This window comes from Pectinophora gossypiella, chromosome 15 (genome assembly GCF_024362695.1).
Source record: "Pectinophora gossypiella chromosome 15, ilPecGoss1.1, whole genome shotgun sequence".
Taxonomy (NCBI): domain Eukaryota; kingdom Metazoa; phylum Arthropoda; class Insecta; order Lepidoptera; family Gelechiidae; genus Pectinophora; species Pectinophora gossypiella.
Window position 1 is genome coordinate 10,179,501 of NC_065418.1, and position 121,334 is coordinate 10,300,834.

The window sequence follows — 121,334 nt, forward strand, 5'->3', positions numbered from 1 at the left end:
ATGTTTGCTTCTGAGCGTAGTAACGGAATGTTGCTATTTATTGTAGCCATGTATTTCAGTCAGTCTCCTTTATCGCGCCGATGGTAAATCATCATAGGTTTTTGAACTCAAGATATTATTCATACGTCAGTGGTTTTTATGCGTACATCAATGTTGACTCAAAACTGCATGAGAATATCCAAAATATACTTATAAAAAAATTGGTTCAAAACAAGTAGATAAAGTTTCTGGAAACGAATCGTTATGGCTTGTGTAAGTACCAAATTGTACTAATTGTTCATCAATATAGAGTTATATACACAAAAGTAAAAACCATTGTATTGAATACTGACGTGTAGTGGCTGTCTCTCGCTTTTTTCTCTTGGTCTCAGATGCGAACAAGATGTCTGTATTTTTTTTTAGTTTATTGGACAATTAAATTGAATTTATAGTTTAGAAGCGCATATTTATTGCGTATCAGAGGCTAATCCAGTGTCTGTGACCGATGCTGTGTGTCACGCGTGGTGTAGGTACGGTTCCATTTTTGGATGTGAGCCAGACCGTAGCTCCGGCGCCAACTAAGATCTTTTTTTCTTTTTATTATCTTAACACGCTTAGGAGCTAGTTTACACTATCGCTTTGTGGTGGAAAAAAGCCGCGTGTATTCTGGCAGTGATCATGAATTGTTGATACCTACTTTTTTGTGGTTGGATTTGCGTTATAACTTATATTTTAACATAGTATTATTGCAGTGACATATATGTTGTCTTTATCGTACTAAGCTTTACATTTTTAGTGCGAAAGTGTGATACCTATCCCTCTTCTTTTCCGCACTAGGCGATCAATCTGATCATGCTGCATTTTAAGAGATATAGTTGGATTGTTTTAAGGAAGTTAGATTTTCTATATCTTCTTGTTATAGGTATAATTTTCTTATAATTTCATTTGATTAGCTGCTTTTTAAAGTGATAAATTGTACATCATAATATCGAAATACACATAACACTTTTATTCTTTTAGTCTGCACACTTGGGAAACATATACATAAAACAAAAGTTAGAGTGTCAAGAGGCGTTACCTTCTAGTCTTTTTTTTAGATTATAACTTTAGATTATAGAACGATCAAAGTAAGTTGCCAATCTGCTGAGCAGTTAAAGGGTTAAATAGTGAAACAAAATCATGAGAATTGGGAAAAATTGTACCATTAAAAGTTTAGCCTGTTGGTGAAGTTTTAAAAGCCTTTCGAGGGTTCACGTGTATCTACCATGTTGGCTCGCGTCCAAGAACATTTATTTCAGAATTGGATAACAAAAGATTAAAAATAATATATATGTAGGTAGGCTATATTCCGCAGAGAACAACAGAAATACTTTTTATGCGGTTTTTATTTAAAATACAACACAAAACATAGACTCTCTCCCGTAATCCCAATCACAATATCCCAGGAAGAAAAATGACTCAAAACCAGCGCTGGATGGTGTCATAGCATGTCTCCATCACAGCACAAGCTGAGATACTTCCTTTTGTTCATAATATTCATAATTACCTAGATCTTAAAAGGAAAATGTAAACTGTTACCGGCAATAAATGTATTTTACTTTTAACTTATTTTTCTTTTTAATCCATTTTGGAGGATTTAGGTTATTCTAAATATTATTCAAGGGGTTTTTGGTTTTGGTACCTATCTAACGATATTTATCAAGATAATTATTTTGATAGGCTCCCAGCCGAACAGTATGAAAATTATAATCTACATGTTTTAGCATTGAGTTTTTTGTTAACCTAAAAAGCAGCTTTTCTTTGTGAAGATTAGTGTTACAAAGCTTTGTGATCTCTAATTTGGTTTGGATATTGCAGGCTTATCACCCTATTAGCAACTGTCACAGCCTCTGTGGTCCTCTGTGGACATATCACAAAAATCACTTTGTGATCCCTAGTTTGGTTAGGAAATTATAGGCTGATCACCTGATCGTCCGAAAGAAAGACGATCGGTGCTTCGAAAGGCACGTTAAGCCGTTGGTCCCGGTTACTACTTACTGATGTAAGTACGTAGTTGTTACATGAGTCAGGCCAGGAGCCTTTGGCGGCTCAATAGTAACCCTGACACCAGGGTTGATTAGGTTGGTAATCCACCTCACAACCCACATGATAGAAGAAGCGACTGTCCTAAAGTAAAATGATCTGCGATTCAGAGGGCACATTATAAATAAGCAATCAATTTCGGCTACTATTTATTTAAATAAGTACCTATGTCGTTACATGAGCTATGACAGGAGGCGGATCAATAGATCAATAGATTAATAACCTTGACACCAAGGTTGATAAACCCACACGAAGAAAAGGTGCTATAATATATGTTAAAAGCAGTTTAGAACCCTAAAATAAACAGACCATGAAGTTTAGCTAGTACTGCAATAATGTGTAAATCTTAGTCATAAACAGGTCTAGTAACTTGCCGTTTTAGCTTAGTGCCCTGTCCTGAGGCGGTTGTATTATTTATATCCTGGGAGGGTTAGATAAACGTTTTGTTTGGCCTTCGTGAATCCAGACTATGCTGTTTATAGACTTTCCTTACATGTACTGGACCAAAACTAGAGCTAAACTCATATAGGTACTTAATCGTTTGTTCGGCGTAATATTTTTTAACTCCCAATGTGTGATCAAAATAATTCAAAATACCTGTATTTTTTGATTCGAAAGCAATTTCTTTTTCATGTTTGCGCTGTTAGTTTTATTTTGATTTTATGTGTGTGTAAGTATAATGTTTGTATTGTACTATTTATGTGGTTGTCCTGAACAGCATCTGTGGTCTAGTGGTTAATGCGCTAGGCTCACGATCTGGAGGTCCGGGTTCAAATACCGACATTGTCGAAATCACTTTGTGAGACTGTCCTTTAGTCGTTAAAACACCTCCACCAACCCGCAGTGGAGCGCGATGCTCCATACCCCCTCCGGTTGATTGAAGGGAGGCCTGTGCCTAGCAGTGGGACGTATATAGGCTGTATATGTTATGTATGTATGTCCTGAAATAAAAAATGTGTTTTTCTTTCTCCTTTTTTTTATTTAATGCCTATGTAGGTATGTGATCCTTACATAAATATCTAAGTAAACCGCGTTTGTTTGTTTCCTACGCATATATATATTATTATGTTACCATATTTTTAATGAAATGTTGCAAGCGTCCAGTATAAAAGCAACCGGTCAATTTTTATCTTCCTCTACAAACTTGTAAAACTGCTGTTCGGGGCAAACACAATTTTCTTCCAACAACCGGCCATACTTTAAATTTGGTTTAGCGAAAAATGTACCACAAGTCGCCTTAAAGTTTCGTTGTTTGTGACCGTTAAAACGTAGTTAGATGTTGTTACGACACTTTCAAAATATAGCCAAGTTTTATAAAGGGTTATTTTTCTTTGTAAAATTTAGAATGGAGTTTCAAAATATTCTTTACAAAGTAAGGCTTAATATATTGTTAAAGAAACTTAACTGGTTAAATTACTTCGTTTTTTTTATAAGTACTTATTGTAAAAAAATATCTTATATCTTATTGTTATTCTAAAAAATATTTGGTCATGGTTACAAATAAAGTAGTGAAGTTAATAATATCAAATAAGAAACTTTGATAAAATATTACAAAACTGTTTTGTTACTAGTAATTAGGTACTTAGTTGTGTAGTCATTTACCTACTATTTTTGGTAAACATTAACTATATTATTTTATCTGTGTGGGTTACTTAAAATAGCTATGCGCTTCAGGCGTTACATTAGGAGAATAATACCTACTTATTCTTGTTTCTATCATTTTCGTGATTTTCAGTTTAAAAGCTTCAAATGTTTGAATTCTTTTATTCTTAAAAGCAGAGGACGAGTCTGAATACCCAATGTTATTCAAATACCAACTGCATTCACATTCAGGAGTCTTCTTCACTTTGCATAGACTTGATAATCATTCCGAGATTGTGAAATGAACTTCTCAAGATATTAAGTAAGTAAGACAGTGAATCTCATTAAGCTGTCTTGGTTTGTTTTAGATATTACCGCAGAACACATACGGACGTTTTTGACATTATATAAACTCACGCATATTTCCCACAGGAGTAAACAGAGACAGTCGATCCTGACACACTGCTCTTGCTTCCTCCACATTAATCAATTGTTTCATACACAAAGTAGATCGTACTAAACCTTCTCCAAGGACATCCCAAGTTACGATCTTCTTCTATCTTGTGGATTGTGAGGTGAATTACCAACCTCATCAACCCTGGTGTCAGGGTTATTATTGAGCCGCCAAAAGCCTCTGGCATGGCTCATGTAACGACTTCTTACTTACATCAGTAAGTAGTGACCGGGACCAACGGATTAACGTGCCTTCCAAGTTACGTTAATTGACATTGAAATGTGTGAGTTGAGGGTCAGCATCACAGAATTCATTCTAACATTGAAGTTTCCCACAGAAACCTGTGCCAAATCACATATTGAGTTTATTTTGTCTTTTTCTTTTGACGTGACTGACAAATGGCATAAACTACTTGGCCGGATTAACTTAGGTATATTTTATCTCCTTCCACGGTTGTATTGCCCTTACAATATTCCTGATTGTACTGTATTTGCTATTTTTAAGAGGTCTGCAATAACAACAGGTATGAAATACGTACAATGTACATAAACTTACGCCTAATTCCAACCTGGTAAGCAGAGACACGTCATTATGACATACTTCTCTTCCTTCCACATTTAAAATCAATTGTTTCATACACGCACGGCGGTACAGAGTAGATCGCACTTCCCCTTACTTCTAAGGACACTCCCAATTTAGTCATTGTATGTCCTTCTACGAATAACGACCTCCGTGGTCCAGTGGTTGAGCGTTGGGCTCACGATCCGGAGGGCCTGGGTTCGATTCCCGGTGGGGACATATCACAGAAATTACTTTGTGGTGCCTAGTTTGGTTAGGACATTACAGGCTGATCACCTGATTGTCCCTGAAAGTACTAGATAGAAAGTAAGATGATTCATGCTTCGGAAGGCACGTTAAGCGTTGGTCCCGTTTACTACTTAGTGATGTAAGTAAGTAGTCGTTACATGAGCCGTGTCAGGGGCCTTTCGCGGCTCAATAGTAACCCTGACACCAGGGTTGATGAGGTTGGTACTCCATCTCACAACCCACACGATAGAAGAAGAAGATTCTACGAATGCAATAAACATAAGTATCAACTTTGTTCAGTATACTTGCAGATCATTAGGTTAAATAATCGGAGCGTGCAGGCGGAATAATTGCAAGCTCAATAAAATTGTCGATTGTACTTGAATTGATCACATCACAGCTGGTATATCTTACAAATAAATCAAAAAATCAAAATCAAAAATCAAAATAGTTTATTTGCATTATATAGTACATCATATATAACTTCGTTATTGGGACTTCCTAGTAAGCCTCATGTAAAGACCTGTGTCAGGAAGCCCCGCTCTTCCTAATCGGTATTACAACTTTGATAGTACATAATATATCTATTTATTTCTTTTAACAATAATAATCAACGTTGAAATAAAAGTTAAAGAGAAATACTTATGAGATAAGATGTGTGTGTGTGTGTGTTAAAACTCTATAATTTTCAATGTAAAAGTGGGTCTTAGTATTTTCGGGTTAATGAAGCATCATCACACAGACCTATATCTAATCTAAGATATTAACGTTTTATTCCTTTCTTTTCTCGACTTTATACGTCTGGGAAAACTCGTTTAAATATTTATGATATACAAAAGCATTGGCCAGAATTGGACAATCCAAAGTCCCACTTACCTACCTACACACTAGTAAATGAAGGTAAGTAGCACTGACAAAAGATTAGAACAAAAGATAAAATTCTCAAGTATTTCGCATAGAATTGAAATGTTGGCTAACCCGTCGATCTGGCGCCTTTTCTGCGTAGGAGGACACACGTGGGTTAAAGTACGCATTATTATTGACGCCATGGCATAGAATAAGGAATAATACTACGTTTAGAACGGCAACTCTCCGCTCCCCACCAGCGGCTGAGCTAGGTTTACCTCACCTCCCCTCGGTTTTACTTTAGTATTCAATAATCGAATGGGCGTCAGACGTCAAACAAAATATTTCGCCCATCGGTAACGTCAAATGCACTAAATCGGCACATCATGGGATTACTGTTGGTCAAAATTGGAAGCACTACCTATACCTAGAACATAATTATTTTGATTTCTACATTACTGTGGCATAATTTGTAAATATGCATGCTCAATCTTTTCACCAACAATTATCCGAATAAGTAGGTAAGCTCTTACCTACCTCTAATGGTTTTTTTCGTTTTCATTCTTATAGGTATTATTTTTATAGACGATTTGTATCTACGCAAACAGGCATGACCTGTAAATCGTTTAATTTAATTTGTCTCAGATAGCATTCACTACTTGGCCGAACAAAAGCACAGGTATTTGCTTTACTTACGTCAATATCTACGGTGAAAGATATTGATTCTGGGAAGTATTTACCCCTTGTGAGTTTAATTAAAATCCTGTCTTATCCTGTATGGGAGGTATTTTCTTTCGGTTTATTTGTATTTTGTGTCCACCAGCGGAGGAAATTGCGATATACGAAAGGAAACTTACAGATATAACAGGCTGTTACCTAATTGGAGTTCCTTTCTGATAATTTGTCTATTACTACCTATCAACCTATACCTATTTCTAAAAATAAAGTCAATTTTATATGTAGGTACGTATGTAGAGTCAATTAGCTTCTAGATTTTTAATATAGGTAGCTAATTATGCCTACTTGGGATGACGCGGAGTCACAAATTGATTTCATTCGTTGAACTTTAAATTTTACAGCAGAATATTGAATTTATTGAACTTTCAGTAAGTAGACTATAGAGTTCCAAGGATTTGATCTCTCGTTTTATTTCAAAAGATAAATATAAGTGTGATTTACAAAAACCCTTCTTTATGTCATTATAATCAAAGTCTACTGCACCTCAAAATCTGAGCTGGAATAGTATTTGTATACTACATAATATTTAGTCACCTCAAATTACACCTCTCCAAACTAAAGTTTCGATTTTGCATCGAATTCTTTACTGTCTATCAATAAAGTCCAAATTAAATGCGATCTAATAGACAAGGTGAGGTCCCTATATGAGTCAGTGGAGCGTCTAAAGGGGACTCACCCCATGTTTGCAACTATCCCCTTTTTAAGGGTTGACTTTGACTCACTGATCGATATTTTGCCCCAAATACGGATGATTATACGAAAAAAACCCGGATAAAATGGGTCATGTCCCAGAATGTTTGGAATTATTCCAGTTTCTTTTACCTTGACCTTAGGATGTTGCAATACGGTTGGAAGATGAATCTTGATAAAAACGTGGATTGCAAGTATGTTTTGAAACTAATGTTTGAAATAAATTGAATATAACCTAACCTTATACATATTATACGTATAATTTGTATATGTAAATTGTGAAGGTTAGATAGAATAGAAATAGAAATGTTTTATTGCGACCATGTGTTCGTACAAAATGTAGTGTTATAAAAATACAGAAGTACTTAGTATTGTAGTATCAAATGGACCCGGTAAGGGCACTGCACCTGGTAGAGATAGGTATATTGTTCCTTTGATATTAAGCAAATATGTAATCCATTTGAAACTATTTGCGTATCCTGTTCATTGGTTTGTAATTACGTGTTCAATCAAATCAATCAAACAGTAAGCAGTTACTGTTATTGTAGACCCATATAAAATATAAATTAAGAGTTTAGTAGGGTATGAGAGTAACAAGATAGTTTGCCAAGTAGGTAGGTACTGTTTGATAGAACCGAATCGATCGGCCTAATGATACTTCACTATGCTAATGAACGTCCCAACACCAGCTTCGGTACTTTAACAGATCTAAATTGTGCTGCGCATTGACATTATTATAAAACATTAATGTAATCACTATCTAGACGCTCTGTGTACTATGTATGTAAACCTGTGTTAATAATGTTCAAATTTAATTACCTACTTTACATTCAGTTTGCCAATTCGAAACAGCAGAACTAAGGTGTTTACTTTCACACTTCACAAAATGCAGAAAATAGTTAGTGCAAAACTCTTGAGTTTCGTTAGTGGGCTATTATGGAAAGCAATACTCTGAAGTTTTTAGAGCTTTTCTTGGCAGATAGTAGTAGTTTTACCCCTTTTAGTACCAACTATTATACTGAAAATTAAATAAAAAATTAAGCTACCTTACACTCACAGCCGTATTTTACTCGTAAGAGTAGAGGTTTTCGTACCTGATTGATAAAAGGGCATTTTTCGAATTGTAGTTTGACCTACATGTAATTATTTGGGTTGTCTCCATCAATCCTCAGTCAAGCAACTGAGGAGAGTATGTTGAACTATTCGGCTAATATTTCTGGCATGTTTCTCCCTAGAAAGAAGCTGTTTATTACATATTGACGACTTGTCCATATCTAAAAAAGCAGGTTATGCACTGCAGTAAACCCCTACTGCATTGAAGCGACTAGAGAATATCCTATTCTGGAAACCTTCCAACTCGAAATTGATACTTTATCGGGTGCTCTAACATTTCTCAACGCGTAAGATCTTAAACATCCCCCTCACGTATCTTTAAGTATTCCGAATACCGTAATGTACGTTCGGAACATTATTTCGAATCTTTTTCACGCTTTCATGCCGATTACGAAAATGTATGTCGATTTATAAGTCGCGAATTTCTGTTTGATCTCTCATTTGATATTCAAGTATTCGCTGCGCTCTAGTTTCTTTGTGGCTTTTTCTTCAGTAACAGTTCTATATTCTGAGATGGAACTTCTTGAACCCGAAAATACCTGAGCATAAAAACTCTACTACCAAAATTATAGATATAGGTATTACTTTTGAATAACAAATGCGATCAAAGGAATTGAATCTATCTCACGGAAAATAATTGAAGTAGCGAGCGCATTCTTCATGTATGTTTTAGCTCTTTGTTATCGAACAAAAGCCTTCACACATCCGCTCGGAAAAAATAGACAATTTCAACGAACCGTATTTGGCATGTGATGCTGTTTTCAAATAAACCATTTTTGGCAGCAACCCCTCTGTTTTCAAGGCGCTACCCTTGGCAGAGAGAAGCTGGGATGTCTCTGGACTTAGTCCAAGATGCGTCATCACAGAATATTTACTTAAACTTGGGAAAATTATAGTTGTTTAGAGAAAGTTACCAGCGGACGGAACTGATAATAAACAGTCAGACAGACGGCCCAATATTCACTATTTTTTCAGGATTTTTAGGATTCGTTTAAAGTTAAACGGGGACTCTATATTTTATCGTTTATATTCGTTACTGTGTGTAACTTTCGAAAAAAATTTGTGAACGTCGAAACTAATGGAGGAACAAAAACCTGTTTTATGCTAGAGCTCAGATAGGCTGGCGTTTCTCTAAGATTCAGAAATTGCTATCGTATTGATATCCATAAGTAGTTCTTTTATTGTACGAATAAAAAAAGCAAGAAACTTGGCACCGGGTATTTTATTTCAGTCTGATCAAACAACTAACAGTAAATTGCATTGCTTATAAATACTTCTAAAGTTGTTATACGAAATACGCGTCGCGACGCAACGCAATAAAATGACCGTTAAGTCGAGGATATTTCAAATTATACGCCTTTAATCTTGCCTAGAATGTCTCTCCATTGTAGACGAACAAAAAGTCTAGATGGGGAGGTTGGAAAGAATCTTTCTATTAGAAATGCTCTTGAAAACTAGATTTCAACTGTGCTTTCGCATTTGAAATTGTTTTGCAGAGCGCTTTCAGCGAGTAAGATAGCAACTGTTTTTGTATTTGGCAACAAGAAGGAGAATATTATCAAACAATATTATTTTCTCTCAGGTAATTCTCTTATGAATTAAAGTTTGTCGTTTGCATTTTGAAATTATCTGATATTGGTATTTATAACCTGCGATTTAATTACCTATGGAAACTTTGGAGTGCTAATACCCACTCAATGTTATTTACTTTACTTTTACTTAGGTACCTACCTATGCACTGTATTTCATTCCGCATTTATTTTCTAGATAAATACAGAAAGTAAGTGTACCTACTTACTGCCTAAAACCTAGACCTAAACACGCAAAATAAATAACCTCATCATCTGAAGAAGCTTTCATGACTATTCAAATTATTTGGTTTTCAAGAATTTATTGTTGCAAGGCCAGAGTGAACAGGTACCTTCTGGGCGAGCTCGCTCCATCTTAGGCCTCGTCAATGCCTTCGGGCAAGTCTGGGACCAAGAGCAAACCCATCAAAATTAAAAAAAAAGTTTACGGGCCTCTTCTTTCTTATCCCTCTATTTCTGCTTCTACGAAATTCTCTTACGGTAGTGTTAAATAGATCTATTTAAAAGAATATCACACGTTCAAGTGTTCCTGGCGAGTACCTGGGTGCACTTACCTGCTAATGTAGAGCCTCATAACCGGAGAAATTGCTGCAAACGTTTTCACACTCCGTACTGCCTCTTAACGACTTCTTTCACATAATTTATGGGTCCATTAATGATCATAACGCTTACTCTTCATAAGTACGATCTTTGAAATAAGCTATCAGATTATCATACATTTTCCCTTATGATTTCATAAGTGGAACGTGGAGTGGAAGACTATACTAGGAACTTGTATAAACAAAATAGGTCATAATAATTATTCTTACGTACATTTTTAATTACTCACGTAGATATAATTTCCCTTTGGGATAGGCAGAGAGTGCTGTGCCTGAAAAGAAAAAGTTCAATGCTGCTTATCTTTGAAAAACATGTCTAATGTCTGTTATAAATAAAGTGGTCTTATTTGTTATTATTATTAGGCATAATTCACACAGTTACTTTGTATAAAAAAGAATGAATGCAATTAAAAATCAGAATTCACGCTGCAGATTATAGTTTCCACACTCGGGAGTTATTGGTATGCGCAGTTCATTCCGGTTCAACTGGGTGTTCCTTGACTGAACGGTGCCTGATTTAGTCGCGGATTTATAAATAGTGGAGGAAGGACACGACGACGCGACACAAGTTTTATCGCGGATACATTCATGGAATCTTGTGAGTGGTGTTGGCTATAGTCCTAAACTTCTGTCCGGATTCTATGTAGCGAACAGAACATTATCACTTTACGAAGTTGTACCTACCGTACTTTACTAAATATTTGTATACTTACCTGGGTAGATACCCACTTTTGTAAATAATGACTCTAAAACTCTCTTGTCAATTTTTTAAGGCCAATAAAAGTGTTTCTTGCTTTTTTGGAATCGCCAGCTTACCCGGATATAGAAACTAACAATTAAATACAAATAGAAACAAGCATAGTGTTGCATATTAAAAGCAGCATGTAAATAATATCGATCCTCATAATGTAAACGCCGCACGTCCTGTAGGATATCCTCGCCTCAGTTAGTTCGCTTCCGCGCCGCCCGCCGCGCGCACGTCGACGGGAATTCGAATTTTAAATAATCGGTTATGAAAATCGAGTAGAAATATTGCAATTGGATTTCGAACAGTGTGAATGTGGCGTAATAGATTTGCAGTTTTAGTGCTTTCAATGTATGCAGTGCAGATCTATATGGAAATTTGATTTCTCGTTTGCATAGTAAAAAAGTTTATCCCGTGGTGTATTGAACTGACAGTACTTTGTAACATAAGGGTTTAGAATTTTTAAACTTTTTCAAACTACATACTTCCTCTTATTTTTCAAATTAGAGAGAGTTACTTATTATATTCTTATGTTTTTTATAATTTGTTGAACAGTATCTTGGTTGGTTGGTATCTTGGTTAGCTAGTTATGTGGGTATCCAACATGTTATGAGAGCAATCTACCAATATCAACTATTTAACCCTTCTTCTATGGCTTCGCTAAGTTTCATTAGTTAACAAAGAGATTATCGACTAATCGAGAGATGAAAGTAGTATAAAATAATATAGTCTCTGGTAAAACACAAGGTTCATCTTTTATTTGCAAAGTTGTCGTCCGCACAGAAGTTCCACAATAAAAACAGAATTATTCTCTTCGAAACATGCAAGACAGTTTCCTACTACAACTCTTCTGCACTACAAACTTTGCACTGTAAACTTTAATGTACAGTAGGTATTGTTTAACTATTCTGCCAAGTAACTGTACGCCTGGCTCTCCTGAGACTCGAACCCACTACCGCTAATTTATCACCGCTACACGTACTGCGGCAGACTTAGGTAAAGTTAATTATAAGTCGAAATGTGTCTTTCTGAGAACGGGTGAGAATACGAAATGAAGACGCGTTGAAGTGACCTTATTAATAGGGCTAATTGTAATTGGTTCGTTGGTACAGATTTGACAGCAAGGCAACTCATGGTCGTAATCAATGGAAGACAGCTCGATAACACACAAGTGAACCGTATAATGATAGGTTACCACATTACCAGTCTACCTACCTTAGATAAATAAAGATATTTTTGAATTTGAATTTGATGTCTTTTAAGAATTGTAAATCAAGTGTTGCTAAAAGGTTCTTCTTTAAGGCCGCTTATTATTGTCCATCATGTTGAAGAGACCTAACTACTCAGGCTAATGGGTGAAACCACAGAGTTCAATGTACCTACCTGTAACATATAGCACGTTATCGCTATAGATTGAAGTAGAGCCACAAATCATAAAAGAACAATTTGCATTTACACTTTGAAACAAAGCTACCTTATTTTTACTAAGACTTCTAAATCCCAAAGTCTAGGTTCTTAGCTCTGAGCATGTAATCACTGCGTTTGTTCTTAGGGTGGAACAATTTCTTACTCATTCCTTAAAAGGGTAGTAGGTACTTAACTACTTTTACCCTATTGACTTGACCTTGTTTCTGACAAAAACTACCCAGGAAATGTAGACAGCATATCCCTTGAGAAGACTTCCATTATCCTTCTTGACCTAAACGGAACTCTTCCAGATGCGTGTAACAAAATTCCTATAATCCAAAAACTCGGAAGAGCCCTTTCGGTAGGTTCGTATCGAAATAACCGCAATTACGTTCACTGTCCTATATCTATAAGATTTACTTTATAAGCCGTAAAATGGCTAACAAAATACGGTGGGTTTCTTACCTGTACGGTGGTGTGTACTTGGTACTTAATTGAAACTTTTTTATTAGTAACCTAAGGGGCTGGTCGAAGTGTCTTAAAAAAGAGGTCTATGTCCGCAAAGGGTAACATTAACAGAATATTACGACCGCTACTTCACACAGACACAGACCCTTTATAGGTACCTACATAAACTATTTTGTATTTTCATGCGGTTTCTAACAACGATATCAATCGCTATCTCCTATCCCTCTCTGTCACTTCGATACTAAAAAGGTACCTACTTTACTAACTATGATCTGACCTAGACTCTACTCTCTGGTAAAGTCTAGACATTCCAACCCACACGATAGAAGTAGAGTCGATGAACATAACAACGATGATAAATAATTGATACCCACGTACCTGTTACCTTAACGAGATATAAACCTACCTGTTTACACTGAAATAAAAGTCAGCAAGGATTGAGCACTCATACCTATCTTCTGTTTTAGCACTCTTCTGCTTATTCCGCAAGGTAACGATTTAACATAAAAGCCGTAGAAACGAAAGGGTAACCGTAATGGCGCAACGTTGACACATCTAGGACGACGACCTCAATAAACAGCGGGAAAATATATCGACAGAGTACTAGGAACTAAGGATGTCTCTCGTCCTATCCAATCACCATCCAAGCCTCAGATGACTTTGATCTATTTTGAGCGCCAAATGGAGCGAGTCGCTTCTGCCTTGTAAACTGAGATTGATTGCACTACTGACAAGCACACAAACAAACACTTATCATTCTTTGTTTTATCGAAAAACGAAATAAACGGTTTCACGCGCCAAAATAGGTAGTAAGGTTATATGATTTTTTTCTGACATTAATCATTATTATTTTTTAATGTAGTGAATTATAATCTTTATCAGTTATTATTATTTTAATTATAGTACTTTTGACATGATGCAACTGTGAATCATTTTGGCAATTTTAATATTTTACAAAAGCAAAACGACAACTGCTCATCCGGGCGGTCAAATCCGGTGGCGCTTACCGACGCGTTCAGTCGCGGGTTATTTTCAAATCGTAAATCACTGTGGTGCGCGAGGTGACTAATTTTATCCTAGTTTTAACCATGAATAATGATGATTAAACTTTATATCCAAGTGGGCTGCAAACAAAAGCTTTCACTGGAAAAAATACACTTCTCATCAAAAAAATCGAAACACTTCCGTTTTCATTGTTTCTGTCCGAATTTAACACAAAAAAGAATTCATACGATGAAAAAAAATACATAAATGTATAGCTGGCAGTTTGGCCATTACAGTAATAAGCGAAAATTCTAAATTCAAAATTAGAATTTCATTTGTTTATCTTATAAACGAAATGAATCACTGTTTTGAGACAAATGTGTGTTTAGGGTTGGAGTACATTTAGCGTTTAAAAACTAAAAATTGGCGCCTATCCTTAAACTTTTTGTTTTTTATTTCAATACTGTGACTTTGAGACGTCTGAAAAAAGGTTTTTTTTCTAAAACGTATGGATACTTCGCCCACAGAAGCCGCCCAAGTTGTGGCATTGCTGGATTCTGGCCTTAGTCAGCGTGTTGTGGCTGCAAGACTGCATCTAAGCCTGTCATCTGTTCATAGAGTCTATAAACGTTATCGGGAGACTGGTTTGTTCACGCGCCGTTCAGGATCTGGCAGGAATCGGGTCACTTCTGAGCGAGATGATCGATTTATTGTAACAACTTCTTTAAGAAATCGACGCCTTAACGCTTTTCAACTGCAGCAGCGGCTTCGTGTTGTACGAAGGGTGGCTGTAAGTGACTCTACAATTAGAAGAAGGTTGAAGGATCGTGGACTGGTACCGCATAAGCCAGCAAATGGGCCGAAATTAACTGCAGACCATCGAAGAGCGCGCCTTAACTTTGCACGTGAGCACCTAAATTGGTCATACCTACAGAACCGCCACCATAGCTGACCTTTTCTTCAATGCAGCATTGTGCATAGCGTTCTCCGTCTCTTCTGTAGACCTTGTTCCTTCCGTCGTTACCATACAGCATAATTTTACACTCATCAGAAAAGAGAACTTTGCTCCACTGTAGGTATGACCAATTTAGGTGCTCACGTGCAAAGTTAAGGCGCGCTCTTCGATGGTCTGCAGTTAATTTCGGCCCATTTGCTGGCTTATGCGGTACCAGTCCACGATCCTTCAACCTTCTTCTAATTGTAGAGTCACTTACAGCCACCCTTCGTACAACACGAAGCCGCTGCTGCAGTTGAAAAGCGTTAAGGCGTCGATTTCTTAAAGAAGTTGTTACAATAAATCGATCATCTCGCTCAGAAGTGACCCGATTCCTGCCAGATCCTGAACGGCGCGTGAACAAACCAGTCTCCCGATAACGTTTATAGACTCTATGAACAGATGACAGGCTTAGATGCAGTCTTGCAGCCACAACACGCTGACTAAGGCCAGAATCCAGCAATGCCACAACTTGGGCGGCTTCTGTGGGCGAAGTATCCATACGTTTTAGAAAAAAAACCTTTTTTCAGACGTCTCAAAGTCACAGTATTGAAATAAAAAACAAAAAGTTTAAGGATAGGCGCCAATTTTTAGTTTTTAAACGCTAAATGTACTCCAACCCTAAACACACATTTGTCTCAAAACAGTGATTCATTTCGTTTATAAGATAAACAAATGAAATTCTAATTTTGAATTTAGAATTTTCGCTTATTACTGTAATGGCCAAACTGCCAGCTATACATTTATGTATTTTTTTTCATCGTATGAATTCTTTTTTGTGTTAAATTCGGACAGAAACAATGAAAACGGAAGTGTTTCGATTTTTTTGATGAGAAGTGTAAATAAACAGAATGTTATTTTATGAGGTGCAATAACATTAACACCTCGTCTTTATTACTTGTTTCCTTAGTCAGTACGCAGACACATTACGAAATTAATTACTTTACTGACTGAACAAACAAGGAAGTTACACTGAACAATTCATTACTGCCTACAGTTTAATTAGACAGAGCTTAGCAATCAAGGGAGTAATTGTCTCTTCTAAGAGTAATTTACACTTGACCGCAAATTGAATTTGTGGGCGGCATATAATTGCTCAAACGCTTTTCTTTTGTATTGAATTTCATAATATTGAAAGTGCTTCATTTAGTAGTATCCTTGACACACTTGTAAACTTTTTTATTTTTACCGACTTCAAAAAAGGAGGAGGTTCTCAATTCGACCGTATATTTTTTTTTTTTTTATGTTTGTTCGGGCATATCTTCGTCGTATATGAACCGATTTTGATAATTCTTTTTTTGTTTGAAAGGAGATATACCCAAGGGGGTCCCATGTCAAGGAAGTCAGGATCTGATGATGGAAGACCAGAGAAATCGAGGGGAATTTTCAAAAATCGTAGGAGCGACTAGTGCGTTTGTAAAGTCATATTGATCGGATCGATCTTTAGGCTTCGGGAAAACTTCCCGACCTTCGAAAACTGGTCAGCATCAGGGAGATACCCTATGGCCTGGCAAAACTATACAACCTGGAGCAATTTTTCTTTCACGAAACGTATTTAAATCTTGATCAAATTCAATCGCCGGTGCAAAAAAACAAAATGGCGGAAAAAAAAGATGGCCGCCATACAAAATTTTGTCGATTTTGGAAGAAGCCCGTTTGGGTAAAAATAATGTATGGGGCGCTTACTCAAAACGTCATGTAGAGTACGGAAATACTTTCTGGTCACCAAAAACTGCTCCGCATCAGAGAGATACTCTACGGCCTGGCAAAACTATCGCACGTGAACCAATATTTCTTTCAGAGCACTTATTTAAATCTTGGTCAAATTCCATAGCGCGTAAAAAAAAACAAAATGGCGGAAAAACAAGATGGCCGCCATACACAATTTTGTTTTTTCAGAAAATGTCTCGGGATATAAAATATATATCGGGGTTGTGATCTGTTGGGAATTGAGAACGCACCCATTATTATTAGCCTAATATGTTGGCTAATCTGCTAGTTACTCTAGTTACTGATTATGTTGGCAATACCTTTTCTTATCTGTCATTATTTTATAACAATAAAATACGTTCGCGCGTTTTTTGTCCGTAAAACTAAAACAAGTCTTTTTCTTATTTTCCTGTTTTAAATATCAACATGGTAGCAGAGCGTGGTTGCGTAAAAGTTGATAAAAAGTGAAGACTCCGAAAGAATTAACAAAACTGGCCGTCGTATTTGTTGTCAACTCTGCCGTATATTTTTGAGGTTACCGAAGCGGCGTCATTATTCACATACCGACAATCACAGTTTAAATTGCTGAAAGATGTCTACTACAAGCCATAATCCTTTTCACATTGATAGACTTGTCGGAAGAGACAATTACGCAAGTTGGAAATTCGCAGTAGAGGCATATTTCAGGCTAGAAGAATTGTGGAGTTGTGTTGAAGGAACTAATAGTGATGAAAAGAAGGAAATAAAGGCGAAATCGAAGCTTATTCTACTGCTAGACCCGATCAACTATGTACATGTACAAAACGCGACTACATGCAAAGAAGTCTGGGACAGTTTGCAACACGCTTTTGATGACAGTGGGCTATATAGAAGAGTAGCTTTGTTGAGAGATCTCATCACAACTACACTAGACAGTTCTCGAAACGTAGATGACTATGTGAATAAGATTATGTTGACCGCTCATAAACTTAGAAATATTCAGTTTGACATTAATGATGAATGGCTCGGAACGCTGATGTTAGCTGGCTTACCGGAAACTTATAAGCCAATGATAATGGGCTTGGAGAGCTCTGGGATCAAGATCAGTGCAGACTCAATCAAAACAAAACTCCTGCAGGAAGTACAATGCTCAGAAAGTACAGCATTCTTCACAAGGAAAACAGCCATTCACGGGAATCAGAGTATAGCAAAGGCTCATACTTCTAAGGGGCCCCGTTGCTATAATTGTAACAAGCATGGACATTTTGCTAAGAACTGCCGTGCTCCGAAGAAGAAGATAACAGAAAAAGCAGAAGAAAATAAGAGCTTTGTAGCAGCATTTTCAGCATCTTCACAGACAATGAATCCGGACCTTTGGTATGTGGACTCAGGTGCCTCCATGCACATGACCAATAGATGTGACTGGATGTATGATGTAACAAGCCCACCGATACCCACCATCACTGTTGCTAGTAAGACGCCACTGCCTGTGGAAAGTATGGGAAAGGTCAATTTATTAATGAATGGTAATGAACAGACTAAAATTCAGGTAAGAGAAGTTCTATACATACCTAAACTGGCTGCCAATCTCTTGTCAGTGAGTGCTATGGTAAAAAATGGCTGTAAGATTAATTTCAGAGATAAATATTGTGATATATATGACCAAAATAACAAATTCCTGTGTTCAGCTACATTGATAAACAATTTGTACCAGTTAAACACTCATAGAGAAGTTTTATCAAACTTATGCACAAATAACTTAAATGATGCTGTCCTATGGCATAGACGCATGGGACACCTGAATTTTTCAGATGTTAGTAAGCTACCGGAGTGTGCAGAGGGAGTCAAGCCATTTCCTGACAAAAGTAAAGAACTCATCACATGCACCACCTGCCTCAAAGGTAAACAGAGCAGACTGCCATTCAATAATACTGGTTCAAGAGCCACACAACCACTGCAGCTCATCCACACAGACTTATGTGGACCTATGGAACAAGCATCACTGGGAGGTATGAAATACTTTATTACCTTTATCGATGACTTTACTAGACGAGTTCATGTTTATTTTTTGAAGGACAAATTGAGTGTTATTGATGTATTCAAAGATTATAAAAGCAAAGTAGAGAATGAGCTTGGCAAAAGGATTAAAGTTATTCGGTCTGACAATGGAAAAGAATACTGCAATAAGGAATTTGATAGTTTCTTAAGTGGGCATGGAATTGAACATCAAACAAGTACTCCGTACACTCCCCAACAGAATGGTCTTGCAGAAAGGATGAACAGGACACTGGTGGAAAGAGCTAAATGTATGTTGTTTGATGCTCATTTGTCTAAGCAATATTGGGGAGAGGCATTGGCAACAGCGGCTTATGTAATTAATAGATCACCCACAAGGTCAATTGATGGCAAAACACCTATGGAAATGTGGTCAGGCAAGAAACCTAATTTATCAAATATAAAGATTTTTGGCTCTGAAGTAATGGCTCAAGTACCAAAAGAAAAACGTCAAAAATGGGATTCTAAATCTAAAAAATATATATTTGTCGGATATTGCGAAACTAGCAAGGGATATCGCCTGCTTGATCCAAATACTAATAAAATTATTAAAAGTAGAGATGTAGTATTTTTAGAAAATGTTCAAAAGGTTGATTGTAATGTGTACTTACCTTACTTACCTGACAGCAATCCTGATGGAACACAGTCCCCCACAGAAATCTGTAAAGAAAAATTAGAAAGCAACTCGGTTCATTCTTCAAGCGACGACTATCTGTCTGGCGACAATGATGATCCTCCCTACATACCTGAAGTATCAGTTGAATTATCGACACCAGCACGCAATATAAATTTACGTCCACGTAAAGCAGTCCAGTATGCAGAGACAGATGATTGTGATGTAAGTTATTTTTGCCCAATTATTGATCTGAATGACCCACAAACTCTTGATGAAGCTCTTACATCGTCTCATGCAAATCAGTGGAGGAAGGCCATGCAGGAAGAATATGATTCTTTAATGAAGAACAAAACATGGTCATTAGTAGAATTACCACCAGGTAAAAGAGCTTTACCTTGTAAATGGGTTTTTAAAAGTAAGACTAATGAGAAAGGCGAAATTGTTCGTTTTAAAGCTAGATTAGTCATCAAGGGTTGCGCTCAAAGAAAAGGAAATGATTATGATGAAGTTTACGCCCCTGTCGTAAGATATACCTCAGTTCGATATTTACTTGCTCTAGCCGCTAAATATGATTTAGATATGATTCAGATGGACGCCATAAGCGCATTTCTTCAGGGCGATATTGACACCGAAATCTACATGTCACAGCCAGAATGCTATGAAGAGAATGGTAGAGTATGTTATTTACATAAATCAATCTATGGGCTGAAGCAAGCCAGTCGTCAATGGAACCTAAAATTGAATGATATTCTTCTCAAAATTGGATTGGAAAGATCAAAAGTTGATCCATGCATTTATTATTCAGTAAGTGAATCTAAAATGATATTTATTGCAGTGTGGGTGGATGACTTCTTGATATTTACAAATGATAAGGAAACAGCAACAGACATCAAAGAAAAATTAAAGGAAAAATTCTGTATGAAAGATCTGGGCGAGATGCGGCAGTGCATTGGCATAAATGTTAATAGAGATCGTGAGGCAGGTGCTGTTATGATAAATCAAAAGAAATATATTAACTTTATACTGGAACGATTTGGTATGTCTCAATGCAAACCAGTACGCACACCAATAGAGGCAAATACAAAATTTAATAAGAAACCTGAAAATGAAGATAGTAATTTTCCATATAGAGAGGCAGTGGGCTGTCTTATTTATCTGGCACAAGTCACACGACCTGATATCACCTATGTAGTTAATAAGTTGAGTCAGTATTGTAATGCTCCAGGACATCAACACTGGCTTGGAATAAAAAGGGTCATGAGATACCTTCAAGGAACCAAGGATCTACAGTTATGTTATGTTAAAGAAGACTCAAGAGAAATAACTGGGTATTGTGATGCAGACTGGGCCAATGACCCATTGGATCGAAGGTCGTGCACTGGCTACACTTTTATTTTTCAAAATGGGAGCGTATCTTGGAATTCCTGTAAACAGCAGACTGTAGCTCTCTCTACAGCAGAGGCCGAATATATGGCGATGGCGTCAGCGACACAGGAAGCATTATGGCTTCGGCAGTTGCAAGATGAACTCGGCCAAGGCATGGACAGTGTGTTGAACATTTACAGTGATAACCAAAGTGCAATAAGACTGGCGTTAACGGATAGTTATAAACCTAAGACAAAACATATTGACATTCGATTACATTTTCTTAGAGAAAATATTGTAAAATCTAAAGTTAAGTTCTTATATGTAAATGGTTGTAACATGGTAGCTGACAATTTAACTAAGGGTGTGACTTTTGTAAAACATTTGTATTGTATTAGTAAAATGGGTTTGCGTTCTGGAGGGAGTGTTGGGAATTGAGAACGCACCCATTATTATTAGCCTAATATGTTGGCTAATCTGCTAGTTACTCTAGTTACTGATTATGTTGGCAATACCTTTTCTTATCTGTCATTATTTTATAACAATAAAATACGTTCGCGCGTTTTTTGTCCGTAAAACTAAAACAAGTCTTTTTCTTATTTTCCTGTTTTAAATATCAACATGATCGGATCGTCATGTTAAGTATGGAAATACTTCCCGATTTTCGAAAACTGCTCCGCATCAGGGTGACACCCTACGGCCTGGCGAAACTATCACACCTGAACCAATTTTTCTTTCACGAAACCTATTTAAATCTTGGTCGAATTTAATGGCCGGTGAAAAAAATACAAAATGGCGAAAAAACAAGATGGCCGCCATACAAAATTTTGTTTTTCCAGAAAATGTCTTGGGGGTAAAAATGATGTATAGGCGTGTGATCGGAACGTCATCTTTGAAAACTGCTCCCAATCAGGGAGACATCCTACGGCCTGGCAAACCTATTGCACCTGGATTTTGTTTGTTTCCACGACACCCATTTAAATCTTGGTCAAATTCTGTCACCGGTGAAAAAGAACAAAGTGGCGGAAAAACAAGATGGCCGCCATACGAAGAGGGACAGTTTCGAATAAACAGGACACGCGAGCTGCTTTAGCAGCGAGCGAACCACGCGAAATCTACTGTATCTATATGTATGCGTGAGTGTGTATGATAGCAGCTTCCACTGACAACCACATGTGTGTATGTACACATACACATGTGTGTGTGTGTGTGCGTGTGTGTGCGCGCGCGCGCGTGTGTGTGTGTGTGTGTGTGTGTGTGTGTGTGTGTGTGTGCGTGTGTCTGTGTGTGTGCGTGTATCTGTGTGTGTGCGTGTGTACGTGCGCGTGTGCTCGTGTGCGTTAGCGCGTGTGTGAGTGTGTGTGTGTAAACATGTTCATCAATAATAATTGTGATCACTACTAATAATATATTATATTATTATATATGAATATAAATCAGAAAATCTGTCTGTCTGCATCCTTGCTCGGTCTAACCATCACTTAAAATCGTAAAATAAAATAAAATTTTTAACAAAAAAAACCGACTTCAAACGCAAAACTAAAAAGCAATAAATAAATTTACTTCGCACAAAGTAATTAGTACGTATTTTCAATTAGTTAATTAATTTATAATTCTGAAGTCGGTGCCAAGTAAATGCTACAACAACCCTACTACAATATCAAATTACTATGTACACACAATATTGTTTAATACCTATATCAAAGCAATTACAAAACAATGTCAAACAAAAAATTACAAAACAATCAGTATTGAAAAATATATGAATCGGTACTTCGTTGTAGCATTTCCTTGGCACCGGCTTCAGAATTATAAATTAATTAACTAATTGAAAATACGTACTAATTACTTTGTGCGAAGTAAATTTATTTATTGCTTTTTAGTTTTGCGTTTGAAGTCGGTTTTTTTTGTTAAAAATTTTATTTTTTGTTATACATAGTTGTATTCACTTTAATTTTATTATATTCTTCTTAATTTCTATTGTTTCCTTTACAAAAGAATAGAGAGGTTACAATATTTTTATAACATGTATTTCTGATAAGTTTTGACATGTAAAGAATACTCCATTTGTCATCGAGCAATTTTACCGTCTTCGCGCTAACCGCTATTTTTCCCACCGTGTAAGTGTGTCCGAATTTAGAAAGTTCCCGATACTCATGGCGTCGGTCCCCTCGTGACGTGAGTCAGGCAAATTACTGTATATGTGATTAATGCATGCTATTCCTGGGTGTATCCTTACACTCACTTTTCACTTTCCTTTGTTCTCAAAAACGCTGGTGTAATGGTCTCAGCATGGTTAAGCGCAAATTTATACCCCCCAATGAAATTTATAGACGAAGTTGTGTAGGAAGGGCTAAATATAAAACCAAATCTCATGTAGCTACTTAATAAAAGATTTTATTTTTGACCTATGAAGATAAATATTAATCTTAATTTTTTCGATTTATCTCAGTAAAATCAACGTCGATTCACATATTTGGCAGTTCATTGAACTTCCTAATTCCTTGTGGCTAGTAAAAACCACGTGTTTTATAGCTTCTGAAGGGAAACCATTTATGTATGTGTAATGTGGATTATGGACTGTAAACCCGAGTTCCGCGGATGATTCACCGTCGAAATGCTGAGACGTGAAGCCATCGCAATGCTGTGTATACTATCCGCGGACGAATGTGAGTATAACGGGGAAATAGGGTTAATATAAGCCATTTAATGCATTATGTAAAGAGTTGTTACTTAGACGTATTTTATTGAATTTTGGGATCAAACCAACCTAAGTACTGGCGGTATATACAATTCTTAATACCTAGATTATAAGAAGCGGTGATAGTAAATACGGACTTGTCTCAGTTCCAATAGCTGATCAATATCGAGCAGCAAGCGACATCAGAATGCTGACTCATACCTTTCATGGCTCGGACGTTACGGATTGTTGGGAAATCATCCGGAAATATTGTTACAGATGGCTGGTTTCATATCATATGCTGTCATAAAATTATAGGCGAACCATAATGGCTTTGGTCAATACTGTAATCTGACTAGTGCAGTCTTTTATTTATTTTGTAAATCCATACCACCTCCAGTTGATTCAGACGAGGCTTGTATCCACTTATTACGTACTAAGTACTTATTTTATACCGAGATGTTTTATGTTGTTGTTGTTTCGATAAGAAGAGAAGATGCTATGTTGATGTCCTAGGCAAAGCAAGTTTTCTGGATAAACAGGACATTTACGTGTAAGAACCCTTTGAAATTCTAGACTATGTGTAAATAATACCAATTTGAATATAACATAAGGGGCACTCTTAATGAAATGTGACGATAATCCGCCCAGGTCAGGATTATGTCGCGTTGTTCCAGCTTAGTCTAACGTTCAACATTAATCCCTTTCAACAATTTTGATACAGGGGTGCTTGTATCCAATTTCAGAGGTATAGAATTCGTTAATTCAAATTAATGTTTGCTTGGCATGTACCGTGATGTGGTCAAATTTTAGTTTACTGGTTAATATTACGAAATATACCTTTGATTAAAATATTAGTCTTTTGTTTTTAAGTTTATATAGGTTGGATCCGGGGAATGTTTAAACATTGCACAGTTAACAAATTCTAACTTGAACAAACGAGCGCGTTGTGGTTACCGGAGCAGGCTGAAATCTAGCCAGCAGCGTATCTATGAAACTCGTATATTACGAGAGGGTGTAAAGTGTTCGCGGTTTTGTGTCCACCCAGTTTATGTAACAATGTGGTTGCTTGCTTCTGACAGGCCAAGATATGAGATGAATATTTTACATATCCTACAATAACACAAGGGATTTAAAGAATGCATAGAAAGTCTGTTGAGAAAAGAAAAGCTTGTTATATAAACATATTATCAGAAGTTCAGGATATTATTTCCCGTAGCCCAACTTTCCGCTCCCCACCAGCGGTTGATCTTGGTTTACCTTATCCCCTTCAGTCTTACTTTAGTCATCCATCGTATGGCGTCAGACGTCACACACATAGATACGCGTGTACGATAACATCGATGTGTAGTGTCTGTGTAAAACGAGGTGTTTTTTATGAAGTGTCCAGGGTGTTATGTAACTAAACAACACCCGTCCAGTGACCATTTAGTAGCATTTATTTCATCGTGCTTCGGAAGGCTCGAAAAATCGTCGGGTCATACTTATTAAGAGCAAGTGATTAAAAGTGTTTTGTATTGTTGCAGGTCCGCGCCATGGAGCAGCGGCTGTGCGAGTGGCCAGCGGGCACTGAGGGCGCGCCCAGAGCCATCTCGAGACTTGAGGGCCAAATTGAAGAACAGGTAATCTACATACTATACTATTTCATGCGTAAGTCTCTTACATTCTATCTCTTACTCTATTGCCAAGTTACGAAACCAAAAAGAACGCAACAGAGAAGACAAAATATGTTATTTTGGAATATTTCGCCTTTGTGAAGTAATTTGCCAATTGTGTAACGAAGTCAATTATAAATAATTTAAATAATAAAAATAATCGAAACCCGCGGTCCACGCTATTTCTAAATTTGTATTTTACCTGTGAACGCATCCAAACGTTATGACGTCAGACCCGGTTATCCAACGTCAAATAAACGTCAGTTGCCACTACGTCATGCATGCCATTGTTTGGTGACGTATCATTGTTATTGAAATGTTTTTCATGCAATTCAAGTGATTTGTAAATGAAAATGAGTATTTTTTAATAATGTTTCCGAAGTGTAAGTTCATATTTACCATTTCACAAGTTTTTGCATTAGAGTTAAGCTTGGAAGCTATCGAAAATGATAATCGACACAGGTGCCTAAAAACTTGAAAAAATGCAGGTAAACCTGACACAAATTAATATATTTTTGCAATAATATTGTATTCCCCTATTATAAATATTGTACCTACTTTGTAAAAAAATATATATTACGAAGAACTTTAGAATCGTTTCTGTGCTATGTTTATGAGATACTTTGCATAATTTTAAATAAGTAGGTACTTATATATTTTTTTCTCTAAGTTTATCTATTATTTTATGTTTATACCCGCGAAAACCGCTATTAGAGATTTGTAGAGCAGACTTTCAAAAGAGAAGTTTAGAGAGAGATATACAATTTCTCTAATTGGAAAAGTAATTTATTATTTTCATCTGGTCATGATGCTCATGGCTGATGAGGTTGGCAATTCACCTCACAACCCACACAATAGAAGAAGAGGTTTTTTCATGAAAATAACCTACTCTTCTTCTATCATGTGGGTTGTGAAGTGGATTACCAACCTCAACAACCCTGGTGTCAGGGTTATTATAACATACTAGTACAGTATTGTCTTCTTAAGTTAAGTCTCTTAAGTCAAGACCGAATGTCCTTTTAAAATCCAAACTCCATTGTTTAATTATTGTGTCTGGAAATCTCGGCCTTACGAGGTTAACATATTCTTGGAAGTGAACGGTATCAAAAACCATCCTCTTTGCTCCAGAAGCAGCTGCGACTCCAGGACGCGAAACAAGTGGAAGCGAAAGCGGCCCGTATCAAGGAGTGGGTAACAAACAAGCTCCGGGAACTAGAACAGCAGAACCAGCTGCTGAGGGAGCAGAATGACCGTTGCAATCAGCAACTTGAGCTGTTGAGGAACCACATTGCTGCTCAGGGGACTAGGAATTGTGCTGTGAGCCTCCTCATTATTTATTTTTATATTACAGATTAACTTACAAGCTACACATTACACACTAACAAAAGACAATCTAGGTATTTCATAATATCAGTAGAGCTTCTAACATAGAGCCTGATGATTAAAGTAATTGTTTATACACTGAATTATTGAAATAATAACAAATCAACGTATAACATTACATATTACAACCTATCAAGAGGTCATTTTCATTACATTACATTGGCATTACTTAAAAAATAGAAAAGATAACACCTTTTTTAGTTACAATTACTATAGTTACGATCAGAACAAAATACACAATACCAATTCCCTAAAATTAACAAAGACTCCAACCTTCATCAATCCATCCCCAGTTTCTGCCCTCCCGAGCGAGCCTATCCCTCGAAGTGAGGAGCGAGGAAGGCCCTCGGGCCACGGCTAACCTCTTGGCTTCCAACAGAAGAAGATCAGAGAGCCTTGAAGGGCCCCAGGTAGACTTTAGTTCCCTTAGGGTACCCTAAATGTTTAAATGTGTCAATAATAGCTTTTTGCAAAGCAATGGGCATATTTTCTTTTGTTATTTTCCTTTTTTTTTGGGAATACTCCCAAAAGTTACGAGCTTGTTTATGTAATAATTTATTTTATCTAGGTATTAAGGTATACTAAAGTGCATGTTTACAAAATTATAATTTTTTGTAGGTAGGTTCTCTATAATATAATCTTTTTGGCTAATAGAATGGGTCTTAAAATAGGACTAAAGTTTTTTAAATTTTAATCTTTTCGCAACCAAATCCATGTTGTCCCCAAAAAAATATAATATATATTTCAGCTAATTATGTATTTGTCAAGTTTAATAATCTAGGTTTGACTTGAATATTTTAGGTTTAGAAATTAATTTATCAGTTTCTCTATGGTACTCATCACATTTAGATTACTGCTACTTTTCACATGATATATTTTATAGCACTTAGTATTTCAAATCTGTCCATATAGCACAGATTGAGTATTTTTTGGCCTGTAATACTAGTTTATACAATCTGTTATTCCGTGTGACATTATTCAGATAATTTTATTTTCACAATTTATATTTCAATTTTAATAATAACTAACACTCTGTGTCTATGAATGTTTTCGTACTTTTAAGCTTATAAAGAAAAAAATACGTTTTCCACGCTCACACTCTTTGATTATGTTTTATGTATTATAACTGTCTATTTTCTGCCACGCGTAACGCACGCAACCTATTATTTTCTTAAAACTTTTTACTCTCACGTTTACTGTACCAAGCATGACAGAAGCAGGCCCTAATATTAAGTCTTTACATTGATATTTTCGTATTTTAATTTCCATTTCAAAAAACTTCAATGGAATTATTATCATTTTTTAAATAAAGAATAGCTTCGCGTATTTTAAATTAAACTATTCTCTTTTTCCAGCTGCCGTCTATTACGCCTTCAGAGCCACACTACAGTACTCCGGTGCGGCATAGAAGGAACCTATCTATCGGCACTACCAACATAGCGAACAACGTCAACGCTGCCACTCCCGCCCTTAACACTATGAACCGAACCATGGATGAACGGACCACTGCTAGCCTGCTGGCTGACGATTTGGCGGTGAGTCAAGCATTGTAAAAGTACACTTAGGTACACTTAGAGCCGGTTTTATCGCACATTTTAGGGCCACTATGGTCCCGGGTTCGAATCCCGGTGGGGACATACCACAAAAATCACTTTGTGATCTCTAGTTTGGTTAGGATCACCTGATTGTCCAAAAAGTAAGATGATCCGTGCTTCGAAAGGCACGTTAAGCCGTTGGTCCCGGTTACTACTTACTGATGTAAGTACGTAGTCGTTACATGAGGCACGTCAGGGGCTTTTGGCGGCTCGGATGTGGTCTATCCTCGTAACGCCGAAGCATAATTACGATTTCGAAGTAATAAACGACGGTGGTACTTTGAAAAGGACCAAATTTTTGTAGTCGTAAAGGCCGAGCACTTCAAGTACAAATTTTAAAGTGTTAGAGTTATCCGATCGGGTTCAAATTAAGTGGAGACCTATGTAAGGATGAATAGAAGACATTTTTGAAAAAAATACGTTTTTTTTTTAGTTCTTCCAGAAGGACTCCCGGTTTAAGTCACTACTTTTAGTAAAATCTGAAAAATATTATTATTATAAAGGGTTATGTATTTTTTCATTAACATACATACCTATTTGTACGTCATAAATATGTGTATATACTTACATATTTAAATATAAAATAAGTAACGAGTTTTAGTTTTTACGGTGTAGTTTGTGATTAGTCCCTCTGGAAGTACATTAGGTTTTTATTATTAGGAAAGAAATTAATTCATGGTGTCAGTTTAGATCATCATTAGAAGGAAAAAGGAAATAAAATGAAGACGGTAGTTTTTTTTAAACATAAGATCACGTAAACAAGTCAGTCTATATCGGTATGATTTAATCACATATAACAATTTAAAAAAGTATTTGAAAAATATCCGGACATGACACCTAAAGTCCCTTGCAAAGGACTAAAAAAGTTTGCTTTCATATTGCTAACGATATCGATACGAAATTGATAAAATAACTATGTCATGTTGTTGATAATAATCAACAACATATTTTATCTTACCTGTGATTTCTGAAAATAATGTGTATGAAAAACTACGACATTCGATTATTAACTAGATTTTTTTTTATCTCGTCGCCGTGTGCATACCATCTTTACCAATAAAATGACAAATTACGTCAAATGATACATATTTCTTTTTTATGAAAGCCACCTATTCACGAAATTGAATGAACTAGTTCATAGACAAAATACTTTTTTTCTCAATCGGCGCAAAGGTTTGAATTAAATTGACAGGCAAAGTTTTGGTACTTTTAAAAGTACCTTCGTTGATTATTAGAACAAACTATTTCAAAACCTTCGGCCTTTATCACTACAATTATTTGGTCCTTCTCAGAGGACCCCAGGGCTTACGAGGCTATGTGGATCGCGCTTCCCTTGCAAATGACAAATGATGACTCCCAGATTATAACGAGTTGAAAAACTGAAGACGGCAGGCAGTTCCAATCCTTCGCTTTTCGCATCAAAAAGCACAGGCGAAACGTTTAGTGCGGATTCTTGTCATAATACACGCTCTAACCGATTACATCGATTTGACATAGCCACAAGTCTAGTAATATTGATACTACTACACTAGATACAGGCCAACAGATACTAATATACTGTCGTAATAGCCGTACGGTTGAACAACAATCGTATTTGCTTACGGTAGTTATTGCGGCTTTGTGGTCACAGTATAATACCTTTATCATGATACTTGTTACCTATAGCATAGAATAAGGAATAATGCTACGTATAGAACGGAAACGCACCGCTCCCCACCAGCGGCTGAGGTAGGTTTAACCCAATTTTCAGTTGCAAATATTCATGATTTAAAAAAAAAAAACAATTCTATACTTTTACGATGGATTGCCACTCGATTTCAACTCAGAATCATTGTCTGAATCATCCCTAAAAGTTTTCGTTACGATGTCACTAACACCCTGTAGAGATAATTTCAGACCTTTAGTCGTTAATATTATAAACGGGGAAGCGAAACGCTTCGTACGAGCTGGTGTTATATGAACAATACAGGGAGTGCGATCCCAGTCCACGTATTGTTGCCCGTAGATTAAAAGCGTGCGACCGTACTCTGTTTTTGTCACAGACTTTTATCGCGCTTTTTATTTGCTCCCAGTCCATGAATAGAGAAGAATTAATTTGGTTGTAGACTGATATGTTGATAAATGTGTTTTTTGACAGGCGGCAGTGGAAAACCTAGTGGTATTACCGACAACTCCCAATACATCGACAGACGGCGACACGACCCACGATTACGCTGAAATATACACGCCTAGCAGAGGTAACCATTATTTATATGACAATATACCTGGTATACACACCTGCTTAACCTTAAATGGTGTGTTATGGTTTTCCTCCCCCCTAGAAAAGGAATAATCAAAAATTACAGCCTGCCTTCTTCATGGTCCCAAGTTTCTTTACTATGTTTTCCTTCAATTTCAAATATTGTTATTAAGAGACGTAGTAACAAGGTAACTTATTTATAATAATAATAAAGCTTTATGTCAGAAAATTTTCTATACATACAAAATAAAGAGAGAGACAACACGTTTAAAATATATAAAAAATAAAATTCACAAAAATGACAATGATAATAATAGTGAATAATAGTATCTGAGTACTTAGCGCACCTCTCACTTTGAGGTCGCAGGTTCGAATCCAGCACAGGCCTAAACCAATGATTGTCGAATTTGTTTTCGAATTCATGTATGGATCATAAATGATTATCACGTGCTCAGCGGTGAAGGAAAACATCGTGAGGAAACCCACATTCCCTAGAAATTCATTTTCGTAGGTATGTGACCTAACCTGTATTGGGCTGGTTTTCTCTTCGCGGTTGGAAGGTCAGATAGGCGATAAATAGTCGCTTTTGTAAAAAAACCCGACCTGTCAAATCTTCAGTTAGGTAAGTGGGCCCTGTGCGAAACGGGATAATGCTAGGGAGATGGTGAACTATCTTAGTACTTAATACGTACCTACTTAGTACTTCTTTCCCACAGAGAGCAATGTCCAGAATCGCCAGATGTGAGTTATAATGTAAACATGAATTCGAAATTAATTCAGTAGCAGTAGCTCGAGTCGTGTAGAACACAAAAAAGTCGTGACGTTACGACCTAGGCTGTCCACCTTTGCGTCTATCACGCGTTTTTTGCAAATTCTTCATCTCTATGTGTTTTTTCACAGAACGCACTCCCGCGTGGCAGGGCACAGTGAACGTGATAGTCCAAGGCAACAGTCGCGCCGGCTCGTCCACCGGCGACAGTTCTGTCTCCGACCAGGTGCAGAGGCCGCCGACACCGCCGCTGCACCGTTTCCCCAGCTGGGAGGCTAAGATATACCAGGTAAGCGTGATCTTGATATACGAAAGGAGATCCTTCTTTCTTTTGATGAAAGACCATTGCACCCACATCCAAATCTAGTAAATTATTGATTCCTGGTAGTGTTTGCCTGGAAGAAATTGCTCTAGAGCAATAAGGCCGCCCAAGTTGTACTGTATCTATGGGTTATGAGTAACTAACTCTCTGCTTAAAATTTAACATATTGTGTATTGTGTCCATTGTGCTCAATAAAGTATTTTATGTATCTATCTATCTATATTTCGTCCTCCACAGGTGGCAGACGACGGTCTCCAGCAATCAGTGGAGGAGGAACTGAGCCTGCCGCCCTGCCCCCGACCCATGCACGAGTCCACCAGCTACCAGGACATCTCCGTCCCTGTATATGCTACTGTTAAAGGGGTCAGTCAATGATGGTTATTCTAGCTTAAGAAAAGATTCAACTTACGTTTAGGTTCGACGCACTTGGGGCACGTTGTCGTATGAATTTGATTCGTGCGTGTACGTACGAATACGGATCAATATCGATCCTACGTTATAAGTCTACGCGAAAGGTGACTGGGTGTGAGTTATCATAGATCAGTACGAATACGTCATTTACTTACGAAGCAAATTCAAGCAGTAATAATGTTATTTGTCCTACAGCGCGCTAGTCAAATCCGGTCAATGCCGTTTACGGGTGATTCTTCAGACGACTCCTCAGATGGCGAAGAGAGTATGGGCGTTACAGTGCATAACACACCACATCACAACCCTGTATATGGTACGTAGCACTTACTATCTCTATGTTGGTTTCTGTTTGATTTTGTGGATTTGCTTGACTATTATACGCTTGAAATGGGCTTTGAAAGAAAAACCCTTCCCTTTTCCGTGTTTTGGGTTCGTCTATAATTTGAACTGAAACATTATGTAGGAGAGCATAGATGTATGATAAAGCTGATTTGATCTATTTTTGGACTTGCTTAAATTATGTCATTAGCTTTGGGCTGCGTTTTCGAGGTCTCAATAGGCAATGGGCATAGGCATTGTACGTACTTTGACGGTAGCTCAGGCTTTTTTGAAAACTAGAGAAAATGTGATAGATCAGTTGTACCCAAAGTAGGTTCCACGGAGCCGACGGATTCCGCGAAATTTCATTCATTGCATTAAAAGTTAAAGTGATAAATAAAGTGTTTTTACCTTTGAATTAACTTCTCTTTACCTTTTTCTTCTACTTTTCTATATCCTTGTTAGAAAAGTTTTAGTTGTCATTTAAATTACAGTGTCTTTGTTTTGTATCCCTTTGACATGGGGTTCCAGAAAATGAAAGGGATACATTTCATCCCAGGGAAGGACCAGGGGAGAGTAGAGTAGGGGAATCCCCGCCATAAAGGCCTCGAAAACGCAATCTCAACCGTACTACTATATCACACACCTATATCATTAGTAAAAGATAACATTCACATAATCTCATTTCCCCCTCATGCTAACAGTCGGAACATCACAAATGCCAATCAACAACGTGAACGTAACGAATCTGCTACCAGCGTCTATACAACAAACGTCAAACCACGGATTAGTATTGAACAACACTGCCAATGGCCAATGCAGTTCATCCGACACCAGTCTCAGTGCAAGTAGCCCGTCGAAGAGTGTGAAGACGAGTTCTAGTCTAAGTCCAGCTAAGAGGTCGAGTAGTGGATCGCCTAGTAAACAAAGCAAGACTAGAGGTAAGTCGATATTTGGGATAAAATCAGTTAAAATGTAGTATAAAGGGTTCTGTTTCCACAAGGCTCGATTCTGGGACCGGTATTGTTACCATGTATAGAACCATTTTAAAAGGTGAATCTTTTGGAGAATGGTATCATACGTGTCAATGTTGGGCGTACGAAACAACCAAAGGGAGACAAAAGCCTGTACTGCCATGCTTTTTATTTTGCAAATGTTATTGCAGATAGTTAAAAAAGCCTCTTCCTTCTAGCCAATAAAGCGAAATAGTCATAATTTAGAAAGTTTTATTCTTACAGTGGTGCTAATTCTGGCGGACACCAACTTCATTTTAATATAGCTGGACAGTTCTATAACTTGCTTTATCTCTGTCTTGCACTAGTCATAAATGAAGGACGGTACTACTTAGTTTTTGAGCTGTCAAAATTAAATAAGGTCAAGTTTTGTCCGCCAGCGTCGGCACGCACAGCACCTATATCAATTTTAACAAGCAAGTTGTGATTGTCAATTTCTTCCCCACAGACACGTCATTCGAATCCGGTATGTCAGATGATTACGCGATACCACCGGACGCGGTATCCTGTGACAGTATGGCATCTCCCTCACTGGCGTCGCTCGGCCGGGCGCCCCCTGTAACAGACTCGCCGCGAAGACACGACGCACTCGAGAAAAGCGGCCATCTTGCAAAACTTGGCGGGAAACTGAAGACTTGGCGGAAGAGATGGTCAGTATTTTGTTTTGGCAAAACCGGCTTCAGAAAAATTCTTCTTTTCTCTCTCTTTTAAACTGGTTTCGAACCTTGGTTTCAAATGTAGCGGAAGGGATTTTTTGTGTTTGTGATAAATTATGACTTATTGTCGATTTGTCTCGTTGGTCTAACAGAAAGCTCCGTGAGACGTACGTTCTTAGTTTATCGTGCAATAAAATATGGTTTGTTAAGCATTATTGCTCAGTTTCATTCACCTTTGACAGTGTTAAATGTAATTAAAAGAACAATTTAATAAGTGTGTGATAGCTGTATTAATTGCCAGATAAGATGTGCATAGGCTGACAGAGAGCCATCGGCGAAACGGCCTTTATAAGTGGTAAAACTCTTCCTTAATAAATGTGTGTTTATCTCCACAGGTTCGTTCTGAAAAACGGCACGCTGTCATACTGGAAGTCGCAGTCAGAAGTAAACCGCAAGCCTCAAGGGCAGATAGGTTTGGGTGAAGCTTGCAAGATATCCAGGAATGAGGGAGCGGCGACCTTCGAGATCTTCACTGGCAGTCGGACTTATTATCTGACTGCTGATAGTATCGCTACTATGGAGGATTGGATTAGAGTTTTACAGGTACGATTGACAATAATCGATCCCGATTGAAGTAAAATGTTAAAAAAGTACCTTTTTACTCGAGTATTACCTAATTGGAAGAGCTACTTTCACTGTAAGGTCGCAGGTTCGAATCCAGCATGGGCCTAAACCTATGATATTCAAATTCATGTTTGGATCATAATTGATTATCACGTGCTCAGCTGTGAAGGGAAACATCGTGAGGAAACCCAAATACCCGAGAAATGCGTCTCGGAGGTATGTGACCTAACCTGTATTGGGCTGGTTTTCCCTTCGCGGGTTGGAAGGTCAGACAGGCACTCGCTTCTGTAAAAAAAACCTGTCCTGTCAAATCTTCGGGTTAGGTAAATGGACCCCGTGAAAACGGGATAACGGTAGGGACCTCCCTACCGTTTATGTGACGATGTCACATAAATACCTAAAGCGACAACAATTAACATAAACCTATATACATTTCAGAATGTCCAAAGGCGGAATGCGACGAAGCTCCTGCTAAGCAAAGAAGATAACAAACCGACTATCCAGGGATGGCTGACCAAAGTTAAGAATGGTCACGCGAAAAAGAGTTGGTGTGTGCTTATCGGAAAAATGTTCCTTTACTTCAAGACTCCTGGAGACCAGGTTAGTGGGAACGCTCCTTTTTGTAAGTTAAGTCTATAACGATAGCATACTCTACTACGCTGCTCCAGTGCGGGTTCTTGGAGGCGTAGCCCAGTAGCTCGGTTAGACGAACGAGCGACTCTTACTTTATGGTCGCATGTTCGAAACAGCACGGGCCTAAACCAATGATTTTCAAATTCGTCTTTCGATCATAAATGATTATCACACATACTCAGCGGTGAAGGAAAACATCGTGAGGAAACCCACATTCCCAAGAAATGAGGTATATGACCTAACCTGGACTGGATTGGGCTGGATGTCCTTTCGGGTTAGAAGGTCAGACAGGCAGTCGCTTCTATAAAAAACGGGACCTGTTAATTTTTCAGGTTAGGTGTGCGGACTCTGTAAAAAACGGGATAACGTTAAGGAGATAATGTTCATGATCAACGACTTAAAGTGCCATCCGAAGCACGGAACTCACTTGGAACTCAATCACTAATATTTTTTTTTATTTTTGTCTGTAGAATCCAACCGGGCAGATCAACATGCGTGATGCCCGCGTGGAAGACGTGGAACACGTATCAGATTCCGACTCAGAGGAGAAGAATGATGACACTCGCAACCACCTCACTGTCGCTATCTATCCGCAACACCAGGTAACTGGGGTTAGTGACTGTTAAAATACCTATTGTATTATACTGGTGTGTTTAGAAGTAGCTGTTGAATCTCTGTCCCACTTAGGTGCTTTTTTTTGGTTTGTACTTAGCCACAGACTTGCTCGAAGGCATTGACGAGGCCTAAGATAGAACTGGCCATAAGGTGCCTGTTCACTCTGGTCTTGAAAGCACCCGGGTTATCTGCATTCGGAAATACAGAAGACGGCAGATAATTCCACTCCTTAGCAGTGCGCATAATGTTTTTATTTGTTGATTTTTTTGGACATATTTTTTTCCCATCCCATCCTCGTCGCCAGATGTTGAGAATGAAACGACGTGTGGCGCGGGTGTGGGCGGGGGCGGTTCAAGTTCGATTAATCTTTCGAACGCCGGAACGCGGATCTCGACCAGACACAATGTAAAATCTATTGTGTCTGGTATCTCGGCATATGAGAGGTTAATGCACTGTTCGACTATCCACTAAGTACACATAATGCAAATACCCAACTTATATATATAGGCTGTTAGTGACATCGTAACGAAAACTTTGAGGGATGATTCAGGCCATAATTCTGAGTTAATATCAAATGGAATTTTCCGTCGCAAAAGTATGGAACTGAAAATAATTTAAAAAAAAAACAAAAAATTTCATGAATTTTCCGACAGGAAATTCCACTTGATATCAACACAGAATTATGGTCTGAATCATCCCCCTCAGTATTAGTTACGGTGTCACTAACACCCATACCTATTTGTATGGCTATCTGTACTTGCACGGGGTGTTAGTGACATGAGCAAAGCTTTCATCATTATTAAGCGTATAACTTATTAAAGCACATAATAACGGGTTCTTACCGCGTTTAAATGGGGATATGAGACTCCCGATATTTCGACACTGTCCACTCCAATCTCATCAGTCATCCCGTGATCATGGCACTTGCAACAGTGTCGAAATATCGGGAGTCTCATATCCCCATTTAAACGCGGTAAGAACCCGTTATTATGTGCTTTAATTATGATAATAACCGCGTAAAACAATGTATAACTTATTATAGTCGTAAACAGCAAAAAAAAAAAAAGAATACCGTATCCTCGTTTCAGGGCCCGACGTACCTGCTGTTCGAGAGCAAAGCGGACAAAGACTCGTGGCTGTACCACCTGACAGTGGTCAGCGGTGGCGGCCTCAGTCAGGGCACGCACTTCGAACAACTCGTGCAGAAGCTCATGGAGACCGACGGAGACCCCAGTAAGTACTCACTCTCTCTATATGTACAGGTGTTAGTGACATCGTAACGAATACTCACGGGGGTGATTCAGCTCATTATTCTGAGTTAATATCAAGTGGAATTTTCCATCGCAAAAGTATAGAAATGAAGAAAAAAATATCAACATACATAAGAAATCATGCATTTTGCGACGGAAAATTCCACTTGATATTAATTCAGAATCATGGTCCGAATCATCCCTGTCAGTATTCGTTACGATGTCACTAACACCCTGTATTAGAGAAAACCTCGTAAGTGCATTTTACATCATTACATGCCCGTATCATGCTAATCTGTTGCTCCTCAATTTCTCACAAACCGGCGCTACTTTCAGACTTCCTTTCTAATGTGAAATAGCGATGATTTACGACAATCGTGGTCTTTAAAAATTAAGAGTGAATAATAGTTTGCGTCATGTCGTCATTGTGGTCAAATGCCACAAATGCAATTAATCTCACCCCTATACCGACCCCGCCGGCGTGGTCGACGATTTCCCTCATTCAGCGCCTATCGCTATCGACCCACTAGGGTCGATTAATTCTTTCAAATATTTTTCCTCAGACGACGCCCTGAGCCGAGGTTCGCGCCCAACTGGGCACCCTCAGGCCTGTTGTCTTAAACGTTGTACCGGGTGAGAGCCTTCAGCGCTCCCCATTTGTCCGGCCAAGTAGTTAATGTCATCTGCGGCAAATCTACAATAAGTCACGTCAAAAAAAAAGCAATTAATCTAAAAAAGCAATATTGCAATTTGACATTTGCGGCATATACATGAATTTCTTCGATATGGCCTTTTTAACCCTCCTATTAACCATTAAAAATGACATCGCGTAATTAATAACTCGCTTTTCGTCATTTCATTTTCAGATTGCGTGCTGTGGAGGCATCCTACTTTACTGTATTCCAAGGAAAATTTAACATCACCACTGACATCATTGAATTCCGAGGCGCTACAAGCCGAAGCTTTAAAATTATTTAAGGTAAACTACATTCTGTAACTTAATTTTGTAAGAGAGTGGGTGCAGAAGTGTTATCTATATTAGTCAACTACCACAGCTTACTGATGCAAGTTAGAAGTCGTTTCATGAGCCACGTCAGGGGCCTTTGCCGGTTCAATAGTAACCCTGACACCAGGGTTGTTGGGGTTGCTAATCCACCTTACAACCCACACGATTGAAGAAGAAGAACTGCCGCAGCTTTGGTAAAAAAGCATCCGAATATGCACTTCCGCCATCGGTGTTACTTTAAGACTGAATAGGCACCTTCTGGGTAAACTCCATGCACTATAGGCAGAATGGTGTCAAGAACAAACCCACTTTATTTAACACGTTCACTGTGTATGAACCACATATGTGCATGTCCCACACGTGTCTCACATTTTTCATGACATTGTGTGTATATAAATTCCTAATGATAAGGGTTGATATCTAATTTTCAGTTCCACGTTCACGTGTTAAAAATAAAATCGAATATATATGTGTTCCAACGTTCCAGTGCGTACAACTATTCATGTCGGTGGCGGTGGAGCACGCCGGCATTGACTACCACGTGGTCCTCGCACAGAACGCACTCCAGCAATGTCTAGAGGTCACAGAACTGCAAGACGAACTGGTCTCCTGCCTCGCCAAACAAACCACCCCCCACACCCATTCGAAGCATGGCGTGCAGGTAACACCACTGACGGCCAGACGCAACGCAAAGCTAAACGTAAAAGCCGCCAAGCTTAAGAACGTAAGTTCAGTTTTATTTCGACCGGCTGAGACGCTGGGAGCGGCAATCGGACTGAGGTTTCTGAACGTCGAGGCGACATCTTTGATTATGGTTATTTTTGGCGGTTCGAATTTTGCCACCGGACTTGCACTAATGAATTATTAATTTATCTTAAGTGCAGTTTTCACTAACACTGTTGGCTTTACCATTATATACGACGATACGGTTCACCACCTATAACATTGCTCTAACAAAAAGCTCGATGAAGAAAAAATGTTCAGAAGGATGTGCTTGGATAATCAATATAGCACTATTCTCGAATAGTTCAAGGTTGAGAAAATATTGGGTCAGTTACTCCGGTCATGGTAATTTATCTGTTTAAAATCATAGCTAGGCCGAAAGATACGTTCAGTTTAGGTGATCATAAAAAAATAAAAGCTCAATGAGGTACTTAGTTCATCTCGCGACTTCCTCAATTGGGATATAGTTGTGAGCTTATGTTATGTTAGATGCTCATAGAACTGTTACTTTGTGTCCGTAAAGCTTGCCTGACGCAGAAGCATTGGCAAAAGTCGTAAAAAACAAGCCAAAAACCATCAAAAATGCTGCCTCGACATTGAATTAGCAGAAGAAAGATACCCCTTTTTGATAACCGCTTGATTGCCGCACTTATATAATCTCAGCCTTATATGTGGAGCTCTTCTAATTAAATATCACACGTTGTAAATGTAAATCACATAAATGTTTCAAAATTCGAAGTGCTCCAACTATTTATGTTTTATTTGCTGTGTTATTGGATGAATAGCTTTTATTGTGATGCGAAATAGTTATTTTGTCACGTCATTGTAGTCACATCTCTTTTGTGACGTCATTCATTCACTCATTTTCATTGATTATGCCAGAGAGCAGATTATAACTGCTTTTCTAGTAGAGCGCATCGCAATGACAAAAATACAAGAAACTGTTTGCGGTAACGTGATATTTGTTTCTTATCTACTAAGGACTATTTCGCATTTTCCATAAAAGTTATGCGTCATCTATCCTCTAAAATGTGAGCATGGCTTTCGGTGTTAAACATAACGAAATACATGACAACGCGAACATTATAATATTACAACTGAGACATATAATAGGAAAACTTGATACATATCGTTCGATCCAACTACGAGTATAATAATTATGGAGAACTTCGACCATTACTGTTCGTAAAAGTATATTTTCTTCAAGGTAAAGAAAGCCAAAGAAAAGGAAGTATAAACACATTTGCTTCATACTCGCATCGCCTTTGGCTTTCGGCAGTACGCTTCTATGCTTTTCTCATAATAATCATCACTATAATCATGGTTACCATCGGTTTCTACACGGGTGATCTGGCGGTTACTTGTAGATGTTTCCACTCGTAAATCACACTGTACCACTTCTAAGTAGCGGCAGTTTTAGTCGCTAGAAGTGTTCCGTACTTTATACATTGATCATTTAACATATTTACGGTTTTATAAAGTACTTATATAGACATTTCCATCGACGAAAATAACTCAATATTGGTGCTAATTCCTGCAGACGTCATCTAATTTTATTTTAAGTTTTAAGTTATACCGGATTGCCCACCAGCGAGATGCCTATTTTATTCGCCCGGATTATTCATTCGTTTTAAAATTAACTTGTTGACAATCATCCGTTCCTTCCCTTTTCGGCGGATAAGACTGTGACGAGTATAACTTAAAATAAAATTAGGAAGTGTGCAGGAATCGGAGCCTTTACCTACTTAATACAAAATAAGTTCATAATTATGTCCGTTCATGATGGTCTCATTAAATCTATATTGATTTGAAAGTATCATATTTTTTTTACTTAATTTACATACAGTACGGAATACTAAAAGTAGTGCTATCTAAAAAAACTCTTACACACGAAAGCACACTATAACCGAAGTAGCTAAAACTTAATTTGCGTTGTACCACAAAATATACACTAACAAACCATTAACGTAGTAAATGTCGCTTTGTGTGTTGCTATAATAAAAAATAAAGAAAATAATCGCTTCAGTCTCGTGGTTGATCAATTTGGAATTGTGTATGTGAAAATAACATTTATTGGCTTCTTGGATATATGCAAAATTTTGTATAAATTGTCCACGTAATAGTGAGAACATATCGAAATTGGTTTAGTAAAAGTTGTATTCCAACTTGATCGTCTAGTTTTGGCAACATTAAGCTATTTTCAGAGTATTTCGTTCATATTTATAATGAGAGATTTTTGAATCTAAGAATATGCACTTGAAGTTATTCTTTATCAAAAGAAAGTACAAAAATCTCTTAAATGTTGCCACAACAATAAATGTCTCGTTGCAAATTTTCAAATGGAATGTTGGTGTAAATTTCCCCGATTTTTTTCAAGTTTTCTTCCAAGAATGTTGACCCCACCCTAGTCCTAGGGAATGTACCTTTACCTATTATTTTTCGTTGATCTATCATACCATACTGTTAGCTAGACCCCGCACTTATCTCCTTTGTATTAAAAGGTTGATATTGCAAGTTTTTTAGTCTGTCTGTTCATATTTATATTACTCGATATTTAATAGTAAGTCTTCTAAGGTAAGTATTTAGTTGTGTAACTGCATAACGTGTGTAAGTCACTATAAAAGTATTTCAATTGTGTATAATGAAATTGCTATTTTCAATGTTAAGAGTATAAAATAATTTTACTTAGATGTAAATTACTGTCCGCGCGAGTGTAGTTATGTTATGAAATTTTATATTGTAGATCGACTTAATATGATTTTTTATAATAGGTTGGTGTACGTGAATATACGTACTAAAATCTTATTATTGTATGAATAGAAGAACCGTTTGCTAGTATTTTGTATTATTTTTAATTAGCGTAACTAGTCTAGTTTTGCATTGGCGCTGAAAGGTTTATATTGTTCGCATCTTACTTTGTCCGCTGTTCATAGGGTCCTTTAGGTTCAGAGTAGTCGCCAAAACCAAAATCTTTAAGACCACATACGGACAACGCATGTTATGCAGTTTCACGTTAAGTTTAAATCTTCACTCAAAAACCACATTACTATTCTCAATTGTAAATACCCACTTGAATTGTGGAACGTTTCCTTTGGTTGGGGAAATATAACAGCACATGACATATCACCACAATGCACAAGCACTAACATACCTACTTCTTATTTCATTGGCTTGAAAATCAGTGGGTTCGAATCCTGCACATTTTTATTAGGATAATATAGTAAAGAATTATTAACATATTAATGTCAAGCCATCTAAGTAATTTTAAGTAAACTTCAACGGTCGCCCAGAAAACTAAATTCCTTAACTCAAATGTCTCAATGGCAAAAAACTAGTGTAAACTGCATATTATCCCAAAATCGACTTTTACCAGTGAATAATTTGAAATCTCACCAAAGAACAGCCACAAACTAGTGACCACGACCAGAATTTTTGTAGCAACCACTACAATAAATCCAATTTTCTACATCTGAAAACTTTCCTCCTCCGTTTCCATGGCATACAATGTCCCTTACAAACTAGTCTTAAATACTGTTCACTCAACTATGGACTACCAATAACAGGAATAATTACTCCTTCCAAAAGTAGACGTCTCACAACAACTATAAAACTCCCCCAATAACCCCCCAACAACAGAACCCCCCCAACAGCAGAACCCCCCAACGACATTACCCCCCAACAACAAAAGTACCCCCCCAAGACTGTGTCGGAACACCAACATTTCATTTGTACAGCAACTCCTTCTGTGTGCGACACAATCGCTGTTTACGTGCGACACCGGCGCCTCGTCCGTCGGCGGGGACAGCAAGGGCGACGCGCCACAAAACTCGGCTGGCTCGCCTAGCTCCATACAGGTAAACGGAAACTAGGTTTAGGATGGTAAGGCTGATGGTACTAAAATTGGAGTATTTGTGCCAAGTAATCACGCTCTTCATTATATTGGCAATATAGGGTTGTCTCCAATTAACTAGGTTTCTCAAATCACTAATTACTAAACGTCAAAACCGGATATGTGAGATTTCCTGTCAAAACAGGATAGGCTCGAATAATAGATTTCTCCCGATCTTTTGCAGCCTCTGTAGGTTGCTCCCATGATATGCCGAGAGTTCTTGATTTGTATGAGTACACGACGAAAATTCGCAACTGAGTTATTGAAAACAGATATTGCTTAGACTCGTCTTTATTAAGAAGGTAATTCAGCACTTTACAATTTGTCTTTTATCTGGGAAACTACCCACTTATAGAATGTTGTTCTGTGTGTGTGCAATAAGTGGTTAATAACAACGTTTGAATCTCTTTCTAACCGGCTGTATTTACTGTACATAGTGTACATACATACAAATGCCTACCATTCAAATCCACGCCAGGTATTTTATTTATTTATTTATTTTATTTAGATAACCAACAGCTTATAAAACAAAACATATAATAAAGTATTTAACAAACCAACTTAAGCTACTTAAAGGTTACCCTAGATAGGTTATGCAGATAGAAAAGTACATTGTCATTATGAGCAGACTTGTGTAAACCCGCGCCGTTTACCCGAACCTGAGAAGAGGATTCGATTTTTGAAAAACTTCGTACCAATAATTCGTTTGAATACACAAATTCTACCCGGATACGGCTATCTGATGATAAAATCTTAAAGTGTATTAGATGGTGTAAGCGTAAGATGATTCCGCGGTTCGTAGGTCCCTACTACTTCATCAACCCGCAGTGGAGCAACATGGTTCATATCATACCCCCTCCGGTAGATTGAGAGTACGCCTGTTCTGGTATAGGATATGTTATGTTTTTATTCAATTCAAACTGTATTTACCGTCAGCCTTGCCCCAAATATACAGTATCCAAGTCAAACAGCAATAGCATTCGCATTGTCACAGTATAAAGATCTGTAGATACCTATGTATAGTAACATGTATATGTCCTGAAGCCAATATTTGTATTTTTCCATTGTTCCTTTAACACTTAATAATTGTTAACACTTTTAATTGATACTAAATGAGAAAAGCAAGAAAGTGGGTGAAGTTTAAGAATTACATGGTACGGAAATGGTTTTATATTTCATCGTCTCGCAATATACGTATGTCTATATTTAATCGATAAATTGTCTTCCTGCCGAGGCTTACCTATAACAATAAGTCACATCATAATGGTTATTTATTTCAAATAGTACTCACAATTTTTGCCCGTTATTTGTCACAGTGATGGTTTAATTCTAGATACGTCCTTAATAGTTTTTTCTCGCATTAATCTATATCACTAGTAAATACATTATATTTATGCATTGTTGGTCATGAAATCGATCGACCTAAAAATAACGATCTGATAACGCATAAATAATACAATAACTCCATTTATGATGGTTTGCAAGATCGCATGTGTAATAACTCGACACTTCGCGTCAAGAAGGTTCATGTGAAAGTTGATTCACAAGTTGTTTGTCAATAAAACACGGGAAAGAATTGAATAATCTTTGCAATAAAATTTGAATAAATTGAATAAAAAAAATATTATGAAACAGTAGGGTCCCGTAAGTGCTGCAAAGATTTTGCCGAAGTGGTTTTACAGTTAGTAAGATAGAATTTAATATAATTTGACAGTCAAAAACTGGTAACTCTGCAAGCCAATTTTTAAATAAATAATTTCGAATTTTGAATTACCTACATGTGAAGGATTGGTTTCAGGCGCCTCTTCTCTCAGTGGATTGCAAGAGCAACCCGCCCACATATAGTTTTGTGCAAGGATGGCAATTGTTGGCATTAGCTGTCAGTCTGTTTGTACCGAGGAATAACAGGCTGCTGTGGTACTTGAAGCTCCATCTTAGCAGGCATTCGGATTCCAAGTGAGTACTTATAAAATGGGTTAAAATATGGTGTTTTTTAGGGATTCTAAAAAGAAATCAGAAATCATTTATTCGCTTAGGATAGGTAGGTACAGAGTCACAATATGGTATAAAGCAGTGTTACAGCATCTCTATCCTGCTAATTATTATTAGCATGCAAATGTCAAAAATTCAAAAATTCTCTAATACTATAAAAACTATTAGTAATAAGCCATTCGCGTAATTTAAAAAGTCATAACTTTAGTGGGTCCGTTTTTAAATTTATCAGGTAACTTATTGTATACTTTTATGCATATGTTATGAGGACTTTCTAAACAAAGTGTAGTTTTTGGACAGTAGTCCCTTGCTAGTTCGTGTGGTAGCCGTCTCCTTCTAGGATTAATATCAGCTGCTGTCTTAAACAAATGTCCATGTTTTTTAACAAAGAAACACTGGTGTGCTGTAAACCATAGATACAACTATATCCCAATTGGGATAGTCAGAGATACATCCATTGCAAAGTGAACTAAGTACACACCTCACCGAGCTTTCTGTTAGACCAACGTGATAGGTGGTGAGCCGAATCGCCGTCTATAAAGGTCGAGCCAACTATGTTTGTGAAAACTGCACTTAAGATAAACACGAACATATTGAAATGTTCTGTTAAGTATGCCGTAAACCATAGATTTAGGAACATCTCAACATAAGCTCACAACTACATCCCAATCGAGGTACTCAGAGGTACATCCATCCCAAAGTGAACTATGTACCCAAACCTCACCGAGCTTTCTGTTAGACCAACGTGATAGGTGGTGAGACATAGGTCACCGTCTATAAGGTAGAGCCAACTGTGTTAGTGAAAACTGCACTTAGAATAAACACGAATAGGAACCCACATGATAGGTCAAACATGAGGGGAGACCTGTGCTCTGCAGTTGGATGCATATAGGCTGCTTATGTCTAGGTAAAATAAATACAAGACCAATACAAATAATCAATTACAGAACGGAATGCGGCAAGTACGCCGCGTACTGCGCACGTGCGTTGGAGCGTACCATCCGCAATGGCGGGCGGGAAGACAAGCCGTCGAGGATGGAAGTGCTGTCCATCCTGCTCAAGAACCCATACCACCACTGCCTGCCACACGCTATACCTGTGCACATGCTCAATAATACTTACCAGGTAAATATATTTCACTCAGTGTTCTGCTCTTCTTCTTTTTCAAAAGAACGGCCTCCGTGGTCCAGTGGTTGAGCGTGGGGCTCGCGCTCCGGAGGCCCCAGGTTCGAAATCCGGCGGGGACATCATAAAAATTACTGTTTGAGTCCTAGTTTGGCTACGACATTGCAGACTGATCACCCGATTGTCGGAAAGTAAGATGATCCGTGCTTCGGAAGGCATGTTAACCCGTTGGTCCTGGTCGTTATATGATGCCTTTGGCGGCTCAATAGTAACCCTGACAGCAGGGTCGACGAGTTGGTCATTCACCTCACAACCCACATGATAGAAGAAGAAGAAAAGAAAAAAGTACCTATTTAACGTCGCGGACCATTCAGTGTTGAATATTTCGGACGTCAGTGGTAGCCGCCACCTTATTCCCGATCTTATGCTGGATGTTACGAGCGACTGGTTATATTTAGTTCATAGAATATAAGCCATATCATATTCTTTGTAATTTTAAATGCCAATGTGGTGGGCCACTTGCCAATTTGTGTTTTCGCAAATTATCCAGGGTGCATGCATGAACGAAACAATTTCGCATGGACAGGAGGAGGACCCGGTGGTGTAATGGGTTCAAGTGCCGTCCGAGTCTGTTTTTTTCCGATTTAAATTTTCTCCACCAACCGCAGTGGAGCAGCGTGGTGGAGTATGCTCCATACCCCGTCCGGTTGATTGAGGGCAGGCCTGTGCCCAGCAGTGAGACGTGTATAGGCTGTTTATGTTTATGTATGAGTTTCCCTAAGCACGGGTAAGTGATGTTTATGTATGAGTTTTCCTAAGTACGGGTAAGTGCTATAAAAACAAAAATTATCATAAAAATACTCATGTAACACCCTATACACTCATCAGGTGATAAGTTTCGACGGGTCGACTACTGTGGAGGAGTTCCTATCGACCCTCAGTACGGAGCTCGGGTGCCGGGAGACGGCGCATTCGGGCTTCGCTCTGTTCAGTGACGATCCCATCGAGAAGGACTTGGAACATCACATCAAGCCGGATAAAAAGGTACAGTCAATGCATGTTATAAAGAATAATACTACGTACTGAACGCACACACTCCGTCCCGCCCCAAGTTAGGTTTATTTCACCCCCTATGGGTCTCACATTAGTCTAACTGGCAGTAACCCGCGGGGGTGTGACAGACATGTCACACGGAAATAACGAGATTTTTGTATAGTGTTCGGGGTGTGGTTAGGGCTAGAACTGTTGTTACTGTTCATTTATTACGTAAGACAAATTTAATCCCAGTCTTATCCCTCCCTCTTACGCCCTCCCTTTGCGTAAGAAAAAAAAAATTTGCTTACTTTTGTTAACTTGTGCAAAAACAATCTAGATCTTCTCTTCAAAACTTATGAACACATTTCCTTTATTTTTATTCTAGAATTCGCACAACATATTTTTACACTCTTTGGAATATTCTCGAAATAAAATTCCATGCACACGTCATAATTATATTAAGATATCAAAATTAGTTTCTCGTTGCATTGAGTTTGATTTTTGACTTGTTTTCAGCTTTGCGACGTAATATCTAAATGGGAGACGGCGCTAAGAGAGAAGGGTTCCGGAAAGTTCGAGAACTCCCGAGTAATTCGACTGACATACAGGAATAGATTGTACTTTAAGAACTCCATCAGAACGGAAACGGATAAGGAAAGACTGCTGCTGTGCTATCAAGTTAATCAGCAAGGTAAATGATATTAAAGTTTTTAACACATAACCTTTTCAAAGGGAAAGACATCAGTCATGGTCGCAATCCTTATCAAAGAGGTAAGCATAAAGATGTTTTGATAGATAATTTCACGTAATTGGCTAGTCATGGTCTGTGAAGTTGCAGGTTTAAAACCCAGCAGGGGCCTAAAACAATTATTTTTGTGAAGGAAAACATCCAGTTTTCACGAGGTCTGCTTTCAAAACTGGAAGATTTGACAGGTCCGGTTTTTTACACAAGCGACTGTCTGTCTGACCTTCCAACCCGAAGGGTATCAGCCCAATATAGGTTAGGTCACACACCTTCGAAACGTATTTCTTGGCTATGTGGGTATTCTCACGATGTTTCTTTTCATCATCTTTAACAATGTTAATCCTGATCAAAGTTTTTAAAATAAATATTATTTTTCCACAGTGGTAGCGGGTCGTTTCCCAGTGACCAGAGAGCTTGCAGCGGAGCTAGGAGCGCTGATGGCCCAACTGGACATGGGCGATTACTCGACCACCAACACGCAACATAACCAGCCTCTGGCACATAGGTTCTACCCGTATCGATACAGAGCTGGCTTAAGTAATGATGAGTTACGGTGAGTGCTTTTCGATGCAGTGTACATAGGCGGATAACGCGCAATTGGGAAGTTTCCTAGGTCAAAGATAAATTATGAAATTCTGATCACTAAATAAAGACAGATCTAAAGCTGACAAAAACCATTTTTCTATTTAACTTATTTATGAATTTTAATAAAGAAAAATGTAAAAATAATTGCGACATTTGTCACGTTTTACTATGACGTCACAAGTTTCATACAAGTTCCCTAGCAATTTCGTGGTTTGACGTTTAGTAAAAGTAACTGGTTTGACTAGTTGGAAACTACTCTATTTCAGTAATAATGTTGCTGATTCCAGCACACACCTAATTTTATTTTAAGTTATACCTGTTATATTCTTATCCGATAAATAGGAAAGGGACGGGTAATTGACAAGATAAAATTTCATTTTTTAAGAGCTTAATTAGTGTGACAGATAAACAACAATTCATTTTCTTGATGTCTCTTTCACTCTCGACAGTTTACTATCTGTCGTATTGTTATTGTATCAAAGTAATTGAAAGCCCTATAGTAAGCATACACGAAATTAGGGCTACAATTTTGTAAAACAAGTCCAGACTCTAGGCAAAAGTCCAAAAACCTCAAAAAGTAGAGTAGTAATAGATTTAAGTAGATTTCAAAAATCTAAGTTCAGACGAAGGCTTAAAAACTAGTCTTGCTTGTACTAAGAGGGTATTTGACTGGGTCAAAGATAAATTATAAAATGCTAATCTAGAAATAGAAGACGTGTGACATAGTCAAAAATCAATTTCATTTATTTTTAACTTATTTGCGAAAATGAATTATGCATTAAGTAACAATAGCATATTTTACGTATAACTAATATAATGCGATTCAATTTTAATTTATCACTACAGGGACGTGGAAGAGAAACTCCGGTCAAAATGGATAGCGCTGAAGGGCCGGAGTACGGCGGACTGCGTGAGAATCTACCTCAACTGCACCAGGAAGTGGCCTTTCTTCGGTGCTACGCTGTTCCAAGCTAGGGTACGTTCAATACCAACATTTGGTTGGGACTATTCCTGCATATACTTTACTTATATATGCTCGCACGAAACGCATTTGTCAGGTAATACGCCCAAGGAACTGACCGGCGACCTGATGATATACCATATCCTGGAAGACTTAATTACTGTGAGTTTTTTTCATTTTGTAATACTTTTCTTAATGATTATTGACAGATAAAGCAACCAGACCTATCGATGGTGTGGCTGGCGGTGTCTGAGGATGGTGTGACCGTACTGGAACTGGCGTCGATGTCGGTCATCGGTCGCTACGCGCTCAATTCCATCGGACTCTTTGGAGGGTTACAGGTGAGATCGGATACTTATTTAAAGGTTTATATTAAAAGATTAATGACTATTTAGAAGACAGATATTCTTGGGAATAACTGCCTGGGAACTAATATTAGGCAGTCAAATTACTAAAATTTTATTCAATATTTTTTAAGAAGGTCCCTACTCCGAGGTTTTTCATGCAGCTTTTTCTTGGCTATACAGTTTGTGAGAAGCTGCAGTAGTTTTAGGCGCATGAGACGTTCGACAAGAAATGCATTTATGTAAAAAAAAACGATTCAAAGTGTAACTATGTTACCTAATGAATAATATTTTTGAGTTTGAGTATTGATGATTATTTCTTTGTTTGGGGTTGTAAAGTCGATGACCATCTTCAGCAACCCTTGCATCTTTACTATATCGCCAAAGGAAATTTACATTGAATTGATGGTCTTAAAGTAGAAATATTTTAGTAATCGACCAAATTCTACAGAGAATATGTTGAGTCGATCAACTAACTCAGAATCAGCACTAAGAATTGAACAGAGTTTTAGTAGAACACTATTTAAGAATTGAAGTTGTAATATCCTATACAAACTGAAGACAGTCTCATGAGGTGATTTTTGAAAATCGAACTCAGGAACATCAAATTGTGAGCCGGACGCTAAAAGCCAAAATGTATATACCGAATGTTATTTTTGTTCCCAGGATGATTTGATGATGCTCATCGATGCTGAAGATGCGACCAGTCCTGTTCATAAGATGCTGATTAGTCTCAATAAGCCCAAGGTAAGCTAACACACCATATCATTTCTATTCCATAACATAGCAATTCCAGTGACTTATAAGCCCATGACATGACATAAAACTCCTTACGGTCGTTCGTACTTTAGATGCATAACATTACATAAGCTCTCGACTATATCACAATTGGGCTAGTTAGAGGTACATTCATCGCAAGATGAACTAAGTACCCACACCCCACTGAGGTTTCTGGTAAACCAACGTGATAGGTAGTGAGCATTCTTGTGAATAAAATAGGCATCTCGCTTATATGCAACATTACCCGTCCCTTTCTTTTTCAGCGGATAAGAAAATGACAAGTAGAACTTAAAATAAAATTAGATGGTGTGAACAGGAATCAGCACCAATTTTACAGATATTTATATATATTTTATTTAATACATTTTTTTATTCACAGATGGCAGAGCTTACCCACTTAATAGCGGACTACAAAAACGCGATCTTACGCCCTGGAGGCACGGGGACGCCCCAGATGAACTCACTCACGCGCAATGGCAGCCACAGATCCATCCGGAAACCCACCTCCACCCTGCCCCACTCTAGCCCTTCCACTCTGCCACACACGCACCACCTTAGCCAATCCCACCACACACACCACACTACAGGACACAACACTCTAAATTCCCACGCCACAACCATGACCCTAGGTTCAGACAGAAATGCAACTCTCACACTTAGCTCACACACTTCCACATTCAACCAACAGGGGGAAGCTAGAGTTCTCTCCCACGGACAACCAGATATACTCAAATCCACCCCCGATCACCACCGGAGCGAAAAGAAGAGAACCCACACACAAGACAGTGGTGTCGCGTGATCCAGAATGTAAATGAGCTCAGACTCATTAAGCTGTGCAAGGATTGTCTCGAGTGTCAACACGACTGTTCCCAAAAGTAGTGCAATTCAATAGACAGTGTTTTGAAAGTGAAACGTTCAAAATCGGTCGTGTCGTAATGGTCCAAAGTTTCGAAAGTCATACCATTCCACCAAAACGTTTAGCGTGCGAATAACGAAAGTAATTCTAAATATACCTCATATTTTGTAGCGTAACAGTTCAGCATTTTTATATTATTGGCTTTGTAATAATAGGTTAATTACTATTATAATTTAATTTTTAAATGGTCGCTAAATTCAGTGCTTGTAAAATAGTTATAGGATGTATTGAAGGTTCTATGCCAACGCCAATTTTGTATTTTGTTTAGCAATTTATACGTATGTGCAGGGTAAATGCTATGTAGGACGCGCCCTAGTGATAAGGGATAGTTTCACCGGTGAATTTTACTACGAACAATTGTGTAATATTGTTACGAATCTCAAATTGGCCATGCATTCGATTTCAATAGTAATTTTAATAAGTTTTCAAAGAACAAATATTAAGAATAATATTCCCTAAATACATAGGAAAGCCAAATGATGAATCTCGTTCAGGATGACATTTCGAAATATACCCATCTTAACTATCACAGTACCTAATCAATATTACTCAAATAAATTAAAATTAAAAAGAAGTCCTTCGGTTCCTTATCCATCACAAGAAACATCACAATTTGTCCATTTTATACAATTATAAGGAGCATAGGGCCAAAACGGACTGATGTTATCATAAGATCTTCAACGAATCTTTCTAGAACATTCTAGTGTATTCTAGGCGTAGAGGTGATGTACAAGTACCAAAATAGGGCTATGCTGTCTTTGTTACCTGGTCACTATACCAAGAGATTACTAGTTTAGTTGCTATCGTACAATATACGTTTTTTTCTAAGTATTTATCTGAATCGTACTGAATTATTGGTACTACCGAAACTTTTTACTAAGTATAAAAAGGCGGGAACATCATGTTCTTTTTAATTGAAAATAAATTCACTTACATAAAATGTCTACGTGCTTATTAAGTATTCGAAATATGAATCGCGAATATTCGTTTTCGAAAAATAACTAAACAAATCAAAATTCGAAAGAACGTTTTTCCCGCCTTAAAGCTAATGTCTAAAAAGCTACGAATATTGAAAGCTAAATAGAGGTAGTTTTCTAAATGTAGGTAATGTCCATAGTATTCGTTTTAAGTGTAATATTTTGACCAATCGCTTTTAAATGGCCGAGTATAAAAGCAGACTGTCGGAAATGCGAATTTTCACATATTTATGATTGTAGAATGAATATTTAATTAAACAAGCTGGTTTTGAGACGGTAATAAGGACCTAGAATTCATTGGTACAACTGAAAGCCTCAAACTCAAATCATGTGCAATTTTTTATTTTGATAATTTCTTTTTAGTTATACATTATCAATAACAGTGCTGTTTACATAAATATCTATTTTTGACTTGTTCTGAATTTATTTTTATTTATATTATATTTTCGGTAGCGCATAGTTTCATTCGATTTATGAAACTTAAAAATATATCGCACCCCCCGTGGAAAAACGCAGTAAGTGGACTAGCGACATTTTTTTTTTATTGCACCATTCAATTCAGCGTACGTGAATACACCTTCTCACAAATTTTCATTAAGATATCAGTAAAAATGAAGAAATTATTACAAAAACAATGAAATTGTGCAACATTGATAAAAATATTTTTCCCCCATAATAAGAAAGTAAGTATAAATACGTGATTTTTTTTTGGTATTTTCCCATATAGTAAAGTCATAATAACACTTACTTCGATTTTACACGAAAGTTTTTTAGGATGGTCGAGTCGTAAGTAAACGTACTGACATGTTTCACGACATTATACGACACGACAGTGGTTGTACGTCTAGTTACTTCGTTATTCCACGAATGTTTTAGCGTTACTATTTGTTGTAACTCCAGCTACTTGCCTATTCTGCGAATCTTTTAGTGTAACGGTTTGGTGTAAATATAATCACGTAGTTTTTTCCAAGCAAGGTTTGATATTACTATTACGTTATTTCATTTATCTTCATTTTTCGATGATATATTTTACACTACTTATACTCTTCGTAAATATGAATACAACTCTTTTAAAGACAATAATTTGAATCATTTGTCGTGTTATTCTAATTACCTGCAAATATAGACTACTTATTAATGTCCTAAGTAAATATACTTACTTATCACTAGCGTAAATCCCTATGTTTTATTTGGTTACTGTATTTACGCCGTGCCAGCGGCGGCGGGCTGCACACTCAAAGAGAGGTATTAGAAAGATATTAGAGAGGTATTACATCTATCCACCAATTTTTCGTCAATCTCGACTTTTTATTCAACCAAAAATCGACCCTATTATTACTGTACTGTGATCGTTATTTGTAGGGTCGTATGCTGATTGTGGTTTTACCACGGTAAAACCAAGATCACCTATAGACAAAATTATTGCCGACGAAGTTTATAAAAAACGACCTTATTATTATTGCACTGTGATCGTTATTTGTAGAGTGAAAGCTGATTGTCTATTTGTGATCGTAGTTTTACCACGGTATTCCGTCAGTCAGCATACGGCCCTACAAATAACGATCGCATTGTAGTAATAATAAGGTCGATTTTTGTTAGAATAAAAAGTCATGATTGATGAATGTTGGATAGATGTAATAATTATCTCTCTATTTAATTTGTTCATGGTGGCTACTCGAAGCGTGCATATCTTTGTGTGGAAGTAAAAAACCCAAGGATTATACGTATGCTCAACTTGGACAAAATCGAAGATGGTGAGTTATTTACTTATAAATAGACTAGCTAGATTTTAGGTACCTATTACCTTACCTACTTAGTATATTACTATTTATTAGACTATTAATATTATAAATATTTTGTTTTTTAAGGTTTACACAGAAGCAGATCCTACCTACCTACCTACCCTACCTACCTACCTACCTGACGACCTACTTGACGTAAGTTGGTTTGGTTAATGCGTGATGATGATTGCACTGCTCTGTACTAATTATTAAAGTAAACTAAGCATGCCTATGTGCCTATTCGGTGCTTTTAATCTATAAACTAACTACCTATTTAAATTGGGGTGTGCCGTTTTTGTACATTCGCTATCACCTGGCATAGCACCTGGTATATGAATAAAATAAAGATATTTGAACAAAAAACTGTTACGTGATCAACTGTAGTATTTCGGCTTGGTTGTGAATTATCTACCTAGGTATATAAGTTAACTTTTGCAAAAACATCCTTGATTTTGTTGTTATTTGTGCGCTTGAGTTTGATATACATTTTATTATTAACGCATTGGTACTAACCTTCTATTTAATACCTAAATAACGATAAAATATCTAGGTTTGTGTCTAATTTTTAGGGTGATTTGGTAATGGGTCCTTTTTATTGCTTAACGTCTATTATGTACCTACCTACAAACAATGTATTTAAACCATTATGTTACAATTAACAGATTCCACTAATACTGCAACCCAATCCAGTACAACCCAGTGGAAGAATGACCAGAAATGCAAAAATATTTCAAGAAACTATGGGATATCTTCTCGTCGTAGTCAACATGAGACACATTCTCTTGAAGGTTCGTATGTACCTATCCGTATCCTACTAAAGTTCTTCTCTCGTGTGGGTTGAGACAATAATTGACTGACCTCATCAACCCTGGTATCAGGGTTACTACTGAGCCGCTATAGGTCCATGACATGCCTCATGTAACGACGACATACCTGCATACTTAATTAAGCCGCAACCGACTGCCTAACGTGCCCTCCGACGCACAGATCATCTTACTTTTGGGCAAAAAAAATAATATTAGTACCATTTCTGATTTACGACTTGGCCGGGAAGCTAAGCAGCTGAAAACGTTCCATGTTTTGTATGCCGAAATATCCTTTCAGTATTTGTATTCTAGATTGATATAGGTATTTACCTACTAACCTGGAAGCGGCGCGTGGTAAAGTTTCTCTGAAATAGTCAGTGCCTGTGTATTTATGGTATAATTATTCTGTCATTTTCCTCTTATCATAACAACCACAGATATATTTTTGATTTGCTTAATGTAGTTTTTTCTAGAGTTATCTCCTATGCAAACCAACTGGCTTTTATGGGGTTTTAGCCAAGTTGCAAACGATTAAGTACGTAAAACGACAGTGACAGACCTTATGTCAATCACATACATTTTTATCACTGACACTGTCGCTTTTCGGATACGTTGGAAAATTGGCTCATCTCTAAGCTTACTATAATAGGTATTAATGGTTGTTTTTCTTTTTAGTAATTTATTATCATACTTAATAGTTTTTTATATTTTGTCATTTGCAGGTTCTACCGAAAAGCAAAGAGGGGGTGATCGGAAAGGAGCAAAATGTTCAAGAAAACACTTAATGACTAACTGTAATAACTGAAAATGAAGGTTTTTCTAATAAAGGCAAGTGCCATACCGTATTAATATATTTTCTGATTATGCATGTATTAATTAATAAACGTTTTAAAATTAAAAGTTGGATTTTAATTACAAATATAAATAACTCCCTGAAAACTGAAAACCCATGCGGCTCAAACGGCTTTCGGCACAGCTAGTAAATAAATATTTTTTTTTTAATACAAATTAGAATAAACACTTAATTTAACACTGATTTTATTTGTTTCAATATACAGGGTGGCCCAAAAGTTCACGTTCAAAATGAAAAATTTGATGGAGGGGCTCATTAGCTACCAGAAACACCCCCGTGTATGTTCAGCGATTATTTACGGTTTAGGAGATATGACCCATTTTACACCTTTTCCTTGATTTTCTATCTTACTTCAAAAAATCATCATTTTGTCGCTATCCCTTTCTTAATAATTCTAATTTTTTCTTTCTAATTTCTAATTATTTTGCTTCATAACTATGCCTAAGTATGTGTATCGCTAAGTGAAAAAATAAAAACAATCGAATGAAAGATAAAAAAGTCATTGGAAGTTGGAAGTCAAAGTGAGAATTCGCTTAAATTGTTACAGTTGTAAGTCTTCGCCGAAGAATAATAAACACATGAGATTTTCATGAACCCTGAAAGTGTTTTTAAAAACTGCTCCATTTAATAGGCTTTTAGACACATCCAAAAAAGTACCCTTAATAGGGGCATAAAACTAAGTAATTAGCCCTCAAAGATTGCAAGACAGACAGATTTTATTTTAGCATCTTATAGTATGAATCACCAACAGTGTTTGGGGATAACTTTTTCCTTCATTACAATATGAATACCAAAAGTGACTCCAAGTTTTGTCTTCAGACTGTTGCTATGTCTACTCTGTTAGCGATTATGAGCGTGATTTTTTTTATTAAAAATGTGTCTTTGAGCACCTTTAACAACGTTAGAAAGAAGCAGCTACCTACATTGTATGAGAATGTAAATTTTTCCTTCAAATCTGTCTATCTTGCAGTCTTTGAGGTCTAATTATTTAGTTTATTGCTTCTATTAAAGGTACTTTTTTTGATGTGTCTAAAAGGCTATTAAATGGAGCAGTTTTTTAGAGATACCTACTTTCAGCGTCCATGCCAATCTCATGTGTTAATTATTCTTCGGCGAAGTTTTAACAACTGTGACAATTTTGGTCCAATTCTCACTTTGACTTCCAATAACTTTTTTTTTGTCTTTGATTTGACTGTTTTTATTTTTTTACCTAGCGGTATATATCTTTAGACATAGTTGTGAAGTAAAATAAAATAATTATTAAGAACGGGATAGCGACAAAATGATTATTTCTGATGTAAGGTAGAAAATCTAGAAAAAGGTACAAAATAGGTCATATCTCCTAAACTATAAATAATGGCTGAACATACATGGGGGTGTTTCTAGTAGCTAATGAGCCACTCTATCTAATTTTTCATTTTGAACATGAAGTTCTGGGCTACCCTGTATAATGTATGAGCATACATACTTCTACATTCTAGACTAACCCCTGCAACAAACAAGTATTTAAAGATACATACAATTATTTTGAGATATTTCCTTATTAAAAAAGCAATTTCTATAGTTACACTATCAAAGATCATTTACTTTCACGTGGAACAAATAGGTTTCTCAACTTACGCAAAACATGTTGTTAAAATTTTTCGTGTAAGAACGAAGTAACTAATACTTACAACATCAGAGTAAGATGAAATCGGAAGGTGAACAACGTTGTAGGTAAAGTTACAACTGTCAATGTTGTTTGCACTACGTAATAATAAAGCAGTATCTGTACTTACAACGGAACGTTTGATTATAGTTTCGTGGAATATCTACGCAACCGTGTTTTTTTAATTTTTTTTCAAATATACACAATTAATTAAAAATTAATAAATGTGGGTCAATCCGGGCTACTTTTTGCTATTATTTTCTCTTTGAAGGTTATTTCCAGGACTTATAACTAATTAGTAGGACAGTTTTTTTTAGCTCCTGAAAAGTTGATAAAATCAACTTACTGCGTTTTTCCACGAAGGGTGCGATATGATAGAAGTGTAAATTTAGGGTGTATATCTGGAGAGTTCGGTGTATAATTAGATTGTATAAGTGACAGAGTGTTTTTGGTACGTGTTAAAAGTATATAAATAATAAGTTTCATAACTCGAGTGATACGACGACGGTCCGCGTGGCATACTATTAGTTAAAATATATATTATTAATAATTATTAAAATGACATTTGGATTGCACTTTTTGCATAACACATACCTGTTGATATAATCATGTACAGATTATGAATATTTTACATTAGAACCGACGAATTTTCTTTAGTTTAAGCTTTTTTTTAATAATTTGTATAGTGAATTGATTATAATTTATTCTGTAAGTATTTATTAATTATGTTTCGGAATTGGTTGTTGTATAAATTAATTTGATTATGGAAATATTTTTGTCGGATTGCTTTTGTTTTTTTTTTTGTTGAGGCCTAACTAAAAGACTAATTTTTGCTAGGGCCTAAAATTCTATAATTTGTGATTTACTTAATTTTTGTTTGACGATGCGTAAATAAACGTGTATTACAGAAAAAATATGTTTTATTTATCTAAGTACCTACATAGGTATATAACTGTAAAAATAGTACAAAATCTATAGGGAAATAAAAAAAACCCCCGCTAATGCACGTTTAACTGCTGGCTCAAACAAAATAGTGGAAATAATTATAGTAACATTACACGGTACTTGAACAAAATTATACCTAGAAATAACAACATAACGACATGTAATAAACAGTTGCCGGTATACGATTTGGCACACGAGCACTTGGCGCAAATACTTCACGAACTCTGTAGCTCTTACAAGGTTTTTGCTTAAGATACTACTACTTCTTTATTAGAATACCATCTCGTCGTATTTGACTGCTAGAGCTTTCAGTATTGACTCTGTATCGTAGGGAATATCTATAAAAAACATGCAATATTAGTTAATGTTCAGGTTCTGAATATTATAAAAATCGTATTTACTTGGTATCGGATTAAATAATTATTATAATACTAAGTATATTGTACTTGCCTATGTTAATCCATTCGGTGGCATCGTAACCAGAGTCCCTTCTCGATTCGTTAATGCATTCTCGTAAAGCGTGGGTTATACCGTGAGCAGTGCATACTCCCATTTCACCAACAGCTTGAAGCAATAAAATATTCACGTTTTATAAATAAGCTTATCAACTAATAAGTAAGTTATCATATACATTAGACAGGATGCGATCCCCAAGGCGATTTCAACGATATGCCTGGGAATCGTCCCAATGACGAAAAATTCTCATTGATCCTGATATGGATGATAAGTAGAATGGATGTTATCGGATATCTAAATAAATTGTTAAGGAACTTAACATGAAGTTTAATAATAAAAACTTTAATTTGTTTCTAGAACACAAACGTACCTTTTGAGCCAAGGACTCCCTTAACATTCTTGGAATTGTAGAGCAGTTTGACTCTGAAGTCAGCAGGAATGTCTAGAGCTAAAGGTACGTGGTAATTGAGAGAACGGTTCGTCAGGAGTTTGCCTGTTCCCTTATCGTACACCAGCTTCTCAGACGTGAAGTAACCCAGACCTTGCACGTAGCCACCTTCGACCTGAAACACCAAACATGAAATTAATGATATAGCTGAGTATTGTGTGAGAATATCAAATTTCCTTTTGTTTTGTTTTCCGAAGGTTAAGCAACGGGAATAGGTAAGTAGGAACTATTATTTACAAACCTGGCCAATATCGATATTAGGGTTAGCACTCAACCCGACGTCTTCCAAGATATCGACCCTCACAATCTCATATCTTCCGACTAAGCAGTCCAGCTCGACTTCCAATATAGCCACGGCAAATGCACTGTAGTTGGATAAGTCTTCTTCTTTATCTGTCATCATATAAATCGCTGTTAGATCTACTTCTTCCTCCCCTGCTTTCTGGATGATTTCCAGCCACGTTGGGTCTGTCAGCTTCTGCTTGATAGGTTCCAGTCTTTCCTTCAACATCGCGCAAGCCTTAATTATTGAATAGCAGACACTCTCACTTACAATGCTAGACCCTGAGAAGACATTATTAGCTGCCGTAAAAGAGTGATGTGGCAGAACTGATACTGTATCTAATGGAATCCCCAATTCGTAAGCGCAGACTTGAGCTACTTTTGTATTAACTCCTTGTCCCATCTCTACACCTCCAGTGGTAACTGTGACTGTGCCATCTCCTCTGTAAATTGAGACCATGGCACTATAATTTCCGTAGAACTGAACAGGGAAACTCATGACGCTGATTTTGATAGCTTTTTTTATCCAACGATTCGCTCGATTGAACTGTTTGATCTCTTGTTCCCGTTTGACGTAATCACAGTCCTTCTTTAATTCTTCAATGAGTTTAGGTAGGTCGTTATCATCAGTCCTCATATTGGCTATTCTAACTTCAGTCGGATCTTTTTGGACAGCAAAAGCGATGTGTTCCATAATGTGTTCGATACTGGCCATACCTTCGGATGTGCCTGGAAGGGCGATTAGAAGAACATCAAGTAGGTTTCAGCAATATCAAGCTAAATGAGTTTGAAAGTTTTTGAAAGGTTTCTAATTTTTCTGTGAAACCGTTTTGAAAAGTTGAGTTTGAAAATTTAAGTAGGTTATAGGTTAATGGATGATAATTTTCTTAAACTTTGAATTAAATAATAGTAGGTACCTGGGGCTCTAGCAAAACTGTTAGAAGGCAGGTCAGTAAGCACAGACGCAGTCTTCAAGCTGAAGTAGTCAGTGTTGTAACAGTTGGGGAAGCCTCCGACTGTGAAGTCCAGAATGTTTTCGTTGTGTGAACAACCGTCGTCTTCTATAATAGTAGCGTTTAAGTACTGGATCTTGCCATTATCGTCTACACCCACCTGAAGAATTTCATTTTTAATTCGATAGATACCGTCGATTAAACAATGACTTGTGTTGTGACAAGATGAACCTACAGGTAATGGTCAATGTATAAAAAAGGTGATTGATCGTCAGGCTGGTTAGTGATAAGATAACCTGTCACTATAACTATTTATCATAATCTAAATCCTAGAACATAATTATTATGGCTGGCTGCAAATATTTCCTTCTTTCAATTTCAGAGACCTTACGACTAACCTCATAATCGCATTGAGCGGGAAGTCTTCTGCCAGCTATGGTCAAATTCGTCTGTAATGGCAGAATGAAACGACAGGGCTTATTCAACTTGGAAGCTATCAAGGCGCAAGCCGTGGCCGCTTGCACGTTTCGGCTGATTTTGCCGCCAAAACCGCCACCGACTCGGCGAACTTTTACAACAACCCTGAAAATAATAAAATTTAAACTATTAAATTCATAATTTGTTGACTTGGCAAATCCAAAATGCTCTAGAAAACCTTATCTATCTATATCTACTTATATTATATTAATATTGTTCGTCACTTTAACTTACATATCTACATACAGTTTTTACTATTATGATCCGTATTTCTCTAAAAAGGGTTTAGAATAAAAAAAAACTAATTAGCCCGATCTAGTCACTAGTAATTTCTAGTGGATAATATGAAAAGTCCAACGTATTTTTTTTTGTTAAACTACCGTCACTTGCAATTTGATGCTCAGTTCATTATCGGACGCGATAGAGGACAGACGTGTTGTCTTCTGGTCGGGCTACGTTCTTTTTTCGGTGTAAACAATTTATACCTTCGACGGTCATCTTGTGCTCATTGATGTGACAGTGCTAATATGAACTTTGTGGCTGTGATAATTAAAGAACGCTGGAAAACCTATTGTGGCGTAAGACGCTTCCAATTTACCTCATCCAGCGTGCCGTGCGTGACTGGAACTGATATGCTTTCCAGGTGGATTACAGCTGCTAAAGGTAAGTGCAGTTTTTTTATATTCATTGGTTATAACAGTGATAACCCATTATGGTAAAAGCGGATGTAAAATATCATTTTACTATTCTATTTATAATTCATATATACCTATATAGTTTCCCACACACCTAAGCAAATGAAATAATTATACTTATTATCAGCGATTAAACAAATGTTGTAAAGATTACGCACATTAAAACTTTCTCAAACTTAACTTTCTACCGCTACCCAACGTAAAGTTGTATTTTGTTGATTAATGATTATCCTAATGACCGTTGAAGTGTAATATTTTACTTACTTGCTTTCATTGATTCCCAAACACTGCGCAATCGCAATTTGAGTTAGGTCCATCCACTGTGTCGCGTCGTATACTTCCAATCCTTGATCTACTGGTACAACAACCGAAGATATCGGTTCCATATAATAATGATACTGTGCGCCAATCTCGTACACACCTTTGATGACCTTTTTAACGCTTTCTCCTTGACCTTTAGGTTTGATACTAGCTTCGCTTGGTGCGTATCTTTTGTCGTCTTTCTTGGCTTCGTCAATAGTCAGGACTGGTGCAGTATTGCTGACGTTTTTATAAGTAACTTTGACTTTCTTGGCTACACTAGCTGCCAGCTCTTCAGTTTGAGCTACTACGATTGCGACAGGTTGACCGTAAAATTTTACTTTATTATTAGCAAGAATTTCTTCGTCTTCAGTTTGTAGCTGTATGCCTGGCAAGGTGAACGAGTTCTTGCCAGGAATGTCTTTCGCTGTTAAGATTGCTTCGACACCTTCAATGTCCTGTGAATGTTGGGTCCTCTTTGTTATCCATCACCTCTTATGAAAGTAAAATTGCATAATCTGGGGGGGGGGGGGGGTTAAAAGGGCCACATTGAAGCAATTCATCTAAAAAAGCAATATTGAAATTTGAGATTTGCGCATATAAAAGTAGGTAAGTGCGCAATGCAAACAAATGTCAAATAGCAATAGTATTGCTTTTTTAATGAATTGCTTCGATGCGACCTTTTTAACTCTCCTGGAATATTTTATCTACCTACATTACATGATTGTGTAATGGTGTGAGTAGGTAGTAGTGAGTAGTGAGTATTTACACTAAATTATACATTCGGAAGCAAAACAAAAGAAGAGACGGTCGTAATTTTTTCATGCTAACATTGGTATTGCATGCGTATTGGAAATAAAACGATACCACAATGCAGATGTTATTACAGCCGGGGAAAACATATTAAATTTTTACGACGTTATTGGTAACATTTGACTAGGTGTGGTAGGTTATATTCATGAATAAAAAGTGGAATAACCTCGAAAAATTTACTCAAACTGTAACAACAATTAACATGCGTCATTCGAATAACACCTGTTAACAACGCGACAACCACGGAATAGAAGAAAAGAGGATGGAAGGGTCCTATCGCGCATTTTGTATGAGAACCGCTGTCGCCGGTTCAACCCCGCTCTCTTTTACTACTACTCCTGAAAACAGATAACTCTGATAGCTCTGCTTCTTTAATTCCATAGCCACATTACCGGCAATGTTTATTTTATGTAATATGCTGCAATTTTATCATTACTTTTAGTTTTTTTTTTTGATAAATAACTGACCATACTAAGGTTTTTTGCTGTAAGGTTTTTTGATAAGGAGGGATCTCCTTGCATGATAGTCGAGATTTGATTTTTTGCCCTGCAGGGTACAATGTACAAGACGACCTTTTAATATACCGTCGCGGAGCGCCATGTGTCGTAAAGTTTGCGGAGAAATGGCGTGCATACGTAAAAGTTTTAGATACCTTTCCAAAACGTCAAAAGAAGAGACTTCTCTATTATTATTTAACTTATTTTCCGGCAGAGAATAATGCACATTGCGCATCATAATATATTTTTTATTTATAAGATGAAATTGCATTTAGAATCACAAGTCATCTTTTACTATTAATGCACAAGACGGCTTTTAATGCACTATTGGTCAGCAAAAATTTAGTTTCGATCGCCATCGACTCGCAAAGAAGAAGAATGCACTATAGCGGAGCTCCGTAGGTCGTAAAGTTTGCGGACGAGTGGAGTGCTAAGTTGAAGTATGAACTAGTTCATCATACTTGTATGTCGCGCATTTTACGCTCAATTCCCAACGCCTTTCTTCTACTCCGTGGCAACAACAATGCGAGGATCTTTTCCAATAAGATTGGCTATATAAGCCACATGCGAGCACATGAACGTCGTAGTTGAAGCAGTCGCCGTAGCCGAAATCGGCTGGATCGCATCATCATCATCATCAATAACTAAAAAATAAAATTTGATAAACTGGACTGACCTATACCTACTCTAGTTTTTGAAACGTAAACTCAACGTAGGTATGTAGTTGTAGAAACTTACCAAGACATCCGTATAGACTTTATCAACCTCCCCAGAATGTATAGTTGATGGTACAAAAGCACCAAATACTTCATGGGGTAGAGGCGGTATATCGTTAGCAAACTGCGCTTCACCAGCGCTTTGTATCATGGCTTCATACTTAGGAACTGGCTCGTTCAGAGGGTACAGTGTCTTATCAGTCTGAAAGTCCTGGTAACCCTTGGAGACAGGGCGCTTCAGGAGTTGTCCACCAGATCTGTTTCGTGAAGATGGTACGCCTGACGGGCTGATACTTAAGACAAACTAAAATATTGGACAAAAATGATGGTTTTTAAACGTTACTTACGTAAAAAACATTAAATAATAATTATGTTTACTTTTTTAAATACATAATTAATTCCGATATTATAATATCAAACATTACATAACATTATTACATTATTTATTATGAATAAAGAATTGAATTGAATTGAACATCACGCCTGTATCCCCGAAGGGCTAGGCAGAGGTATAAATCATAAATACCCACACCCCGCCAGCTATATTTGAAGTCCCATGTGATGGGGGCAAGGCTTTGCCATTAACCGGGCACCAATCCTGGAAACTACGTGATATCTTTAGTTATTAAATAAGTGTCTCTTCTATTTCTATCATGTGGGTTGTGAGGTGGAGTACCAACCTCATCAACCCTGGTGTCAGGGTTACTATTAAGCCGCCGAAGGCTCCTGACATGGCTCACGTAACGACTACTTACTTACATCAGTAAGTAGTAACCGGGACCAACGGCTTAACATGCCTTCGGAAGCACGGATCTTCTTACTTTCGGACAATTAGGTGGTCAGTTTGTAATGTCCTAACCAAACTAGGGACGACAAAGTATTTTTTGTGATAGGAATCGAACCAAGGACCTCCGGATCGTGAGCCCAACGCTCAACCACTGGACCGCAAAGGTCGTTTTAAATAAGTGTATATCATCCAAACATGAATGTCTACTCATAAAGTAAAATTCAGTGGTTTAGGGCCCGAACCGGGAATCGTACCCGTAACACTACGATGTACCCAAGTCATAAATAAATATTATCATACATAAGTAATACAAAATGTATATTGTTGTCAATATCACTTTTAGATAACTATGTTGTTCATAGATACTTAGGAAGTATTTACTAATTTGTATTGTAAGTACAATAATAAAGAAAGACCTATTGATAGCAATAGGTATACATACTATTTACTATATATAGATTTCTTTTACCTTGTAAAATAGTCCAATAGCTATTTTGAGCCGGCAATCTGGATTTGGTTCAGGAGGATTTTCGCTCGGTACTATTTCTTCCTTCAGAATCTTTATAGCGCATTGCAAAGTATCAGCAGTGAATAAATCCTTTCCTTTTAAGTATTTTTCTGTTTTAATAGCGTGGTTGAAATCAGCTGATATATTCCCGAAGACAATAGTTATTTCGTCTACAATTCTTCCGTTCAATTTAAGTACAAACGCTGCATTGACGAGAGCCAGGGAATTTTGATGGCGCGGCATAATCTGAAAATAATTCGATGCAAATCATTCAATTCAATATACATATGAGGCGTAGGTACCTACTTATTTTACACGTAGATTATTTAACAAGTTCTGCTAAAAGTATGCTCGGAATTTATATTGGGTAGTGAGTGGTAGGAGACAAAGATGAATAAAACTGAGAGCTTTGTGAAAAAGCATTCACTTTTACAAACATTTGAGAAAGGGATGCTTAGATGGTTCGGACATGTAGAGAGAATAAATGAAAGTAGACTTATGAAATAGATTTATTATGCGAGTGTGAGTGATAGTGTCGAAAGAGGCCTAGGCGTACAGTCATGAGCAATATAATGTACCCACTTTAGGACTCTGTCGCACTAATATATTTGACATTTAGTGAGACTTACAGTTCAATTTGTCAAAAAAAATAATGTGACGTGGTACCAAAGTGTATACATATTAATTCTCGTGACCGTACATACCGTGGTCAAACTCAGTATATTTTAAAGAAAACCAAATCAAGAGTAGGTACTTACTCTAAACCGACGATCAAGCGACGATGAGAGTGGAAGAAGCGAAAATAGTGTGTCAGGATCGTGTAGTAAATGGACTTACTACCTCAACTGTATGAGCACCTTAACTCACCTTATAAGTCCTGAGTGTGTGTGAAGTGCTCATTGGTGGTAATTCTATATTCACCATCAGAGCTCCAACCATATCGTACTTTAGAAATTCGAGCATTGTCAAAGTATTCCTATTACCATTTTTACGACCTAGAATGAATAAAAGTTGGTGTACTCAGTATTTAATACCACTTTGAATTTGTGCGTCAATAAGAAAGAAAGAAAGAAAGAAACATTTATTATTTAGGACACCACAGACACGGATTACATATATATACATTATAATGACATCACATCAGAACAATACAGGGTGTTAGTGACATCGTAACGAAAACTTTGAGGGATGATTCAAACCATGATTCTGAATTGATATCAAGTAGAATTTTACGTCGCAAAAGTATGGTACTTATAAAAAAAAAACACTAAAATTTTCATGAATTTTCCGACAGGATAATCCACTTGATATGTCAACTCAGGATCATGGTCTGAATTTTCCCAAAGAAATTTCCCATAAATATGTATGACACGTGTTTTCACTTTGCTAAACTGCGAAATTCATATTAGGTAGGTATTTTAATTGGTTGAAAAATTGTTACACTCACGAATTGTAACATCGGCGCCAATAGCGGTTAGAAGCAGAAATACGTCGGATTGGTAATCCGGCATCGCATGTTTGACCATCAGATTACCGGCTAAAGAACCAATCTGTAAACGAAATAATAGGCATTCTTATAGCGTTCATGCAGAAGCGTTCGCATAGCACGCGAATTTAATTGAAGTGCTGTATAATGCTCTGTGCAAACGCCTACCATTAACTCTTTTTCTTGACGTGACTTGTTGTAGATTTAGGCGACTTAGATGTAGACGTGAATTGCTTGTAGGGTACTTTAAGCCGTTGGTCCCGGCTATTAGCCGTAAAAACAACTCCACCAACCCGCATTGGAGCAGCGTGGTGGAGTATGCTCCATACCCCATCCGGTTGATTCAGGGGAGGCCTGTGCCCAGCAGTGGGACATATATAGGCTGTTTATGTTATGTATGTTGTCTCAATTTTTTATTCGTATTGAAATTTATTGCAAGAAATCGAGGGTTTGTTGAAGAGAAACACATCAGAATGTATTTTTTCAAAAAGTTGATTAGGGTGGTTTTTATTATAAGTTGGCGATACGATAATAAAATAATAGGACGCAAGGCAAGAGGGAAACCACTGCTCTATTTTCCCTAAAAAAAGTAGCATGGAAATGCTGCACCGACAAGAGCGTGGCTCTTAAATTGATGATGATGATGGCGATACGATATAACTCTACAGGACTTTCCATGTCTCTTACCTTTCTCACAGGCATATGGGCAACAAGATCTAGATGTTTAGCAACCTCGGCCAAATATCCAAACTCGTCACTCCTTGATTTTGCAGTGTCTTTGAACAAGGTTATACAATCTTCCAAGGACATATTAGCTCCTATAACAAGGTTCTGGTCGAACTTATACAGTTTCAGTGACGTCACTTCACTAATATCTATCAAAACGCGCGGATATTCGAAGTTTTCATAAACACCTGAAAAAATATAATAGTAACTAGTAAGTACGTTTGTATATTACTGTTATTTGCTTACCAATGTTTTGAAGCAGGCTGTTTAAATACGCGCATTTATAAAACTTCACTTGTACCTATGCAAATTAACAAAATGAGCCAAATGTTTTGGTATAAATACATTATTAACATATATTAAAACAAAAGACAACTCAATATTCGAATAAAATATTAAATATAAGTAAGACACTTTTACGCTTTTCAGCTAATTACAACTAACTACTACAGTAAGATGAGGAGCTCGGTGGCGCAGCGGCAAACGCGCTCGGTCTGTGATTGTTGAAGTTAAGCAACTTTCGCAAAGGCCGGTCATAGGATGGGTGACCACATAAAAAAGTTTTCATCTCGAGCTCCTCCGTGCTTCGGAAGGCACGTTAATCCGTTGGTCCCGGCTGCATTAGCAGTCGTTAATAACCACCAATCCGGTCCTGGGCCCGCGTGGTGGTTCAAGGCCCGATCTCCCTATCCATCCATAGGGAAGGCCCGTGCCCCAGCAGTGGGGACGTTAATAAGCTGGCGATGATGATGACTACAGAAAAGGGTTTTATTGTAGGTTTGCTTCAGATGGCATGAATAACTTGGATGGATGAATAAACGGGGAATAGAGAGAACTCTCACCTAGACAACAGGCCTGTGGGTGCCCAGTTGGGTTATAGAAAAGGGGCTAAAAATATTTGGTATTTTCAACGTCGTTGAATTTTAATTAGGTACGAAATAGAGTAGCGTGATTATAATAGCGTAGTTTCCAATTAGTGAAATCGCTTACTCTTTACCAATCGTCAAAACGTGAAATTACTATGGAATTTATATGAAGCAACCTGTGACGTCATAGAAAAACGTGACAAAATGTCGCTTTTATTATTAAATTTTTCTTTATTAAAATTCATGAATAAGTTATGTTTTTTGTCATCTTTAGATCTGTCTTTGTTTAGTAATCAGAATTTCATAATTTATTTTTGACCTAGAAAACTATACCCAATTGTGTTTTGAACTGCACAGACAAATGACAGACGCGACGCAGATTAATTTCTTAAGTAATTTCTCGCTGTACTTACCTTTAGCAGTATTCCCGTCGACAAACATATACGAATCTTCACCATACTTGTCCAGGATATCAAAAATCTCTTCCTCATCATAAACCTTATAGAACATTGTCTTTCCAAAATTTAGTGCTATAGTTTTTTCTACTTTCATCTTCACATCACTAATGACACACCAGTCGTCTTCAATGCTTTTTGTTGAGCATTTTCTTTGGCAGTTTTTCTTGGTCTTAGTGCAAACAGTGAGGTCTTCCAGGTCTTGGATTTTCTGACAAAGATGCGGACTCGCGTCCACTGCATATGATTTTACAGTGTCCATGATTGGTCTGAAGCCTGTGCACCTGCAGGTGTTGCAGGCGAAAGCCTTTTCCATTTCTTCCATCGTCAGATGCTTGTCTTTCAAGCTGGAAACGAACACATTTTTAGGATTTTCGTCATCACTTTGATCATCATGTCTCTTGAACTTCATTTCCATCGAAAGTTACTACCGTATCAAACAGAGGGTCTAAAAAGGCTACATGAATGTTTGAATGCGGCGTTTATAAACTCTGAGTTTTAGGTATATTTGTAAAGAAATGCTTTGGGTTTTCCAAGTTTATAGAGGTACTCGTATATAATCTACCTTTATGACATTCAGCGAATTCTGAGCTATCTGCAGATACATTCTATTCGATACGTATATATAGACTACAATTCAGAATTGAAATTTTCGGGTTCTAAGGCACTAAATTCGACTTTTTGACTTTGAATTCATATTTGGAACATAGATCTATAAATTGTTATCACGAGTTTTGCCTGTAGCGTAATGCTATATTATGTTCGAATTTCAAAGAACAAGAATAAAATTAATTTATTGCCAGTAACAGTTTCAATTTTTTTTAAGAACTTATTAGGTATATTATGAATACGGGCAAAAGGAAATGGCTCAGCTTGTGCTGTGATGGAGCTATGCTATAAGGCACCACCCGCGCTGGTCACCTGTCAGGCGAATAAGGATACAATACGCTATAAAACCTACAACAACTCCAGATTTGCACGGGATTTGACTCCGCAGCTCTTTCCAAGTTGGGATGAGCAGTCTTGTCAATGCGTTTTTTTTACCTGTAACGTCAGTATGCGGTCTAACCTGTTCAAATGCATGACCCATCCGGGCGTGCAGTAGCCACACTGCGTCGCGTTGAAAACTGCCACTCTCTTCTGGATCTCATCATAGCCGTCCAGCCGGTTGCCGACTCCCTCGATAGTGGTGATTTCCCAATCATTGCAAGAGAACACTAATACTAGACACTGGAAGAATTGGAAATATTTTCAATCGGATGGGAAATATCTTCACCAACTTACACAGGGGCAATGTGGTGGAGTACCGCCTCCGTTTGATATGGGGGGGGGGGGGGGTGTGACGTACTGTGATTGAGTTAATTGAGGAGATGCCTGTGTCCAGGTCTAGTAATGGGACGTATATCAGACTGGTATATAATATTGTGGACAGAGAGTTTTACGTAGATAGTGGCCTCGATTCCTGCAGCCACCTCCTAATTTTATTTTAAATTACACCTGTCATTTTCTTATCCGACGAAAAGGTAAAGGACGGATGATTGTCAATTTTAAAATGAATGAGGAAATTAATGACCAACCCGGGTGACTAAAATAGGCATTGCGCTGATGTAACTCGTTGGGCGTGTGCTGGCGACTTAATTCAGTTTGGTTATTAGCCAATGTAAAATTTTTAGAGTGTTGTTTTTCTGTCTAAAATTGACGTGTGTTCCATAAATTTTATGCCTGTCGATTACCCGTCCCTTTCTTTTTCGGCGGATAAGAAATTGACAGGTATAACTTAATATTAAATTAGACGGTGTGTATTGGAATCAGCACCAGATTCTTCATCTTTTCCTCACCTGAACGAGATCGTTATAAGCGATAAGGCTGCCAATTCCCAATAAGTAGATAAGCCTCTTTATACCTATTTATTAGGTGCAAGGTGCAATCCGCCCACCACTGCCCTATTTTTCCCTAAAAAAGTAGCATGGGAATGCTACACCGACAAGAGTGTGGCTCTTAAATTGATGATGAAGGTGAAATCAATTATAGTTTGGCGGCGAGGGTGTGCTGCCGTCAAAGGATGTTTTCGGGGTATCGAACAGAGCATAGTACCCCGCTAGCCACAAGTTGGTAGTGTGACTAGGGATCGACGATCCAATAGTGTTGTGTTGGAAGTTGTATATATGCGTCTTGCTGTGTAAACTTCGATACCGCGTTTCACGACCGCTTGAAGACTGCATTATTGAATGTGGCGCCATCTGTTGCATGTGAGCGGAACTAGGTGGCCAACTAGTTGGGTCCGCTACAATAGTGTAGGTACCTATATTTGGTAACCAGATAAATAATTACTCACGTTATTTTACGATACACACACGCACACACACACACACAAACGATACGTAGGTCTAACAGAAAGCCTGGTGAGGTGCAGTAGGTACTTAGTTCATCTTGAGATAAATGTACCTCTGATTACCCTCTTGGGATATAGTCTTGAACTTCATCACTAGAGCCACGCACTTATCGGTGTAACATTCTCCATGCTACTTTTTTAGAGAAAAATAGGGCAGCGGTTTTCCTCTAGCCTTCCGCCCCGCAGTACTCAGTCTGACGAGAGTGGAATGGCGCCCAGAGTAGTCTATTTCAAAGCCGTACTAGGTCTCCTGTCTTCCGCCAGGAGAATAGTACTTGTGTGAATAGTACTGACAGTTACGGCTGCCCTCTGTCAGGTTCCAGGTTACAATTCCTGTGACCTGCCCCTTCCGTCCTGCATCATTGCCGTACCGAGTTCGAGGCTTGAGTTTATGTTATGTTATGTGAAAAACTCACGGAATTGACAGAGAAAGTCTCGATCTTCCCGCTGGGTTGTCGGCGCGCGCGCACCATCACGACGCATGCGCCGCAGCCGCCTTCATGGCACATCGCCTTGGTGCCGGGCAGCGCGAGAGTGTAACGTATATAGGCATTCAGTGACGTCTCTCGAGCTAGTGTTGTTGTCACTGGAATAAAAACGTGATGAAAAGTAGAGCATAAGTACCTTACTACTTCTTCTACTCTCGTGTGGGTTGTGAGGTGGATTACCAACCTCATCAACCCTGGTGTCAGTGTTATTATTTAGCCACCAAAGGCCCCTGACATGACTCATGTAACGACTATTTACTTACATGTGTTAGTAGTAACCGGGACCAACGGCTTAACGTGCCTTCCGAAGCATGGATCATCTTACTTTCGGACAATCAGGTGATCAACCTGTAATGTCCTAGCCAAACTAGGGATCACGAAGTATTTTTTTTGATATTTCCCCACCGGGATTCGAACCCGGGACCTCCGGATCGTGAGCCTAACGCTCAACCACTGGACCACGGAGGCCGTACCTTAGTACTGTGATGTGTATTATTTGAATTTTGTATTTCGAATTCGTTTAGAAGACGTCGGTTGTTTTTCGGCGGATTGAGGCACAAAGGGAGTTTTGGGGCCAATGACAGTCGAGACTGGGTCACACATTTGGGCTATTTTTCGTCTTCGCAAGTCCGTCAGACTTTCGGCAGACGTTTGCTCTTTTTGTCATTATAATCGAAGCAATTTCTGTTCATTAAAAGTTTACTGCAATTTACTTTGTACCTTATATTTAATTCCTAAAGCCGATTCGTATACGTATACGTACACCTATACTTATCGCCTTATGACAGTACCCTGTAGGTACTACTAACTGAGGGGAGTCGATGCAATTACTTCTATACGGGATTAGGAGCGAATAAAAATCAAACGACGTGTTAAGCAGTTTATATTCTCAGACAAGTCTAAAAATCGACAAAGGTTAATTGTCATTCCCACGAGATTTATTGTTGGTTTGCCTTAGGTGACATTAACTACTTGGCTGGAGAAAAGGACAGACAACAGGCCTGAGGGTGCCCAGTTCGGTGCATGGATGCATGTAATATGACGGGTAGACTGACGGATTGTACTTATTATTACTAAGTATCATCATCATCAGCCCATTAACCACTGCTGGGGCACGGGCCTTCCCTATGGATGGATAGGGAGATCGGGCCTTAAACCACCACGCGGGCCCAGTGCGGATTGGTGGTTATTAACGACTGCTAATGCAGCCGGGACCAACGGCTTAACGTGCCTTCCGAAGCACGGAGGAGCTCGAGATGAAAACTTTTTTTTTGTGGTCACCCATCCTATGACCGGCCTCTGCGAAAGTTGCTTTACTTCAACAATCGCAGACCGAGCGCGTTTACCGCTGCGCCACCGAGCTCCTCAACTATTACTAAGTATACATCTCATCATTTCCCTAGCATTATCTCGTTTGTCACAGGGTCCGCCTACCTAACCTGAAGATTTGACAGGTCCGGTTTTTAACAGAAGCTGAAGCTGAAGCAGACAGCTTGTCTGCTTCCAACCCGCGAAGGGAAAACCAGCCCAATACAGGTTAGGTCACATACCTCCGAAAATGCATTTCTCGGGAATGTGATAATCATTTATGATACAAACATTAATTCAAAAACAAATTAAGGTTGTTGCCTGCGCTGGATTCGAACCTGCAACCTCAAAGTGAGAGGCAATAGCGTTCTATGAACTGAGCTACCACGGCTCACTAACGCGGCTCATCGCTTACTAATAATAGTTCAGCAGAGTCTCAAACCATAACATGGAATGCGTCACCATAAATATGTACTTATTTTGTAGTGTAGTAAAATTACTTATTTGGTGTTCAATTTATACACACGGTTAATAATAACCATCGATGTGAACAGAGGTGTTTAAGTACTTTGTCGTGAAGGAAGACGATTTACGTCAGAAAACCTTCAAAGGCTTGTGTACTTCATACAAATATTTCCAATAAATGGGTAGTTTCCTAGGTTAAAAATAAATTATGAAATTCTGATTACTAAATAAAAACAGGGGGGTTAAAATGGCCCCATCGAAGCAGTTTGACTGTTGTTTGCATTGCGCACTTACTTTTATAAGCGCAAATGTCAAATTGCAATATTGCCTTTTAAGATTAATTGCTTCGATGTGGCCATTTTAACCCCCCAGATCTAAGGTGACACAAAACGTTTTCTTTTCTCTATTTAACTTATTTATGAATTTTATAAAAGCAAAATGTAATAATAAGTGCGACATTTTATCACTTTTTTCTATGACATCACAGGTTGCTTTTTCATACACATAGTAATTTCGGGATTTGACGTTTAGTAAAAGTAACTGATTTGACTAGTTAGAAACTACCCTATTGTCTGTCTTCTTTTTTTAAATAATCGTGATAAGTAAGTACGTAATAAGGCTTTTTGGCGGGAAACGGGAACGGGATAGTTGCTTTCTTCATTGAATAATCTAAATAATTAATACGAAGTGGTGTTTTGTGGTTAATGATCGCATTAAGTTAGTCGGAAGAAATTCGCGAGTGTTATTATATAGGAGTATTCAATAAACAAAGTGTATCTGCCTATTTTCGCTTCGTGCCGGGAAGCCGCTTCATAACTCGAAAGTTTATGCGGACTTTTGAGTTAATTCGTTTGGGGTTCGGAGTAGGAGTCTACTCTGAGGGTGGGGGCTTAGGTTTCATCATCATCATCTTTCATCATTTCATCAATCATCAAGAAAAAAAATACGTAAGACATGGCTGTATGGGCATAGTTCCCTTTGCCTTACCCTTCGGGGAAAACCAAAACAAAAAAAAAGTACGTAATAAATGTCTTTGAAATAAATAGTTCTATATCAATAAAGAGGCGTCACAAGCAATGACATAAAATTGTAACTTTGTAAAAAAAGTTATTAAGTACTTACCTAGAAGGTTAGTGATTATTTAGAAGATTATGAATGCGTGGGATTAACTATCTGGGAACTGATATTAGGCAGCCAAATTACTAAATTGTATAACAATATTTTATGTTTATTTAAAGAACATCTAAGGCCCTGTGCTAAGGTTTTTCTTGCAGTTTCTTTTCCCCGGCTATACATGCTGTGAGAAGCTGTAGTAATTTTAGACGGATGAGACGTTCGTTATGTCAAAAAATGTCGATTCAAAATGCAACTAAGTATGTTGCTTACTGAATTATTGAATTTGAATATAAAGGCTTCCTACACATTTTCGGGGTATTAGAATCTCTTTTCATACTGACTTAGCTAGATTACCTAACATAGCTCCTTAATTATTAGGACTAGTTTCTACTAGTCTTAGCACCGTATTATTCCTTATTGTACGGCACCGTGGAGCAATAAGAGTGCTGGAAATACCTTTTGAGGTATTTGAATTTAGATTAGTCCACCAGAAAGTCAGCAGGGTCCGACGAAATTGAAAACTAGAGGCACCACTGGGACCGGATTTTGATTAGGTACACTGCACTGCAGTAAAAACCTACTAACATAGTAAATGCCGCCATATAAAATAGGTACCTACATCCATGACAACTTAGTCAAATGAGATACTTTTTACGAAAGGTACCTTCTTATATCATACATAAACTCACGCCCGTATTCCCCGAAGGGGTGGGCAGAACTACAAATAATCAAGAAACTATTTGCAGCCACTTTTGATAACTCCTAAGGTGGATAATGATAAACCGTACGATGATAGGGGATCGGCCTATCGCTCTTACAGATGATCCATCATGTTCGACAGAACTCTGTCCCTTTGTCGCCTTTTACGACATGCACGGGAAGATAGGCACTTATAAGTTATTACATATTGTCATAAAACGGGCAAAGGAAACGGTAAAGTGGCCGGTTTAAAGTAAATTATAATAATAACCCGGTTGGAGGCCTCAGCTCACATCATACTTAACCAATCATAAACAAGGCATTTGCCTAAGTACGAAAAGTTGAGAGACTACGAATAATGAAAACGCAAAGTTACAAGTTGATTATACAACTAATATAAATATAATAACAATAAAATACACCATAATACCTACTACAATTTGGAGCAACCTTGATTTTATTCAAAAAGTAATTATTTTACACTGAAGTGCTTGTTATAGAGCGGTATTTCGAATCAAATGTGTCCTGAATTTGAACACTCCTATATCCTCCATAGAATTACAAGCAGTAGGAATTTAGTTTTTTTTAGAGAATTTAATCGTTATAATACTTAATCGTTATGTTTTGTAAGGATTATCAGATAAATATTTTTTTCTACTCCTCTACTTTAATCTGGCATTTAAATAACCAAAAAGTCTAATATAAGTACATACATAATTAAACTCTTTGAAAAAGTGTACGCTCTATGGCCTATAAAAGCATTGTTTACAAAGTGTAACTGTACTATAATGTCGCCAAAAAAGCATTGTTGTTGTTTTTTTTTTTTTTGACCTGGAAACTGGCACCTTTACTTTGTTTGGTGCCATAGATATACTATAAAAAAAAAGTATACATTTGCCGCCATTTTCCCGCGCGTTGGAAAATAAATTGGAAAATTTTTGTGTTTCGTTTAAAATTACGTCGTCGTAGAAAAAGTATTGTATGCAACGTTGTATAACTAGGTCAAAAAATGCTCGTGGCGTCTCTTATTGCGATGTTCGCCAAGGCTCACATCGCAACTCACGCCACTCGCATTTTTTGACCCTTCTTATACAACTGTTGCATAAAATACTATAAAATACGTGTATTAAAAACAAATAAATTATGACCTTTTACAGTGAGTATTATTTGACGATTTTATTCTTAATACCTATATTATGTTCCAAATTCAAATTTGAAGTGAACAAAAATTCACAAATGTTTTGTTTTTTGATAAGAAGCAAATTAGCATAATCGTAAACAATACTGCTTGGCATAGGACGATTCATTCTTAATAATATTAGAGGTATGTTCCAAATTCAAATTTTTAGTGAACAAAAAAATCGTTTTTTTGATAAGAAGTATAATAATTATCATCATAACCGTAAATAATACTGCTTAGCATAGGCTTAGCGAATAAATGAGGTTCGTTTATATATTTATAGAAAATACCTATATAAGCTTAGTCTGTATATGTTTATTGTAGCAAAGGTCCCTTTTTAATCACCGAAAGAGGTAAACGGATCACTTCCCGGACGAACGGAACGAATTCCTTACCACGCTATTAGGTACCACTGTGAATTTGTAGGAAAAGTATGTTTTTTGAATCGAACCAACCAGAAATTGAACAGGGAACAACACCACATAAGTCATATAAAGTGAAATAAATGAGGAAAAAATATATTATGTTCGAATTCATGTTTGAAATAATCCCCGTTTTTTTAGGAGTCTGTTTAGTCTATGCTTAGTTTAGTTTATTCTTGTATGTATAGTATATAAATAAATAGTGTTGAAATCTTACAACATCACTGAACCTACCTGAACATTTTTTCCCATTGACCGTGAATTCTATACAAGACATTTTTGTTTCACCGTGCGATTGTAACTGACGACGCAGTTTTGTTACTGATCGTTTTATATTTTGGAGTAGTTCTCTGTTAGTACGGTCACGAGTACTAATAATACGTATACACTTTGAAACCATGCCACATTAACTTTTTTGCAAATGAAACCGTAAGTCTCATTAAATGTCAAATATGATGGTGCGACGAGGTTCTAAAGTGGGTACATGATATTGTTCATGACTGTACATACATTAGGAGTCATAATGTACTACAGCGTTCCAGTGTGTTGTCATAATGTTGGTCTTCTTGTATCGTGTGGGTTGTGAGGAGAATTACCAACCTCATCAACCCTGGTGTCAGGTTTATTATTGAGCCTCCAAAGGCCCCTGACATGGCTCATGTAACGACTACTTACTTACATCTGTAAGTAGTAACCGGGACTAACTATCGTCTTACTTTCGGACAATCAAGTGATCAGCCTTTAATGTCTTAACCAAACTAGGGATCAGAAAGTGATAATGTGGGTGAGAATAGAATAACCCTCGTTACGTTTGAACTTCAAGAATGGGGCCCAGGGTTGAGATTTTTCTTACAGCGGGGTTAAAATGGCCACATCAAAGCAATTCATCTAAGAAAGCAATATTGCAATTTGACATTAGCGCATTTAACAGTAAGTGCGCAATTCAAACAAATGTCAAATAGCAATGTTCCTTTCTTAGATGAATTTCTTCGATGTGGCCGTTTTAACCCCCCCAGTTACTTTTCCAAAGTTATATACGTACTTACAGAGTGAGACCACGATGGACAGGCCTTTTTGGATGTGACCGATTGCAAATTTGCCGCAAATGGCATTAACTACTTGGCCGGACAAATGGGGAGCGCTGAGGGCTCTCACCCGGTACAAAATTTAAAACATGCTTGATTTTTATATTATATAATTTTTTTATTATTATTATTTTCAACTCCGACGGAAAATTTCACTTGATATCAACTCAGAGTCATCCCTCAAAGTTTTCGTTACGGTCACTAACGCCCTGTATAGACCTAAATCTTAGGGTTTCATATGAAAAGTGGTCTACTGATAATGGTGCTAATTCCTGTAAACACCATCTAATTTTATTTTAAGTTATATCTGTCATTTTCTTATCCGCCGAAAAGGAAAGGGACAGGTAATCGACAAGCATAAAATTTATGGAACACACATCAATTTTAAGCACAAATCTAAAACAACCGTCTAAAAATTTTACATTGGCCAATAACCCGACAGAATTATGTTGACAGCACACGTCAAACGGTTTGCATACCAGCGAGATACCTTTTTAATTCGCCCAGATTATTCATCCATTTACTCATTCTTTCTAAAATTAAGAGCTGTCAATTATCCGACCCTTTCCTTTCGGCGGATAAGAAAATGACAGATATAACTTGAAGTAAAATTAGGAGGTGTCTGTAGGAATCAGAGCCATTATAAAAGATACGGATGTGATAATATTTCATGGAAAGGTTTGAATTAAATAAGATACATTTTTAGTTGTTTATTTTTTAACATAACATAAATACTATGTTTCTCCTTACTTAATAAACAGTTATACCCATATACCTACCTACAGAAATATAGTTTATGTTAAGATACAGGTTCATAAATAATTACAATAAAGTACAAAATATGTTTATATTTTACGATCTTACATGCTTAATAATAGGGTACCTATTTGACTGGGCCAAAGATTAATTATAAAATGCTGCCCTTCTTAAATAAATAAACGTGAAATTAAATGTTGACCTGGTGCAACGCATATCGCTGGCTGTTCAACGTGGAAACGCAGCCAGCATTATGGGTGTATTTGCACCAGGTACGATTCGAGGTGGGCTTTTTAATTAAGGTTACTAAGTGTTAATTGTACATAATTTATTTTATTTTGAGTTTTGTTTATTTGTTTTAGTTTTATTTAATTTTATTTTTGTTTTGTTTCATTTTTGTTCTGTAACTGTTTTGCCCTTCTTATTGATGATGACGTCACACTTATTTTCATACAAGTACAATAAACAAATTTGGTTTCGTAAAAAGTATATTTGCCTAAAGTTATTGTTGTAGCTTGTAAAGTGGTCCTCTGATTATTTGTTACTCTACCTCATTAGGGATCGTAGGCGTGAGATTATATATAATGTATTATAAAGTAGGTAACAATGTTAGGTATATAATAATGATAGCATTAAAACCTTTTTCATATTTGCAAGGTTATTTTTTCTTGTTGAATACCATCTCTTCAATTCTTACTTCTAAAGCTTTCAAAATGGAATCAGTCGTGTAGGGAACATCTGAAAAGCAAAAGGAAAAAATAAAATTAAAGTAAACGTGTCAACTAAATATGCGTATATTTTTCATGTAAATTGTTGTTAAATATTAAGTATAATCGTAATTTCAAGGTGCCACAGTTATTAACAATCATACTTAAATACTTTACTTCTAAAATAAAATTAGAAATAAGTATGTCCTTCTTACATTTGGCCGACAAATTTAAATCAAAAGAAAAATATTTGCAAAGGCTTTTATCTGTCCAATAAAGCTTTTGCAACCACTGATAGACTGCACCATAATTTGGATTAAGTACTTTTTTTTGACGAGACTTAATATAGATTTGCCACCAATGCCATAACTACGTGGCCTGTGGATTACTTTTAGTTTCATCCTCATTATAATATATTACCTATATTGATCCATTCTGTGGTGTCATACCCAGAATCCTTCCTCGACGCATAAATACACTTTCTTAACGCATGCGTAATGCCGTATGAGAGGCATACTCCCATTTCTCCCACAGCTGAGAATAAAATAGTAATTCAGGTCAATAATAACTTTGACACCAGGGTTGATGAGGTTGGCAATCCACCTCATAAACCATAGATAGGAGATAGTAATTATTTAAATAGTTATGAAATTCACCGTCATCGTATAAGTGCTTGATTCAGCGTGTCTATTCAACGTCTGTTCATAGGGACAAAAGTGCTTTGATGATAAGTTACGAGTTTCGGAGGGCACGTTAAGCCGTTGGTCCCGGCTATTAGCCGTAAAAACACCTCCACCAACCCGCAGTGGTGAAGTATCCATACCTCCTCCGATTGATTGAAGGGAGGCCTGTGTCCAACAGTGGGACATATATAGACTGTTTATGTTTATGTATGTTATGGTAAAAAGTACTTAAGCAAAAAAAAAACATTGAATATAATATAATAATATGCAATGTAGAGTTTATTAGCAAGCCTAGAATATAGGCATTCGGTGTGCGTCAAGCTAGCGGCCTCAAAAAAAAAATGGGCACGAAAAAATAATTTGACCATACCAAAAAATAGTACTCTTGTTGAAAAAAATAGTACCTGTTGTAAAAAAAATAGTACCATCACGGTTCTGGATTTATAGCCATGTTTTATTGCACTTGCTAGCTTGACGGTGAGCGAAATTTGGCGAGAGTTAACGACAAGGTCTTTCGCTTTGATTTAAACGCCAAAAAATAGTACCGAAATAGTACTCACCCCCTGCAAAATACCGAAAGTAGTACTTCAACGGTTCCAAAGTTATAAAGGCAGTTCTTTGATCCCGCTAGCTTGACGTTTTGAAAATACCTATTATCTGGGGAACGCTTGCATACTTCAGTTTGTAACTAATGTCAATAAACTCGTATGAAATAGTACTCCCTACCATCATAATTTGGACCTGATTCTCTTTGTAGAAATATGTCAAAAAGTCATTATAACCTATGTCATACATTTATCAAGACAAGTACAGTCGCGAACAAAATTATTACACATGCTCAAGAATGTTGTCAGATTTTAGTATTTTTTCCCATTTTTGGGTAAAAATTGGTGAAGTGCCAGGGTTGTCAGATGAAAGTAATATCATTGTTGAAACTCTTTGAGTTATTCTACAAATACTGCAAATTGTTTATTAACAAACACTTCGATCCGTAACAAATTCAACATGAAGGTATGAATTATAAAATAAAACAGCAGATTAAAAATGTATTATGATGTATTAAAATCACAGATTGTTTTCGATAAGAACTAGACCCATGCAGCCTTTTCTATTAAAATTAGTACATACGGGTGTATGCAATAGGATTTTTTTGTAATAGCAGCACTCTGAAGTGCACAGAAATGGTAGGGTAGACCTCTAAAATGGCAATACTTACGAATAAATTGTGAGGTTATGTAATTGTCTACGTGACTGTATCAACAACAAATGTATGGCATAGGTTATGATGATTTTTTAACATTTCTACAAAGAGAATCGGATCAAAATTATGATGGTAGGGAGTACTATTTCATACGAGTTTATTGACATTAGTTACATACTGAAGTATGCAAGCGTTCCCCAGATAATAGGTATTTTCAAAACGTCAAGCTAGCGGGATCAAAGAACTGCCTTTATAACTTTGGAACCGTTGAAGTACTACTTTCGGTATTTTGCAGGGGGTGAGTACTATTTCGGTACTATTTTTTGGCGTTTAAATCAAAGCGAAAGACCTTGTCGTTAACTCTCGCCAAATTTCGCTCACCGTCAAGCTAGCAAGTGCAATAAAACATGGCTATGAATCCAGAACCGTGATGGTACTAATTTTTTTACAACAGGTACTATTTTTTTCAATAAGAGTACTATTTTTTGGTATGGTCAAATTATTTTTTCGTGTCCATTTTTTTTTTGAGGCCGCTAGCTTGACGCACACGGCATTCGTTAAAAAAACTAAGCATATAATAATGATTATAAATTGCTCAGCGCAACAAACCTTTCGATCCTAACACTCCTTTTGGGTTTCTAGAGTTATATCGCAGTTTGACCCTGAAATCAGCAGGAATATCCAAACTGGACGGTACATGGTAGTGAAGGGATCGGTTTGTCAGCAATTTTCCTGTATACTTGTCATATATCAGCTTCTCCGATGTGTAGTAGCCTAAACCTTGAACGAATGCGCCTTCCACCTTTAACAAAGATGCATAAATACGTCGTCAAAAAACGTTAAACTGTTTAAACATACTTAATACAAAAAAGTTTATAGTTGAAGGTGCTTTTAAAAAAATCAGATTATGTTAAAAAAAATAACAATAAAGGTACTTAGTAAACACGTTACGAACGAATTTTACGAATTCAGCGTTTAAACATAAATGTGCTCATAATCAGGTATCGTTTAAGTATCTGAAGTGGTCTTGAGGACTTTGAGGACTGCCAATAGAACGACAATGCATGATAATACCCACCTGCCCAATATCAATCAAAGGATTCAAACTTAATCCAACATCCTCTATAATATCTGTCCTTAGAATTTGAAATCTTCCAGTCAAAACATCCAGTTGCACTTCTATTATAGCTACACCGTATGCATTGTAACTGCTTAAATCTGGATCTTTAGAGCTCATTGTGTAATGTGCTACTAGGTCTATTCCTTCATTGCTGGCAGCAGAAACAAGCTCCTTCCATGGTGCTAGTGGCATCTTTTCTTTCATAGGTTGCAGTCTTTCCTTTAAAATAGCACATGCTTTGATAATAGCAAAGCATACGCTTTCGCTAGTGACACTTCTAGCTGTAAGAGCATTGTTAGTTGCAGCAAATGAGTAGTTCGATATCACAGTTACAGTGTCCACAGGGACACCTAGTTCATATGCGCACACTTGTTTTGCTTTAGTGTTTATTCCTTGCCCCATTTCAATACCTCCAGTAGTAACTGTAATAGTACCATCGATTTTGTAGATGGATATCATTGCAGAGAAAATTCCTTCATAGGAGAGTAAGAAGTCCATAACACATGTCTGTATAGCTTTCTTCGTCCAACGGTTGGATTTGTTAAACAGTTCAATGTCTTGAGACCGTTTCTGATAATTGGCTTCCTTTTTCACTTGTTCTAGAAGTATTTGGATATCTTTACTTTCTGATCTTAAATTTATCATACGTACGTCGTCTACATCTTTTTTCAAGGTGTGAGCTATGTGCTCCATAATGTATTCTATGCTAGCAATTCCTTGGGCGTTACCTAAAAATATTATATTACGTAAGTACATTAAGCTATACAAACCTAAACTCAAGCCTATTTCCCACCGGGGTAAGCAGAATTCCATACATAAAGCTATTCAAGAGTTTAGTGACATTATTGTTTTTGATGTTGGTTATGTTATAATTATGTGCCACTAATAAATAATTCAGAATTTTACCTCGTACTTATCTTGTGAGTTAGGATACCAAATAATTTCCTTACCTGGTGCTCTCATAAACGTGTTTGTAGGTAAATCAGTTTTGATGGTTGCAGTTTTCACGCTGAAACAGTCATAATTGTAACAATTCTTGAATCCGTTAATAGTGTAGTCCAATGTGTTGTCATTTTGTGTGGCGCCTTTGTCTTCCACCATGCTGGCATTTAAATATTGTATTTTTCCAACATCATCTACACCCACCTGCAAAAGTATACAGCGCCTTTAGAAGTCAGTCTACGGTTGATGGCCTTGAGTTTTTCTAACATAATAACTAATATGAGTACTTAAAGTTTAAACTGTAGCATCTATTTCAAATTTATTACTTTGTTATACCTGTTTTTTAGAATACTTATCTACTAAGCGTGTCTGAAAGTTGTATACACGTTTCAAAACTTGCTGCTTTGTTTACAAATATGACACAATATCGCTTTGAATATCGCAAAGAATAATCTTTTCCATGTTAAAATCACTACCTACCTCATACTCATATTGGCCAGGTAATCTCTTGCCGCCTATGGCCATGTTGGTTTTCATAGGCAAGATGAACCGGCATGGGCGGTCTAATGTCTTAGCCACCAGGGCACAGGCTGTCACAGCTAGGGTACTGGGCGTCAGTTTGCCTCCAAAACCACCGCCCAATCGACGAACTTTTACTACCACACTGAAAGAATTGTATTCATTAACTTACTTTTAAAAAACAAAATAATATACAACATTTCAAATAATAATAAACGAAACAGAAAATACCGACTTAATTAAACATTGCGGCATCCCTGCTTAGTCAAACACTCACCTATTTTTAGTAATTTATAATTCAGCTTTAGATAAATTTGACTCGAAGTATAATTATAATAAGATTGACATTACAAAATTAAAATAAAAAATATTTTATATTTTTATATAAGTAAGTAAGCTGGGGTCAAGACGCAAATAATAATTTATTCAATCGCCATAATCTTGTTTAGTCTAATGAATCTTTTAACACGTTGAATAAACTGTAGGTACTTACTCGCTTTCTTTTATACCTAAACATTGAGCGATTCCTGCCTGGGTTACATCCATCCACTGTGTCGCGTCATGCACTTCCAAGCCTTCATCTACAGGGATCACTACCGACGTAATAGGTTCCAAATAGTAATGATATTGTCCTTCTACTTCATATACTCCGTTAATCACTGTTTGAACATTAGTCCCTTTACTTTTTGGTTCAATTTTAGCTGAATGAGGTTTTATTCGTGTGCTATCTTTCTTCGCTTCGTCAATAGTTAAAACAGGTAATTTGGCACTAATATTTTTGTAACTAACTTTGACTTTTTTAGCAACGTTTTCAGCTAGTTGTTGAGTTTCTGCTACTACAATAGCTACAGGTTGACCATAATATTTAACATTCGTAGAAACTAGCATTTCTTCTTCTTCAACCAAAAGAATAGTGATACCCTTTACAATATATGAATTTTTGCCCGGTATGTCTTTGGCAGTCAAAACAGTAACAACACCAGGAATTTCCTAAAAGAAAAAAAATATATAATATTGTCATGAAAGAAAACCACTCTCCATGAGATATTCTCTTTATCAAACATATCATATACATAAATATACTAACCAATACGCTAACAGTATCAACTTGATCTAACTCTCCAGCATGTATAGTAGACAAGACAAACGCACCAAAAACCTCATTGGGTATCGGAGGCATATCATTAGTATACATTACTTCACCAGAACTTTGAATTAAGGCCTCATTCTTTAACAGAGGCTCGTTGAGAGGATATAAAGAAGGGTCGGTTTGGAAGTCTTGAGTGCCGTGAGAGAGAGGGCGAGTGAGTGTGGTGCCTCCGGAACGATAGCGCGGGTCAGCGAGGCCTGGAGGGCTGATGCTCAGGATAAACTGGTAAACATAGGAAAATTCATATACAGTAAAGTTGTACTGCTATTCGTCATTTAGTTTTGCCACACGTTTTAACTGTTGATAGAGCAACTGTTCAAATGATATTTCATCAAAGTAGATATTATGGTAGCAATGAAAATGTGCTTACCTTATAAAATAGTCCAATAGCCAATTTCTTTCTGCATTCAGGTGTAGGTTTAAGTGGTTTGGTATCAGGAATAATTTCAGCATTTAAAACCTTAATAATAGTCTGTAAGTTTTTGTTATCGAAAATGTTTCTCCCTTTAAGAAAGTTTTCAGTTTGTGTTGCGTTGATAAAGTCTGGTCTTATATTACCGTAGATTATATTGGCATCTTCAATAATTTTGGTTAAATCATTAATTTTTAATAGGAAAGCAGCATTCACACTTGCCGTGGCGTTTTGATTTCGTGGCATGATCTGAAAGTAAGAATATTGTCATTATATTATACGCCCTAAACTGCCATCTAAATTATAATAATGATTAACATTAGGTAGATGTACTTCCTGAATTTCTGTGTTTTCAGAAACTAAAGTTTAAAGGTTGAGTACCTCAGGTTTTTAGTGACTTACCTTATAACTCCTAAAAACGTAAGATTTGTTGAGAGGCGGTAACAATATGTTTACTATGAGTACTCCTGTCATGTTGAATTTAAGAAAATTTTTCATTGTTAGTAGCATTTGTTGTCCATTTATTGTACCTGTAACAATAAAAAAAATAATTGTCTATTCAGCTGTTGGTTCCTTAGATTGTCATTAGTGTTTTAAGTCACTGATAGCAGGCAGCTTTCATATTGTCATATCCATAGATCTAACGGCTCCAATATTTAGGTAGGTGTTTAGATATTCCATTATTTTTGTTTACTTACGAATTGTAATCATTGCGTCGACGGCCGAAAACAATACAAAGACATCGGATTGGAACGATGGTATTTCATGTTTAACCATAAGGTTTCCAGCTAGCGAACCAATCTGCAAGAATTAATGCAAGTGTTCTAGTAGCGTCTTCTTCATTCTAGAAAGTCCTTCCAATTCCAATTCGCAAACAAATAAATGTCTCGATTTAGCGATATTTCAAACCTTAGCAAGTATATAATCTTCTTTTTTTCTGGGTTTGTGAGATTAATGACCGACGTCACTCCACATATCATCAAAGTGATATCAGGGATTCACTCATATAATTAGGTAAGTAATTTAACTTACATTCCTCACTGGTATATTTGCAATCATTTCAAAATGTTTAGCCATCTCTGCAAGGTAAGCGAATTCGTAGATCCTGGATTCGGCAGTGTCCCTGAATATTTTAATGCAATCCTCCAAAGATATGTTGGCACCAAGCACCAGATTTTGATCAAAGTGATACTGTTTCAAAGTATCTACGTCACTGATATCTATAAGTACTTGACGATATTCAAAGTTTTCCTGTATTCCTGTAAAATTGAGAACACAAACTAATGTACTTTCATTATCAGCACCATCTTATCTAGACTATTCTTTTAATTCCACTGCTGGGCAAAGGCCTCCCTTTGATTCTTTCATTCTTCTCGACTCTGCAGTTTCTAGACAATACCGATAAGTATTGAGGTCCCTCTTTATCTTTTAAGTCTACCAAAACTTCTGTAACTAGCCATCTTGGCCACCATAACAATAATTCATCCTTATAAATATGTGTTTTAAGGAACATTATTCTCTGCAGATGTAAATTATATTTACTTTTTATGCGTTTGTTTCGAAGAGACACCTGTTAATAAAATGTATGCAGGTATGATACTGAAAAATATTTATGTAAAAAGTACATTTAAACCTTTTTATTAAAGAGATAAACAAGCCACGTAAAGCATTCTATCTATGGCCTCTTTCAATCAATCAGCTATCGTTTATCAAATATTTTAGTACTAAAGATTTCAAAATTCTATATTGCTGGTCATGGTTATACAACTCTGTACATTGTACTGACAAAATTTATGAAAAATCATTCCAATCGGTAAAATGATCTCACCTTTACCAGTATTTCCATCTACCAGCATATAAGAATCAGTTCCGTATTTCCTGAGCGTGTCAAAAATTTGTTCTACTGTGTAGACGTTAACAAATACTTGTGTGGCGCCAAATTTATGGACATTAGCCACATTTTCACCATCACTGAGGATACTCCAATCACTGCCTTCACTTATTGAACATTTCCTTTTGCATACTGACTTGGTCTTGCTACAAATCTTCAGATCTTCTATATCTTGTACTCGTTGACATAATGTGTGACTAGCATCTATTGCGAAAGATTTGATGGTGTCTAAGATCGGTCGGTAGCCGGTACAACGGCAAGTGTTGCTTCCAAATGATGTTTCCAGTTCTGCCATTGTCATGCCAGGATGTTTGTCTAGGAGACTGAAAGAAATGATTCAGTTATGGTCTCTGTCAATGAAGAAGTTCTTCTTGGTGTAGTGTAAACTGCCCGCGATTGGCTATGTGTCTCCTGGCACGACATCTACATTTTTTGATAGTTTCTTGAGCGAAAAAATAGTTGATCGCTAATCGGTTCATTGCCGACGACGGGAGAAGTGCGTAAATCTTTCACTGGGTCTCAAATTTCTTTTTCTGGGTCTTTTGTTTTATGTTCACTTGTGGTAGCTTTTCATTGGCATTTGTTTGTATTTATAAGTATTCATTTTGTAAAAAAGGCTGTAAGCTACCCAAATAAAATAAAATAAAATAAATAAATATTATACACACTGCACTACACATATATCTTTCATCGAAATCGGTTCAGCGTTATAATCATCACAAAGTAACAGATAGAAAGAATTACATTCGTGTTTATAGCATTAGTAAAGATATATACATGTGTTTAGAAATACCTATGCAATGACATCAGAAATCCGGGGGTGCAGTATCCACATTGGGTGCCGTTAAACTTGGCTATTCTCTGCTGAAGCTCGCTGTAACCCTCCAACCGGTTCCCAAGACCTTCGATAGTGGTGATCTCCCAGCCATTGCAGGAAAACACTAAGACCAGACACTGAAATTACAGAGATTATATTTTTTTAATATGATAATGTTTTTTTTTTGCAGGTAAGCCTCTTTCATGGTGGATATATTTTATCGAAGTAAGTAACGAATTACAAACATAAACTTATAGCATGCATGACATCAAACTGTATTTCCGAAGAATAATAAACGCACTTCTCGCCACTTATTTTTAAGTCCCCTGTAATAAGGGGCGAGCCTATAAAAAATTCTTCATTTACAAACTGGCATAATTATTTTTGGGGTTATGCAAGATCTTCAGTAATTGAAATCCTTAAATTGCGCGATTATCAAGTACAATATTTACCGAATTAACAGCGAAGGTCTCGATAAGGCCGCTGAGACTTCTGCGCGCACGCACCGCCACCACGCATGCGCCGCAGGCGCCCTCCAAACACATAGACTTGGAGCCAGACAGAAACAGCACATTGCGAATGTACGCATTTAGCGTGGTATTGCGGTCTATGCTGTTGTTTACTGTTTAGCAAATACATTTGTTTATTAATTTTATAAATAAGTACGTGTTTATTAAGTACTTTTATAAATAAGGGTGTTAGTGACATCGTAACGAAAACTTTGAGGAATGATTCAGACCATGATTCTGAGTTGATACCAAGTCGAATTTTCCGTCGCAAAAGTATGGAACTGAAAATAATTTAGAAAAACATAACCATTTTCATGAATTTTGCGACGGAAAGTTCCACTTGATATTAACTCAGAATCATGGTCCGAATCATCCCCCTCAATATTCGTTACGGTGTCGCTAACACACTGTATACCTTCATTAACCTCTAAAACAAGTTCAAAAACTAAACTGACTGACCTGACTTGACCTGACCTAACTACAGAAATATTGCGCTCTAAAAAGTATGAAACATGAAAATAGGTATATTTCTCTGAGATTGTTCCGAATAGATTGATGTTTAGGAGATAGCCGTGGTCGTTATGCCGTGGTAAGCAAATACTTACTTAGGATAAATTGGCATACGATACGGTTTTTAACATTTTGTAAGTTTCCTTAAATTGACAATCCTCCGAAGGATTTTTTTAAATACAATAGTGCTATCAATTCGGACAAGCAACTGCTTTAGGTAAATAGGCGCCCGAATATACAATCATTGATACGTAAGTAAAAAAACAAAAAACAAAATAATAATAATATTCAAGTTTGTAATATTTACTCTAAATTTTATGCTGTAAAACTATACTTAACGAATTAAGTACTCGTACTAATGGTGCTTCTTCTATCGTATGGGTTGTGAGGTGGATTGCCAAACTCAACAACCCTGGTGTCAGGGTTACTATTGAGCCGCCAAAGGCCCCTGACATGACTCATATAATGTCTACATACTTACATCAGTAAGCAATAACTAGGACTAACGGCTTAATGTGCCTTCCGAAGCACGTATCGTCTTACTTTCGGACAATCAGGTGATCAGTCTAATGTCCTAACCAAACTAGGGATCACAAAGTGATTTTTGTGATACGTCCATGAACTCACATGATCGTGAGTTCAACGCTCAACCACTGGACCACGGAGGCCGTTTAGTGTAAATACTGGTGCTGATTCTGACAGACAAAACCTTATTTTATTTTAATCTGGCAGCTCTAAATGTAGTTCTGTCCTTCACTTACGACGAGTGCAAGACAGATAAAGAATTGGGAACTGTAAAACTAAATAAAAAATAAGCTCCAATATCTAAATAATAATTTAAAAAAAACATACCTTTGCATACTTTGCCGTTAACTCTAAACTCCACTTGAGACATTTCTTCAACAATAGGTAGGTGTAGACTAGAGTAATTATGTACCTATTAATGTACCTAACTATTAATGTTCTAAATGATATATTGTTGCGAGATATAATACGTATTTTATGGAGATAGGTGTGTTTTTGCAAAACATTGCACGTTATTTAGGGTTCCTTCAAACGAATGCTAATGGATCTTCGAACACCGGTGGTTAATGTCATAACCGTTAACGCAAAAATATCTTAGAATCTTTGGTCTTTTCGCAAGTATCCAGTTATAATTTGACATTATCCAGTTACAATTTTACCTTTGCGCATATAAAAGTAAGTGCGCAATGCAAACAAATGTCAAATAGCCATATTGCTTTTTTAGATGAATTGCTTCGATGTGGCCATTTTAACCCCCCCCCAGTTCTAACTTAATAACTGGATATTTGCAAAAAGATAAAAGTTTATTAGATATGCGTTCACGGTAATGATATCACTATGTAACTACCCTAATATTGCTATTTGGTAAACTATATTACCAGTCTATCCGCCATATCGATATTCTTTCGTATAATGTTGGTCACTACAGCACTGATTCAATTTGACATAGACAAGGTTCCGTCAATAAATGAGCATCAATGCCCATGCGCATACTGCGTGGAGTTGACTCGCACAAATAGCGCTGACGTTGCTTTTACAGAATCACGTAAATTAACATTTTACATCTGATCTAGGGCAGCAAATCATTAGTGTTATTCAGCGTGTGTTTTCACTTTCAGATCTTAGTTTGGTTAGCAATAAGGCCGCCTATTGACTCATTCTATTTCTCTTTTGTTTTGTATTTTTTCCTGTTCGTGCAATAAAGTATTTGTTATGTTATTTACGATACATTTACTATACTCTTTATTTCACTTAAATCACATTAAAAATACATATATATTTAGGTTAGGACCTGACCTGACCTGATTGTCTAAAAGTAAGATGATCCGTGCTTCGGAAGTGTTAAGCCGTTGGTCCCGGTTACTACTTACTGATGTAAGTACGTAGTCGTTACATGAAGTCAGGGGCCTATGGCAGCTCGATAATAACCCTGACACCAGGGTTGATGGGGTTGGTAATCTATCTCACAACCTACACGACACGATAGAAGAAGCGTGTGTGTTTGATATAAGTATGCGGATAATTAATCCAGCTATAAGCAGTATCATATCGGGCCAAAAATAAATACCATTTCACTCACTGTCACTTTCTTACTATTAAATTAAATAACAAACGGATTTAAACTATTTTTCCAAAAAGTGGCGTGCTATTTTTTTTTTTTTTGTAAAAGCGTTAAAGAAATTACAATTTTAATGTGCGAAGGTAGGTTATTATAAGTACATTTCAAATCATTAAAATATTCGCCCGTATCAAATACACACCCTGTACACAAATATTTATAACTTAGTATCTAGCTGGTTTTAGCTAGATAGCTTGAAACGTAAAAAAAGAGTTTGTCTGTCTTGTGTTAAATAAAAAATGTCTGTAATTGTTGTAGACTGTATGTAGTGTATGTTCGGGATCAGGATCTTGGGTCAAATGAAAATCTCGATCGAATTCCAAGCGTGTTTATTCGGCGCAATCGCCCATCTTAAGTACTATTTTTGAGTTCACAACTAGCTAGGTATTGCGTGCTATCTACATTTTTCACCCTATTCTAACACTAGTGACGTCTCCGTAAAAATATATACTTAGGCTACCTTTTACTGATGGAACCATTGAAATTAAAATAAAATCTTGAATTATTTACATTATTTATTGTAATATTTAAGTAAAACATTACATTCGTTCAACAGCTGTTTCAATATACTGCCCCCCCCTCACTCCTACACAATCGGCGATTAAAGGTGGGTACGGTCGTGTAGAGGGCGGGTGGGTATACTCGGGTTCAGTCGCCGATCATCGTCTGTGATCACCTTCGAATGAGTACCTTATACAGGTCGTTAGTATATTGTAACGTATACTGAGGGGGATGATTCAGCTCATTATTCTGAGTTAATATCAAATTGATATTAAGTTCGCAATGCACACATAATTATGTCAAATAGCTATATTGCTTTTGTAGAAGAATTACTTTGATGTGGCTTTTTTAACCCCCCAGATTTCTTTTACTATTCTTTGATTTGTATTTTACACTCTCTGCTGTACCGTCACTTGTTTTAAGTCTAAATCGACTTAGCATTAACATCGGCAAAGATTAGAATGTGAACATTGTTTTATGCTCTTATCGAATCTCCTGAATGTTTTTCGGACCACAGATAGCTCCATTGCGAAAACGGCTGAAAAGAAAAAAAAATATACTTTCACATCTGAAAAAATCACGCTAGTAATCCCTAATGGGATCGACTGACTCTTTATACATCGTAATAACCGTATCGGGTTGTCAACGCATCGCAAGAAGTCGAATTTAGTGAGTAGTCCATCATGTTAGAGGACACAATCCCTCTGTCGGATTTTACGACATGCCCGAGAAGACAACCAGCTGAACGTGTTCTGTCTTTTGCTGCCAGAACAGCATAGAAACAAAAGCTGAGGGTGGGGAAGGCGATGCAATAGGGGATTTAAAAAAAAATTGGCTACTTGACAGTTTTCGGATAAGTATTTAAAAAAAATACAAGCGCTTACCTATTTCATACCTCTTAAAATATTTTATTCTCTCGAAAAAACTTTTTATAATAGAAAAAAAAAACATATTTCTTCTATAATTTCAAATTTCGCGCGATAAAAAAACGGTTGGACACGTGACATTTTGTCCAGTGACATCACATTTCAACAAACAAAGAAACTGTCAAATAGTATAACTTGAAACCTGACAGTTACTTTTTTGTTTATTTTGTGAAATGTGACGTCACACGAAGCTCAATCATGGCCGCCCGTGTTTCGGATCTTGTAATACACAGATAAAAGATCGCATTTTTATTTTGTAAAAATAATTGTTGGCAATTTCAAAAAAGGAATGTCACGTCACTTTTTTAAGAAAAAAAAAAAACGTTTTGGCGGTGTTCCGTCTGGGATTACAAAGAAAACAAGTGAAGACGGATTTTGTCGAGAGAAGCGAAAACTGGAAGACGAGTTGCTGTATTCGAATTTATTAATACATATTACTTATTATAATTTGTAGTAATAATATTTGCTTTCCGTAAAAAGAGTGATATTTGTGGTAAGTACTTAACATTTACTGATTAAAACTGGGTATGTTACTAATATTTACGTTTTTGTAGAGTTTGCTAACACAATTAAAAATGATCTTAACAAAAAACAACTATTGGATAGTTATCATTAAATGATAAATTATCAAATCCGTCATATTTCATATTTTATTGTTACAGCTGTCAAGTAGCCAATTATCATCATAGGTGATGGCAACTTACCATGTAGTATAAGCAATCCAAATGGAGTATCCAGCAGTTGATACTGATGGTCTACGAAGATGACGGCAATGTACAGTAGGTTCACCATTACAGAGAATATCAGTGATATCACTCCGTAAATGAAGAACGCTTGTATAAAGCTACTTTTTCGCTGGAAAACCAAATACAATAAGTAAATTAATAATTTAGTACAAAACTGTTGAATATTTTGTTTCGCTATTTGCGGCGCGCTATATACTCGTACCTAGTTGAGTAATTATAGGCTTATTTATTATGTTTGATAAAATTAGTTGTATTTAATTAATTTATTGTTTAATGAGTTTGTAAGAGATAGAGCCATAACACAAAATAGAGGTCGGTATTCGCTGTCACTGTCTTTGTGTGATTTCGGTACCGTCGATGTATTTGTAATAGCAAAAACGCAAATACATTATTTTGCTCTAACAGATAATAATATATGTTGAAAAAAAGTTGAATGTACTTTACAAAATATAATTCTCCTCCGACCTATGTAGGTATTACGTATAATAAACTTGTAACAAAACCATTGTAATATTTTATCAGTCTATTATACTAAACAGTTTTGTTAAGTAAGGTGAATGGTGAAGTTTGACTGGCTTTATTGAAAACGATATTATAATATATAGAGCAAGTCATGTCATCGGATATGATAGACAATTTACTCAGTTACATTTATAAGTCTAGAAATGAGAGAATGCGCCATAATCTTTTGATTTAGAAGAAGCTATTGTCATTAGGATCTTTTAGCCCAGACGGTCTTCCCCACATTGACCTTACATGTAAAACTTGTATCACATTTTTCGGAAGTCACTTTGTTATAAACCAAGCATTTAAACAACCACGCATTTTTTTCAATGTAAGCTAAAATATTACATACTTTTATGATTCCAACTACCAGGAGCACAGAGAATAAGAGAGCCACAGTCTGAAAGAACAGGATCGCCGGTGGTCCTATGTAGTCGTAGAACCATTGCAAGAAGTCCTCCCACTGCGTAGTCGGATTCGGTATTAAGATTCTAGAAATGAGGGTGGCATCGAAACACATTGATATGATCGCAACGATGATGCAAAGGCTCGCTATTATCTGAAAATATATTAAGATAAAAAAAAAATTAGGTAGTGTTAGGTAAGGTTAAGAGGGGAGAAAACCCACATTCCCGAGAAATGCATTTTCGGATTTTTTTCCCTTTGCAGGTTGGAAGGTCAGACAGGCAGTCGTTTCTGTAAAAAACCGGACCTTTCATAATCTTCAGGTTAGGTAAGCGGACCTTGTAAAAACGGGATAATGCTAGGGAGATTATGATGAGTAATAAAAAGCGTAAAGGTGCTGATAAACTTTAAGCATTCACTTGTAACAGAACATTGACATAGGTACGCAGTTTTTAAAATTATTGAATTGAACAATGAATAGAGTCTAACAGGGAATAGAAGAAAGAGGTTGGAAAGACCCGAATATAAGTTCATGTAAATCATTTGTTTTCATGTAACAAGTCCCTGTAGTCCTGTGGTCCCGTGGTTTACCGGCTTACTTCTCAAACGGGGAGCGCCCGTTCGAACCCCGGTAGCGAACTTGCACCAATGAGTTATTAAATATCTTAAGTGCAGTTTTCACTAACAGTTGGGTTAATCATTATAGAAGGCGATACGGCTCATCACCTATCACGTTGGTCTAACAGAAAGCTCGATGAGGTGTGGGTACTTAGTTCATCTGGCGATGCTTTAGGTACATCTTACTACTCTCGTCAGCTTATGTTATGTTTAGGAATATCTATGTTGTAAATTTTTTTCTACACATAGTTTTCATTTTTTTTTGACTAGGTACTTATTTTAGAATTGCCTCAAAGTGGAGTCGCGTGGTGGATTATGCAATTGGGATATAGTCGCGAACTTATGTATGTAATTTATTTTCTAAATCTTACCAGATGCCATATTCCAATAATCAGTGCACCAGTTTCTACTTTCACACAATGTTTTTGCAATTCCTTTTTTAGCGATCGCTTCCTGGGAATTTAAAGTAAGATATTAGGTTTATTAAACTGTACTAAAATGTAATCTAATCTAGCCTACAAGATCCCACTCCTGGGCAAAGGCTTCCGTCCTCTTTCCATTTTTAACGGTCCTGTGCGCACTCCGGACAGTCCCTCCGGCAAACAGTACTATGTACTTACTTAATAAACACAGTATATTTGGGAAAAGTCTTTTTACAATGTCTAGATACTATGATAGAGTTTACTAGTTAATAATTTGATAAACAAATTTTGAAACACTTACTCCATAATGAAAGAAATTATTCTTCTATTCTAACACATGCACTGTTTCAAAAATTCAAATAAACTAAATTTCGTATTCAACTAGTTATTTATAGTCTCTGTGATGATGTCACACACTTAAATTATGATTTCTTCTTTCAGTAACATAATGCCTATTATTGTATTGACAAAACAATTGTTTTTCGGATAGTTAGATAATTGATATAACTAGATAATAATAGGTAATATTCATTGTTACGCAAGAAAGACCGATTTTTTGAACAATACATGAGTTTCTATCATCGATCCCCCTTGCGAGTGCGATTTCATTTGTCCTACCTACGTGTACTATACTTAACCGACTTAAGAAAAGAGGAGGTTATCAATTTCACCCGCATGTATGTAATTTTGAATATATCTCTGCGTATAACTACAATCACATACGTCCAATCTTCTCAATTGGGGTAGTCAGAAATGCACCCATCGCAAGATGAAGAAAGTATCGCCGATTCACCGAGCTTTCTGTTAGATCAACGTGATAGCCGAATTGCGCGTGCCGCCGTATATAATAATTATTATATATATTTATGTACAAAAATGGTCGAGCTAACAGTGTTAGTAAAAATATACGTTAAGCCGTTGGTTTCGTTTACTGTTTACTGATGTAAGTATGTAGTCGTTACACGAGTCATGTCAGGGGCCTTTGGCGGCTCAATAATGACCCTGCCACCAGGGTTGATGAGGTTGGTATTACACTTCACAAGCCACACGATACGAAGAAGCTTCGTAATTATAGTCGTAGTTTGGAGTCCGGAGTTCCCCGTGTAAGAAGCAAGCCGGTGTCAAACAGGGCCATAGTGACTTAAAAAAAAACAGGTAGGTATTTTTGATAGTTGGTTTTATTAACTTTCATTGATTAAGTTCTAAGTATAACTTCCTTCAAAAAATATACTTACGTACATGTAAAGGTGTTAACTATGAATAAAATACATGGTACTTATAGAATACGATAGTTACCTACCTACTCTTTATTAACAGTTTTCAAAGAATAGATTTAAAAATAATGCATTGTTTATAATATTATTGTAACAAATAGGTATTTATACTGGGTGTTATTGACATCGTAACGAAAGCTTTGAAGAGTGATTGAGCCCCATGATTCTGAGTTGATGTCAAGTGGAATTTTTCGTCGCAAATATCATGTTTTTTCTTATTATTTTCAATTCTTTATCTTTGCGACGGAAAATTCCTCTTGTTATTAAGTCAAAATCATGGTCTGAATCATCCCCTCTGTATTCGTTACTATGTCACTATCATCGTGTATACTTAGTTATATTCAGTAAACAATAAGTATGATTTACACACTATAAGTACTTAGTTACATAATTAGCGCAAAAAAGCCAGTGCTCACTTTTTTAAAATTAAACAGGTTATCACAATAAGCACAATATTACGCAAAGTAATTTTAATAAACATTTTTTTTGTAATTATATTCAACAACAAAGTTTGGTAATTAATTTATTATTTATCGTTAGAAATACTGGAGACTTAGCACCTAATTAAAACACATAATAACGGGTTCTTACCGCGTTTAAATGGGGATATGAGACTCCCGATATTTCGACACTGTTGCAAGTGCCATGATCACGGGATGACTGATGAGATTGGAGTGGAGTAGGTAGATCCATAACCCCATATAACCCATGTCTCATATCCCCATTTATACGCGGTAAGAACCCGTTATTATGTGTTTTAATTATGATAATAACCGCGTAAACTTAAAACAATGACTTAGCACCTACTTATAATTTAACATTTAACAATCACACAGCTGCAAAACTAATAAATACTGACTAATTAACTAACCTAAACGGAACGCGAACGGAACGGAAGGCGATTGGGGCAACCACCGTTTTACACGCCCTATCTATGGAGTAATGGCGATTACTCCACCGACAAGAGCGCAGCTCTTAAATATAGAGAGAGAACTAACGTAAAGTAACATCATGATTAGTGATGTGTCGTTCCCAGCAATGTTCCCAAAATTGGAATTTTCCCGTCGTAAAAATTCTAGTATACTAATAGTAAGAAGATTGGCTGCTTTTTCAAATTGTTCTTTCTTGCACTTTGGTCTTATCAATCAATCAATCAAATATACTTTATTGCACACAACATACAAAACAAATTTACACAAATGGACGAAAGATACAGCACAATCTTCTGGCCTTATTGCTAAGCAGCAATTTCTTCCAGGCAACCAGTGTAAAGGAAACATTTATTACAATTTGGTGCGGGACAGTGCAACATTTTGTATAAAATTGTAAAATACAAATGGTCTTTTGCCTAAAGGTTAGGTAATAAAGTTCTTTTTACACAACCTTTGTGCCTTTTTACTGCCGGGAACATTCCTTATTTGGGAACATACATACATACATAAACTCACGCCTATTTCCCACCGGGTTAAGCAGAGACTATAGAATTCCATGCTTCGATCCTGACACACTTCTCTTGCTTCCTCCACATTCATCAATCGCTTCATACACGCACGCCGGTTCGGTTATTTGGAAACATTCTCGGAAATGGCACATAACTAATTATGATGGAATAAATCCGCGGAGAGCCAAGTATGACGTAACGACGGCAAGTCGACTACCTACTTATCACTAAATATCCTACTCTTCGATACTTTCACCGTAAATAAAACACATAATAACGGGTTCTTACCGCGTTTAAATGGAGATATGAGACTCCCATGTGGAATCCAGTAGTAGGTGTTGTAAAAAGCTTGAAACGGCCTAATGTGGTGAAAAAACGTGAGGACACAGTGAGTGCGGTTTGTCGTAGTGAGTTTGGTGCGAATTCAGATGGTTCCGAACATGATATCAAAAACATAAACAAGCGGCAAAGAAAGAGGGTAGACAGATATGTCTGCCCCTAGAGAATTATGGATCTACCTACTCCACTCCAATCTCATCAGTCATCCCGTGATCATGGCACTTGCAACAGTGTCGAAATATCGGGAGTCTCATATCCCCATTTAAACGCGGTAAGAACCCGTTATTATGTGTTTTAATTATGATAATAACCGCGTAAACTTAAAACAATGTATTTCACCGTAATGATGTGCTTTGTATTTTAAATCAACAAAGAGAAAACAAACAAACAGACAAACAAACGATGTAGGAGGAAGAAAACGACAGATATAAGATAAAATTTAAATTAGGATGTGCTTCTAGAACGTTGTTTAGCTTTCGTCCAGTCTCGCGTGGTTGAATTGTTTGACGGCCGTGGACTCGAACTTGCGATACGTTCTGTGCACCACGTACAGCTGTAAGGCGAATATTACTGAAACAAAAAAAAAATAGCTGTAAGTAATAGCTATAATAAGTAACCCTATGAGACGACGCCCAGAGCCGAGGTCACTCTCAGGCCACAGTCCTCATGGCCTCCCCATTTGGCAGAACAAGTAGTACTATCTTAGGCAAACTTGTCAATAAGTTACGTCAATGAATATTGATAGCTAAATAGCTAGCTACTTACAATTACTAATTTAACCGGCATTACTTTCTTAGACAGGTACTATACTACTTCATCATCATCATCAGCCCATTAACGTCCCCACTGCTGGGGCACGGGCCTTCCCTATGGATGGGTAGGGAGATCGGGCCTTAAACCATCACGCGGGCCCAGTGCGGATTTATGGTTATTAACGACTGCTAATGCAGCCGGGACCAACGGCTTAACGTGCCTTCCGAAGCACGGAGGAGCTCGAGATGAAAACTTTTTTTGTGGTCACCCATCCAATGACCGGTCTTTGCAAAGGTTGCTTTACTTCAACAATCGCAGACCGAGCGCGTTAACCGCTGCGCCACCGAGCTCCTCTATACTATACAACTATACGACTATACAACTGCTACTCACGAAAGAGGCTTTTATGTTTATGATTAAGAATACTTAGTCAATATCACAAATGAACATTTTTGAACGCTCTGAACGGATTTTATAGGTTAGCTTACAATGTAAAAAAATTGGCACTACACTTCGTTTAAAAATCACTGAGCTAGTAATTAATTACTATTAGTTAATTAATAGTTAGAATAGTTAGTTTGAATAGTTAGTTAGTTTTAATTATTATTAGTTATTACTTACTGATCTAAGTACGCAGTCGTTAAATGAGGCCTTAGGCGGCTCAATAGTAACCCTGACACCAGGGTTGATGAGGTTGGTAATCCACCTCACAACCCACACGATAGAAGAAGATGTAAACTTTGTTTTTTTTTTAAATATCCATTCATAATATAGGAAGGTGGTTACCGTGTAGGAACAATATCCCCACATGAGGACAAAGGTACTGGTAGGCGTCGTGGCCAATGAAGATGATGATACAAAGCAGGTTGAAGGCGAGAGACGCAGGCATGGTGATCACCCCGTAGATGAAGAATGATTTCACGAAGCCGGACTTTTTCTGGAAAATACATACCAAAGTTGAAGAACTTAAACTAAAATAGAGGATTATTTGAGGAGGGGGACATCATCATCATCATCTCCCTAGAATTATCCCAGGGTCCGCTTACCTAACCTGAAGATTTGACAGATCCGGTTTTTACAGAAGCGACTGCCTGTCTGACCTTCCAACCCGCGAAGAGGAAACCACCCCAAAGTAGGTCATATACCTCCGATATGCATTTTTCGGGAATGTGGGTTTCCTCACGATGTTTTCCTTTGCCGCTGAGCACGTGATAATTATTTATGATCCAAACATTAATTCGAAAAAAAATCGAAAGTCATTGGTTTTGGCCTATGCTGGGATTCGAACCAGCGACCTTAGATTGAGAGTCAAGTGTTCTACCAACTGGGCTATCACGGCTCTTCACCGGGTCAATAGGGTGTTAGTGACATCGTAACAAAAACTTTGAGGGGTGATTGAGGCCATGATTCTGAGATGATATCAAGTGGAATTTTCCGTCGCAAAAGTATGGAATTGAAAATAATTTAAAAAGACACAAAAATTTTCAGGAATATTCAGCCTGAAAATTCCACTTGATATCAACTCAGAATCATGGTCTGAACCATCCCCCTCAGTATTCGTTTCGGTGTCACTAACACCCATACCTACTTGTATGGTTACCGTATGTACTTGTGAGGGGTGTAAGTGACATCGTAACGAATACTGAGGGGGATGATTCAGCTGATTATTCTGAGTTAATATCAAGTAGAATTTTCCTTCGCAAAAGTATAGAATTGAAAATAATTTAAAATAAAAAAAAAACATGAATTTTGCGACGAAAAATTCCACTTGATATTAACTCAGAATCATGGTCTGAATCATCTCCCTGAGTATTCGTTACGATGTTACTAACACCCTGTATTATAACTATATTGTAGTTTTAAAATGCCATACCTTGATCACTCCAGCTACCAGGAGCGCAGAGAATACAAGAGCTACGATCCCAAGCACGATCAGTACGGGCGGGCCCACATCATCCAGCCAGAATCTCACAAGCTTGTCCCAACTCTCGCTGCTCACAGCCAAATAGTTCCCATAGTTTGCACTTCCAAAACTATCAGGCAAATTTTCAGAAATATCTTCGTCTCTTTCTGTCTTATCTGTCCACGGCGCCAGCATTGAAGAGAAAAGAGGAAGACGGCATGCTATCGCTACGATGCTAACTATGATTGCGTCGAAAGATGTTATCTGGAAAAAGGAAAAGTGTGTTGGTAACAAAGTGTTATGTAATACATAGGTACGGAATCATGCCGGTATCACTATTGGGACCTACTTACAAGTAAGTAATCTTAAAAAAATAAATTTGTAGTCTAAAACCCAACTAAGGGAAAATAGCGCCCTAAAAAGTATAAAGTATTTATAGATATATCTATCTATCTACAAAATAAGAAATTGCAAACGGAAAATTAAGAAGACAACTTATAACATAACATAACAAATACTTGATTGCACAAACAGGAAAAAACAAAATACAAAACAAAAGAGAAATAGACAAGATAGATTTTGAGATGGTTATTTATTTTATATGCCTATTTTAATATAATCAATTCAATAGATAGTTAGATATAAAATAAGTATGCAAATCTGTCCTACTTAGGTTCTTTAGAAATTAGAGTAAGTAAATATCCTAGGTATTAAGCTTATAAAGTTAAGGTTACCAACCCATCGGCTAAAGAAGAATTAATCACATTTACAAGTTACGTAATTACGTTACACAAACGTCCCTCAGTCGGCTTTTACAACATGGCCGGCATGATAAACAGTACGGAGAATTGTAAAGTTTCTTCACACATCTGACAATGGAACTTCTATTATGTCACGGACAGAATATACATATAACTAGTGCTTAGGTAAACTAATTGCCAGCGATGCAGTGGGTGCGCAGGGCCATAAAACAAGGAAAATAACTTGTAGCTTTTTTTAGTTCTGTAAATTAAAGCAAATTAAAACAGCCTCCGTGGCCTAGACCGGGTTTGGTTCCCGATGGGGACATTGTCTAAATCACTTTGTGAGACTGTCCTTTGTTTGGTAAGGACTTTTCAGGCTTGAATTGATTGTCCGAAAAAGTAAGATGATTCCGTGCTTCGGAGGGCATTTTAGAAAGAAATTTAGAAAGAAATTTATTACTTCCGGACAGTGGTGTCCGGAAGTAATAAATTTCTTTCCTGTCTGTCTGTGTCTGTGGAGACACAGACAGACATGTACCTACATTACATTTAACACAGGACAGAAACCACACGAAAATCAATAAGTACTTACATCAAAAAAAAACAAAATCATAAAAACAATAATAATAAAACTAAGTATTCTAAATGCAACGCACTGACGGCCCGATCATCTGCGGCGTGAGCCACGACGCTGATATTCTGCGGGCCCTGCCAAGTGAGGCCACGGACATCGCGGTATATATGTACATAGATACATACTACTTAAACTTACTTACATATAATTATTTAGTATTACAAAATCCCCCAATAATAATAATACCCCCAGTAATACTTATTTAGTATGACTTTAAGCCGTTGGTCCCGGCTATTATCCGTTAAAACACTTCCACCAACCCGCAGTGGAGCAGCGTGGTGTAGTATGCTCCATACCCCCTCCGATTGATTGAAGGTAGACGAATATAGGCTGTTTATGTATGTATGTAAATTAAAGATATTTAAGTTGTACTGGCTAATTTGGTTACCATTCTAAGTACTTATCGTTGCCTGTACGATCACGAGTATACACTTTGAAATCATGTAACATTCACTGTTTTGACAAATTAACACGTAGGTCTCATTAAATGTCAAATATGATAATGCGATAGGGTTCTAAAGTGGGTACATGATAGTGCTCATGACTGTACTTATAGTGAAAACCACGGGAGGGCCATTTTGAAAAATCATATTCAGAAGTCATTTTCTTCATTAAAACATCGATTTCTTCCAATACATACTAATTATCAATGTGGGTAAAATTTGATACCGCATATTTTTACCCGGATAGAAACCATCGTGTCTATTGCGAGGTTTTGTTAACAACATTACTTAAATCCGAATGTGATTTTTCAAATAGGCGCTTACGAGGCTTTCATTTCACTCTTCTTCTTCTTCTATCATGTGGGTTGTAAGGTGGACTACCAACCTCAGTAACCCTGGTGTCAGGGTTACTATTGAGCCGCCAGTGGCCCCTGACATGGCTCATGTAACAACATCGCCAATCAAGTCGATTATCTAAATTATTATTTAAAAATGTATAGACTTTCGTTACTGAAAGGTGAAAAAAAAGCGCAATGACAGTGAGTGAAATAGTATTATTTACCTACTAATACTTTTAGTTCTACCTATTTTACTTTATCTTTTTTCTCATGTACTTAAGTTACTTTGTTTTAAGTGAGAATAAATACTCTTTAAACCTAAGGTTTGGTTGCCGAAAGGGTACCAAATTGCCATTTCCCCTTTGCGTGGCTTGCCATTGAACCTCATTGTCGTAATTCAAGTAGGTAAGCCACACCGACTGCGAAAAAAGTTTCCAAAATGTCTGACCCGGTTCTGTCTCGTTCGCTCTTTGCGATGCTTTGTTCCTCTCGCTTTCACTCTGTGCCACTTTTGAAAGTAAATCACGGATCCGTCGTTACTAGAGCAAAAACTCGAAAAACAATTTTGTCATAATGAATAAATATTATGCAACTTTTCGGTCAGTAAATGCGGTAAGTTGTACGTGCTATATTGCCGTAATAAATAACAAAATAACAGTTTCAGATTTTCATACACGCATTAAATAGATTATCATACATTTAATGGTTACATACATTTCATTAAATTTAATGGTTTATTGTATGAAAAGCTATTAGATATACAAATAATAATATATTCATAAACTATCTAAAAGGGGTAGAGACTTTTTGTAACTTGACTAATTGTAAATTTGCCACATAAACTAAGTACAGTCATGAGCAATTAATGTACCCACTTTAGGACTCTGTCGCACTAATATATTTGACATTTAGTGAGACTTACAGTTCAATTTGTCAAAAAAATTAATGTGACATGGTACCAAAGTGTATACATATTAATGCTCGTGACCGTACCTGTGTGGCATTAACTAGGTACCTACTTGGCCGGACAAAAATAAAATAGTGCCATCGCAGAGCAATCCAAAGACAACTTGCAGCCATTTTTGGTATGTACGAAGTTAGATGCATAATCGGAGAATACTCCTATAGTATAAACCCTGCATCACTCAACATAGCCAGTGTAGTTTTTGGGGACTTGGCTGTATGGGCTACGTTCCCTTTGCCTGCCCAGAACGGGCAAAAATTACCAACAAAAGAAAGATTTATCAGGGACACCTGAAAATCCGGCATACAGGCAATTCTTAAGACTTTACATAAATAGCCTATATACGTCCCACTGCTGGGCACAGGCCTCCTCTCAATCAACTGGAGAGGGTATGGAGCATACTCCACCACGTTGCTCCACTGCGAGTTGGTGGAGACTTTACTATTGTGAATTTACAAGGAGGGACTTTGCAGGCTACGTTCCCAAAAATAATAGATGGCCCTGTGCAAATTTGCCTTTGTTTAACCATCTAATTGCATGGATAGACATATCTTTTATCTTTTTTTTTAGGTATGACCCTTGTTATTATACCCAGGCACAACACATCTAAAATAAAAGATAAACAATAATAGGTATTTAGCAACTTAGTTCTACGTATACATAATCTGATGCATACATCAAGCAACAATTATTTTTATATACTTATGTTTATGCAATTACGAGTAATGAGGAAATAGGTAATAATCACGCAAAATATGGACACCGCCATCTATATATTTTTTTTGGGGAAATTTCTTCACTGCCCCTACTTCATCATCTTCCTATCATTATCCCGTTTTTCATAGGGTCCGCTTACCTAACCTGAAGATTTGACAGGTCCGGTTTTTTCCAGAAGCGACTCCGCGAAGGGTGAAACCAGCCCAATACAGGTTAGGTCACATACCTCCGAAAATCACTGCTCCTACCTAGCGCCTACTTATATTACAAAAATAAGAAGTATAGGTACCTTGCCGTTACGTATTAGTTGACTATGTTAATTGTAATTGTCACTATAAGGAAGGAAGACGTTCTAACAATAATTACATTTATAACTGATCGACTGCGATAGGGTTTCCCATACAACAGATAGTAATGATACTAACATAACGTAATAAATATACAAGGTCGTCAATCAAAAAAAATCAAACAAAACAAAGAAAAAAAAATCACAAGATCATTACTTTCGTAGCATCGTAACGAAAACTTTGAGGGATATTAAGACCATGATTCTGAGTATAATTTTTCGTCGCCAAATTGTACCTAGAATTGAAAATAATCGCCATCTATATTATTTTTAGGAAACGTAGCCTGGAAATTTCCTCATTATGAAAGAAAAAAAAATCACCTAGTTTAGTCAGTGCCAGGCTCTCCACCTATCATGTTGGCATAGAATAAGAAATAATACGTACTTAGATCTAACAAAAAACTACCTAACATAGGTAATTATTCTAATTATCACGTTAAATCTGTACAACGCCATCTTTATTGTGTTTAAGGGAAGGTAGCCTGAAAAGTCACTCATTGGCCCTGATTCCTGCAGACACCGCCTAATTTTATTTTAGGTTATATCCGTCATTTTCGTATCCGTCGAAAAGGAAAGGGACGGATGATTCACAGCTCTTAATTTTAGGAAGAATGAGTAAATTAATGTGTCGGGTTATTGACTGACGTAAAATTTTTAGACGGTTGGTTTAGATTTGTGCTTAAAATTGACGTGTGTTCCATAAATTTTATGCTTGTCGATTACCCGTCCCTTTCCTTTTCGGCGGATAAGAAAAGGACAGATATAACTTAAAATAAAATTAGATGGTATTTACAGGAATTAGCACCATTAGTGATTTTATTTCAATACCTATAGATAACATTTTACAATAGCTGCAATGCTCGGTACGAGTTAGATCTGTCAAAGTTGTGACGTTCATTAGCATAGTGATGTATCAGTCGAGATTAATCCAATCGATTCTGTTCTATGTAACACTACCTACCTATATTGTACACAAATACAAGGTGCCTTACTTTTTAGGCCTATTAGGAATAGTTTCCTAGTTCCTACAGAGCAGACGAAAATTATAATGCTAATTGAGGTTTTACCTACTTTATGTAATTTACTGACTCTCGATAATTTACATAATATGTACTTAGGTATTGATTTCCTACTCCACATAGATAGGTCGGTATGCTCCGACTAATTAGTTTATGCCATGCGGCAAATCTATGTAAGTCACATCAAAACACAAATAACAAAAAAGGTAGGTAATAATACCTACTTATCACCGCAAGTCTTCAAAACAGAACTATACTTTGGTAGGTACCTAGGTACATTGATTTCGTAATGTTAAGCTACTATTTCTAATGTTAGTGATAAAAACTTTTTACTTACAATGTTGAAAATTCCGAAAGCCAATGCGGCTATTTCTATTCTCATAAATCGTTTCCAACTTGACTCTTGTAATCTGAAATATAAATAATAAAAAGGCTTTAGTAAAATTACATTTAAAAATCTTAGTTTGTTCGAATAAAAAACTTTTATCCTTAAAACGACCTTGTGCATCATAGAGGTATAGATAAACCAAATTAAAGATACCAATTTATAAACATCTGGCTAAAAACTCCATGGTACAAAAATAAAAGTAAAAATGTAACAATAAAACTCGCAAAACTGTTCTATTACTTATTTAAAAAGTTGTAAATAAATAATTTAAAACTATAAACACAATAAAAAAGAAAATAGAACTTACTCCATATTTGAAATTTAAATTAAAAAGTAAATATCACAAAGACACGGACATACTGCGAGGTACAAATACAAACAAAACTGGTTTGCTGAAGAACACCGCGAGCATTTTAAAAAGAGAAGGGTCGAATTGCCTTGAAGTTCGCGACTGTCGATTTGATCTCACTATTTGAGCCTGACTTCATTATACAATACATAGGTGGGTTAGAGTAGTGGTATATAGACAGATACGGATGCTAATCACGCTCTTAATCACAATCGTGGTGGGCAGAATCGCAAGTCACCACAAGACGACTGCACGAGTCTATTTTTTCGAGAAATATTTTCTTTGAATCAAATGTTGACTTATTACTTGCCCATCTCCTTTCGAGGACAATAAAATTCATAAGTAAGTAGATGAAAAATTTGTAAGTAGGTAGGTACCTATTACCCCCATAGGACCCTCTTTTTTCCGTTACGATATTTCTGTCCATCATCTTGTCAGTGCCATTTGCGACAAATCTCCAACAATAAATTAAGGATTCTTATGAAAACGCATTAGACACAAAATTCACGGCAAATTTTATTTAAATAATTATACAAATATATAATATATAGCTAATGCTCAGAGGAATTAATTTACAATTATTATTTCATGACATACTTAAAATAATTATTATATAACATTGCTTAATCATCACCATCACTACCTCTTATACATAGCATTCGTTTTCAAATTCAATCACTCGTTACGTCGGAAAATTTGCAAGAATTGTATTTTTTAGGAGCGGTTACACATAGTCCTGTTACATTATACTTAAATGACTACGATATGACACGATGCGCTGGGATGTAAATAAATAAATACTTAAATAAATAAATGTGGTGGCACTCGGGAGTCCGTTGCGTCGACGCAACGAAGCGGCAACACCCGTGTGGTATTTGTCCAGTACAGGAGAGTTATAAAAAGCCACATCGAAGCCATTCATCTAAAGAAGCAATAATGCTATTTGACATTGGTTTGCATTGCGCAAATTGCACAAATTGCAATATTGTTTTTTTAGAGGAATTCCTTCGATGTGGCCCCAGATCTTTTTATCAAAGAGCGATTTTCTTCTCGACTATACCAATTTCATTATCATTTATTTCATTCAGTCTCTTATGTGAATATTGTTTGCAATCTCCAGAATCAAACTTTTGGTAGGTTTTGCGAACATAAATCAACATTACTCCGTGCATAGCTGAAAGAGAACAAACATAGAATATAATAAATCTTAGAATAGTTTAGAATAATTTGATTATTAACACATACAACTCAAGTATGTAGTATTTAGTTTCTCAGCCTAAAATCAAAGTAGGTATTTCCCATCCAACATCGTGGACTTTCTATCTGTACAATAAGGTCCATGAGCTTACTCGAAAATAACAATATAAATATATGCCGCAATAACCGCAGAGGACCTCGGTGGCGCTGGCGCAGCGGTAAACGCGCTCGATCTGCGATTGTTGAAGTTAAGCAACTTTCGCAAAGGCCGGTCATAGGATGGGTGACCACAAAAAAAAAAGTTTTCATCTCTAGCTACTCCGTGCTTCGGAAGGCACGTTAAGCCGTTGGTCCAGGCTGTATTAGCAGTCGTTAATAACCATCAATCCCCACTGGGCCCGCGTGATAGTTTAAGCCCCGATCTCCCTATCCATCCATAGGGCCCGTGCCCCAGCAGTGGGGACGTTAATGGGGTGATGATGATAATGATGCCGTAATAACCCTAGTATTTGACAGATAATATTATATGATTTATTATCTACCGGAAAATAGTTTTTTTAATAGACCAAATTGAAGCAATAAATTAATTTAAAAAAGCAATTATTACAATACGCTACTTGACAACCTAGTCAAATGAGATACTTTTTACGAAACGTCAAAACGATAGTTTTCTTTGGACTTAGTATGGAAATTCTGGCGAAAATGTGGCCTAAAGTTTACCTAGTAAATGGTGCTAATTCCTGTAAATACCATCTAATTTTATTTTAAGTTATATCTGTCATTTTCTTATCCGCCGAAAAGGAAAGGGACGGCTAATCGACAAGCATAAAATTTATGGAACACACGTCAATTTTAAGCACAAATCTAAACCAACCGTCTAAAAATTTTACATCCGTCAATAACCCGACACAGTTAAGTAGACAGCACGTCAAACGGATTGCATACCAGCGACATACCTTTTGATTCGCCCGGGTTATTCATTCATTTACTCATTCTTCCTAAAATTAAGAGCTGTGAATCATCCGTCCCTTTCCTTTTCGACGGATATGAAAATGACGGATATAACTTTAAATAAAATTAGGCGGTGTCTGCAGGAATCGGGGCAAATGTCTATCTACGCTCTATTATAATTGTAAGTACTATTATTTTTATATAATGCATTCTAGTAATTTCTCTAAAAAATGGTTGGGTCACGTGCTCAGCGGTGAAGGAAAACATCGTGAGGAAACCCACATTCCCGTGAAATGCATTTTTCGGAGGTATATGACCTAACCTGTATTGGGCTGGTGTTATTTTCTCGGGTGGGAAGGTCTGCTAGGCAGTCGCTTCTGTAAGATACCGGACCTGTCGAACTTTCAGGTTAGGTCAAGCGGACCCTGTGAAAAACGGGATGATGCTAGGAAGATAATGAGTCATTTCTTTACAATACGTACCAAGAACAAACAGTATTCCAATATGCGAAAATATATATTGTAAGCTGTCTTCACTAACAAATGTCAGGATAATGAATAGCAGGCAGGAAGCAGGAAGTGTTATCAATCCGTAGATGTAGTATGCTTTCACAAATGCAGCGTTTTTCTGAAAAAGGCACAAGGGTATTTTCATCATTAGCACTGCTGGACAGGCCTCTCCCAAAGCGCGCCACAAAGCCCTATCCTCAACTTTACGCATACTGTCGCTTCCAGCCAACGTCTGCAAGTCGTCCCGCCATCTTGCTAGGGGTCGAGCCACACCAATATTTTATTATATTTAAGATATTTTATTTCATTACATTTCAAAAAATAATTGAATCGTTTATCTGTTCTGTACATAATCTATTCAAATAAATATTCGTAATCCAGTAGTGTGTTGTTTGGAGAATGCTACACCGACAAGAGCGTGGCTCTTAAATTGATGATGATGAATCCAGTAACCCGCAGTGAAGCAGCGTGGTGGAGTATGCTCCATACCCCCTCTGAGGTGAGGCCTGTACTCAGTAGCGGTACGAATATAGTCTATTTATGTATGTAGGCACAAGAGCGTGGCTCTTAAATTGATGATGATGATGTATGTAGGAAGGGACTTCGTCGTCTTCAATTAAACACTCTTGATTTTAGTCGTCTTTTTATTTTAATTCTCACCCACGCTACGCACCTCCAACATTCGCCATCTTATTATATATATAATAATCAGAAAAAAACTACCACTTCCGCTTCCTATTTCTGTCTCTCTCACTCTCTCATACTTTCTCGCTCCAAACGTTCCTTTTCATGCATCATACCTTTCCATTCCCACATTCGGCCATCCTACTTTCATGACTGTCCTCAGTCATTACAATCTTCTCCTCTTACACTGCCTTGAACAGGGAAAACAATACTACAAAGTTAGAAGTAAGTTAGGTACATCATTTACCTTACAAATACTATGTAAATAAGTGATACATAAAGTAGTAACTAATAAGTAAACTGCTATCAGTCTTATTAACTTATCCAAATACAGTTGAAAACTAACTTTTCAGTAAATAGAGCTACCAGCTCATTATCAAAACAAGTCTTAAAAACATTTAACATAGGAACATCTACTTAAGAACTTATACATTATTGAAGTAGTAAACATGAATAGAAACTATACATCTTTTTAACCCTTTCTTAAAATATTATTACAGTAACAATAGTACTTTTCTTATTTACTTTATACACATCTTATATTTTGCAGTATACAATAGGATAATAGATAGGTATACCATACACAAGGTCAATATAATGAGAACGCAGAAAGTTCAGTCTGTAAGTACACATAAACACAACTTAATGAGTACACCATAAGCATTCATCATACCTATCATACATCACTATCAAATAATTCAACCTCCACTCACCTTATTCAGAATCTCTATCTGGCCATCTCTTCATTAGGTCTGCTGAGCTTGAGGTTCTAATGGGTCCTTCTGCACTTTCATAGAGCTTCTCTACATCGTATCTATCATTTCTTTTGACCTTAACAACCTTGTAGGGACCAAGATACTTCGGTTTTAGCTTTAGTCCTGGGCCAAACTGTGTCCTCTTTATGGCTACTAAATCACCTTCTTCATATTTAGAACTGTCCTTCCTCTTTTTATCATAATGTATTTTATTTTCCTCTTGTACCTTTTGTATTTGTAGTCTTGCTTGTTGTCTAAGTGTCTCCCTTTCTTCATCATATTGGTTAATTGTTTCTTGTTGTAAAAGATTAACTATTTCTATATCTTCTTTATTCTTCATCTTAACTCCTGTTAACAGCTGAAAAGGTGTAGTATGAATGCTCCTCTGATAGGTGCTATTCAATGCTCTTTGTACACGGCTTACATGCTTGTACCACAGAGACTTATCCTCTAGACAAAGTTTAGTTAGCATGGGAATTAGAGTCCTATGAACCCTCTCCACTTGTCCGTTGCTTCGTGGTACTCCAGTAGTGATCAGTATGTGCTGTATACCTTCATCTTCACAGTAATGTTCGAAATCGTGACTTGTGAATGCTGTCCCTCTGTCTGTAATAATCCTGGTAGGGTTACCAAACATCTGCTGGTGTATTCGGAGCTTACCTAGCGCCTCAGCACTCGACGTAGTCTTCGTGGGGAATAACCATACACACTTAGTAAATGCATCAATCATGGTGAGTAGGTAGTTGTATTGCTTCCTTGTCTCTGTCAACGGTCCAATGTGATCTAAGTGCAAAGTGTGCAATGGTGTTCCTTCCTTATCAATCGGATTAAGGTAGCCCTCCTGTTTTCCTTCTTTTCTTGTAGCTAACAAGCAAGGTATGCAACTTAATACCACTTCTTCAATCTTTTTATCTAACTTCTTTATGTAATAATCTTTTCCTATAGCTTCTTTCATCTTCTTGACTGAAAAGTGACCATTCTGGTGAACTCTTTTTATTATCTCCTTCTCCATTTCTCTGGGAACCACTATTTGCTTCTTTTCTCCCTTGTATAATATACCATTGTCTATCCAGTAGTCGTCGTACCGTCCGTCCTTCAATACCAACTCTCTTACAGCTTTGAGGTCTTCATCCATCTCCTGAGCTTTCTTTAGCTCCTCATGCAAGCTGACCACTACTGCCACCACTGGGTATCTACTCAGGGCGTCTGCGTGTTGCATTCTAGTGCCCGCTCTATGCTCTACTTCATAATCATACTCGTCTAGCAATAGTGCCCATCGAGCTACTTTTGGAGATAAGTCCCTCTTTTTCAACGTAAGCTCGAAAGCTTTACAGTCGGTAACTATCTTGAAGTGTATTCCGTACAGATAGTGGCGGAACTTCTTCACGCCTTCCACAATAGCGAGTGCTTCTAACTCATAACTTGAGTAACGGCTCTCAGCATCACTGGTCTTGTGGCTCATGTAATGAACGGGGTGTAATGTACCATCTTCATGTTGTTGCAGTAAGATTGCAGCTAGTGCGTGGCTCGAAGCATCTGTGTGTAGTTCTGTCGGAAACTTCGGATTGTATATCTTCAACACTGGGTCGTTTGTTAACTTCTGCTTCAAAATCTGAAATGCACATCTCTGTTCTTCTTTAAATTCGTACTCTACATCTTTCTTCAATAAATCTGTTATGGGTTTGGCTATCTTCGCATAATCTTTTATGTATTTTCTAAAGTAGGATGTTAATCCTATAAAGCTCATGGCCTGCTTCACATTTTTTGGCTCAGGAAACCTCACGACTGCATCGACTTTTTCAGGATCTGGTCGTACCTCTCCATCTTTAACCACGTGACCCAAGTACTTGATTTCCGGGCTTATCAACTTCGCCTTCTTCCAGTTCACTTCCAGCCCGTACTGAGATGTAACCTCCAATACTTGAGCAAGTCGATCTACAGCCTCATGTTCATCTTTCGCTGGAATGATAATATCATCTATAAATATCATGACAATTCCCTTTGCAATCAGCTCTCTGAAGATGACCGTTATGAACCTCATAAAATATTTACGCTGACAAGCCAAACGGAGCACGTAAAAATTCAAACTGCCCGTGATGCGTCACGAATGAAGTATAAGGCACAGATTCCTCACTAATTTTCAAATGGAAAAACCCATTCTTGAGATCTAACACACTGAACACCTTAGCATCTTTCAATTTATCAATTAAGTCCTCTATTATAGGTAAAGGAAACTCATCTCTCACTATCTTCTTATTTAAAAGACGATAGTCAACACACACCCGAGTTGTACCATCTTTCTTTTTAACAAGTACTAATGGACTACAATATTCAGAATAACTGACCTGAACAATCCCGTTTTGCATCCACTCATCTACCTGGTCCTCAATGATCTTCTGCTCCATCAGAGACACACGTCTAGGTCGCTGAGCTACTGGCACCTCATCTTTCAATACGATCTTGAGTTGTATAGGCGCCTCCCTCGTCTGCGCCGGTGCGTAGTCCTCGAGCAAGCGTCTCACCTCATCCCTCACTCCCGGACTAGAAATGTGACCTGTAACATCCACATCCCTCTCACAACAATTCACTCTCGCCAGCCACTCATCACTTCGACTTAACATGACTGAACCTTCCTGCATAATCATTACCACATTTGACAGAAATTCCTGCCCTAAAATCATTTTAAAAGGCATACAGTCTCTAGGTATTACATGAAATATCACTTCGTCGTAACACTGTCCGTCGATATCAATGTTTGTATACAACTTTCCGCAGGATCGCACCACTTTATGTCCGAGTCCAGTAAATGTCGTATTATCGGGAATTTTTGGCATTGAGACACCATCGTATAAGTCCTCCGAGATTAAATTTACCTCGCTTCCACTGTCTATAAGCGCACTCACTGTTTTGTCACGTATTTTTACAAATTTTGTCGATTTTTGTAGGTTATCTTGCGGTTTGTTTACGTCGTCGGCCATCATCGTCGAACCAAACATGGCGGAGAAATCGCTCGCTTCTGATTGGGCCGTCTCACCCTCTTCCTGTTGTACCGACAGGCCGTAGCGCGTTCCGCTTCGTGTCATCCGTCCCGTTCTCGCGCCCTGTTGCACCGACACTCCCGCCGCTGTAGAGGTCGCTGCCGTCGCGCCGCTTCCACTCGCGCCAACGCCCGCGCTTACATTGTTGCCAACTGTACCGCACCGTTGTCCAATATGGCCGAACTGATTACATTTGAAACATTTGACTCCATTCTGACATGCACTTGCTACATGCCCCACTATGCCGCACTTGTAACAACGCTGCCGCCATTGCTTGCCCCCGCTATTTCTTTCTTCTTTCACAGGTTTATTCTTCGTCGCCGTCACTTCACGTTGCTGTTCTCGCCGTGGTAATTGCTGCGCCCTCTTTTGCTTCATCTTTTCGTAAATAGCTAACTTCTCTTTTAGCACAGGAAACGTCGTAGCGCCATACAAACACGCCTTAAAATACTCGTCGTCGGGAATTCCATCAATTATGTACTGTATGCACACGTAATCCGCAAATTTCGCTCTGCGTCCAAGCTCCTTCATCGTCAACATGTATTGGTAGCAACTTTCATCATTCCTCTTCTTACGTGCCGTCATAGCTTCGTGCATTTCTTTGGAATTTAATGAGTCGGGAAACTCCTTTAGAATCGCCGTCTTAAGTTCGTCGTACGACCGGAATACCTTCTCGGATTTTAACCACAAGGCCGCCGTGCCAGATAATGATCTGCGCGCCCTAACCAGCTTCTGTTGGGCTGTCCAGCCGGACACCTCGGCGTAATCCTCCACATCTTGCGCCCACTTGGTTGAGGAGTAGGTTAAGTCCTCACCATCGAATGTCGGTATGGGGTCATCCATCATCGTAATTGAGTGCTTCGTATCGTCTTTGCTGTCGTCGTCCCTTCCAGCCATCATCTTCTTTGATTCCTTGTAATAGAAATCCGTCGTCACGCGTCTTCTAGGTTATGTCGTCGTTGCCGGGCCGTCGTGTCTTGGTGATCCGATCGGAAAATCGAACTCCAGCTATCCCGGACGAGCCCCCAAATTTGTAGGAAGGGACTTCGTCGTCTTCAATTAAACACTCTTGATTTTAGTCGTCTTTTTATTTTAATTCTCACCCACGCTACGCACCTCCAACATTCGCCATCTTATTATATATATAATAATAATCAGAAAAAAACTACCACTTCCGCTTCCTATTTCTGTCTCTCTCACTCTCTCATACTTTCTCGCTCCAAACGTTCCTTTTCATGCATCATACCTTTCCATTCCCACATGTATGTATATGTTATATATTTATAAAACAAAAATGCTATGCTGTGGAGGCGACAGGCAGAGGTGTAAAGTATATTCACCCACTCTTCGCCAGCTATGTTTAAGCTCCATGTAATCCGGGCGAGCCTATTGCCGTTAACTGGTTACAAATCCTGGAATCCACGTGATATCAATGATCTATGATCCAAACATGAATTAAGTAGTTCAGAGCCCATGCCGGGCCCCGAACCCGTTACGCTAGGATGTAAAGCGCGCGTTTTCCAAACAGGGCTAATACATACATACATAAACTCACGCCTATTTCCCACCGGGGTAAGCAGAGACTCTAGAATTCCATTTGCTTCGATCCTGATACCACTTCTCTTGCTTCCTTCACATTCGTCAATCGCATCATACACGCACGCCGGCAGGCAAGACAAACCATACACAACACCGCAACAAACAGGGCTAATCATATTTAATTATCATGTAAGTACGTATTATTTAAAAGTAAAATGAACGCATACCTTTTGAACACCAGCTACCAGGAGCGCAGAGAATATAAGAGCTATTATCCCAAGTGCTATGAACACTGGTGGTCCCACTATATCGGTGAATATGACAACCCTGTCCCAATCTATCAAAGTGGGGCGAACAACGTCCAAATTAACATGTATGCCCATGTGGCGATATGTGTACGGCTCTGGAATCAGCATTAGGGATATGAAGGGCGCTCCAGCGAAGAGAGCCACTGTGCTTGTTATGATTGTGACTAATGACGTCATCTGTAAAAACATGAAAAAATCTTTTATAAGTAAGTAAGATTACGTGCTTCGGAAGGCGCGCTAAGTCGTTGTTCCTGGGCTACTAGCCCAAATACCTCCCTCAACCCGCAGTAGAGCAGCGTGGTGGAGTATCCTCCATACCCTCTCCGGTTGATTGAGGGGACGCCTGTGCCCAGCAGTGGGACGTGTATAAGCTGTTTATGTTATGTTATGATAAGTGTTCAGTCTTTTTGATGGCTGTAAATAAAGTGCCAACTGCGTATCAACCTTATAATGAAAACCTAATACTAAATCGCCTTTTGAAAAGTCACTTTCTAATGTGATTTTCTTCAACAACACCTTCATTTCTTTGGATTACTTTCAATCCGTGTAAAATTCGTATTAATTAATAAAATTGGATGAAGACTAAACTTTACTAGTGTGACGACTGCGAGGTTTTGTTGAATGTGGTGTTTCAAAAAGGTGTTAACGAAGTCACTTTTTCTATCGTGTGGGTTGTGAGGTTGATGACCAACCTCAGCAACCCTGGTGTCAGGGTTTTTATTGAGCCGCTAAAGGCCCTTGACATGGCTCGCGTAACAACTACGTACTTACATTAGTATAAGTATACAATCAAAGATCAAAAGTGCAGTCACTGAGCGCAGCGAATTATTTGTAAACAGTGGTGAAATTATGAACCACTAGTTGTCATAATTATAAAATTTATATTTCTGTAGGTGTTTTTGGTCTATTACAGAAACGACATGTAACCAGGACGTCTTAAGTGCAACCAGAAACTGATTGGACTTGGCACCTTATCGTACGTGTTCACTAAAGGTGATGATAATCATCTCAAGCTCTTGCCTGACAATGTCTTGATGGTGTCCATTCCAAAATGATGGGCCATTATTTGGGCGATAGGCTAATCGTCTTAGATCGTTTCAAAAGTGGCTGTAAAGTCTTCGGTTAGCTTGTAACTTGGTTACTTGTCTACCCTTATTTAAAGTCTTGAGGGTTGAAGAAATAAGTAATGAGATTGATATAAATTGGTTTGTCATATTAATCGGAAGCTGAAAACAAATAGGCCATGTTTCGCCGTCATTCCATCTTGGTATTCTTTTTTTATTATGGCGTTGGTTAATAGCGACATCTGTTAGGATTTCTTTTTAATACTTTACATTTTCAAATATCTTAACATTGACATAAAAAGCGAACTAAATGGTTCCTAAAATATGCGCTAGATGGCGCTTGTCCGTGACAAGGCTTGTATGGTGAAAATCAGAGGAGAAAGTATTATAATAAACTTGTTCTTGTTACGAGCAGTTTAAAAATCAATGTTCCTCATACTATCTCGCTCACTCTTTTACTTATATAACACCGATGCAGTCCTATTATCTTAGGCAATATATAATAAATTATTATAACATAAATACATAAACTCGTATCCACCATCTCATTTATTTGAGAGCGATAGAGTCACAATGATAAGTAACTCTGTCTGTTACCTTTTCACGCCTTAACCGCTGAACTGATTTAGATGTGGTGTAGAGATAGTTTGAAACCTAGGAAAGGATCATAGGATAGCTTCTATCTCGGAAGTCGCCTCTAAGGGGAAAAAACGAGCCGCGCGCGATAAACAAAAACCACGCGGAAAAAGTCGCGGGCGGTAAGATAGTAAAGTTGATAATAAATTTTGAGCTTAAAACATTAATAAATTTAGGTTAGGTACATTTATTAGGTCATCTCAGAAAATACGACCTTATTTTTCCTTATAAATATAGGATCACATTGCTCACTCGAAAACAGGTATTTTGCAGAGTGGGAATCCCACGTTGTGGTATTTACAACATGTGTACGTTGTATGTTCTTGCACCTGTTTATCCGCGTTTACCGCCTGTGGGTGCTTTTGGCTTTCTTAATGAAATAGTACATATTGTAATCTAAAAAGTACATTGTTTACATAGCATAAACAATCGGACCTGACAACTCTTCAGGTTTAAGTAAGCGGACCCCGTGAACAAGGGATGACGCTAGGACGATGATATCAATATTCATCATACATAACATAAACAGTATACGTCCCACTGCTGGGCACAGGCCTCCTCTCAAACAACCGGAAGGGGTACGGAACATATTCCACCACGCTGCTCCACTGCGGGTTGGTAGATGTGTTTTAATGGCTAATAGCCGGGGCCAACGGCTACACAAGAATTACGTTTTTCAAGTCTGATAGGTTTGTTCTCGTCTACGAATAAATAATATTTATTAATAATATTTATTTTTTATAATATTTATTAATAATATTTATTCGTAGGTTCTCGTAAATAGTTGTTATGGAAACCGAGAAAAGTCGAGTAGGTAGCCTTTTCTTGGTTTCCAAGTCGACTAACTTACGAGGTAACTAATTACAGTTCTCGGTTTAAGCGGCCCAGAATGAGTTGAGTCATTGATCTTATAACCCACACGACAGAAGATCTAGTAATCAAACCAAACAGTGATACTTACAACAGTAAATAAGCCAAATATAAATGTAATCTTCTCCACTCTCATATAACATTTTCCAAATGACGACCTTAAATATAAAAACGAATGGAATTAAAAATACCTATAAATATTACAACAATTATTTTACTAAATAGATTACGATGTAAAATAGGTACTTATACAAAACATAATTACAAAGTTAAATATAAATATTACTAAAGTACATAATAAATCTTCTTTTTCTTTCTTTCTATTGTTGGCAATTTCAAAAAAGGAACGTCACGTCACTTTTTAAGAAAAGAAACGTTTTAGCAGGTGTTCCGTCTGGGACTTCGAAGAAAAAAACAAGTGAAGACAGATTGAGTCGTTGTAAGTAGCGTAAACTGAAAAACTAGTTTCTGTATTGGATTTTATTAATATTACTTATTATAATTCGTAGTAATAATAATTGGTATTTGTAGTAAGAGAGACATTTATGGTAAAAATAACTGATTATAACTGGGTATGTATGTTACTAATATTTACGTTTTATTATAGAGTTAGTTAACACTATTATCTGTTTAGTTTAGGAAGTCTTTTATTTTACAATATTACTAGTTTATGCTTTTTTATTCTACCAATAGCAGAGACACAGTTATTTGTTAACTATTTTCAATACCTACTTATTTTTTTCTATACTTACTACAAAGTTTTTAATGATCATCGTTAAACAGATGATTCAAAACCATTTCTAAGTAATGAAGTGCATACTTACTCCGTCATCCTAGAGCTTAAAATCCAAATTTCACAAGAACAATAAATATAAAGATTCAATTTAAAACGAGCTCTAACAATTCTTGTTATTGTTCGATATGTTTTACTTCACACTGAGTTTCCCATAAACATGTGAACGTAGACTAACGTGAAGTTTGCGCAGAACACAGCTGTCAATGTAGTCTGTAAACACTGCCTATTAACCGATCAAGTTCAGAAGTATATATACGTAAGGTATGTATCTGATATTGTCAGTCCGCCTGCCTGGAGTCGCTCACCGGGCCTCCCTCAATAGGGACTCACCTGGTGGGCTGACTCGCCGGCGGCACCCACGGACTTGACAAGGCCCACGGAGGGGCGAACTTCGCCCCCACCACCCCTGCGTCTCTGTGGGCGGCGAGAGCGCCCACTCCAAGGGCGCACTGCCCTGAAGGTGTCCCCCCGTCGCGGGCGGAGTCGTGGAGTCCAGACTACCATGTCAGCATTATCAGTTGACGCGACTCTTGCTCCAGTGTAGGTCATGTAAACACGTTATTATGGTAGAACGGTTTGCATTGCAACCCACCATACCATCAGAGGTGTGGCCAGGAGTATGGCGGATGCGGAGGAATATTCCCATCAGTGATATGCCGTTCCCGGGCAATTTTTTAAAGTGGGAAAGTTCCCGTTGTTGTGAATATTCCCTCTTTAATAAGCAGTAAAGACACTGGCTGCTTTTTATTTTCAAATTGTTCTTTCTTGTAATTGTTGTCTCATTATATCTATGTAAAGACTAAGTAGCAAATCTCTTTTTAGGTAGGTAGATACGTAACTTTTGCGCCTTTTTACTGACGGGATCATTACCTTTTTTTTGACGTGACTTATTGTAGATTTGCCGCAGATGGCATTAACTACTTGGCCGGACAAATGGGGAGCGCTGAAGGCTCTCACCCGGTACAACGTTTAAGACAACAGGCCTAAGGGTGCGCAGTTGGGCGCGAACCTCGGCTCAGGGCGTCGTCTGAGAGGAAAAATATTTGAAAGAATTAATCGACCCTAGTGGGTCGATAGCGATAAGCGCTGAATGAGGGAAATCGTCGACCACGCCGGCGGGGTCGGTATCGGGGTTTGAATTATTACCAAAATGGAAATTTCACTATTGTAAATGACCACTGCAGATAATGTCGAACACAATTTATTGTACTTCATGAAACATTATTGTCTAATAATCCATAATAATTATCTAAAGTTTAAAAAAAGTATCTTTAAATGATTCACGCACTTTGTACATATAAACTATTTTTAATTGGTCTACTTACATACATAGGTCCGTACCTAACCTAACCTGAAGATTTGAGAGGTTCGGTTTTTTTTTTTACAGAAGCGACTGCCTGTCTGACCTTTCAACCCGCGAACGAAAAAACAATACAGGTTAGGTCACATACCTCTGAAAATGCATTTCTCGGGATGTTTTCCATCACCGCTGAGCACGTGATAATCATTTACACACCTACATCATACGAGGGGCGGCTGAAAAGTTATGAGCCTAAGGTATTAAAAATACTGATAGATGTGTATAAAAAAAATATTTTTCTATGTAATCTCCCTCTACTTCAACACACTTCTTACATTTATTATAAAGCGCTTTTAACCCGGTCAAAAAATATTCGCCGTCTTTGTCTTCGAAATGTTCGTTTACGGCCGCCTTCATTCCCTCGTCACTGGCAAATCTCCGTCCTCGGAGGTCCTTTTTTAAATCGGAAAAAAGGAAATAGTCGCTAGAGGCCAGGTCTAGACTGTACGGTGGGTGGTTGATTTCTTCAAATCCAGTCTCGGCAAGGGCACGCCTTGCAACTCGCGCAGTGTGGACGGGCGCATTGTCTTGCAAAAACAGGACACCTTTCGCAAGTTTGCCTCTCCTTTTCTCGACAACCACTTGACGCACTCTTGTCAACAATCCAGCATAATAATTACCATTCATTGTAGTATTTTTGGAAAGGTAATCTATAAACAAAATTCCTTCACAATCCCAAAAAACAGTGGCCAAGAGCTTGGACGCCGATCTTTCAACTTTGAATTTCCGAGGCTGCCTTTCTCCTTTTTCTATCCACTGCATTGACTCCTGTTTGGATTCAGGATCATACTGTCGAATC

The 121,334-nt window shown here is 37.3% G+C and overlaps 5 protein-coding genes and 1 long non-coding RNA gene across 19 annotated transcripts in view; 2 read left to right on the forward strand and 4 right to left on the reverse strand.

The window, feature by feature from the left end:
- LOC126373273 (uncharacterized protein CG43867) overlaps positions 1 to 51,005 on the forward strand; it is a 284,764-nt gene extending 233,759 nt beyond the window's left edge. For 2 of the 12 annotated variants that reach the window (XM_050019339.1, XM_050019348.1), the window contains 25 exons: positions 25,008 to 25,103; positions 26,265 to 26,453; positions 27,875 to 28,054; positions 30,252 to 30,351; positions 31,254 to 31,411; positions 31,682 to 31,807; positions 32,051 to 32,168; positions 32,878 to 33,114; positions 33,635 to 33,836; positions 34,238 to 34,445; positions 34,905 to 35,066; positions 35,570 to 35,710; positions 36,803 to 36,947; positions 37,831 to 37,943; positions 38,458 to 38,694; positions 42,428 to 42,547; positions 44,381 to 44,538; positions 45,522 to 45,699; positions 46,588 to 46,743; positions 47,251 to 47,425; positions 47,861 to 48,032; positions 48,911 to 49,040; positions 49,235 to 49,366; positions 50,036 to 50,116; positions 50,529 to 51,005. In XM_050019339.1, the coding sequence (XP_049875296.1) occupies positions 25,008 to 25,103; positions 26,265 to 26,453; positions 27,875 to 28,054; positions 30,252 to 30,351; positions 31,254 to 31,411; positions 31,682 to 31,807; positions 32,051 to 32,168; positions 32,878 to 33,114; positions 33,635 to 33,836; positions 34,238 to 34,445; positions 34,905 to 35,066; positions 35,570 to 35,710; positions 36,803 to 36,947; positions 37,831 to 37,943; positions 38,458 to 38,694; positions 42,428 to 42,547; positions 44,381 to 44,538; positions 45,522 to 45,699; positions 46,588 to 46,743; positions 47,251 to 47,425; positions 47,861 to 48,032; positions 48,911 to 49,040; positions 49,235 to 49,366; positions 50,036 to 50,116; positions 50,529 to 50,948 (4,134 nt within the window). In that variant the 3' untranslated portion in view covers positions 50,949 to 51,005. Of the gene's footprint in view, positions 1 to 23,272; positions 23,471 to 25,007; positions 25,104 to 26,264; positions 26,454 to 27,874; positions 28,055 to 30,251; positions 30,352 to 31,253; positions 31,412 to 31,681; positions 31,808 to 32,050; positions 32,169 to 32,877; positions 33,115 to 33,634; positions 33,837 to 34,237; positions 34,446 to 34,904; positions 35,067 to 35,569; positions 35,711 to 36,802; positions 36,948 to 37,830; positions 37,944 to 38,457; positions 38,695 to 42,427; positions 42,548 to 44,380; positions 44,539 to 45,521; positions 45,700 to 46,587; positions 46,744 to 47,250; positions 47,426 to 47,860; positions 48,033 to 48,910; positions 49,041 to 49,234; positions 49,367 to 50,035; positions 50,117 to 50,528 lie in introns of those variants that run through there. The other 10 variants (XM_050019351.1, XM_050019350.1, XM_050019342.1 and 7 more) reach the window with 10 other exon arrangements.
- Positions 51,006 to 52,611: 1,606 nt separating this feature from the next.
- Positions 52,612 to 55,486, forward strand: LOC126373404 (uncharacterized). 2 transcript variants are annotated; one of them, XR_007567305.1, is made up of 4 exons: positions 52,612 to 52,725; positions 53,911 to 53,979; positions 54,486 to 54,611; positions 55,352 to 55,486. It is a non-coding gene; the product is annotated as an uncharacterized LOC126373404 (long non-coding RNA). The 2 variants fall into 2 exon arrangements; XR_007567306.1 differs by lacking the exon at positions 52,612 to 52,725 and adding an exon at positions 53,730 to 53,796.
- A 2,552-nt stretch (positions 55,487 to 58,038) lies between these two features.
- LOC126373278 (uncharacterized) lies at positions 58,039 to 76,922 on the reverse strand. The gene is made up of 16 exons (XM_050019355.1): positions 76,845 to 76,922; positions 71,349 to 71,518; positions 69,610 to 69,770; positions 68,499 to 68,887; positions 67,181 to 67,407; positions 66,455 to 66,557; positions 65,875 to 66,002; positions 64,969 to 65,253; positions 63,735 to 64,016; positions 61,651 to 62,144; positions 60,613 to 60,796; positions 60,179 to 60,374; positions 59,221 to 59,990; positions 58,902 to 59,094; positions 58,526 to 58,639; positions 58,039 to 58,413 (listed from the first exon to the last, which is right to left on the reverse strand). Exons 1-16 carry the CDS (start codon positions 76,885 to 76,887, stop codon positions 58,346 to 58,348), a joined length of 3,807 nt encoding a protein of 1,268 aa, XP_049875312.1. The 5' UTR covers positions 76,888 to 76,922; the 3' UTR covers positions 58,039 to 58,345.
- A 1,484-nt stretch (positions 76,923 to 78,406) lies between these two features.
- LOC126373277 (uncharacterized) lies at positions 78,407 to 89,856 on the reverse strand. The gene is made up of 16 exons (XM_050019354.1): positions 89,765 to 89,856; positions 88,346 to 88,515; positions 87,870 to 88,030; positions 87,014 to 87,399; positions 86,218 to 86,444; positions 85,884 to 85,986; positions 85,588 to 85,715; positions 85,144 to 85,434; positions 84,711 to 84,995; positions 84,117 to 84,613; positions 83,585 to 83,768; positions 83,113 to 83,308; positions 82,121 to 82,890; positions 81,652 to 81,844; positions 79,579 to 79,692; positions 78,407 to 79,189 (listed from the first exon to the last, which is right to left on the reverse strand). The coding sequence occupies exons 1-16, from the start codon at positions 89,805 to 89,807 to the stop codon at positions 79,110 to 79,112; spliced, it is 3,828 nt and encodes a 1,275-aa protein (XP_049875311.1). The 5' UTR covers positions 89,808 to 89,856; the 3' UTR covers positions 78,407 to 79,109.
- Positions 89,857 to 98,657: 8,801 nt separating this feature from the next.
- LOC126373372 (uncharacterized) lies at positions 98,658 to 119,712 on the reverse strand. Of its 2 annotated transcripts, XM_050019526.1 has the most exons (9): positions 119,204 to 119,712; positions 118,471 to 118,537; positions 115,729 to 115,986; positions 109,459 to 109,603; positions 106,787 to 108,002; positions 106,429 to 106,501; positions 100,858 to 101,151; positions 99,771 to 99,921; positions 98,658 to 98,801 (listed from the first exon to the last, which is right to left on the reverse strand). In XM_050019526.1, exons 5-9 carry the CDS (start codon positions 106,789 to 106,791, stop codon positions 98,701 to 98,703), a joined length of 624 nt encoding a protein of 207 aa, XP_049875483.1. In that variant the 5' UTR covers positions 106,792 to 108,002; positions 109,459 to 109,603; positions 115,729 to 115,986; positions 118,471 to 118,537; positions 119,204 to 119,712; the 3' UTR covers positions 98,658 to 98,700. The 2 variants fall into 2 exon arrangements, with proteins under 2 accessions (XP_049875483.1, XP_049875484.1); XM_050019527.1 differs by lacking the exon at positions 115,729 to 115,986.
- LOC126373350 (uncharacterized) lies at positions 113,242 to 114,541 on the reverse strand. Its single transcript, XM_050019492.1, has 2 exons — positions 113,636 to 114,541; positions 113,242 to 113,478 (listed from the first exon to the last, which is right to left on the reverse strand). The coding sequence occupies exons 1-2, from the start codon at positions 114,500 to 114,502 to the stop codon at positions 113,455 to 113,457; spliced, it is 891 nt and encodes a 296-aa protein (XP_049875449.1). The 5' UTR covers positions 114,503 to 114,541; the 3' UTR covers positions 113,242 to 113,454.
- Positions 119,713 to 121,334: the final 1,622 nt, after the last annotated feature.

What these genes read in the sequence shown, in the direction of transcription:
- LOC126373278 (XM_050019355.1), bottom strand. Translation starts at nt 76,887, where the DNA reads ATGTCTTGTATAGAATTCACGGTCAATGGGAAAAAATGTTCAG. An exon ending in TGGCGCCGATGTTACAATTC is followed by an intron (nt 66,003 to 66,454) that starts GTGAGTGTAACA and finishes TATTCATTCTAG; the next exon opens with GTCGTAAAAATGGTAATAGG. An exon ending in TTGGGAATCAATGAAAGCAA is followed by an intron (nt 60,797 to 61,650) that starts GTAAGTAAAATA and finishes TATTATTTTCAG; the next exon opens with GGTTGTTGTAAAAGTTCGCC.
- LOC126373277 (XM_050019354.1), bottom strand. Translation starts at nt 89,807, where the DNA reads ATGTCTCAAGTGGAGTTTAGAGTTAACGGCAAAGTATGCAAAG. An exon ending in ACGTTTTTAGGAGTTATAAG is followed by an intron (nt 85,435 to 85,587) that starts GTAAGTCACTAA and finishes TCTTACTTTCAG; the next exon opens with ATCATGCCACGAAATCAAAA. An exon ending in CACGTTTATGAGAGCACCAG is followed by an intron (nt 82,891 to 83,112) that starts GTAAGGAAATTA and finishes TAATATTTTTAG; the next exon opens with GTAACGCCCAAGGAATTGCT.
- LOC126373372 (XM_050019527.1), bottom strand. An exon ending in CTTTCGGAATTTTCAACATT is followed by an intron (nt 101,152 to 106,428) that starts GTAAGTAAAAAG and finishes TCCTTTTTCCAG; the next exon opens with ATAACATCTTTCGACGCAAT. An exon ending in GGGGATATTGTTCCTACACG is followed by an intron (nt 98,802 to 99,770) that starts GTAACCACCTTC and finishes TTTTTGTTTCAG; the next exon opens with TAATATTCGCCTTACAGCTG.
- LOC126373350 (XM_050019492.1), bottom strand. Translation starts at nt 114,502, where the DNA reads ATGTTGACGATGAAGGAGCTTGGACGCAGAGCGAAATTTGCGGATTAC. An exon ending in ACGACGAAGTGATATTTCAT is followed by an intron (nt 113,479 to 113,635) that starts GTAATACCTAGA and finishes TGGATGTTACAG; the next exon opens with GTCACATTTCTAGTCCGGGA.